Source organism: Chanodichthys erythropterus, chromosome 3, assembly GCF_024489055.1.
Source record: "Chanodichthys erythropterus isolate Z2021 chromosome 3, ASM2448905v1, whole genome shotgun sequence".
Classification (NCBI taxonomy): Eukaryota; Metazoa; Chordata; class Actinopteri; order Cypriniformes; family Xenocyprididae; genus Chanodichthys; species Chanodichthys erythropterus.
The window spans coordinates 8,293,272-8,426,329 of NC_090223.1; the positions used below are offsets into that span (position 1 = coordinate 8,293,272).

The window sequence follows — 133,058 nt, forward strand, 5'->3', positions numbered from 1 at the left end:
GCACATTCAGTATCAGTTTCTGAATAAAAGTCCACTGCAATCTTTCTCATTTGTCTTACATCAGAAGTCATGTGTCCATCAGGTGTTGTCAAACAATACATTTCATTTTGTTGTTTTGACACTTTTTCTAAATTAAAAAAATAAGCAGTGGGAGTAGGGCTGGGCGATATATCGCATGCGATTGTCACGCGCATTTCGTCAGTAAAGCAGGTTCCCTGATTACCGCTAAATTGCCATCACCTGCTTTCAAATGGAGCGGCATTTAATAGACAGAGCCGTAGTTCACTGACAAGCCACGCAATATCGCGTTCATTATCGAAGGTGATTCATCTTCGATAATGAACGTGATATTGCGTAGCTTGTCAGTGATCTATGGTTGCCGCTCCATTTGAAAGCAGGTGATGGCAATTTAGTGGTAATCAGGGAACCGGCTTTACTGACGAAACATGTATACTGCTGACAAAAAAATTTGTATTTGTGTCTTTCCTATTTCCCACCACTGTATCAAATTATCAAATTCATTTTTCTTAGAACCCCATTAATTCCAAAACAATTCAAATTTCTCATAAAAATCTTTTTCTTTCAACAATGCAATATTAAATTTCCAATAAGGACTTTTAAATTTAGATTGTGTCAAAACAATATTTACTGTAATAAAATGGTGATCTGATAAACAACATGGAAAAATATTACACCCCATTATTCTATTATTTTCAGTACGTTTGACATAAAACCTGTCAAGTCTTTATCATTCCTTGTGAAACTTTTGTCCATGTATATTGGTTAATCTCTTTATTCATATCTCTCCATACATCTACCAAATCATTCTGAATTGTAAAGCTTTTTAAGAAAGAAGCTGATACAGGATGTGGTTCCTCATTATTCCTATCTAAAAGAAAATTAAAAGTACAATTCCAATCCCCTCCAATGATTAATATACCTTCCAAAGTATAACTTTTTAAAAATTCTCATAATTTTCTAAATATTATGATTCTAACTGACCCTTTGTTTGGAGCATATATTTATAAAAACAAATAACAGATTTTTAATCATAGCATTCACCATCATAATACGTCCTTTCTCTATTTCCATTTCTGATAAAATATTAACATCAAGGTGAGCTGAAAACAAAATCGCTACACCTGCACTGATATTTGTGCCATGGCTAAAACAAATTTTTCCTCTCCACCACAGGTTTAACTCAGATTCATTTTTTATATCGCTTTTAAAAATATTACTTCATTAAAATTCATTAAGTAAAGCTCTCTGCAGGGGCCGGTATTATGTATAACTTCAAACTTATTGGGAAATCTTGCAAATGATCAAGATCTGATCAACATCTCGAGACTCCTGCGTATATCACATGATCCTCCTCTGTAGCTCTCTGAAAGAAAACACAAAAGTTCATCAATGTGTTCATCACATTATTGGCACATCTATCCATCCTCTTTCCACAAGCACAGGAAATACAGCAGAAATACTTTTGTCAGCAATTTCCTCACAACGGGTCCCAAGTTTTTTTGGAGAATGCAGGATATCCTTATGAAAAAGAAGTTTATTCATGTGTGCTATTAGTATACTTATTTTAAAGTATGTACTTCTCAGAAATATTCTTAAAATAACATTAAAGTACACTTGACTTATACTGACCTATATTTGGCCTATACTCTAAATGTTAGGCTAGATGTCACGTCCGCACCTGGCGGCCATCTTGTCACAGTCAGCTCGCTCACTCGTAACATTGTGTTTTAATGGTGCATGTACTTTTTAAATAACCATAACTAGCTCAATTTTCTACCAATTTTCACACTGTTTGATTTGTTATAAACGTCAGAGATGTACTTATGATACTGCATACTTATGAATATTTATAACCATGGACTTCCATATGAAAATAACAAACATTGAGCAGAACAGATAGGTGCAATGAATATACACAGGCACAAGTTATTTATGTTAAATCAATATATAGGCTACTAAAACTCAGTGTACAGAATGGCAACATGATGGATAAGTGGAAAGTGGATATTATATATATATATATATATATATATATATATATATATATATATATATATCCACTTTTATAATATGAATATTACTTTTATAATAAAATAATTTGAATTATTACATGTTTATTTTAACTTCTTCAGGGTTCAACTAAACCAATTGAAAATCATGTGCAACTTAAGTTATATTGAAAAGAAAGAGCAATTCTGCCTTTCCCACTGATGTAAAATTGCTGGTAGCAGCTAAACTGTAACTATAGGTCTCACTCAAAGCTTCTTGTTATTAGCCAGCTAATAACTACAACCACATCCACAAAGACTGTAATTTAGACAAAAGAGTAGTTGTCATAAAATTGTTATTGGTGTCAGTAAAACCTATATAATTGAACAGCTCAATTGTGGTCTCAGCCTTGATAGTAGCCGTGATACACAACTATGCTGCGTGATTAAGTAATTTTTCTGCAAAGCTGCAATTTCAACATGTTCAAGCATCCAGAATTATAGCCACGTTAATAACGTTTGTAAGAAACCTGATGGTTGATGTACGCAATGGCTACAGTGCTGTCGGAGCTGGCAACTCGATGCAATTAATATGCCAATTCAGTTGAGACCCCACCCACAGACCTGATACTGCATGACCATTGTACATGGCTCCCCACCTGAGATAAGAGATCCTCTGCCCGGGGGTGAGTTTGCTCTTGTCCTAGTTGACCCGAAGACCCAACCGGCTGAGGTGAGCTAACACTATGTCCCTGTGTTCGCATAACTGCTCCTGCGAGCTGGCCAGAATGAACCATTCATCGACGTAGTTGAGAATGCGAACGCCTTGTTCCTTGAGCGGAACAATGGCTGCCTCCGCAACCTTCGTAAAGACACAAGGCGACAGGGCCAGCCCGAAGTGCAGGATTTTGTACTGATATGCCCGACCCTCGAACACAAACCGTAGAAAGGGTCTGTGTCGAGGCAGAACCGAGACATGAAAGTACACATCCTTCAGGTTGATCGCTGCAAACCAATCCTGGGGATGGATGCATTCGAAAATGTGCTTCTGTGTAAGCATCTTGAACGGCAGCCTGTGAAGGGACTGATTCAGGACATGCAGATCCAGGATTGGCCGTAGACCACCGCCCTTCTTGAGTACAATGAAGTAGGGGCTGTAAAACCTCGACTTCATATCGGCTGGAGGGACCGGCTCGATTGCATCCTTCACCAGGAGGACAGCAATCTCCACCTGTAGAAATGGTGTATTGTCCAGGGACACGTGAGTGTAATGGACACCACTGAACAACGGGGGAGGCCAGGCGAACTGAATCACATAGCCGAGTCTGATGGTACGAATGAGCCAGCGGGGCGGGCTGGGAAGCGCTAGCCAGGTTTCCAGACACCGAGCCAGCGGGCCCAAAGGCACCATAGACGTACCATGCATGGGGCAGTGAAGCAGAGTGCTGGGACCCGACTCGGATGGTATAGCGGCCCAAAGTGGGGTCAGACTCTGTGAGGTAGCAGTGTGTATGGGAGATGGCACATGGGAGGTGGCTTCAACCAACACACTGGGACCTGCTGGCATGAGAGGGGGCTGAGAGTGGAGAGGCAGGGCCTTGCACACTGACAGCCGTGCCCTCTTGGGACCTGGAGGACTGCTCTTTTTGTGAAAAAGTGGGTACCGCTGGACTCCGGAGAGCCAGCGGCGGGACAAGACACAAATTTATGATCCATTTACCATAAGCCAGACTATATGTTTTGAATGCTTATATCCCCTAAATGTGAATTTTGTCATTGTTTTGGAACACACCAGATTATTAACCTTTAACTAGTAAAATATCAGAATACCCATAAGTTCACTTCTATTTTCTTTGATGACCAGCTGACCTTCAAAGACCACATTGCAAAGACAACGTCTCGTCTTTAATGAGCCCAAAAGAGTCCACGTCACACCTCTCTTCAACTCTCTGCACTGGCTATTACTTGCTGCTTGCATCAAATTCAAGGCATTGATGCTTGCTTACAGATCTAAATAAATTAGATTAAAATGAGTAAATAAAGTTTACTCAAAAACTGTAAAAGAATTAAAACAACAAAAAAGAATAAAATCTACAGAAAACTAAAAAAGTCAATAAATTATATTAAAATAAATAAATAAATAAAAATGGTATTACAATAAAATTATAAGTTATTAGTCTATTAAATATATTATAAAAAATATAATTATATTATAATGTTTATAATAAATAACATTTATATTTAAATAAATAAATAAATACATTTATCAGTATTATAGTGACTAGAAAATAATGTAACTTCAGACTACATTTTCCAGTATATTAAATGGGCAGATGCATTTTAAATTTCAGGATGTTGGTCCTTATTCCCTCATATTTCAGGATCCACTTCTAAAAGTTTGGAAAGCCTGATTTCGAGGATTCACTGCTGTATTTTAAAGTTGTGTGTCAGCGGACTAATGTTTGTGTGTCTAAATGAAGGTAAATCCACAAACACATCTACTGCTTTATCAATATATGTTGTGCTGCTGTGTGTAGATCATTAAACACACACACACACACACACACACACACACACACACACACACTAAAATCAGACTGAAACAACACAGACACACACCATACACTGAAATCAAAGATCTTACTGATTTATTTCTGTTTCTTTTGTAGAATGTGGGATCAGCGTAAGTGATTTCTTCTGCTCGAGTCTCTGTTTCAACAATAATGACAGAAACAAACAGTGAAATGATGTTTGAGAATTATATACATACACACATACAGTGGTGTGAAAAAGTGCTTTCCCCCTTCCTGAATTTTTTATTTTTTTTGCATGTTTGTCACACTTTAATGTTTCAGATCATTAAACAAATTTAAATATGAATCAAAGATAACACTAGTAAACACAACATGCAATTTTTTTAAATTAAGGTTTTTATTATGAAGGGAAAACAAAATCCAAACCCACATGGCCCTGTGTGAAAAAGTGCTTGCCCCCCGATGACATAACTTAACTGTGGTTTTATCACTCCTTGATTGCCACATCTGTTCCCAATCAAGAAATCACTTAAATCGGCCCTGCCTGACAAAATTATGTAGACCAAAAGATCCTCAAAAGCTACACATCATGTTGAGATCTAAAGAAATTCAGGAACAAAAGAGAAAGAAAGTAATTGAGATCTATCAGTCTGGAAAAGGTTGTAAGGGCCATTTCTAAAGCTTTGGGACTCCAGCGAACCACAGTGAGAGCCATTATCCCCTTATGGCAAAAACATGGAACAGTGGTGAACCTTCCCAGGAGTGGCAGGCTGACAAATTACCCCAAGAGCGCAGCGACGACTCATCCAAGAGGTCACAAAAGACCCCACAACAACATCCAAAGAACTGCAGGCCTCACTTGCCTCAGTTAAAGGTGATAGAGAGGATTTTTTCGTCGACTGAGAAACCAAAGACTGTTACTGAGTTTTTTTCCCCTTTTGGGAAAATACTCTGTGGACTGACAAGACAAAAGTTGAACTTTTTGAAGGGTGTGTGTCCCATTGTGTCTGGCGTAAAAGTAACACAGCATTTAAGAAAAAGAACATCATACCAACAGTAAAATATGGTGGTGGTAGTGTGATGGTCTGGGGCTGTTTTGCTGCTTCAGGACCTGGAAGACTTGCTGTGATAAATGGAGCCATGAATTCTGCTGTCTACCAAAAAATACTTTGGAGTGGCCTAGTCAAAGCCCTGACCTCAATCCTATTGAGATGCTGTGGCATGACCTTAAAAAGGCAGTTCATGCTCAAAATCCAAATGTGGCTGAATTACCACAATTCTGCAAAGATGAGTGGGCCAAAATTCATTCACAGCACTGGAACTGTCACAGGCACGTCAGGTTCCACCTCCCTCCAATACTCACACACTCAATCACCGGACTACTAATCACCGCCACCTGCACATCGTCAACTCCGCAAATCACCACCACCTTAAAAACCCCACACTCACACACAGTCACTATCCGGTCTTGTTTGTACTATTATCTAATGTGTACTTACCTCAAGGACTCCTACTTACTACTTACCTGCTTCCAACGTCTCCAGTGTCTCCAGTGTCTACTGTATTCCTCGTGTGCTTCTCCAACTGTGTGTGAGTGTTCCTCATCTCCAGTCTCCAGCGTGTTCATCTCTCCATATTCTACAATCAACAAAAGGACAGTATCATTATTCCATCATCCATTCTTCTACTTCAAATTGCCATATACTCACCATTGCTCTGCTGAAATCAATAAATATACCATACTTGCTTTTACATCTGTCTCCGAGCTGTCTCTGTTGTAACAGGAACAGACTCATGGCAAGTTATCGCAAACGCTTGATTGCAGTTGTTGCTGCTAAGGGTGGCCCAACCAGTTATTAGGTTTAGCACCTAACACTTTTTCACACAGGGCCATGTGGGTTGGGATTTTGTTTTCCCTTCATAATAAAAACCTTCATTTAAAAACTGCATGTTGTGTTTACTTGTGTTATATTTGATTCATATTTAAATTTGTTTGATGATCTGAAACATTAAAGTGTGACAAACATGCAAAAAACCACGATGGGGGCAAGCACATTTTCACACCACTATATACATACAGTAAACACTTGCCTTCTCTGTGTGTGTTTCTGTGTTTCCTGCAGATGCAGAAGATCCCGACAGCAGCAACAATCAACAGAGATCCAGCAGCAGCAGCAGCAGCAGAGATCAGCACTGTCCGAGAGACTGAAAGAGACGGTCATCAGTCCAGATCAATGTGTGCAGAAACACCAGATATCATCAGTGAAGTACCTGCAGCACATGTGTGACAGAGCTGAGTGTTGTTGAGGTGTTGAGTCTGGTTTCTGATGGGATTGTTCAGCACACAGCTGTAGGAATCATCCACACACTCCAGATGGAGAAGAAGATCAGACCGGCTGCTGAGATCAGACACTCTGATGCTGGAGAATACACTGTTTCCTTTGAACCAGGAGAGAGTCACATGACTCACATTCACAGCTGAACACACCAATGAACATGATGATGATGAAGATGAAGAGTTACTGCTGATGACAGGAACAGGCAGACGAGCTGAAAACATGACAGAATGAATCAGATTCAGTAGAAATCACTGTGATCTTCTGGATAAAATGATCAGCATCATCACAGAATTCTCCATCATTTTATCATATTCTCAGTAACATTATCTGGTGAATTTAGTCCACAGATGTAACAGGATAGTAATTCTCTCCTCACCATAGACAGTGAGATTGATCGTGTTGATCGTTGTGTCTCTGGAGACTGTATAAAGTCCAGAGTCTGTGGTTCTGCTGTTGATGATGGTCAGAGATCCAGTCTGATGATCCAGTTTCAGTCTGTCTCTGAATCTCCCTTCAGCAGTTTCAGCATAAAACCTGCTCTTGTTGTTCATTACACTAGCTATGAGAATGTTTCTAAACTTCCACTCGATCTCTTCATCTCTGTGTATTTGAGTGAAACTAGAGTTCAGAGAGACTGATTCTCCCTCAGTCACTGACTCTGACTTCACTGCATCAGCAACAAACACACCTGAACACAAACACACATAATCACTCAAATTAATTCTTCACTCATTTCAATATACAGTAAATGAAAGGAGCAGCATCAACAACAATATCTGACGATATTAATGTTATACAACTGGAAAATATTAATGAATGATGGAATAATGTGTTTAAATGATCAAATAAACTGAAGTGAGACTATAAAAATACTCACCAGCCTGACACAAGCACAAACAGATGAAAACAAACATTTTCTGAAATAGTTTGAAACAGAGCTGTGATAATAGTCGTATCCTGACACTCGTGAAAATGTTTCTTAAAGCGAATGAATCTGCGGGTCTGTTGTAAAGAGGTTCAGTGAAACGAAACTCCTCCTTCAGATACTGCCATGCCTTCTCAAAATGAGCTACAGAAAGGAGAGAATGGGAACTATTTCTAATAATATGATTGGAATGTGTGGGAGGAGCTACTGGACGAGTTTAACTGCTGGATTTCTCTGAAAATCTTCATTACACACTGACAGAACAATCGACATTCGCAAGAGTGCAGGACTTGATTATTATAACATTTCTGAAACAGTTAAAAATGTTTGATACGTTTATTTTCTTCTGGTTGTTCTCCTGGAGTCTGACTGGTGAGTATTTTTATAGCTACAGTTTAATTTATATTATCATTTCTCCACATCCATCTTTATTCATTTTACTCTAATATTTTCATGTTTTATCAGACTTAACCTTCAGAAATACTTCTGTGAAAAATGAAGAGGATAGTTTTAAATGGACAAAAACTGTAAATCTGTTGACTCTCGAGTATGTGTGTTTGTGTTCAGGTGTGTTTGTTGCTGATGCAGTGAAGTCAGAGTCAGTGACTGAGGGAGAATCAGTCTCTCTGAACTCTAGTTTCACTCAAATACACAGAGATGAAGAGATCGAGTGGAAGTTTGGAGACATTCTCATAGCTAGTGTAAAGAACAACAAGAGCAAGTTTTATGTTGAAAGTGCTGAAGGGAGATTCAGAGACAGACTGAAACTGGATCATCAGACTGGATCTCTGACCATCATCAACAGCAGAACCACAGACTCTGGACTTTATACAGTCTCCAGCAACAAAAGAAACGCGTTCAACAAGTTCAAACTTACTGTCTATGGTGAGGAGAGAATTAGTTATTTTATATACAGTCTAAGTCAAGTTTACATGAACCCTGCAGAAACAAAATGCATGTTATTTTTATTATCAAACAAACAAACAAACAAACAAATAAACAAACAAACAAACAAAAAACACCCGTGGATCAATGATTCCTTAGCTCAACATCCATTATTTATAAAGATAAATACATTAAACTAAAAAAAAAAAAAAAAGTACATTCATAACATAGTGTGTGCAAAAGAAAAATGTAAACTAAAAGGTGAACATAATTGTATACATAAAGTAAATGAAAAAGCATAAGTAACATCAAATCTAACTTAAAATGACTTATTTGTGAGCTGCATGATATGCAAATTTTATATCCAGCCAATGAGTGAAGCTGGAGCCATTTTGAAGTGATGTGGTGAACTGTGTCAAGCTGTCTATAAAGAAAATAAGTAAAATATTAGAGCTTGACTTTTTAAACATTCATAAACACTTGTTTGTGTTAGTGCGCTTCTTAACTGCAAGCACAATACAACGTTTTCTGAGGCGTGATGTGGTGAAGATGGTGAAAGGAGGTAAGCTAAATCTTATTTTTATATTAACAAAGTAAAACATTAGATTTTGACTTTTTAAACATTAATTAAAACACATTTATTTGTTAGATGGGTTTATTCCTTAACTGGAAGCACAATACTGCGTTTTCTGAGGCGTGATGTGGTGAAGATTGTGAAAGGAGGTAAGCTAAAGTTTATTTTTATATTAACTAAATAAAAATAAGTGTGTTGTCTAATGTCCAGTTGTTTATTTATTTTTGTAGTCATGGGGATTTATTAATTATTTTGAACTGTTATGATTTCTTCAACAATCAAAAACGTGTTATTTATGAATACTTTGCAACTAGCTTTATATTTAGATTGATTTTGTACATGTAAGTATATTGCACATGAATCAAGAAACCGGTTTGCACACAAGTGTATTTTATAGATGTGCACGCTTCCACTGAACAGATTGTTGAGTGCTTAAATGCAAAGTGTTTGCATGTATTCATGAAGATTGCATTAGATAAAAAACTAACCAGGGTTGGGAAGGTTCCTTTTAAAATGTATTTCACTATACAGATCACAAAATGCTTTAAAAAATAATTTGTAAAGTATTTCGTTAGATTACCCAAGTTTTGTAACTTAATTTTTTTAGAATACTTTGGAATACTAATAAGAATGCAACACAAGGTACAAGGTAAATGCAAGTTTTTATCTTATAATTCTGACATTTTTCACAGAATTGCGTGATATAAAGTTGAAATTGCGAGTTGTAAATTCAAAAATGTGATATAAACTTGCAATATTGAGAAAAGAAGTTAGAAAACTTTTTGAGGAAAAAAGGCAGAATTATGAGATAAACTCGCAATTTTCCAGAAAAGAGAAAAAAGTACATAACTGTCACAGATCCCTTGTCTCCCGGACTCCATTTCCCAAGATCCTCCTGTCTCCACACCTACACTCACTTCCCTCGTCTTCTCCCCATCATCACTGATCACCTGGACTTCCTCATCAGCACTGCCTTTATAATGGACTCACTCCCTTCACTCCCTGTCTGTTCTTATGTTAAGCTTATGTGTGTTAACGTGTATGTGGTTTATCTCCTGCGTTGTTATTAAAAACCCATTATTGTGGATCTCCGTTTACGCCTCATCTCTCCAGCATACAGCACATGTTACAGAAGAACAGACCAATACTGCTGGACATCCACAAGAGGTATTATGGGTTTATTCCTGGTCCCTGTACCCCCAACGGCTGAGGACTGCTGAGGACCGGCTTTGCCAACTGCGGCAGAAGGGCGGACCGTTGGAGAGGTATGTGGAGGAATTTCTGGAGGTCTCCTTTTCGGTGGGTTGGACTGATGCCTGCCTCAATGCTGTTTTTCTGGTGGGACTGGACAAGGACATGATTCGCTATTGCAAACCTGCCTGTAATTTCTCCCTAGTCGACTCCATAAATTTGATTCTCTTTTTAAATGGTTCCAATTTCGAAGTTGATATAGTAAAAGAGAGTCATCGTGTTCCTTGTCCAGCCCCATCAGAGACTCACCAGGCATCACCAACTCACCACACCCCGGAACCCTGCAAATACCGCTTCAATGGTACCGTCCCTGCCAGAGCTCTAGTAGATGCCAACGAGCCAGTATCTCCAGTCCCAGCCGCCGCCGCCGCCGAGCCCTCTGCTCCAGCAGCCGCCGCCGAGCCCTCTGCGAGCCCTAGTCCCGACCCGCCATGGCCTGCCGAGGCCCCTGACCCGCCATGGCCTGCCCCGCCATGGCACATGGATCCGCCCTGGAGACCTCCACTCCAGTCCACTCCTCTCCCTGCACCTGCATGAGGTCCAGGGCACCCACCCTCCCTCCCGGTTGTTCTATCTACGGCGCAAGGACGCGCCTACCGGGAGGGGGGGGGGGGGGTAATGTCACAGATCCCTTGTCTCCCGGACTCCATTTCCCAAGATCCTCCTGTCTCCACACCTGCACTCACTTCCCCTCGTCTTCTCCCCATCATCACTGATCACCTGCACTTCCTCATCAGCACTGCCTTTATAATGGACTCACTCCCTTCACTCCCTGTCTGTTCTTATGTTAAGCTTATGTGTGTTAACGTGTATGTGGTTTATCTCCTGCGTTGTTATGAAAAACCCATTATTGTGGATCTCCGAGAAAACCATTTTAGCTATAGTGCATCTTTTTTTTTTTTGTTTTTTTTTTGAGATTTAAAGCAAAGAGATTTAAATATTTAAATAATAAACAGAATATTATTACACTGCATATGATACTATTCTCATTATTCCAAGCATATAACACTTCATTTACAGCAAACAATCATGCGACTGACCGGGTGAGCAGCGCGCATGTTCCTACAAAACTCACTCCTCCGCCATGAATAAATCGCCACCCGAATGCATGCTTTTTAATACTGAAGATGGCAGGAAGATTGACAATTTTAAAAATACACTTTTTTTTGTATTCTCCAAATTTTCTGTAATATGCACATTTGTGATGAAAAGAACACTTTTAATAGCAAAACAACCTATTTGCAAATTAGTGTAAATCACATTGATTAATTTTACAATCTTACTAGCCTGTTATTTAGAGTAAAAAAAAAAAAAAATCTTCTTTTTTTCTACTTCCTGCAAAAGTAGACACTTCCTGCAGTTTCAAGGTTAATGATTAATTGATCATTCAGTTAAATGATGATCAATCATGTGAATTTGTGTAAATTAACATCCCTACTTTAAACCTCAATAATCAACTTAATAATGGCAGTAAATCAATTTCACCCCAAATAAAACAGAAATGAAACAAACTAACATTTATTTATTAAATATAAAGATGTTTTCTTATTTCAAAATATTATATCTCATTTAATAATGCAAGTAAATACACATTTGCTATGCTTTTCTTTAGGATGGTCATGGTGACCTTGAGGAACTGGAACAACACACACACTGAGGATTGTCATGAAGGTGGATTCATGGATGATGGGAACTCAACTCTGCGTTCATGACGCATTGGGGAATGTCACACGTGACCCGGTGTCTGAAAGCCAACTATCCAACTACTCCAATCTCTATTGGCTGGCGACAGCCTATGACATAATATTGCGCAACTCGGAAGTATATAAGGAGCGCCTGGAGAAACAGTCAGTATCTTTTTCGTCTTTCGGGTCTGTTCTGTCTGATTGCGACTATGTCCACTCCGGTAAGGGATTCTTTAATATGCCTTACAAACGTTCAAGAGAGTGTGTTCATCCGTGTCCCAGGTTTTGACACTTGATATACACATTTCTGGCCGTGTTCTGTCTGGAGAGGAGCACGCATAGACAGTGCTTGAGGACGCTGTCTGTGTGTTTGTCTGTTGTTTACTGTGAGCGTCTCTCTATCGGGACTCTCCGTTCTCATTCGGCACTCTTCTCAAGGGAAGATGTGTCTGCATCTGTGCCTGGTGATTCTGGCCCCGTTTGTGCTTAGGCAAACAGCGGCTGCAATCATAGGGCTTGCAGGTGAGCTCGTTGGGAAGTTTGAGAGAGTTGTATTCTCTCTCGGCTTCCCCAGGGCTGACAAGGATGAGTTGTTGGATGACGATGACGTTAGTGTTTGACGTCATCACGTCCGGCAGTGAACGCTCCTCTAGCTGCTGTGTATGCAGAGCTGCTGGTGTTTTTAGGACGCGCCCTCTGGGCCTCCTTTGGAACATGCTGGCATGTGTTATGATATATTTCTTTACTAGAGTAAAGGGAATAATATGCCGCTGGTTGGCCAGGGCCTTTGGTGACTTATTAACCTCCTTTGCAGTTCGATTATTTGTCCCACCTGGAGCTTGATAACACTGCCATGAGCTGATGCCACATGTCTGGCTGAGGTTATAGGCCCCACAGGGCCTTCTTTAGCGCTAATGACATACACTGCACTCCTCTTGCTTTGAAGAGTAAAAAGGTTCTTTTACCGAGTCACTGCTCATTGGGTTGTTTTGGATGGACTGTTATGTGGGCACTCACAGTTACTAAGTCATGTGGTCATTCTTGCTCCCAGCAAGCTTAATTTCAGGTGTGGAATACCACTATGTGATTGAGTATTCTGGTGTGTTATGTAGTTCTTTATGCAGAACTTTAGTCATGTTGTAGGCCCCTTCCCAGCCTCCATGATTATGTGCCTACAGTAAGGTTTATCTGTTGGGTGAGCTTCGTACTTCCCCTTTTGGTTGTTTTTGCGTAATTGCGCTTGGCTTCCTAAGCTGATCATTGGTTGAAGACTTCTAGGAAGTCTCCCATTGAGATCAGCCTCATGCTGGTTTGTGCTCCCCTGTATCAGGGCTCCCTAGCGCACAGCCTCCTCAGTGCATATAGTCAGGCGTTGAGTAGATCCTAGGTAGAGCGGATTGTACTCCCCTCAATACGAGCGTTCATAGCACTCAGCTAAATTCTGCTCTCCAGGATGCCCATCTCTACGCGTGAGTTTGAGTTGCTTACTGCTCTTTCGCAGTCACTCTTACTTGCTCTCTTCTCTGAAGGATGCGTTGTTGAGATTCTGTATTCAGACAGGGTTGGCCAGACATAAGCTGTGTCCCGATTCAGGGGCTACGCACTTCGAAGTGCATGAAAGGGGTGGGGTTTTGGAGTGGAGGGTTGCCAGGTCTGCACAACAAAGCCATCCGAAAAGTAGTGTAATCACAGCACAAGTGTAAAAGTATCCCAATCCCAGACTTGGCAACAATGAGCCGAGCGTCATGGTTAGCAGCTGTGTGACAGACAGCTGACAGTTGATGTTTGTGTGTGCATTTTAAAGTTTTATGACTTTCTGGGTTTTGACATGTTCACTGTCGACGACGATGGGACACTGGACCAAAATATGGTTCAACTATGTAATGTTAGTTTTATATAGTTAACAAGTTAACCTTGTTTGTTTTTTTATGTTGAATGAAATGATAACTGTGTCAGTTTTTTTAACTAAAATAAACTTGCACTAACATCTTAAAATATACCTGCTGAGCATTTGTAACATGCAAGCATTTTAAAGCTATGATGACCAAGACAAAATTTGAATGGACCATAGATCTGTTTTGTATGTTCAAATATTTCAGATTTTTATATATTTATATAATACGCTCCACCAGCGTCTCCCTGCTCAGCCGAATGAAAGTGTACACAAATATGTTTTGTTGTTTTATATACTGATGATTTAAAATGTTATGCTATTTTTCTGATGTTAAATCTAAGATCTGTTGTATAGTTGTAAAAGGTACTTTAATGTAGCTTTAGAATGATGTATTTAATGTAAAAACATTTAATTTACGTGATGAAAAAAATATAGGCTATAGGCCTACATATAATTTTTCATATAAATAAAAAGAAGTAAACAATGAACAGAACAATTCTCTTTTATTTACACATGTGAACATATGTAAAAAAAAAAATTAGAATTAACAGAATTACTCCGGCTCATTTCCAAATAAATTACATTACAAATATATGTACACAACTTATGCATTTGCTAACTTAAATTTACAAAAAAAAAAAAAAAAAAAAAATTGTAGAGAAATTAGGCTGTTTCATTGACAAAATGACATTTAAATGATATTTATATCGACACATTTTAATCCACTGTATTCTGTTCTTGAGAAAACGGGGGAAAATGTGGCCTTTGAAGTGCGATTCACCGCGGCGCGAGGAGGGCTGACGTAATTAGAGAGCGACTTCAAGTGCACCCTCTCCATTTCTCAGTGGAATGAAGCGTCGATCTCAAGACACTTCGCGGTCTACAATATCCCACAGTTCATTGCGCGCCAGTGACGACAGGAGTTCAGGTGTGAATTCACATAAATGTAAGCAATGCCCCGATTTCACCAATCAAACTGTAATATCCCTGATGTCCAAACGTCAGTTTTTCATAAATGCAATATCTGTCTCTGAGATGGAGTGCAGTTGAATAAAATTCTAAAGTACTGTACTTTAAATTCAGACTTAAATACAGAGTAAATGTATAAATATGAATGTATATATTTTCCAAGTTAACATTTCATTTAACATAAAAACAAACAAGGTTAACTTGCTAACGATATAAAACTAACATTACATAGTTCAACCATACATATTTTGGTTCAGTGTCCTGTTGTCATCGGCAGTGAATGTGTCAGAACCCAATAGAAAGTCATAAAACTTTAAAATGCACACATAAACATCAACTGTCAGCTGTCTGTCACACAGCCGATAGCCATGTAACGACGCTCAGCTCATTGTTGCCAAGTCTGGGATTGGGATACTTTTACACTTGTGCTGTGATTACACTACTTTTGGGATAGTTTTGTTGTGCAGACTTGGCAACCCTCCACTCCAAAACCCCACCCCTTTCATGCACTTCGAAGTGCGCGGCCCCTGAATTGGGACACAGCTTATGTCTGTCCTTCTTCAGACTAGGTCAGCCTCCCTGGTGGCAATGAGGGTTGACTTCGTTCTCCTCTAGTGACTGGCCGGGGCTCCCTTTGGTTTTCTGGCCACATTCCCTTTAAGAAACCACATTTTCTTGGAAATGTTGGTTCCAGAAGCTTTGAGCAGCCTTGGTAGGCTTTCTGCGGGAAGCCTCTTTAAGGCTTAGCTTGGGCTGTTGGGCATAGAGAATGCTGTCACTGACAGCCTTGCGTGACCCGAGGGTGAGTTGCTTCTGGCATTTCTCTTGAAACTGCTGGACGTTTGTCTAGACATATTAACATGCACTCTCCTTTGGCATGGCGGCATGGGTATTTCGTTCCCCAATGCGTCATGAATGCAGAGTTGAGTTCCCTTCGAAAGGGAATGTCTCAGGTTACAAATGTAACCATAGTTCCCTGAGAACAGGGAACGATACTCTGCGTTGCCATGCCATGCTTTGGGCTGCCTGCAGAACAGTACCTCAAAACGATAAGATACTGACTGCTTCTCCAGGCACCCCTTTTATACTTCCAGGTCACGCCATATTACGTCATAGGCTGTCGCCAGCCAATAGAGATTGTTGGATAGTTTTTTAGACACCGGGTCACGTGTGATGTTCTGCATAACCTGATATTGCTGAGTTCAACATGTTCCTGGGTCAACATTTTTGTTGATCCTGGAACAACATTCAAATCAACCAATCAGATTTGAGGGACAAGTTTACAGATTATGTCAAGTTTAGGCTTAAAATCATGAATTGGTGCTTCTACATCAGTGTTATTCACCTATCATCTCCCTCTGATTTTTGGGATAACTTATGGGTAGGGTTAGGTTTAGGGGTAGGAATAGGGTTAAGACTAAATTTTCAGACTAGAATGTTGTTCCAGGATCAACAAAATATGTTGACCCAGGAACGCATCTAACTCAGCAATATCAGGACGTGCGTGATGTTCAGACATCCCAAGTCTCCCGGAAGTTCCGGGAGTCTCCCGCATATTGATAGCGGCTCCCTGATGCCCGCAAATTAGTTAAAATCTCCCGGAATCTAGAGCGAGCGAGCGAGAGCGCGCATAGAGACTGTGTTTCAAACCAGCGCGCGCACGGCAGAGAGGGAGAGGGAGCGAGAGAGAGACCTTGCGTGTGTGTGCGAAGCGCATGTAAGACAGAGAGCATCCCGAATGGCCCTTTTCGGCAAATCAACCAATCAATTATCAGTGAGGTGAGTTGACAAGTTTCATTTCATGTGCATATTATTCAGGCTAGTTGCCAAGGCTACATGAAAACAACAAACTCCTTAGACCTGTTTAAAGTTGCAATGGAAAATAAATAAAAGCAGTTTACATAAATAGTATAAGCAGCTTATATAAATAGTAAAAGTAATCTACATATTTAAACATAATTAATGAATAATTGCATATGCCTATAGCTTATAGCTCCTTCCTCTTTTTTTTTTTTTTTTTTTTTTTTTTTTTTTTTTTGGGGGGGTGGATACCTCCCTGAAATGACTTTTTGCAGGTTGGGATGTCTGGATGTTCCCCAGTGCGTCATGAACGCAGAGTCTCATTCCCTGTTCTCAGGGAACTATTGTTACATACGTAACCAAGACGTTTTGTCAAATTGTCACAGTTTTTATTCAGAAGTGCTAGAGTCATGATTTTTGGTTTCAGACTATATAAGTTGCTGTTGTTTCCAGAGTAGTATTTCAATCTCTATTCTCTCAAAAACCCTAAAATGCTTTATTTCTGTACTAATTGTGTGGAAACCTTTTGTTGAATGCTGTCCAAAAGTAAATTTCTTTGTTTTGTACAAATTGTATGTTTTGTGCTTATTCTAAGACATTTAATGTTCTGGAGCAGTACAGTAAGTTTTAAATTACATTTTTTAACTTGTTTCAATTCAATTAACTGTCTTTTTTTATGTAAATAAGCTTAAATGTTAACACAACTTGCTATTAATTGGTAGTTTGAACTGGTGTTTTTAAGTAAAAAATGTTGAGTAAGCAAATATATTTAAGTATAACAGAATAAAAAAATTGCTTCAAGTTTGATTTACTTAAAAATGTGATGCTAAAATGGTGCATATACATTTTAAGAAAATCCAACACATTTTTTTGCAGTAATGACACAGTATTAATAACCACTTATATGTACATTTTTGAACAATGTCAATTTTTTTAATTCAGTTTTTTATTTATATTATGTCTACGTCAACATTTTTATGTAAACAATCTTATTCAAGACAGTACTAAATAATAAAAAAAAATAACATGGAATTTTTTTATCATCCCTTTTATTTTGGTTATAAAAAAATAATTATTTTGAGCATGATAATAAACAACATTTCAAGACTTGGCTTGTGCCATCGGAAATTTTCTCATAAAATGATCGTTTTTATCAGGCTCCTGTGTTTAGGTTCAGTTATTTCACTTCAATCAAAATGCAATCGAAAGGATGGCACTTATAAATATGGTTTCTTTAAATCAAGAAATATCAATGCACTGACAAATCACAGCTATTTTACATACTCAATTAAATTTATTCTTTTATTCACCAATATTTTCCAGCTCGTCTGCCTGTTCCTGTCATCAGCAGAGACTGTTCATCATCATCATCATGTTCATTGGTGTGTTCAGCTGTGAATGTGAGTCATGTGACTCTCTCCTGGTTCAAAGGAAACAGTTCATTCTCCAGCATCAGTGCATCTGATCTCAGCATCAGTCTCTATCTTCCTCTGGATGTGGAATATCAGGATAAAAACACCTACAGCTGTGTGATCAACAATCCCATCAGAAACCAGACCAGACATCTCAACATCACTCAACTCTGTCACACATGTGCAGGTATATCAGCAGCAATAAAGATATATATATATATATATATATATATATATATATATATATATATTCACTGCCCTCCAAAAGTTTGGAAACACCCTGAAAAATTGGGGTTTTGGATAATATTGGCATGAATCTGTTTTAATTTGTGATAATTTTGCATTGATAAGGGACAACACAAGCTACGAAAACATATTTTATTATATAAACAGTTTATACATCGAAAAAAACTTTGATTCATCAAAATATCCACCATTAGCATTTGTCTGACCTAAACTGGGCTCTAATTGGTTCATTGTATTCTAAACTTAAATGGCGATCAAGCTATAATAGATATAAGCTATTAAGGTGTGCTGACCCAAAAATCTTTTACAAACCTGGGCCAAGTTTAAACCAGTAACCAGGCGTTACAGCTGGCAAAGAGGCATGTCTGACTTTGACATGTTAAAATTACCATTATTATGTAATCAAAATAAAAATTATTACTGCTGGTCTTCACTGATAATGTGAAGTTACTGTAATGCATTTGCCTCAAAAATGATATTATGCTGATATCGTCCAAAACCACACTTTGCCAGGGATGTTTCCAAACTTTTGGAGGGCAGTGTGTATATATATATATATATGAGCAATATCACACTCGTAGCCGTGCGATATGGCTGTATATCAGCACGCTGTGATTCGTCAGTAGGTAATCACAGCGTGCTGATATACAGCCATATCGCACGGCTACGAGTGTGATATTGCGTTTATACAACAGTTCGACGGCACGAGTGTGTAAATAAATAAGAACAACAACGGAGTGTCTTTAAAACCCTCTTTTGTGCAGCACTACTTCCTTCCGCCACGGATTCAAATCTCAATTTGACAGTTGGACCAAGCCTCCGTTACTAACTCTAAAACGTCACTTCAGAACTAGTAACGAAGGAACGTTTCAAAACTCAAGTTGTCAGTTGAACCAAGCCTCCGTTACTAACTCTAAAATGTCACTTCAGAACTAGTAACGAAGGAACGTTTCAAAACTCAAGTTGTCAGTTGAACCAAGCCTCCGTTACTAACTCTAAAATGTCACTTCAGAACTAGTAACGAAGGAACGTTTCAAAACTCAAGTTGTCAGTTGAACCAAGCCTCCGTTACTAACTCTAAAATGTCACTTTAGAACTAGTAACGAAGGAACGTCGAGTCGCTTCATTGAAACACATTGAATTTTGTACAGTATTAGAGAGAGAGAGAGAGAGAGAGAGAGAGAGTAGGCTATTACCTGTGTCTGGTTTATTGCATTACATTCATTCTTCAAGTCGATGTCCATAATATTATATCCTTTATACAAGTCCGTTTGAATGTCCGCTGAGGAAAGCGACCTTTTTTCAGTTTGGGAATTTTCCATAGCATCCATTAGATGTTACGTGTACTGGTAGAGAGATGAGGCAGATGCGGATTTCCACAATAATATAATGCTTTTAATGTAACAAAGGTAAGGAACGCCAACATACACGGTAAACAACATTCAGAACGGACAAGGAGTGAAGGGAGTGAGTGTCATATAAAGGGAGTGCTAACAATAGAGTCCAGGTGCAGGTGATCCGTGATGATGGGGAGATGACGAGGGAAGTGAGTGCAGGTGAGGAGAACAGGAGGATCTTGGGAAATGGAGTCTAGGAGAACAAGGGATCTGTAACAGTACCTCCCCCTCCCGGTAGGCGCGTCCTCGCGCCGTAGATGTAACAACCGGGAGGGGGGTGGGCGCCCTGGAGACCTCAAGCCGGAGCAGGGGGAAGAGCAGACTGGAGTGGAGGTCTCCAGGGCGGGCTCAAACGCCATGGCGGGTCAGGGGCCGAAGGCAGCCATGGAGGGTCAGGGGCCGAAGGCAGCCATGGAGGGTCAGGGGCCGAAGGCAGCCATGGAGGGTCAGGGGCCGAAGGCAGCCATGGAGGGTCAGGGGCCGAAACCTTGAAGCCGTCGAGCCCAGGCGGCGCTGAAGGACCAGCGGGAGATGGCGGAATCCACGGCTCCGCCGACCGAAGCGCAGCCGGGGCTCCAGAAGGCCGCAGTAGAAGGCAGACGACATACAACAAAGTGAACACCGGGGAGAGTGCGGAGGCCAACTGGAACTGAGGGACGGAGGGACGGAGCAGAGACGGAGGAGTGCAGTCCAGAAGTGAGGGCAGGCCGACGAAGGAACAAGGTGTGAACGGGGGCAGGATGGAGACTGGTGAGACTAGTGGACTGATGGGCCATGGTGGAGACGAGGGAGGTTGGAGCCAGGGTGTAGGTAATCGCCCAGAGGTCCGAGGTGGAGATCTGGGCGAAGGGGCTTGAGGTGGAGGTACAGTGCTGAGACATATGGACGGAGGCGGGAGAGGGAGGCAGGGAGGGGAAACAGTCTTTGGGCTGGAGGGTTCAAAAACACAGTTCATAGGAGCAGTTGGTTCGGCGGCGGCGGCTGGAGCGGCTGGCTCGGCGGCGGCGGCTGGAGCTGAGGGCTCGTAGGCGGCGGCTGGAGCTGAGGGCTCGTAGGCGGCGGCTGGAGCTGAGGGCTCGTAGGCGGCGGCTGGAGCTGAGGGCTCGTAGGCGGCGGCTGGAGCTGAGGGCTCGTAGGCGGCGGCTGGAGCTGAGGGCTCGTAGGCGGCGGCTGGAGCTGAGGGCTCGTAGGCGGCGGCTGGAGCTGAGGGCTCGTAGGCGGCGGCTGGAGCTGAGGGCTCGTAGGCGGCGGCTGGAGCTGAGGGCTCGTAGGCGGCGGCTGGAGCTGAGGGCTCGTAGGCGGCGGCTGGAGCTGAGGGCTCGTAGGCGGCGGCTGGAGATGAGGGCTCGTAGGCGGCGGAGACTGGAGAACTTTGCTCGGCGGCGGAGACTGGAGAACTTGGCTCGGCGGCGGAGACTGGAGAACTTTGCTCGGCGGCGGAGACTGGAGAACTTTGCTCGGCGGCGGAGACTGGAGAACTTTGCTCGGCGGCGGAGACTGGAGAACTTTGCTCGGCGGCGGAGACTGGAGAACTTTGCTCGGCGGCGGAGACTGGAGAACTTTGCTCGGCGGCGGAGACTGGAGAACTTTGCTCGGCGGCGGAGACTGGAGAACTTTGCTCGGCGGCGGAGACTGGAGAACTTTGCTCGGCGGCGGAGACTGGAGAACTTTGCTCGGCGGCGGAGACTGGAGAACTTTGCTCGGCGGCGGAGACTGGAGAACTTTGCTCGGCGGCGGAGACTGGAGAACTTTGCTCGGCGGCGGAGACTGGAGAACTTTGCTCGGCGGCGGAGACTGGAGAACTTTGCTCGGCGGCGGAGACTGGAGAACTTGGCTCGGCGGCGGAGACTGGAGAACTTGGCTCGGCGGCGGAGACTGGAGAACTTGGCTCGGCGGCGGAGACTGGAGAACTTGGCTCGGCGGCGGAGACTGGAGAACTTGGCTCGGCGGCGGAGACTGGAGAACTTGGCTCGGCGGCGGAGACTGGAGAACTTGGCTCGGCGGCGGAGACTGGAGAACTTGGCTCGGCGGCGGAGACTGGAGCAGAGGGCCAATCCATGCCCTCAAACACAATTAGAATCCCCGTAGGGACGGGAGCGAACTCTGGAGATACTGGAGCGGGCTCTGGAGATACTGGAGCGGGCTCTGGAGATACTGGAGCGGGCTCTGGAGATACTGGAGCGGGCTCTGGAGATACTGGAGCGGGCTCTGGAGATACTGGAGCGGGCTCTGGAGATACTGGAGCGGGCTCTGGAGACACTGGAGCGGGCTCTGGAGACACTGGAGCGGGCTCTGGAGACACTGGAGCGGCTTGCTTCCTCCTCCTCCGCTTACGGGACCCAGTTGAGGATTGTAGGTTCCGTGTGGGGCAGGCAGGGAGTTCACTGGAAAGGTGTGCGGAGGAAGCCGGAGGTTGACTGACTGGCCCGGCCAACCGTGTTTCTGGATGGACCGGACGACAACACTGATCCTGAACCTCTTCTACTAAGAATTTGGAGCCATTCAACCACAAAATTAAATTGATAGTATCGCTTAAGGAGAAACAAAAAACAGGTTCATCAAAACGGATAGTGTCGTCATCCAATCCATCCAAAAACAAGGAGATCAACTGAGCATCAGGCCAGTCAGACAAGAAAGCAAGCTCCACGAACTCCTCCACATACCTCTCCAGCGAACGACCCACCTGTAGGAGCCCGATGAGGCGATCGCCGGTTGTCAGAAGAGTGAGAGGCGTTGGAGGAGCAGGAGCCAGGGAGCTGGTGGAAGTCTCCATTTTTTTTTGTGGAAAATCCGGTCGTTTAGGGTCCGTTCTTCTGTTACGGTATGCTGGTGTAGAGATGAGGCAGATGCGGATTTCCACAATAACATAATACTTTAATGTAACAAAGGGTAAGGAACGCCAACATACACATTAAACAACATTCAGAACGGACAAGGAGTGAAGGGAGTGAGTGTCATATAAAGGGAGTGCTAACAATAGAGTCCAGGTGCAGGTGATCCGTGATGATGGGGAGATGACGAGGGAAGTGAGTGCAGGTGAGGAGAACAGGAGGATCTTGGGAAATGGAGTCTAGGAGAACAAGGGATCTGTAACATTAGATTACACCACAGCGCTAAAACAACTTCCTTTTGCAAAAGTTCCTTTCAATTTAAAAGTCTCTTGTGCATCACTGACTCATTCTCCTGTAAAGTGTTGCCGCCATCTAATGGCTTATTAATGTAATGTTCACTCAATCCATATTACTTAATGGACATATTTATATAAAATAATATTTATTGACAATAATATTTAGAACAACAAATAAGCACAATTGTACAGTTCAGTCAAACATAAAGCACCAGTAAAAAATTAGGTCACCATTTACGCTTGTATGCGGGTTTTACAAATATTTAACGAATGAAAAGGATTTTAAAGAGCTTGTGACAAAACTTCCTAACTCCATTGGATCCTCAAACTGTCAATCAAGCCTCATTAATCTGCCTCACCTCCTGAATACAGTGCGCACGCAGTTTGGACATCTCCTCTGTGCAATGCAAAGGTAAATAAAGATCTGATGTTTGGAAAAAAAAATTGTAAAGCGTTTTCTTTACTCAAAAAACCATATGTTTATAAAGTTTAATGTTTTACGTATTTGAAAAGCGGAGAAGAGTCTGATATGTCCCGTCTAACTGTAGCCAATATGCTATATAAGGATGTAACGTAACGTTTATTATTATCAAATTTAATATAGCACAATTCGACTTGCTCTGTAACAAATAATAGATTAATAAGACCAAAGATTGCCCGTTCTATGTACTCAAATTGAATTATGTCTCATGTTTAACCACTATAAGAGCCAGCGGCAAATCCTCGAAGCACTGGCCGAGACTAAGCTGTTCTCGGCAGTTACAGAAGCACTGAACGGCCGCTGACGCACTCGAGATCGCATCTCCGAAAACGTCAAAACAAATTGTAAAATAGGCGCTGTTATTAAATATGAGTCACATATTTCAGGTCTAAACAACTACATTCTCGCCTTAAAAACTATTAAAACTACAGTTTGTGGTACAAATAGTAGTATTTGTAAAAATTACGGTTGATTTGATCGGCCGCAATGACGGTCACTTCAAGCGGAGTGATACAAATGGTGATAAGGCCATATGGATAAGGCAGTAGGAGTGCTGTTAGTTGTATATATATATATATATATATATATATAATTTTTTTATTTTATTTTTTTTCTCACAAACTAAACAATATATCTATTTTAAAATTTCTTGTCTTACAAGACCGTATCCACTGTTGTGGCTTTACTGAAGCTGTGATCCGATTGGCTCTCTCTGCTCTGGTGGGCGTGGCTACTGTGGCTGTTCTGGTTTATGACATCAGATCCAGAAGTCTTCAACAGAAGAAGAGCGTCCAGAAATATCCATCAAACTCTGATTAATCTCTTAGGAAGATGGAGATGATTCTGAATGACAAGAGATATTATAAGAAATCTTTTGAGTAAATAGCACTCATGGATAGATAGATAGATAGATAGATAGATAGATAGATAGATAGATAGATAGATAGATAGATAGATAGATAGATAGATAGATAGATAGATAGATAGATAGATAGATAGATAGATAGATACTAGTAGGTGCTACAGCAGGGTCTGTATTGGGTCATATTGATTCATTAGAATTCAATTACCTTCTCAGTCTTCTCTAATTTTTGGCAGAACAACACAAGCAAGCACAGATGATGATTTAGACCCTGTAGCACTCATTATATTTCATAGTAAAAGAATAAAAGAATAGTATACAATAGTATAAAAGAAGCTAATTCAAATGTAATTGTTCAGTATTAAAAACTATACTTCCCATGCAGTGGCCAGTTTCTGCTCTGGTTTTCACTCTTCATCTCTCTCACACACATTCACATGCATAAAAGCAGAAGTAACTGCAGCTTTTGACACTTTTAGTTCCTGAGAGTCTCAGTGTCATGAAATAATGCTTATCAATGTTTATTTTATCAGAAGAGCATTAAACTATAGCGTTAATCACTAAAGTGTAAACGAGAGGTGTCCAAACTTGTTGCTGGAGGTCCACTGCTCACATCAAGTTCAAATTAAAATAAAACTAATCAAGTATTTCAGGCACACTGGAAACTTCTAGGCAAGTGTTTAAGAGGAACTAAACTGCAGTTTCATTGTTTGAGGGATTCAGAGTAACACTGACTGAACTAAACAATGATCAGCTGAAGGACTATGAGTGGAAAATAAGCTGAAGAACAGAGTCAACAGACTAATGTTTACTTGAGCTATCTTTGCAACTATAGGGCCCAGTTTCACAAACAGTGCTTAAGTTAAGCCAGGATTAAGCCTTATTTCAATTAGGGTATTTAAGTTGCTTTTATAAACATACCCTAGAAAAAACATTACTGCTTTGCATCTTGAGAAAAAAAACAATGGCTTGGTATATTTCAAAATATGTCCGTGCAAGTTGTTTTCAGTAAAAAAGCTCAAACATGCATTTAATCTAGGACAAGCTTAAGCTCTCTGTGAAACCAGGGGTAAGACTGTGGTCAGTTAATTTTTAGAACATTAGCACACGTCTGTACTATTGTAAATTTCTGAGGATCAGTATTCTCCCCTAAAAGTGATTGGGCAGTGATCAAAATTGCCCAGAACTCCTAAAGTCGCAGGCTCAAGTGTCTTATGTTGTTGAAATCCTTGGCTCAAGATGGATTCATACTTGATCATCTTGGCTAAATTTCATGTTTCATGCCTTCTTCATGTTTTTTAGGTGCTTAAGGGATTGTTTATCACACAATTTTTCACACACGCTCACAACATTCATACCACATGGTAGAACTCCTCTTTCTGAACAACTTTGCCTCTGTCGCCGCTGTCAATCAGATCATTCATTAAATATTGGAGATTATATAAAAAGCGTCTTTCGCAAATATGTCCTAGGTTTTTGGCTCAGCCTCCATAAATGTTAAATAGCCTATATATTTCCTAGTAAATTGTCTGTAAATTGTCTTGTGTTGTCTGTAAACAATCTTTCCTTTTATGATCTAAGTGGCTGCATGCTTGTTAAAGAAAACATTTAATCCAATTGCTGCTTGCATCTTTATTTCTTCTTAGTTTTTAATTTCAACAGACATGATGAGATTAATGTTTGTCACCTTTACAAAGACTTTCTTCAGATGTTCATCGATTAAAGTCTTAACTTTTTGTTTTCTCAATGAATGGCATATAGAAGATTTTATTTTCTGAATAAAAGTGTCTGTTTAAAACAGTTGTAAGTAAATACAGAATGTAATGTGACCAGAGAAAATGTGTTTTTTTTAAGTATAGTACATAATGAAATAGAAAGGATATCTGTGGAAATTATTTATATTACCGTTTAGGTCCTTCTTTATATTATACATCAAAAAATAAGTACAATGTACTTATTGGATTCATATTGAATTGCAAAACACTTTTGCTGCTATTGATGTGGGATACAGGTAAGGTTAGGGAAAGCTTTGGTGGTATGGGTAGGTTTAAGGGTAGGGGTAAGGGTTAAGGGATGGGTCAACAGTAATTACAGAAATTAATTACAGATGTAATTACATGCAGGTGTTTTTAAAATATAAGTACAATGTAAAAACATGTATGTACCCAATAAGTGCATTGTATCAAATGATTAATTTAAATGTAAGTACATAGTAGTTAAGGCCACTTAATATAAAGTGGGTCCAATGTTTATGTATTTATTTATTTTGTATTTACAACAAAATACAGAGCAAAAGGAGCAATACACTACAAAAAGGGAATAAAGGGGTATAAGTGTCAACGCAATAAAATATGAAGATTTTGAAATAAATGACTGCATATAAACATTTTACACTTTAAAATATCACAGTGAGAGAGATATGAAAGAACATGTTCACTGAGCAGATGAAGCTCAATCAGGTTCAATCAGGCTCCAGCAGAGAAATACAAAACTGTCTGTACACATTACTATAACAGATACTATAACATTACTATAACAGAACAATCTACAAACATACACAAAACAAAAGCACTGCTCAGAGGACCTGGAAAAAAACCATTCATTTCCCTTTTTTGAATGATGTCACCAAAATTGTATAAAACCATTGTATTAAATTGTATAATTGTATAAAACCATTAATTTCCTTTTAACAGTCCTTCAACAGAAGCACATTTTTATCAGTGTCGCATAACGACTCCTGCGTACACCACATCTTCCTCCTCTTGAGCTCTCTGTAAGAAAACACACCACAGATGTAGTTATTAAGAACATTACTGAACATTTATCATTATTTTAACTTGTACACACAAATACACATCTAGATCAGATCAGACTTTTAGCTCAAATAATACACACACATACAGAAATAAAGTTCCTACCGATTTCTGTGCTTTCCGTTTGTAGAAGGTGGGATCAGCGTATGTGATTTCTTCACCGCTCTGAACTGCTTCAACAAAAATGACAATTTGAAATTATTGTTGCTTTTTCTGCAGCACTGATTCATTATTTTAATAATATAATACAGGGCTGTGGGATGCTTGATTCTGATTGGTTTTAAGGTATGAACCATGTTTTTATTAATGAATAAAAGCAACAACAACAACAAAAACATGAATCATGTTTAAATGATGGTAACCACAAATTAATTATGGTTTAACTGTTTTTTTTTTTTTTCGATTCAAATGTGCCAAGACAGAATAACAACAGCAAAAACAATAAAAAACAATTTACTATGATAAGGGTGTATAATAAACAAATTGGTCTGCACATCAATGGCTCCATTACTAGCTTTAAAATTACATGTTTGAATTAGTAACAGAGGCTTATAATGAGATGCATAAGAAATTAGGCCTACAGACAAGAGTGCATTAAAAGCATAGTTTAGCCAATAAATAAATAAATAAATAAATAAATTCTGTCATCATTTGTTCACCCTCAAGTTGTTCCAAACTTGTATGAATTTCCTTCTTCTGATGAACACGGTAGAAGATATTTTAAAGATTGTGGGTAACCAAACATTCATTAATTTCTACAGTATTTTCCCCCATACTATGGAAGTCAGAAGCTACCGTCAACTGTTTGGTTTCCCACATTTTTCAAAATATCGTCTACTGTGTTCATCAGATAACAGAAATTAATATGATCTCATACAGTCATGACTTCTAGCAGTGAAACTTACGTACTGTGCCTTTAAAAACTTGTATTTGTACAGATATCTCAGCAGTAGGGAATACTTGCCCTCTTGGTGTGTTTTCCTGCAGATGCAGAAGATCCCGACTACAGCTACAATCAACAGAGATCCAGCAGCAGCAGCAGAGATCAGTCCAATGTTCAACGAGGATACGCCTTGATACAGAGTAGATACAATGAAGGGTTAAAGCAAATAAACCTGTCAATCTAACCTTCAGCAAACATTATATCTGAACTATATAACTTCAGAGATCAGTTCAGCAAATATATCAGCGCTGTTGTACCTGAGGCACATGGCTGACAGAGTTGAGTGATGTTGAGATGTCTGGTCTGGTGGCTGATGGGATTGTTGATCACACAGCTGTAGGTGTTGTTATCCTGATATTCCACCTCCAGAGGAAGAGAGAGACTGATGCTGAGATCAGACGCTCTGATGCTGGAGAATGAACTGTTTCCTTTGAACCAGGAGAGAGTCACATGACTCACATTCACCACTGATGAACACACCAATGAACATGACGATGATGAACATTGTGAAGAGTCTCTGCTGATGACAGGAACAGGCAGACGAGCTGGAAAATGTTATAAAACATAGATAAATGTGTATTAATGAAGTAGAGGAGAAATCAAAACTGAAAAGTAGAGCATTTAAAAACAATCTGATATTGAAAGAACAGTGTACTTGTTCAAGCAGACAAAAGTGACACTGAAAGGCTTGAGATGAATTAAGAGTGTTGGAGTCAAGACCACCTCAACCAAGAACAAGTCGAGTCAAGACCAGACTATCACTCCTCAAATTCATCTGAAAGATCCACATTTACTGCCTGAGAAATATCTTTTTTAATCAATAATTACAATTAAAAGACACAATATAGAGCTGTTATCAATCAACTGAAATCACTAACAACAAAATTCATCTTAACACTGCAGAGATGGAACAGAAGTTGCATGTGAATTGGTACAATTACAAATGCATACATAATGTTGAGATTAATGCTTTAAAAATAAAAAAAACAGTATTCTTTCTTCTGATATTACTGAATTATAGGTTATTATTTGTTATAATATATATACTTTTTTCAATCATATCTTGAATTTTGTGGACATTTGTATTAATTTTGGTGACATTTGTAACACAATCCCTTGTTGATTTCTGACTCAGCACAACAATAACAAAATAAATTAAATTAGAAATAAGTTATTGATTACATTTAAAGCAGGAAGATTTACATCCACTCAAATGAATGATGTTAAGAAAGAAATCAGACAATGCAACGGCAATTTGAAATAAAATCCAGAGTCCTTTTAGTCTGACACCAAGATGTGATTGAGACCTTTAAAAAATGGTATTAAGACCAGACCAGTCTTGAGTACTTCAACACTAATTAAGAGATGTCATTTTTTTGAATAAAGCATGAAAATTTTCAGTTAATTATTTGAGAATATTTTTTTTATTATGCCTCATTTACAATCAAGCTGTAATTAAATTTAGAGGACTATTGAATAAAAATTATTCAGCAGCATATAATGAATAAATGCTATGAAATTAGCCTTAACAAAGGAGTCAGCAATGTTATTTCAGGTTAAACATTATTAATATGCTTACTTTCCTAACGTCTATAGTCAAAACTGAACAGAAAAGAAACACAAATCATCAAACAGGATAGTAATTCTCTCCTCACCATAGACAGTGAGATTGATCGTGTTGATCGTTGTGTCTCTTTCACTGCTGATGACTGTATAAAGTCTAAACTAAGACTGAAAAGTAGAACATTTAAAAACATACTGCTTGAGATGAATTAGATGTAATTTGTGAATAAAGCATGAAAATTTTCAGTTAAATATTTGAGAATATTTTTTTATTATGCCTCATTTACAATCAAGCTGTAATTAAATTTTCAGTACTATTGAATAACAGTTATTCAGCTGCATATAATGAATAAATGTTATAGCCTTAGACAAAGGAGTCAACAACATTATTTCAGGTTAAAAATTATTAATATGCTTATTTTCTTAAAGCCAAAACTGAACATAAAGAAACACACATCATTGAACAGGATAGTAATTCTCTCCTCACCATAGACAGTGAGATTGATGGTGTTGATCGTTGTGTCTCTGGAGACTGTATAAAGTCCAGAGTCTGTGGTTCTGCTGTTGATGATGGTCAGAGATCCAGTCTGATGATCCAGTTTCAGTCTGTCTCTGAATCTCCCTTCAGCACTTCTACTATAAAACACACTTTCTTTGTTCTTTACTCTAGCTATGAGAAACTCAGCAAACTTCCACTCGATCTCTTCATCTCTGTGTATTTGAGTGAAACTAGAGTTCAGAGAGACTGATTCTCCCTCAGTCACTGACTCTGACTTCACTGCATCAGCAACAAACACACCTGAACACAAACACACATACACAAGAGTCAACAGATTTACAGTTTTTTCATAAAACAAAATAATAAATAGTAATAATAAATATAATAAATATAATAATAGTTTTTTTCTCAATTCAAAACAATCATTGAATAAGAAAAATAACATCATGAACAAATGTCTGATAAAACATGAAAACGAAACATTGATAATAACAGAATGGTTTGTTTGTGAGCAAATAATAATAAGCCATAAAAATACTCACCAGTCAGACTCAATAAACACAAACAGATGAATATAAACATGTCAGATATGTTGTTGTGTCTAGATCAGAAAAGGAAATCCCAGCAGAAATGGGATGATAAAGGTATAAAGTGTGAGAAGATCAGGAGAGGACAGTGCTGTGGGTCTGTAGTGAAGCTCAGAGTGAATAATAAGCTCCTCTAGAGCACTTCCCTTCAGAGCCTCTGTCGCCTGTGGCTTCTCACTTATATGGGTTCATCTATAGACCTATTTGAGTCAAAACTTTTACCACCTTCATGTCTGTTAGTAGGGCGAGTGTTTAGAGCACACTGAAGAAGAACAGTGTCCAGTGTGTTCAGTAACACGGGTTATAATGGCTTCTGAAGTCTTAAACAGTGAAGTTTAAGAAGAATTACTGCTGACTGATGTTCCCATTCCTCCCAGTTCAGTCTTCAGTGTCACATGATCCTTCAGAAATCATTCTAATATGCTGATTTGCTGCTCAAGAAACATTTCTAATTATTATCAGTGTTGAAAACAGTTGTGTACTTTTTTTCAGGATTCCTTGATGAATAGAAAGTTCAAAAGAACAGCATTTATCTGAAATACAAAGCTTCTGTAGCATTATACACTACCGTTCAAAAGTTTGGGGTCAGTGAGATTTTTTTTTTTTTTTTTTTGGGAAAGAAATGAAAGAAATTAAAACTTTTATTCAGCAAGGATGCATTAAATTGATCAAAAGTGACTAAAGACATTTATAATGTTGCAAAAGCTTTTTATTTCAGTTAAATGCTGCTCTTTTGAATTTTCTATTCATCGTCTGAAGGATCATGTGACACTGAAGACTGTAATGATGCTGAAAATTCAGCTTTGATCACAGAAATAAATTACATTTTAAAATATAATTTTAAATTGTAAAAATATTTCACAGTATTACTGTTTTAGCTGTATCTTGGATCAAATAAATAAAACCTTGGTGAGCAGAAGAGATTTCTTTCAAAAACATTAAAAATATTACCATCCAAAAACGTTTGATCGGTAATGTACCCTAAACTCCAGGAAAATGGGTAGCAGGTACCAACAGAAAGAAGAAATACTTTTTTTTATTCGCATTTTATATATAAAGCCTAATCTTCATGTATGCTGATTCTGCAACTGATTCTTCATGAGCATCTAATGTTAGCCTAATTTATTATAACAACAGTCAAATAATAAGCACAATAAATGATTTATGTTTTAACCATGCCCCACTTTTCAAAAGCAAGTTTTGTGTTTGCTTTATGCATAACTTGTACATTAAAACCCCTAATGTATTAGAGAAAAATGCAATAGTTTGAACTTGTTTGTGGAAATAATATATAGTTCAGATTTATACAGTTCTGCTCATCTCTGTCCTGGTGTCAAATCATCCATCATCCTTCTTCCTTCTTGTCAAGTTATTGCTACATTTAAGACATATGCAGATCCTGACAAACTTTTAAATGATTTATTGTTTTATTTCACAAGAACAAATCTTTAAAATGTGCTCTTGACCCAAAATAACAATTAAAAAATCTCTCCTGACTAAAAACTAAATAATCTAACAAATATAATCACTTGTTTATTCAAAGGAAATGATTTCCACTTATTAAAGTCCGTCTGTTCACACTAAAAACATCATCATGAGAGATTAAAAACAGCAGAAAAAATTAAAATAAAAAAACATTTACCTATATAAAAAAATAAAAGTTAAATTAAATGAGCTGGCCATTAATCGTGGCTTACAACAAATGTTTGATCAATATCATGGTATTTTCTGTTGTCATAAATATAACAGTGAAATGGGGACAGACACATATCACTATATTCATTCATACTCCAATAAACTAATAAAACATCAAGGAAATTAAAAACATATCATAACCCTGACAATCTGTCAGACAACAATAATCTTATTAATGCTTTAATTTAGATAACGGTTTTCGAGATCATTATCTCATTGAGCGGGAAATCACTTTATATTTTTATTACTTTTTTATTATTCAGATGTCCAATTACAGTCAATAACAACAGAGACTGTGTATAAAAACAATGCCAGCAAGAACACAAGCTGTTATCGAGGCCAGAGGAAGACATTTTACATAAGAAATATTACATTTGTTGGTTATTATGTGTGAATAAAAACTATTGGTAACACTTATTGGTAACACAATAAGGTTCATTAGACAACATTAGTTAACTACATTATTTAACTTCTACAGCCTTTATTAATCTGTGTTAATGTTAATTTCAACATTTACTAATACATTATTAAAATCTTGTTAGCATTAGTTAATGCACTGTGAACTAACATGAACAAACAATGAACAGCTGTATTTTCATTAACTAACGATAACGAAGATTAGTAAATACAGTAACAAATGTATTGCTCATGGTTAATTCATGATAGTTAATACATTAATAATCTTCTTGTAAAGTGTTACCAGACTATTTATTGCCTAATAAATGACAATAATTTTTTTTTAGTTTTAAAGTTTTTGAAAGATAAATATTAGAATGATATGTCTTGAGTTATTTTGAGTTATTTCGTGTAATATCACATCTTCAGTTGTTCAAGATCATCTCTACCTTCCTGATATCTGATTAATCAGAGTTTGATGGATATTTCTGGACGCTCTTCTTCTGTTCAAGACTTCTGGATCTGATGTCATAAACCAGAACAGCCACAGTAGCCACGCCCACCAGAGCAGAGAGAGCCAATCGGATCACAGCTTCAGTGAAACCACAACAGTGGACTTGTGAGAGAAGAAATGAGAAATGTTAAAATAGAAATATTTAGTTTGTGAAAATATAAATAAACACCAGATAACATCAGTGAAGTACCTGCAGCACATGTGTGACAGAGCTGAGTGTTGTTGAGGTGTTGAGTCTGGTTTCTGATGGGATTGTTCAGCACACAGCTGTAGGAATCATCCACACACTCCAGATGGAGAAGAAGATCAGACCGGCTGCTGAGATCAGACACTCTGATGCTGGAGAATACACTGTTTCCTTTGAACCAGGAGAGAGTCACATGACTCACATTCACAGCTGAACACACCAATGAACATGATGATGATGATGAAGAGTTTAGTGAAGAGTTACTGCTGATGACAGGAACAGGCAGATGAGCTGAAAACATGACAGAATGAATCAGATTCAGTAGAAATCACTGTGATCTTCTGGATAAAATGATCAGCATCATCACAGAATTCTCCATCATTTTATCATATTCTCAGTAACATTATCTGGTGAATTTAGTCCACAGATGTAACAGGATAGTAATTCTCTCCTCACCATAGACAGTGAGATTGATCGTGTTGATCGTTGTGTCTCTGGAGACTGTATAAAGTCCAGAGTCTGTGGTTCTGCTGTTGATGATGGTCAGAGATCCAGTCTGATGATCCAGTTTCAGTCTGTCTCTGAATCTCCCTTCAGCACTTTCATCATAAAACTTGCTCTTGTTGTTCATTACACTAGCTATGAGAATGTTTCTAAACTTCCACTCGATCTCTTCATCTCTGTGTATTTGAGTGAAACTAGAGTTCAGAGAGACTGATTCTCCCTCAGTCACTGACTCTGACTTCACTGCATCAGCAACAAACACACCTGAACACAAACACACATACTCGAGAGTCAACAGATTTACAGTTTTTTCATAAAACAAAATAATAATAATAATAATAATAATAATAATAAACAAATAAATAAATAAATAAAAATCTGCAGATCCGCTCTTCACTAATTTCAATGTATAATTCAATAATGTCTAATAAATTAAACCTTTGATTTCAATGGATGAGAAAAATGACTAAATAACATCATGAACAAAGATAATTGAGTTCAGTGACAAAAAGTGAAAATGACTGAAATAATATGATGGATTGTATGTGGACAAATGATAATAAGCTTTATACAGAAATAAAGCCATAAAATACTTACCATTCAGACTCCATAAGCACAAACAGATGAATATAAACATGTCCATGTCATTTATATTTTTTGGCATTTCGGTGAACAGTTTCAAATTACAACAGTTCCTATTTTCCCAACTTCCTAAATTTTAAACAACAAAAAGCCATAAATGTGATCATAAAGGTTGAAGATCTGGAGATACAGCGACAGAAGAGCTGAAGGGACAGATAGTGCTGCAGGTCTGTTGTGAAGTAGAGGAGTGAATCATCTGCTTCTGTGTGAAACCACTTGATGACATCACAGCCTAATCCTCATTGGTCTAAACTGTTGCATTCTGTTAGTGACCCCCATTTTTGTCACTTTCAAGAAGATGTTAAGATCTATATTAAATCCTTATCTACCTCCTGTAACAAAAAGGCTACTAAAACTTTGAATGTATGCTCACTTTTTGATGTCTTTCTTTAATCTTTATTTTGTTTTGTGGGAAGGATGTTTATGTGATCTGTTTAATTAATATTTCCTCATTAATTAATTAATTAATTTTTGTTATTTATTTATTTATTTTCTCATTTTCAATGTGATGTAATGTTTGGCCATCCCTGAACCCCTGGCTCTTTTCTCTTGGCTTATTTCTCACTTTTGTACTTTGTAAGCAAATGTTTGATATATATAAGTTGCATTCTGTTCTCTACTAAAACGTCAGAATAAGTTGTGATATCATGTTTTTACGTTTATGTGTGAATTTCCAAACAGTCTGACAGCGGGATCTTTCAAAATTATAATATACGCATGTTCATTTAGCCTAACTAAAATGGATGAAAAAGATCTTCATATCCATTTTCACTTAAAAGCAAAAGAAAATATGCTTGTTTGAGATGCATCGGCGCTGCGCAGACCGATTGGCGAATGACATCAAAGTACCGCAAGAGTGACTGGTGAGCAAACAACTCCTTATGCTTTTGAATCGTTCTCGCGGTACTTTGATGTCATTCGCCAATCGGTCTGCAAAGCACTGATACATCTCGAACAAGCATATTTAATGAGTATGAGGTCTCTGCGGAACAAAAGTGGGTGTTTCTGCATTTGTGGGGGTTTTCAAACTGGTGTGTGTTTGTAAATCATGCAATGAAAATGATCCCCTTCACCCGACCCACACTCTGACGTGGGCAAATCAGCTAATGCTCTCAGAAACGCCCCTCTGATTATGGCCTCACCCATCAATCATTAATGTCCTGCAGAGACCTACAGTGGGTATGGAAAGTATTCAGACCCCCTTAAATTTTTCACTCTTTGTTATATTGCAGCCATTTGCTAAAATCATTTAAGATGATTTTTTCCTCATTAAAGGGATAGTAACCCAAAAATGAAAATTTGATGTTTATCTGCTTACCCCCAGCGCATCCAAGATGTAGGTGACTTTGTTTCTTCAGTCGAACACAAATAAGGATTTTTAACTGTAACCACTGCTGTCTGTCATTCAAATAATAGGAGTAGATGGGGACTTCTTGTCTGACACTTATTGAAGTATATGGGCGATCAGATCTTACTAAATGAGTGCTGAACGGAGTTGGACATAGTCGTGTATTAGAGGTAAAAAATGATATAAATACTCCGGCAGTGATGTCTCGCCCATATACTTCAATAAGTGTCAGACATCACTGCCGTTGTCAAAGCGCGATCAGACATCACTAAATGAGTGCTGAATGCAGTTGGACATAGTCGTGTATTAGAGGTAAAAAATGATATAAATACTGTTCGGTTTCTCACACAAACCAATCGTTTCGTGTCTTAGGACATTAATGTGTCGTCACGAGCCGCAAGGTTTAATTTGGATTTGTCTAAGCAAGCTTTATTTACTCTTATAGCCGAAGTCCCCATCTACTCCTTTGAATGACAGACGGCAGCGGTTGCAGTTAGAAATCCTTATTTGTGTTTGACTGAAGAAAAAATGTCACCTACATCTTGGATGCACTGGGGGTAAGCAGGTAAACATCACATTTTCATTTTTGGGTGAACTATCCCTTTAATGTACACACAGCACCCATATTGACAGAAAAACACAGAATTGTTGACATTTTTACAGATTTATTAAAAAAGAAAAACTGAAATATCACATGGTCCTAAGTATTCAGACCCTTTGCTGTGACACTCATATATTTAACCCAGGTGCTGTCCATTTCTTCTGATCATTCTTGAGATGGTTCTACACCTTCATTTGAGTCCAGCTGTGTTTGATTATACTGATTGGACTTGATTAGGAAAGCCACACACCTGTCTATATAAGACCTTACAGCTCACAGTGCATGTCAGAGCAAATGAGAATCATGAGGTCAAAGGAACTGCCTGAAGAGCTCAGAGACAGAATTGTGGCAAGGCACAGATCTGGCCAAGGTTACAAAAAAATTTCTGCTGCACTTAAGGTTCCTAAGAGCACAGTGGCCTCCATAATCCTTAAATGGAAGACGTTTGGGATGACCAGAACCCTTCCTAGAGCTGGCCGTCCGGCCAAACTGAGCTATCGGGGGAGAAGAGCCTTGGTGAGAGAGGTAAAGAAGAACCCAAAGATCACTGTGGCTGAGCTCCAGAGATGCAGTCGGGAGATGGAAGAAAGTTGTAGAAAGTCAACCATCACTGCAGCCCTCCACCAGTTGGGGCTTTATGGCAGAATGGCCCGACGGAAGCCTCTCCTCAGTGCAAGACACATGAAAGCCCGCATGGAGTTTGCCAAGATGGTGAGAAATAAGATTCTCTGGTCTGATGAGACCAAGATAGAACTTTTTGGCCTTAATTCTAAGCGGTATGTGTGGAGAAAACCAGGCACTGCTCATCACCTGTCCAATACAGTCCCAACAGTGAAGCATGGTGGTGGCAGCATCATGCTGTGGGGGTGTTTTTCAGCTGCAGGGACAGGACGATTGGTTGCAATCGAGGGAAAGATGAATGAGGCCAAGTACAGGGATATCCTGGACGAAAACCTTCTCCAGAGTGCTCAGGACCTCAGACTGGGCTGAAGGTTTACCTTCCAACAAGACAATGACCCTAAGCACACAGCTAAAATAATGAAGGAGTGGCTTCACAACAACTCCGTGACTGTTCTTGAATGGCCCAGCCAGAGCCCTGACTTAAACCCAATTGAGCATCTCTGGAGAGGCCTAAAAATGGCTGTCCACCAACGTTTACCATCCAACCTGACAGAACTGGAGAGGATCTGCAAGGAGGAATGGCAGAGGATCCCCAAATCCAGGTGTGAAAAACCTGTTGCATCTTTCCCAAAAAGACTCATGGCTGTATTAGATCAAAAGGGTGCTTCTACTAAATACTGAGCAAAGGGTCTGAATACTTAGGACCATGTGATATTTCAGTTTTTCTTTTTTAATAAATCTGCAAAAATGTCAACAATTCTGTGTTTTTCTGTCAATATGGGTGCTGTGTGTGAAGGCAATCCTGCAACCTTTAGCCAAAAAAGCATAACGGCTCATGCTAAAGCAATCCTTCACGCTCCTTAAGATCACAAAACTCTGGACTTCTGGTTGTACCTAGGACAGTTAAGTCCACTAAAGAAGGGAGAGCATTTTCACATTTGGCTCCTAAACTCTGGAATAATGTTTGGGGCTCAGACTCGCTCACCCAGTTTAAATCTAGATTAAAGACACAAATGCATTTCATGACAGATCAATTGCACATATCTTTGCTTAATGCTATACAGCAGCTACGGTAATTATTCTCCATTTGCTTCACTGTTTTACCTCGGGACGCCCGTCTAGAGAGGACATCAGCTTCAGTTTGGATCCAGCCTCTTAAGAAGACCTCAGATGACCAACACCTGTGAAGAGACGGCGTCAACTCCTCCGAGGACTTCAGAAGATGCAACATGTACATTCCCAAATTTCTATATATCCTAATTATTGTTGATATCATTTTTCCAGGAGCTCATTGCTTCTACCTTAAAGTTAAATGCTAACAGTGTTATAAATGAATTGCCCAAATTATTACATTATTTGCTAACTGCATTCTTCTTAAATTGTAATTTTGACATGCATTCTCTGTAAAGCTGCTTTGAAACGATATGTATTGTGAAAAGCACTATACAAATAAATGTGAATTGAATTTAATTGAATTGAATTGAACTGAATTGAATTGAATTCTTAACGGAACCTAGTATTAATGATATGAATGTATCAATAGATGTTACTTTAAATAGGGACTGATTATTGTCTTTTATGTAATTTTTTACAAATCTTACTATTACACACATCAGTCTGTCTGTCTGGCACACATCAATGTGTACAATGTGTGTGTATATATATATATATATATATATATATATATATATATATATATATATATATATATGAAAGTGTGTGTGTGTGTACTAAATATTTAATAAGATTAAATAAGATTTGAAAATTACAAGTAATAATAATACATGCCTATCATGAATGAGATTAACTGTCTGATGCGTCAAACCACTCCAGACATTGGCTAAAATGAGTTATTGAGTAATTCATTAGAAAATCGAGTTTGATGTGGGTTCTTAACATTGAAAGTCAAGGCCCACAAAAGTAAATATAAAATCATTAATTTATATTATTCTAAATGTAAGACAACTCTTCTGTGATTATTAATACTTAAAGATTGTTGCATCAAGTTGGCAGAGTACTGTGATTGATTGATTTCTTTATTTAGTTTTACCATGTATTTTCTTATTGTCATATTCTTTATTTCTGAAAACTAGCCACCTTCACTTCATATTGCATATTTTTATTGTAAGCTGTGTTCCAAGAACTCAAAACTGAGCTTGAGCAAGAGAAAGAAAGAGAGAGAGAGAAAGAGAAAGAGTCAGAGATCCAGTAGAGTAGGTGGCGATAATGCTCCTAAGGAGTTGGTTGCCATTAAAAAGAAGAAGAAGAAGAAGAAAAAGAAGAAGAAAAGATAATTGTCTGGTCATCTCTATTTACTGATGATGGAGCAATCTGAAAAAGGGGAAGGATTTTATTGTTAAAAAATTACAGGAGGCTATTGCAATAGTTGAAGAATGGTCATATATGGGGTTTTAAATTCTCAGTTGACAAGCCAAAGATAATGCCAAAGATGGCATTAAAGGCCATATACAGTGGGTTGATTAGATCTGAATTAGATTATGGCTGTGTGGTGTATGGATCAATGTACAGGAGCTATAAAAACTACACCAATTACAGCACTACAGGTAGAGATGGAAATGTCATTAGAAATGAGAAGGATACAGTTATCAGTGAATTATTGGATTAATTTAAAAGGACAAAGCCAAGAACATCCAACAATAAATACTTTAAAGCCCTGTTGGGAAAAAGAGAGGAGTAAAACAAAAAATGGATGGATGGACAGTGATACATAAAGCAACAGAAATTAAAGTCAATCAGTTAAATGTTACTGTACTGCTAACAGTAATAAAACCTTGGTTACTTCCAGACGCTACAGTAGATTTTAGATGGTTAGAAAAGGTAAATGATGATAAGGCATGTAATGTTCAGACATATATTAATGAGTACCACAGCTATGTTCAGATACATTTACATACATTTACATTTATGCATTTGGCAGATGCTTTTATCCAAAGCGACTTACATTGCATTATACTATACATTTTGTATCTGAGTATGTGATCTACAACGATCTACAAAGATGCATCAGAGTTTAGATAATAAGATAGGATTAGCGTTTACCGTTCCAGAATTTCATTTATCAATAAAGTTTAGGATCAATGATGAGTTATCTGATTATACAGGGGAAATTATTAATATTATTAGCAACACAGTGGAGACAAGACCTTTGAAATCAGACAGTTCAAATCCAAGTTTATCATTGGCCAGCTTAAAATACAGTCACTCAAAAAGTAGACCAGATATTTTAATTAAAATAAAGCAAACATTATACAGAATTCAAATGATGGGCATTACAGTGGTATATTTATGGGTACCTGCACATATCCAAGGAAATGAAATAGCAGACAAGGCAGCAAAAGAAGCCATAAAAAACAATGACATTCATTTAATTGTTAATCTAAGTAAGAATCAAATCAAGAGTATTATTAAGAAAAGGTTGAAGGAAAGGTGGCAAAAACAATGGGATAATGAGAAGAAAGGTTGATGGTTTTACAGAATTCAAAGGAAAGTGGGATAGATGAGATGTGAAGGGAAAAAACAGGAGAGAGGAGATAATTATATCAAGGATGAGATCTCGACATACAAGATTAAACAGTATACTTTATAAAGTGGGTAAACATGATAAAGGAAGGTGTGAATTTTGTGGGCAAGAAGAAATGGTAGAACATGTTACTGTCAGAAATACAAGACTGAAAGAATGATTTTAATGCAAAATTTAGCAAAAATAAAAATGCAATTTATACTAGGAGATATTTTACAAAATAATTCTTGAAATGAATGTTAAAGTTGTATTTTTCAGTATATTAAAATGACTAATTTGTGGGAGAGATTATAATAAAGGGAGTAAGTCATTTTAATCCTCACTCCACACCAGTGGTGACGGTATTAATACACCATTTTGTTGTTTGTCAACCGCCCAAAAAAAAAAAAAAAAAAAAAAAAGAAGAAGAAGGCTGATCTATTTCAAACAGCAGATGGCAGTAATGCTCTATTTCAGTTTGGGATCCGCTGCACAGAAAGAAGAAGAAAGAGAAACGTTATAGTCTCCGCCATTACAGTTTCTGCGCTTCTCTAGTCTTTCAGATCTGGAAACGTTAAAGTTCTTCTTTAGTAGCATATAAACTATAATGAAAATGTATTAATCAGTATCAGTCGGTATTAAGATCTCTGTAGGTGTTTATCAGGTTTTATTCACACTCATCGCTGTCGGTCGGTCGGGAGGGTGTGGTTCAGAAACAACAGCGAACATTAATAATATTCATCGAAATCAGATTTTGCTGGAATCTTCGATAGTATGAAGAACAATTTCAAATTCTTTCAGATTGCTCTACTAATGTGCGGTAAGTTCATGATTTCTGTTTATTTTGAACACTTTCGGTTTCACTCTGACACCGGAAACAGTAGAGGGCGGGGTGGACAACATGGACCTGGAAAACCTGAAGAGTTTTGCTTCAATTAAATCTGAACAAGCTAATCTAAGTTTTAAGTGTTACTTGCGGGAGGTTCGGGCCAGAGGAGTTTTATATTATGTTTAGAGATAACTCTGCAGGACTTCGGCTCTCCAGAACCGACATTCGCCCCCCCAATGATCACATTTATTTAGGTGAATTTGTACATGCTGTCCTCCACTTTTTGTAAAAACGTTTTTTTAAAAGTAAAGTTTTTACAAATAGTGGAGGACTGCATGTACAAATTCACCTGAATTCCTATAGGGTTCCGTTAGGAACTGTCTTATAGGATATTCATGTCTTGTCCTAAATGATTCCTAATGGATTCCTATAGGATTCTGTGAGAATTGATTTATAAGGCAATAAATAAATATTCTGTAGGATAATTTCTACAGGATTTTAATGGGATCCAATTGGGTCCCTATCAGTGGTGGAGCCAGGATTTTTTCATAGGGGTGGCCAGGCAGGGGCCAGCAATCAGTCTGGGGTGGCACAGAAATCTTCATTCATCTTCATCAACATAAAAATGAGTCTGACTATAATGTACTGTGCCAACAACACAACTGAATACAGTTCATTTGTACTTAATTGTAATTGAGATAGTGAATTAGATCATGAAATGCTGAGTGAATTTGACCTTTCTTTTTAAATCATTCCTTACTTGCAGGCATATTAATAAAGGGGCTCACACAATAGCTAAATTTCAACTTTTTCAGTCAGTTCTTGTTCTCCATTGTTGCATCTCCATGGATGAGACATGCAGATAACGTACTGTAGTTCAAAGATTATTTAACCTTCATTGAATTTTATGTATAATCAATTAACTTCAGTTTGTCTAAAAAACTAAACAAAAAAGTAAACACTAAATGTTTAACTTTCTATATTGTAAATATAAATAATTGCAACAGTTCCATCATACCTAAATTAAACTCAGTACAAAGAAAAAAAAGTGTTCTCTTTTGAATTCCCATTTGCAAGAATGTGAATAAGGGCGGAAGTCAACAGCACATAAATGCCAGAATGTAAAATTATTTATGTTTAAATGTGATACATTTTTGTTTGTACTTTATAAATTAACGCAAAATTAGCAACTTCTAGTACAAATGCACAGTTCTCACATTTATTTATGCATTAAAAAATTACATATCAGCTTGTGCCTTATATTGTGATCTCACATAGCAAAATATACTTGGGTAAAGTTGGTTTTATATTCGCACATTCGGACATCCGTATTCAATAGCCTTGTTAATCACACTACATTGGACATTCAGTGGACATTCACAAGTAAATATGCCATTAAAACAATACTTGCCTGTTTTGATCGACTGAAAAATGTTGTAAGTTGACAATCGTTGGTTGTCAATATCATGTCGCTGCTTAAAATTCGCAAACATTAATTTATTGCACATTTATTGGAAAGTCTGAATTTATCAGAAGTCCGAATGTGCGAATATAAAACCAACTTTACCGAAGTGCAAAATATTTTAGTCCAGAGACATGTGACGCATATAGCCTATGTCAAATAGGCCTACACACATGCATGCACAGGTTTAACGCAGCTTTAATTGCCTTTTTGGTATTTCATGAATCATGACTTAATAGACGACAGAACTACGATGTTGCATGTTGGTATTTTATTTTGCGCTTTATTTAGTGAGTAATATACAGCGCACTGTATTTGCGCGTGATTGAAAAGTGTGCGGTCTTGCAACCCACCAGTTGAGAAACATTTACTTAAGTTATATATAATGTTCGCCCTTCACTGTTGTTCTGCTGAAGCTCATTTGGCACCTTCCGCACGCGTTTGACTCGCGCCTGGCTGAGGCGAAGTTGGAGTGCGCGACTGAAAATCCTCCCGTTTTGTGTGGTCCTAAAGAGACGGTTTAAATAAACGCAATTCTTGTCAACAAAATAGTAGACAGAAACAGCAGTTGTGAGCGGGGTGGCCATGGCCACCACCTGGCTTCGCCCCTGGTCCCTATTCAGGACTAAATCTGAATTTGTATTTTTTTATTTATTTAATTAATTATTTATTTATTATCTTAAATCATTTTTAGAGAATTCTAAAGTTACACTTTTCCACTGTATCCTTAACTAACCAATGGTAGTTTTTGATTGTGTTTTACAGTTTAATTAAACTCACCTTGATGTAAACACTTATCATTGTTCAATACACGTTGCATAACCTGCACATTATAAATGTCAGACGTGATTTGAAATAAGAGACAAATCAACAAATGCATGTTTTATTTTCATTAGTATTTTATTTAATTTAGTCTTCTTTCATAACATGAATTATATTGAATGTATTACATTTTTTACTCTTTCTAGATTATATTCATGACAGGGTTCATTACAGACACAAAACAAACAAAAATAATTAACTATAAAGCAGTAACTGTGAAATACAATGTTCCAGAAATCAGTCTGGTTTACACACACTGACACAATCACTTTGGTGCCTTTTTACCAACTTGCATCCGTCTGCACATTTCTAGAAGACAGATAATTATATTTGCTTCAACACTGAATTTATTTTTGATGTAGCCTGTAAGAGAGAGAAATAAACAGAACGCAGGTTTACAAAACATTGCAATTATTGAGGAATGGTATTTGCCATTTATGTACACAAAACTCCTCAAGGCTGAGCCTAAAACTAGTTCTTGTTTTCTATTACATAGATTTAATCTATATTCAGTATTTTTTTAAAATAAGTTTTATACATTAGAATTCCTGTACATGCTGTAGTTAGTCATGCGTTTAAACTGTACAGAGGTAAATAGTTTGCAATGCATCCCTGGTTGCTAGTGCCAGAAAAAAATAGAGATGCACCGATCGACCGGCCAAGGACTGGAATCAGCTGATTTTCCACATGATTGGCTCAGACTAGTAACCGGCCAGTCAGTCTCACAACGTAGTACACAATGCCATGATATACTACGCTATGCGAGTGGTAATGAGCTAGTTTTAGTCAATCGTCTCACAAGTGCACAATGCTGAATACAGGTGTAAATGAGATCTAAAAGGTTTTGAGCTTGTCTACTGTCAACCACTTCCAGAGGTAGTTGAAAATGCATTCGGATTGTTTTCATAGTGTAGATGTTCAGTTCATGTGGTCGAAACGACCAAAGTAATATCAAAGATGTTGACGCCAATAAAACTGAAAAGTCTTCACATTTGACACAAGAAGTCCAACTAAGCCACGAGTTCATCCATCAAATCTTGATTAACTTGATTAATCCTGATTAAGCTTCAGTGTACATATGCGGTAGCCAGAGCCTTTAACCATTGCACTAGCGTGTCACATCCTTAGCAGTGTCTTGTGCATGACATGCAATTGAGTCGTGCATACATAAGTGGCTTTCACAACGAACAGTTCTAGGAACTCCGTTATAGGAACTAGCCACTAGGATAGTTCCCCAAGAACTAATTTCTCTCTCCACCGGGTAGGGCTGGACGATTATGGCCTAAAATCAAAACCTCGATTAATTGAACATTTTACCTCGATTACGATTAATGAACGATTATTTTATTTCTGATTTTTTTTTTTTTTTTTTTTTTTTTTTTTTTGCCCTCATAGTTCACTGACAAGGTTTGTACTGTAAATAGCCTATGATTGACTATTAAGGTGGGATATTTTTTTTCCTGTTGAAAGAGCGATCTGAAATCATAGCTCACTATCAGCAGTTATTTAATCTATGGTTTGTAACATTTCTTACAGGTTTCTGCTCGTTGTAAATCAGATAAAGATAAATTAGCACAATACCAGTAGTGATTGCGTGTGTGAATTAGTCATACCGACTCTCTCTTAATTGTGAAGCTGTGGGTTGTAAATAGTTCCTTCAAAAGTAGAAAAAATAGATGCTATAAGTTTTGAGTTTCTAAGCTATTTTAGTGATAAATCACAGTACAGCGCTGACAACAAGTTTCTGCGCTCCTCTGTGTGCGCGCGATCTTCACGTTTTGCGCAGCTGTTTGTATGAGTGTTCGTGCCACATGCAGCTGCGCGAGCGCGGCATAGATATATGTATATATCTATGCAAGCGCGGTAGATCGATATAATAATACACATCCGATTGTCTAATCGCTTGAATGTCCAAACCATAAAACAAATACAACTGACAAAGTTTAGTGAAGACGCAAGGCTCACTGCTCACGCGCCATCACTATGTGTTGAACCGGCGTTCACCTCCATGTTTTGCTTTTATGCCACTGACTGGACTGGCGGAGTCACGTGGCTACACACGCAGTTATGTTTTTAAGGGGGAAGTATTAACAGGATTAAAAAAACGAAATAACCGACATGGGAAAATTACGTCGGATAGAGGTTCTGAATTTCGGTTTCGATTACTTTTACTTTTTAGGATTTTTTTGACAAGGGTTCCCTGTCATTCTCCTATGCTGTTGACATGGTATACACAGTGCAGCAACTCCAGGTTCTACGTCAGAACACCAGCTCATTATTGGCCAGGTCGTGTGTCAGCATCACACGCATGCGGCATGCTGATCACGTGATCAGCTTTGGCCAATACTGAGCCGGCATTCGGACGTGAACACGGAAGCCTTCACTGTGCTTACTGCGGCAACCACGTAAGAATAATGACAGGTAAGAGAAGATATTGTTGAATTAAGTTGTTATTTTGTTTTTGCACACAAAGTATTCTTGTCTCTTCATAACATTAAGGTTGAAACACTGCAGTCACGTCTACTGTTTTAACAATGACTCTACAACCTTTCTGGACCTTGAATGTGGTCATTTCGTTTCTTTCTATGGGAGATAAAAAAAAAAGCTCAGATTTTATAAAAAAATATCTTTGGTAGGGCTGCACGATTAATCGTAATTGAATCTAAATCGAGATTTGGCTTAGTGCGATTATGATATCGCAAAGACTGTGATTTTTTTATTATATAAATATGTACACAGCGTGTTAGTGAAGAGCTGCTCTGTGATCAGTAGTAAATGATGCTCCGTCTGGGAGCACTGCATTAGAAAACGCAACACACGTCAAATATACAAACATGAGAAGCATTTATGAACTTCTTTTCTAACAAAAGACAACATTTAATGTGTTTTTACTCCAAACTCACTTCATAACGTCAGTTGAGTGTTTGAAATAGCATTTTGATTAGCATTGGATTATATACTTTACTTTATTATTGAAATATACTTTATTATTACGGAAATACCCGAGAAAGCTTGAAGAAAACATATAAACTATGTATTGTTGTAGTCGTCTGTATATTTTATTCATGTTTAATCAAAGCGTTTCTACCTTCTTTTTATTCAGTCACAGCGATATCATGATGCCCACTGGGGATTTCCTGGAACAGCGTTTGTTATATTGCATGTATTTTGAGAATTTGCAGTATCTGCTCAAGGGTGCCCTCCGGCGTCCAATATGAAACAGACATGTTTAGCGCCAAGTAAAGCTCACTCAGGGTAAAAATAGGAAAAATAATTCCTCTCTAAAGAACTTTGAGGGAAACATAATCAAAATGTTTTTCTCCAGCGTACATTAAGTGTACAGGGGTTTTTTTTCCCCCACGGTGGATGCATAAGAGGCATGTTTTTTATCATAATATAATATTTGATAATAAATCCTAGACCTTTCTAATGGTTTATAGACATACAGCTTGCATGTTAACAGGTAACCCCACAGTCTGTCATACAAGTTTTAAATATTATTTTCAAATTATTATAGTTATTTATAATTAAATACTAATGCTAAATACATTAATAATAAAGTTATTACAACAGTAATATTTCTTTTTTTGGTTTAATATTTTTATTTAGCAATAATGATGATAATAATAATAAAAATAATAATAAAAAAAATATTAGTCAAAATAATATATTAGCACACAATTTTGGGCCAAATTGTGCAGCCCTACAAACAAGCAAAACAAGCCTGGTATTGTTTATAATTTTTTTTTCATGTTTTATGAAATCGCATTTTAAATCACAAATCGCAATTTTAAGCAGAAAAATCGCAATTAGATTTTTTTTCTCCAAATCGTGCAGCCCTAGGTAGGAGTTTAGACTCGTTGGAGGGTGCTGAGCCTGTGGTAGATCTGTAAGCAAGCATCAACGCCTTGAATTTGATGCGAGCAGCAAGTGGTAGCCAGTGCAGAGAGATGGAGAGAAGCACGATGTGGGCTCTTTTGGCCTCGTTAAAGACGAGACGTGCTGCAGCGTTCTGAATCATTTGTAGAGGCTTGATTGTGCATGATGGCAGTCCAGCCAGAAGAGCATTGCAGTAATCAAGCCTAGAAATGACCAGAGCCTGGACCAGAAGTTGTGTTGCATGTTCTGTTAGAAAGGATGTTGTGTAGTGCAAATCTGCATTGGACATTTGGAGACTGAGGAGTTTTGAATGAGCATGATCTCCCGAGACGCTACAATAGGCTACTAATAATTAATTAATAAGGGCTGTTTTCTTGTACAAAATTAAATATTTCAAGTTAAATGTACAGTGTTAGACATGTAAAAAAGACAAGATTCTAACAATGTCAAGATCAAATGCCTGACACAGTATTTTCACAGACTAACACACATCACGTCTCTGGCAAAGACTACAGTATTTAAAATAGCATATATGCATTAGTTATATTCTCAATTTAATTTACAGAGAAATTCCTGCAAAGGTTTTAGGTTAACTATAGTCTATAAAAAAGACTAGGATTAGTGTATATTTTTTACAGTCTATGGTGTCGACTCACAGCGGGGCGGGGGCGTGGCATCATGATGGTATGATATCGTCCATCGGCACAACCCTAAAGCTACTGTTTCCTTGGGGGGCTCTGTTATGTCGTATTAATTATAAAATATTAGAAATTTAATGAATTGTATTTTACAGATGTAAATTGTAGTCTTTGGTTAAAAGCACAATATGTAAGACTTTTGGATTAAAATATCCAAAAAATGCTAGAACAGTGTTATATACTTTGTTGACTCATGTACTTATATTATCCCAGATGTTTCCAAGAATGTTTAAATCTAGAGAAAAAAGAAATTATAACCAGGACACGAGCCGTGTGGGTACGTTGCCTATCAATGACATCATACCAGCATTACCATCTGTCACAGATCCCTTGTTCCCCGGACTCCATTTCCCATCATCCTCTTGTCTCCACACTTGCACTCACTTCCCTCGTCATCTCCCCATCAGCACTCATCATCTACACCTGGACTTGATCATCTTCACTGCCTTTATAATGGACTCACTCCCTTCACTCCCTGTCCATTCTCTGTTGTGTTATGTTTGTGTTTGGTGTTCCCTGCCTTTTGTTTATTAAAGTACTTCATGTTATTGTGGAAATCTGTATCTGCCTCATCTCTACACCAGCAACCGTAACACCATCGGTTTCTGGTTTTATTTTGTAGAAACCATGGAAACACCAAAGACGCTTTAATATATTCTGTGTTTTATTAGACAGTTGAGCAGCTGTTTGGATACATTCATCAACAGAAATCTAATCATATTGTATAGCTAAACATCTTTAGTCTTATTGTTTAAATCTCGTTTTCTTGATTTACGCGAGTACCATGTTTTAATAAGCCTAATATGGATCTAGGTGACTGCAGTGTGCAAACGAACGCACAGTGTAGCATTATAATAACTTCCATCACACAAATGTGTCTAATATGATAAAACAGCGCTGTGAAGAAGCTGAAGTGGCAAGTGCGGCATATTTAAAGCTCCGCTGTTCTCGAGACGTGTGTCAGGCTTGTCTTTCAATAGCAATCGCTCGATTTTTAATTTTAAGTGAATGTAATAGAAATATACTTTAAAGCTAAACATGTGCAACATAATTATTTTATAATTATAAAGACTTATAGACTTGCAGAGCTTTAATAATACATTTGTGGATAAAGCACCACTTTCTCAAAAAAATAAAACATTGAACATTTAAAAAAAATAGTTCCAAATAGTAGGTTAATTTATATTACATCTTTAATCAGCATCATAAACGTGACATGATTTTTGACTAAATTTGCCCCTAACAGAAAGGCTTGTAATAGGAGTATTACAACTGGTTACACCATTTGACATTTCAAATTTGACAGGTATTATCATGGACACCTATGTAAGCACATGGCCTTGGTGGAAATATTTCAAATGTAATTTTTAAAGTCAATACACATTTTTATAATAATGATGAATTATCAATGTATTCATGGGGTCATACCTTTTGACATGTATACCTAAGAATACCTAACCATACCCTAAAAATGTCAAATTATCTCATATTTTAAAGACAGTTACTAACCTTTGCATGCAGCAGTTAGTGTCACCACGGGTCATTCTCTGTGATATAATTTCCTGTCACATGGTCTTCTTGCAAAATATTAACAAAATGGCTCCTTGAATGGTGGTTACATCATCTTGACACTTCAGGAATTTGACTTGACTCCAATGATTCCCCAAATGATTTATAATATTCAGAACAATGGTTTTCCATTTATTTTTATTTACTATTAAATTGCTGTAATGTAATTATGTCAAACTAACTGAAATGGTGTTTTGTTCAGAATTAACCTTTTTAAACAAGATCAGTTATTTGGTACTGAGTTTTTATGGTACTAAGTTTTTTACACCACATTGACACTGTTTATAAGTCAAGACTGATTTCTGTTGAACTCTGTTCAGTAACATGAGCAGCAGTGTTACATGAGTTTAATATCTGAGTAACTGTGTTTGTTCTGCAGGAGTGTTTGGTGCTGGAACAGATGAAGAGAAAACCGTGTTGGTGATGGAGGGAGAATCAGTCACTCTAAACCCTGATCTTACTAAAATACAGGGAATTAATAAGATGAAGTGGAGGTTTAAGGATTCACAATCAATCATTGCTCAAATCGACGAAAATGAGATTTCATATCCCACTGTCACTGAGATGTTCAAAGACAGACTGAAGCTGGATCAGACTCGATCTCTGACAATCACAAACATGAGAACTAAACACTCTGGACTTTATAAACTAGAGATCAACCACAACACTGGGACCTTATCTTTGGTTTTCAGAGTTACTGTGTATGGTGAGGACACTTTATTTGTGAATAATTTAATGTTTTGAAGTTTATTGTTGTTTTAATTAATTAAAATTAATTAAGCTGATATTTAAACTGCAGCCTGAAAATGTTACAAAAACAATCTTACAGAATAGCTTTTGCCTATAGAGAGAGCAGATTCAATCAACACAATAAAATATACTCTTAAATAAAGAAATATGTTTAAGGAAAATTATATACAGCACTTAAATTAGATTAAATATCATAAACTAATTATTAAAAGGTTACTGCATTCCTTATGTAGTAACCACGAGATGCTACATTGATAGTTAAAGTTAATATTCTAGTGACAGTAACTGTGTTTAATGTTTAATATCTGTGAATCTGTCTCATGCAGAGTCTCCAGCTGTTATTGAAGCTTTTAAAGGTGAAATGAAGAGTGTGTCAGAGATGGAGGGAGAATCTGTCACTCTTCAGACTGATACTGAAACACATGGAAAAGAGCTGATAGTGTGGAGGTTTGGAGATGAAGGAAAACTCATAGCTAAACAAGATCTAGAGGCCAATAATTCACAATTATATGATCCTGATGAGAGATTCAGAGACAGACTGAAGCTGGATCATCAGACCGGATCTCTGACCATCACAAACACCAGAATCACAGACTCTGGAGTTTATAAAGTGAAGATCAGCAGCAGCAAACAGATTTTACAGAAGAGATTCACTGTTACTGTCAGCGGTGAGTAACTCAAGACTATTAATGTAATGATTGTTTATCAGCTGTCTGTAAATGATTCATAACTTCTCAACCAGAACCTTTATTATCTAAAACCGCTTTTCTGACACCTGTAAATACAGTAGATCTGATAAATAATAACTTTATCAATCAGGTTATATAGTGCTGATGTTTATAGTGTTTGTTATAGATCAGACTCATTCACACTAATGACTCTTTATCATTACAGTATCAGATCTTCACTCAGGTTATATAGTGCTGATGTTTATAGTGTTTGTTATAGATCAGACTCATTCACACTAATGTCTGTCTCTCTTTATCTGTTCCAGTACCACCTCTGTCTCCAGCTGCTGTAGCAGGGATTGTTGTCGGTCTGCTGCTGGTATTTTCAGCTGTTGTAGCTGCTGGTGTTCTTTACTATCGTCACAAAGTCTCTGAACTACTAAAGCAAACGAGTAAGTATTACAGCTGATACAGCAAGAGGAAAAACATTGAGCTTTATTGTAGTACTGTACAGTTTAAATGTATAATACGATTTTTCACAATCAATATTTCTATCTTTTTACCAGTTCTAATTGTGGTTGATTTAGTGCAGTAATCAGTGATTTGTGTGATTGTTCGGATATTGAGCTGAATTTCATTAATACTAATTATTGAATCTCTGTTTTGAAATGCTGAAGATCTTTTGATTATGTAGTTCATGTAGTTTTGTTCTTTTGTTATTAAAGGTTGAGCAATTTAGCAGAAACAGCCCAAAAATCATCCTGCTGTCCTTTTTCTGTCATTTTGAGTTTTATTGGGGCTGCCTGAGCTCTTCATTCATTTAAACATCATAGACTATTAAAGGATTAGTTCACTTTCAAATTAAATTTTCCTGATAATTTACTCACCCCATGTCATCCAAGATGTCCATGTCTTTCTTTCTTCAGTTGAAAAGAAATGAAGGTTTTTGATGAAAACATTCCAGGATTTTTCTCCTTATAGTGGACTTCACTGGCCTCCAGACGGTTGAAGGTCAAAATTACAGTTTCAGTGCAGCTTCAAAGAGCTTTAAATGATACAAGACGAGGAATAAGGGTCTTATCTAGAGAAACCATCACTCATTTTCTAAAAATAAATACAACTGTATATCGTCGCTGTCCGATGAAAACCACGTATGTCCATTTTGCCGATTTTGAGATTTTTCGACGGATTGAATGTCCAGGTTCATTTCCGTATACAGTATGCTTAACATATCTAAATGGCCAATGAAAAGTTGTGAAATCATGTCATCTGATTTTCACCTATATCCATTTGGTGTCAAAGCTGTCAATCACGCCGCGTATCTCCCGCCCTGTGGAAGCATCTCGCCGGTCTCGTGAAGTTTCATCGAAGCTCAGCACTGGATAACCGAATAACACTGTGAGGTAAAGTATCAGCAAACGACAACTGTTCTCAAGTTTATTATATATTCACAACTATTATTTATCGGTAAATGGTCTAGACGAAGTAATTGTCACCGAATATTTTTATATTTGTGACCCTGGCTGACGAAAGTACGACATGAAGCTCTCCACAGTTTAGTTCTAATCTAGTTCTTCACAGATTAGTTTGCTTGCTAGTATGTAAATAAACTCGGATCTCGAATCTCAAATTATAGCCTGTAATGCTACTGTCATGATTGTCAGTGTATTGATTCATTGTCCCTTCATAGTTTGCAAGAGACATTTAATAAATTTATAATTAATATTAAATAAACTAAGCGTATTTAATAAACTAAGATGTAGGCTATTTAATAAACTGAGCGTATTCATCTGTCAATATGAAACGCGACTTGGCCATTCTAATTAATGATCGGAAGAACGTGTATCGACCACCGTTACTGTAAAATATGCACGTATGTCCATTTAAACTCAATTTTGGTCAAATGTGGATTATATCATTACACTGGCAAGAATATGGTTACATGTAAAGATGCCGTACCAAGTATGACAACGCTACATTCAACTGCTTTTGAAATACGGTGTTTTTTTCACTTCCTGAAAAGTAACCGTTTTGGACATACGTGAGTTTCATCGGGCAGCGACGATATGCTTTAGACACACATGATCCCCTTGCAAGTGGTTCTGCCATTCCGCATTCTTCAAAAAGCTTACGCTGTATGTCCTACGCCTTCCATATTCTACTTACAGAATGAATTTTTTTTTTTTAAACTTAATTCTTTTTTGACTGAAGAGAAAAGGACATGGACATCTTGGATGACATGAGGGTGCAGTGCTTCCCACAGGTTTGAAATATACTTGCGGTGGTGGCTGGGTGAAAGATCCTCCTATTACTCACGACACAAAATGTGTGATTTTTTAACAGTATTTTTATTTATGTAAATTAATTTTAATTACATAGCATACTATTACAATTTAATTACATTGTAAATTATGCAAAATTACAGCTCTCAAAATTATTCTCTCAGTGAATGGAAAACATATTTTACTAGTAAAATTTAAATAATGAATTATATGTATACTATTTTATATGGTATCTTATGAGTTATGTGTCAAATAATGTTCTTAGTCTTTTTTTCCTGTGGGGGAGACTACAATAATTTACTATGAATTAAATGGAAATCAAATTAAATACAATTTATTGTATAACCAAAATACCAATAATGCCCAAAAGAAAAAGAAAAAACTTAGCATGTGACTTTTAATTATAAACAAGCCCGAAATACACCGGGACTCTTATTTTAAAACATCTTTACTATTGCAGGCTGATCCTTTAGATTCTTACAATCGTATAAAACATTTTATATAAAGGCCATGAAGTAGACATTGTAATAATTCATCAACCTGAGTTCATTAGCAATCGCTTGGCATAAATCTGTGCTTTTCATTGATTGAGAATTTTTTTTTTTTTTTAAGTAATTTCAAATAACAAACGGGCATTAACATATTATCAATGATAGACATTAACAATATGACCAAGCAGCATACTGTAAACAAGATAATAGTAACACAAAGAAACAAACAAAAAACTAAACAACCAAAAAAAAAAACAAAAAAAACAAAAAACAAACATGAAAGGCAAATTCAGGGGGGTTAATCCATATATATTGACAGTAATTTAGAAAGCTTTAAGGCACTCCTCATTTTTAGCTGTTTTAAGGATTTAAATAAAATTTTAAAGTCATTTTTAAATGCCTCAAAACACAGAGAAACTTTAACAAATCTACATTTGTGTAGATAAAATTTGGCTACAATCAACACATTATTACACAAATATTCAATGTCTTTGTTGTCCAAAAAGACACCAAATTTAACAATATGATAGTCAAAGGCAGGTATTACATTTTTTGTCTCCAACCACTCGTACAATCTGTTCCAAAAAGAGTTAACAATCGTACAATTATAAAAAAGATGTTCCTGAGATTCAACATCTTTTTGACAAAATGTACACACATTGCAATCCAAATTAAACTTTATTCTTAGAAATTCGTTACATGGATAAATATCGTTAATTGTTTTGAAATGTACTTCTTTCATTTTAGGAAGCAACGGAAATGACAAATATCTGGTTCTAACTTTGATAGTGTCAATTTTAGAAAATCTTGGAGATATATTTTTCCTTTTAACAGAAAGAGGAAAATATTCTTTTGTGATAAGTGATCTCAAAACCTTGTTATTACATTTTTCATCCAAGAAATTATACTTGTCAATAAACAAATCCAGAGGTGTGGGTATTACAGAAGAATATTGTAATATACCTAGGGCTGGGTACCGAACTCGATACTTTTTAGGTACTGATCGAACTGCCTCGATACTATCGAGTATCGAAAAGTGTCTTGTCATTCGGTACCAAATTTCGGTACCTCAGAATGGAGCCGAGGAGAGGGGCGGAGAAATGCTTTCGCTGTCTCGTTGAGGAGCAAGTAACGTTGCGCTACATTGTTATTTATATCTAAATATATAAAACTATATGCGCGAGAGAGACCCTATGTGCGAGAGGGCGATTGAATCAACGGTTTCGTTTTCAGTTTATCTCCGAATGGACGGGTGAGAAACGGCTGTTATGTGAGCAGCCGGTTCACTACAGATACTGTTAACAGAAAACAAAAGTGTAGCACTGCCTGCAGAAACAGCGGAACGCGCAATGTTTTTTATAGTCTAGTTATGGACAGGTACAACACACAGCAGCTTTACATCAGCGTTCGTTCCTCAAGTCTATGGAAACACGCGACCGGTTTTGGCTCTGCCTCTGGCTCCAGAACGCGAACAATTCTGCTGAAAAAGAGGTATCAGCGTCCTCCTGATACTGCGGATAATTTGCGGGTCGGGCCAAGTAATAAAAAAATAACATTCAAATTAATTGCGGGTGGATGAGAGATGAATCATTAATGTGTTGATTTTAATAAAGACACAGAACTCTTATTTCACGGTAAGACGCAACGAACTTGCGTCACTCTTACTTCCGCTTTGATCTTGTTAATAATAATTAATTTTTTGAAGAAGAACAATTGCTGAGTGATTTAAAAAGAGCCTCACATACTTAATTTTTGCATTGAAAACTAAACTTTATTAAAACTATTTGCACTGATTTATTGTGTTGGGTAAATTTAGTTAATTTGTGCTTTTTTTATTCCCCGCAGTGGCTCAGGAGATGAGTCTTTGAGTCTGAAAAAAAGTCAACAAAGTTAAAATATAAAACCAAAGATTTTTTTGAGGTTATGTAATCTTGTTTAAACAGATTTTATGAAACTGGTACCGAAAAAGGTATCGTTTAGGTATCGGTATCGAAGTCAAGGTATCGGTATCGTCTCGGTATCGAAAATTTTTGAACGATACCCAGCCCTGAATATACCTTTAATTAGATTTCTCAAAGCTACAGGAATAGCTTTGACAACTATAGAATATTGTCTATGAACAATCCAAATTAAACTTTATCTTAAGATTATCATAACTTTACATATTACCATCTTCATCCATTAAATGTATTACAGCCCAAACTCCTTTTTCCATCCAGTCTTTATAAAATAAAGATTTCCTCTTATGTAAAATACATCTGTTATTCCAAATTATAGCCTTATGTGGAGTAAAATTATGCTTGTACAGCATTTTCCAATATAGTAACACCTGCATATGAAAATCAGATAACTTAAAAGGCAGTTTTAATGGTTCAAAATCACATCTTAAAAGAAAAGAAATTCCCCCTACCCATTGGAAAAGATGAAAAGGAAGACTAAACCATAAAGATTTTTCATCTTTTACAAATGTTTGTAGCCATCTTAATAACTCCGTTCATTGCCCCAAAATCAATTACATTCATCCCTCCTTCTTCAGCCAATTTTACCATATCACCTTTTCAAATCATATGTTGCTTATTGTTCCAAATAAAATTATAATGAATTCGGTTTATTTCCTTGATGCACCTTTCTGGTACTGCTAATGTATATGCCAGGTAAATTAACCTTGATATCCCTTCCATCTTTGTTTATAAAATTCTTCCAAAAATGGAAATATTTCGTTGTAACCAGCTATTCAAAATTTTTTTATTTTTTTGCACAACAACTTGAATATTATTTTCTTCTCTGTCCCTTAAATCTTTTGTAATAGTGATTCCCAAGTATGTGATCTCATTTTTGACTGGAATATTATAAATTAAATTTTGTGTATTGTCATGTATAGTCAAGATCTCACATTTTTTCAAGTTTAAATATAACCCTGAAGCATCAGAAAAAAAAGATACAGCTTTTAAGGCATTTGGTATTTGATCATAGTTTTTTAAAAATAAAGTTGTATCATCGGCTAGTTGTGTAATTACCAAGGATCTACCCAAAACATTTAAAGGTTTTATACTTTCATTATTTTTAATATACAATGCTAGTAACTCAACAGCCAGTAAGAAAAGAAGTGGGCTAACTGGGTCACCCTGACGAATTCCCCTATTAATATCAAATCTCCTTGTATTGCCTGACTGAAGTAAGACAGCACCTGCAATTTGTTTGTATAACATTGAAATTATATTAATGAATTTTCTCCCAAAGCCAAAATGTTGCAGAGACTGTAAAATAAAACGGTGTTCAAGTTTGTCAAAAGCTTTAAAGAAGTCTAGAAATAGTATTATTCCATCATCCTCTAGCAAATGTGAATAATCTATTAAATCCAAAACCAACCGAATGTTATTGTGTATTAATCGATTTGGAAGAAATCCAGATTGTGTATCACTAATAATTTTACCTATACCACTTTTAAGTCTACTAGCTAAAGAATTAGTAAATATTTTGTAGTCAACATTAAGCAACGTAATTGGCCTTAAATTATCAATAACAGTTTTATCTTTTTTTTGGTTTTGGTATTAACACAATTATAGCTTGTTTCATTGTTATTAATAATGTATTACTTTCTAAGCATTCTTTCAGCGCTCCATAGAGCATTTCTCTTATATCAGACCAGAAAAACCGATAAAAGTTAGTTGTAAGACCATCCTGCCCTGGTGACTTCCCTAAAGCCATTTTCTTTATAGCTGTATCAATTTCTTCAATTTTTAAATCAGAGTCACAAGTCATTTTAAAATCTGGGTCAATTTTAGGAATAAAAGGATCTACTTTTTTGAAGAAATTTTGAGAGTTTGCCTCAGAAAAGGATGACGAATACAGGTTTTGATAAAATGTATATACTTCATTATCTATTTCTTTTGGATCAGTTACAATTTTATTATTTATATTTAAAGTAGTAAGTGCATTTCTTTCTTGCCTTGTTTTTTTCTAATCTACTGAAATAGGAACTGTTTTTCTCACCATGTTCAATCCATTTTGCTCTGGATCATATGTATGCCCCTTGTGCCTTTTTCAGGTACAAATCATCTAATTTAGATTGTAATCTAATCATTTCTTCCTTATTAATATCTAATGACCGATCCTTCTTACAACAATCATTAATGTCCTTAATAAGCTGTCTCTCAAATTCTTTCTGCTTTTTACACAGTCTTTTACCATAATCAATTGAGTACTTTCTCACTTTATATTTGAAAAATTCCCACTTCTTTCCACATGAGTCAATCCCTTCATTTGTCTTGACTGAATATAAGATTTTTCTTATCATATTACAAAACTGCTCATCATTTAGAAAATTTGCATTAAACTTCCAATATTTTTGTCTACATATTGTTCCTGTATCAGGCATCAATATGACAGTAACTATACAATGCTCAGTAATAGGAGCTGCAGAAATTTTAGCTTGCAAAACATATTTGAAGAGTTCCTGTGTTATCAACCAAAAATCTATTCTTGATTTACAACTTCCATTGGGTCTGATCCATGAATATTGTCTTAATTCAGGATTAACATGTCTCCAGACATCTATTAGTGTATTATTAAGGCAAAAATTAGTAATATTTTGATTGTGCTCATAATCAACATACTTTGTCGGGAATCTATCCATCCATTCGTCAGGGACGCAATTAAAGTCTCCTCCCAGTAAAATATTATCAGTTGGGAAAAGTGCTTTCAAATCACTAATAGTCTCTGAAATTTGTTCCAGCAATATTTTTTTCCTTGACTGTCCATTATAACCATAAACATTCAGAAAAATCAGTGGAGTTCGTTCAACAATCAAAACCGCAGCAATCCAGTGTCCATCTTTATCTCTTTTAACTTCAGTAACTTTCCCAGGGAAGTTGTTCAAACATATGGCAACGCCAGCAGATCTATTAGTTCCATGGCTAAACAAAATGGTATCCCCCCCCATTGGTTTCTCCAAAAAATTGAGTCTTCTGTACTGGAATGAGTTTCTTGCAAGAAAATACACTGTGCCTGTTGCCTTTTACAAAATAAAAATATAGCCTTTCTCTTAATACTGTCTTTAAGCCCCCTGGTATTTAACGAAATAAAGGAAAACTTAGAACAAAATGTAAACATAGTATTTAGTAGTACTACAATTAACTAGAACAAGCTAACAATAACACACCCCAATAAATGTGTGAAAAAGGTAACGTCACATAATGGTCCCTCGAAGCATAACCTCACGTGTCTCATTTGTTCACATTAATAAATCTCAGAGAATACGTACTTTGAATTCTTATGGGAAAATCTGCACATTTTCTATGAACCCAAAAGGCCCACGAAAATATGCCCTTCTGATCTCTTGCCTCTTTAATCTTTGGCCATAACAGCTCCCGAGCCTTCTTGTCTTCTTTGGTTAGATCCTCTCCAAATCGAACGCCAGCTTGTTTGCATACATCACACTCTTTGGAAAGCTTCCAGATCTCATTTCTGCATTCCCGTTTAACAAACTGGACGATGACTTGTCTCGTACGACTCTGCTCCTTCCTACCGATACGATGAACAGTGTCCACCATGTCATCTACATTCCACGGCACTCCCGGCGCGATTTTTTTTTTTTTTTTTTTTTTTTGTGAACAACTGTTTTTTTATTGAAATAATCATTTAAATAAAAAAGATACAACATATCAGAATGCAAAGTCCCACCAACCCACCCACCCACCAGGTAGACTATTATACTAGTTATACTGTGCTAAGAAATTATAAAACATTGCAGTGGCAAAAGTATAGAGCGAACTATCTAATAAAAAAATAAAAAAATAAATAAAAAATATATAATAATAATAATAATAATAATAATAATAATAATAATAATAATAATAATAATAATAATAATTAATACAAATAAATAAATAAATAAATAAAATACATGGATATAAAATACAGAAAGAATTTACATCAAAAAGAAGGGAGAAAGGATTTAACAACATCAAAGGTAGCACTCCAAGACTTTAAAGTCTTTGACTTTGCTCCATGTATGCGAGCTGTTGATAGCTCCAAAGAAATGATATCCAGCAAAGATAGGGCCCATACACGCCTGCTCATCGTATGTGGAGGAATCCAACGACTGACTAACATTTTCTTAGCCGCAGTGAAAGCAGCTAAAAGTAAGTTTCTCTGTTGAGAAGACAAAGGTAGTTCTGAGAAGTTACATAGGAAGAAAAGTTCTGGAGACAAAACCATATCTTAATCTAACAGGTATGATATGTCATGAGCAAGCTGAGACCAGAAAGAAACGAGTGCAGAACATTCCCATAAAAAATGTAAATATGTACCTAGTGCTCTCTGTGGACACAGATTACAGTTCGGAGAAGGTGAAAGATGCATATGGAAACGTTTTAAAGGAGACAGGTAGAGTCTGTGCAGTTTCCAATGGATCATCTGATGATTTGGGTTTTTTGAGGATAATGCAATCGATTCCCAGATTTGATCAGTAAATAAAGTATGTGTGTCACCACTGATATCCTTAGACCAAACAGTTGATATGGAAAGTGGCTTGTATGAATTTTTGAGAAGAAAAGAGTAAATAACTGAGGCAGAAATAACAGAGTTATCAGTTGGAAGAATCACCTTTCGTAAGGGATGTACAGGCAATTGTGCATCTCAGGGAACTCCATATGCGCGAAGCGCAGATCTAATGCGAAGATACATGAAAAAGGAGGTTCCTGGTATATCAAAAAGAGCCTTGATATCTTGAAATGATTTCAGGCCTTTGTCATCAAAGATGTCACCAAAGCAGTTTACATTGCATTTAACCCACTGTGGACAATGAAATGGAATCTTTCCTGATAAAAAAATATTATTATGGAACAGAGGTGAGTGGCGATGCCATGTCAAATTTGGTTCTATCTTTCTGGTCACCGTTCTCCAAGTAGAGAGAAAATGTGTTAGGATAGGGCCAAAACGAAGTTTACATTGTCTAACTGAGATGCCAGCAAAAACCAAATGCATTATATTGTAAGGAGAAACGATAGATTCTTCCATAGCCCACCATGAAGTTGACATATTTGGTTTAAACCAGGCTGACAGTGCACGAAGAGTAAAGGAGTCAGCATATAACTTAAAATTTGGGAAGGACCAACCCCCATCTGCTCTGCTGCGCTGTAAAGTAGATAACTTGATTCGGGGACGTTTACCATTCCAAATATAATGAGAAATTACTGAATTAAGTTTTTTCCAATAGCCAGCAGGTGGGGGTAAGGGAATCATAGAGGAATAAAAATTAACACGAGGGAGGATGTTCATTTTAATAACAGATATTCTTGCATGGAAAGAAGTAGGAAGGTGCGTCCAATTGGCAAGATCTGAGGTGACTCTGGCCAAGTTATTATTTAAATTTTTTGAGACGATATCCTGCAAAGGATGATAGATATCTACCCCTAAATATTTGAATGAGTGCACCACTGGAATACAACTAGAAAACATCACAGATCCAATAGAGAAATTAAGAGGGAGTAGATATGACTTTGTCCAATTAATTTTATACCCAGACAGAATATTAAACTGATTAAATAAATTTAAAATATGGGGGATTGATTGAACTGGATTGTCTAAAAAAAGCAAAATGTCATCTGCAAATAAAGATATGTGGTGCGAGGTGTTCTTAACCGATATAGGGAGAATAAGTTCAGACTGACATACAGCTTGAGCAAGGGGTTCTAAAGATAAAGCAAACAGTAAGGGTGAAAGAGGACAACCCTGACGAGTGCCTCTTCCAATCGGAAAAGATTGTGAACATACCTGGCCAGTAAGAATAGAAGCCGAGGGGTTAGCATACAAGATTTTAATCATATTTATAAAGTTAGAACTAAAACCTAGGTGCTCTAGGACTGCCCACAGATAGTTCCACTCCAAATGGTCGAATGCTTTCATTGCGTCTAAAGATAGTATTGCGGAGGGAGATGTCAATTGTTCTGCTGTATGAATTATGTGAAGCAGTCTTCGCAGGTTATCTGAGGCAGAGCGAGATTTAATAAACCCTGTTTGATCATGATGCACAAGTTTGGTCATAAAGCCTTCTAGACGGCGGGCTAAAACTTTTGCATAAATTTTAACATCTGTACCAATTAGAGAAAGTGGGCGATAACTAGAACAAGATGTAGAGTCTTTATTTTTTTTTAAGAGAAGAGATATAATAGCCATGTTCATATTTTGTGGAAAGGATCCTTGATCAATTGAATATTGCATCATATCTAACATAAGTGGACCCAACTCGGCCCAGAAGGTCAAATAAAACTCAGCTGGTATGCCATCTAGGCCTGGGGATTTCCCTTTTTTCATACCTCTGACAGATGATTCTAATTCAACAAGTGATAAAGATCTATCTAAAAACTCAGTGTCTGATTCAGATAGATGTGGAAGATTAAGAGCAGTTAGAAAGGAAGTATAAGAGGTAGATTCACATTTAGAGTTGGAGCTGTATAGTTCAGAATAGAAGGAGCGGAAAGTGTCGTTTATACACTTCTGATCAGTCAGAACCTCACCGGTTTGAGATTTCACTGCTGTAATATTCGCAAATTTTTCGCTATTACGTAGCTTTAAAGCCAATAAATGGCTTGGTCTGCTACCATGAAAATAATAGTTTTGTCTAGATCTTTGTATAAGAAATTCAGCTCTGTATCTATATAATAAATTAAGTTCTTTCCTAACCGTTTCAATTTTAGCTGCAATACTATCCGAAAAAGAATGTTGGTTTGTCTGTTCAAGTGACCGAAGTTTGGATTCCAGATCTGAGATTTTCTTACGACGAACTTTCTGGTGAAAAGAAGCATATGAAATCGAAAAATTCCTTATAAAGCCCTTTGTCGCCTCCCATAGTGTTCGAGGGTCATCTACCGAGCCTTTATTGATGTCAATAAATTCACACAAATTAGCTCTGAATTGGTCAAAAAAAACCTCATCTTTTAATAAATTAGTATTAAAGCACCACCTAGGGGCTCGCGGAGGTCGCTGGGTAATTGAAATTTTCAAAAAATTACTACTGTGATCCGAAAGAGATAAGGGAGAAATGTCTACATCACGTATCAATGAGGTCAATGTAGAGGAGGCAAAAATGTAGTCGATCCGCGAGTATGATTTGTGCCTGGCTGAGAAAAATGTATATAATTTTTGGGATGGGTTGAATAAACGCCATGTATCCACTAATGAAAAAGAGATTATACACTCTTTGAGCTGGTCAGTAGAAACAGTCTGGGAATAAGAAAATTTGCCACCAGATCTATCGAGGTCATGGGACATTCCAGCATTCATATCTGTTCCCATTACTATCTCAAAGTCTGTTAGATCAGTGAGATCGGTAGATAATTCAGAGAAAAACGCTGGGTCTGGACTACATGGTGCATAAACGCAGAGAAAAGCTACCTTCCTATTATCAATTAAAGTTTTTATACAAGTTATACTGCCATCCTCATCACCCTTTTTATCTAGAATAGAGATATTTAACTTTCTTTTAACAATTATTAATACTCCTTTAGTTTTATTGTCAGTAGCGGCAAAAGAGACCACCTCATAAAATTTATTGTTGCATCTATGAACATCATTTTTCCTCAAATGAGATTCCTGGATTAAAGCAATGTCAACCTTTCTTTGTTGCAATAACTCTAAAAAACCAGTACGTTTATGGGGGCCATTTAAACCATTTATATTACAACTTAGTATATTCAGTTCAGTCATAAGTATCAAACAAAAAGATGATTTGGACAAATGAGTCAAAAAAATACCACTGCAAATGAATTATCCTAAGTCTACCTTTAACCAATCCCTCACCCACCAAACAGCCCTGTAACATAAAACAAGCCCACCCAATAGAACTACCGCAGACCGGGGTAAAAACAAACCCCAGGCTGCCACCCTCCCCTGTCAATATCAGTGACAGCAACATGACAACCTGTACAACATTAATACACCGCAATTAGCCTTGCTATAAAGTAACTTGAGTAAATTAACTTCAGTTCACGTCAGTAATGAAGTGGGGTTTAAAAAAAAAAAAAATCTCTATAGAGGAAGCAGGTAGGAACAAAACTGTAATTCAGTGATACCTTGTCTCCTAGCTTACACACACACGCACAAAAAAAGGAAGTAGGTGACCATCACGTGTAGCTTAAGGTTGTCAGGAGTCATTCATTAACAACAATTTCTTCTTCTGTATCCATCCTTGAAGAATGAGGTCGGGGAATTGAGCTTAGGAATTGACGTGCTTCCTCCGGGGAGTACAGTAGTTTCGTCTCGCCGTTTTTCAAAACAATCTTCAGCGTGGCTGGATACAGAAGAAAGTTCTGCAGACCTGCCTCTTTCAATTCCTTCTTTATTATGGTGAAGGAGCTCCGCTTCTTTGCCGTCGCGGGAGAGAAGTCGGGGAAAAAGCTCAGCATTGCGCCGTCGTTTGTTTTTATGGGCCCGTGGCGTCTGGCTTCGTTTAGAATCAGATTTCTGTCGTTGTAGCGCAGCAGTTTGAAAAGAAATACTCGCGGCTTGGGGTGATCAGTTGATGTTCTGGAGTAAACTCGATGCGCACGTTCGATTTCGATTTCTTTGCCCGCTAGTGATGGAATCCAGGTCGGTAGGAACCGTTTCAGAAAGCCAACTGGATCATCTTTTTCGGCCCCTTCAGGTAACCCTAGCAGCCGGAGATTACTGCGTCTGCTGCGATCCTGCAGATCTGTCACTTGTTGCTCGAGGACATCCAGACGCCTGGTGTGTTCGTTGACCACTCTTTTCTGCTCTCTCTGTTCCCCGGTTAAAAAGTCCACTTTGGAGCACAAATTTTGTAATGTGGTCATGTGAGTAGTGAATTTGGTGCGCATTGCCGCTAATTCAGTTTTCAATATGTCCTCAAAACGTTTTATAGTGATCGCCATGTTGTCTTCCATATTCGCTCGGCCTACCGCGGCTGCTGATTTAGTTTTCTTCTTTATAGGAGAGGATGAGGGTGAAGAATACGCCAGTTTTCGACTGTGTGACATTTACAAAACAACAGAAAACAAAAAGACTACCCCAGGTGTCAAAAAAGAAAGTTAAAAGGCAGAAAACAAAGGGCTATGCGCGGAGCTTGATTAATGTGCGTCTAGGCCCATGAAAGCGTCACGTGATCCCCCCCCCCGGCGCGATTTTTGAAAGGAGAGAAACCACCGTTGCCCTGACATCCTCGCTTTCCTTTTCTTTTAGGCCTTTAATACGTAAGTTCCATCTCCTTTTGTATCTTTCCTGCTCATTACACTTTTCTGTCAGCATCTTCATTTCGTCATGCAGTTTACCGACTTGCCGGTTTTTTAATCGGTTACCTCTTCTCTCATCACGGCAATCAGGCTGGAATTCTCCTCCATTTTATGGGAGAGATCTTCCATCCTTCTCTCTTGGATGTCAAATCTGTCCGCCAACTTGTTAACAACTTCCAATATTTTTGTATTAGTAGCGATATCATCCGGAGGTTCTTTCTCTTCCACTGCTCTGTTTTTTTCATGTTTTGTAATTTGTCCGGCGTAGGTGGTGGGGCACTGTGTTTATTCATGTTGCTCGGTTTCTCGCTTATATAACTATGATCGTTGTTCATCAAACAAAAATAAATGTCTATATGTATTTTTTAAACTCCTATAATTATTTTAACGTAAACAAATGAGATTTAACTTGCTTTTTTAAATGATTTTTGAGGGATGGGTTGAAGAGCTCTGGAAAATGTTGCTGCTCAGAGCGCCATCTTGCCAGAAGTGTTCATTGATTGAGAATGACTTTGAAGCGCTTGTTGCACGAGCTTGTAGAACGAGCTTGTAGAACGCGCAACAGCGCCCCCTTGTGACTTTGCAAAATACAGCGCCTGTGGGAATAACAGCGGGAGTAAACAGTTCTGACGCACACATAACGAGCAGGTACGAAACAACTAGTTAATCGATCGCAGATGGTTTCATTATCTTAGGTGGATATAAAAGTATAAGAGGATAAAAATAATAAAAGCAAAAATGTGTCTCCAAATATACTTGGGCGGCCGTTATTATACGTGGGCGGCCTGCCCAAGTAAAGTCTTTGTGTGGGAAGCACTGGGGTGAGTAAATTATCAGGAAAATTTTATTTGAAAGTGAACTAATCCTTTAATGCAGAAACTCTAAACTGAAAAACAAGAAAATGTCAAGAGATTTTGCATGTCTATTATCATATCATCTCTGGACAGTTAGTTTTATTTAATTCATAAAGACTGAGATTCATTCTAAAATATAAATTCATCATTAGTCCAGCTTTGTCATTGAAAACAGGAGCACTTTACTCAATAGTTTTTAGAGCAAGTGTCATCTGTCTAAAAGTGTCATGTGACTTGTTTACTTGCTTATTGGAAGTCTTAAGTTATGTGATGGTTTGTATGTAAACAGACAGAAATATGAGTAATTATTAATTGATTGTTTTCCCCTTCACTAAAGCTCTCAAAAAGCAACACAAAAGGTATTTGGGCACAAACAGACCACCAGATTACCTGTCGTCAATGATAGAGGGAATTAGTTGTTGAATGTTTCATAGGTGAACTTGATGCATTTTGACTATTCATCATTCAGAATGATTCAGAAATCATTCTAACATGCTAATTTGATACTGGATTATCAAATTTAAAGAACAGCATTTATTTAAAATAGAAATCTTTTGTAAAAATATACTAGCCTGAATGCCAGCCGAATTTAGCCCCGCCCACAACATTTTTAGGTCGGGAAGTTCGGTCTGGACTCGGTCCGTAGAGTAATTATGCCCGAACAGAAACTGTTCGGACCAATCACATTGTCAGGGCGATGATTGACAGATTTTCACCAGAAACGTAATCAGCCACGTCAAGAAAGAGCGCTTGGGTTGAATTAGTGAAAGAACCAAGAACCAAGTGAAAGAAGCAACCGAAATGGGCATCACGGCGATCCAACTCGGCGTGTACGACGAGGTAGACATAACCAGCAGTCGTTGTCAGCTCCTTCTATATATAGTACGTTATTAGAAGCATAGATATTAATGGTTAGGGCGTGTCTCAGAGAACGCGCCTGATGCACGTGAGGTGAGCGTGCTCACGCAGCTCTGAGTTCACACCGAACGCGTCTAAATGCGCGTCTAGATGTCCTTCGGCGCGAATTGGCCGTTGACGCGGCTGACGTGCGACGCGTCGAGTGAGCGGTGCTTTACAACAGGTTCATTTACTTATGAAAATAATCTTAAACAAAATGTCCCAGATTATTGCTCTCTCTATATCAGTATATATCTTTTAGTAGTTCCAGCATGTGTGCAGTTGAGTTCTGTTGACAACTATGCGTCGCTCAACATACGTCACTTACTCTGTAGCTCTGATTGGTTGTAGGTCTATCCAATTGAGGTCTTTCCTGGATCGGTTGAAATACGCCCCCATAATCAAAGCCCAATGGAGCAGTATCAGACTCATATACTGACTAGAATTGAGTATGACCACGTCAGGCTAAAAATATACACTACTGTTCAAAATCTTGACGTCAGTATTTTATTTTTATTTTTTTTTTCAAAGAAATGAATACTTTTATTCAGCAAGGATGTGTGAAATTGATGAAAAAGTGATATTAAAGTGATGTTGTTAGAAAAGATTTCCATTTTGAATAAATTCTGTTCTTTTTAACTTTTTATTAATTAGTGAATCCTGAAAATAGTATTACAGGTTCCAAAAATATTCAGTAGCACAACTGTTTCCAACATAACTGAGTATCAAATCAGCATATTAGAATGATCCTTCAGAAATCATGTGACACTGAAATAAATAACACATAACAATTGCTGGAATAAAATATATTTATTTTCATATTTACTAAATTAGAATTAATTGAATGCGAAAAATAAATGTTATTTAATGTTATGACCAAACAAAATGTTTATATTTGTTTTTATATGATACATTTTATAAAAATATTATAAATTTATATAAATTTCCCAAAATTTCTAATTCTCATAAATTCCCGTAAATTCCTGTTAAGATTCCAAATTGGAATATTCCAAAATTCCCTAGGTTAAGTTCATGTATAAAGTTTCCGGAAATTTCTTGGAAACTTTCCCCCCTTTGTAACCCTAGAACTAACCCTCCTGTCCTGACCAATCAATGTATGACATTTTATTTGATGTGAAGAGGCTTTAAACAATCTGTATTGAATAAACCGCTATAGAAATGAATGTGAATTGTCTTAGTGTACATTCATGTCAACTTCGTTCATTACACAATGAACCAGAATTATTTTTGGATGGAACTCCCATTAAAGGGTCATGAAACCCTAAACCAAAATTTCTGAGATTTTAACAGAGGTATGTGTGTTGAACACCATTGAAGACAATGTTAGCATCTGTTAGATTTAATAGTGGGGGGGAAATGGTTAAATTTTAGTTTTTATACGCTATTTTCGCCTTCCGGGTTTAAAATCTTCATCCTGTCCACGTCACAGGCTGTGACGTGGCAGAGCACGATAGTACTTTGATGACTCATCGGTGTTTCATAATTATTAACAAGACTGAGTTTTTTATCCAAGGAGAAGACACTCTCTTAATTATTCATGACACCACGTGGATCTTTCCAATGACGAGGACGGTTAACGGCACTAAACAGTGAGAGAGACTGACTGACTGACGGTGCGTGTCCGTTGGCGCGGAGCGAGCGGGTAAGCGCGAGTGTTTTCGGTTCATTCCTATGGAAGTTGAGCCGCGCGTAAGTTAAATGTGACTGGTCGCTTGCTCTGCTCCAGTCGACACGCAGCCTGACTGACTGAGCGTGTTGCAGGTTCGGCACGTAGATCTAGGCTATGTACGCAAGGTTTTTTTTTAAGCGTTATTTTTTTTTTTCAAATATATGCATGTATAGTGTGTATATAAACAACTATATATTTTATAATGACTGTAATTACACATGTACATTAATATGTTTTAAATAGAATTACGATTACTGTAGGATATATGTAGCAGGGCATTCAGTAACTCTTGAAAAGACAAAAATAAAGTGTCAGTGTATTTCATTAGATTTTAACTTTTCTTTTTTTTTTTTTTTTTAAATGTAGTATTTCCTCATGTTTTACCACTGATTTTTAGTGACAGTCGATATGCATGGGCTACTGGCGATGAGAGTTTCCCCCCTGTCCTCTCCCCTCCCCTCTTCTCACAGCCACCACGCCCATTTAAGTTGCATTTTTCAAAAAGATTGTGAGCTAGACTTGAGCGGAAAGAGGGGGGTTTCATGACCCTTTAAAGTCGAAAAGGAGACTAAATTCCTTGGCTTAATTTTTGACAATAAGCTGTCCTTTATTCCACATATTAAAATGCTTAAAAAGAAGTGTTCTAAAGACATGAACATTTTAAAGGTTTTGTCCACAACTAAATGGGGAGCAGATATGACATCACTTATGAACTTGTATAGAACACTGATCCGATCAAAGTTGGACTATGGAAGTGTTGTTTATGGATCTGCCAGGAAATCATACATACAATCCTTGGATACTATACATCATCAAGGCATACGACTAGCTTTGGGAGCTTATAGAACATCACCAATTCAAAGTCTAGATGTAGAAGCTAATGAACCTTCCTTGGAAAACAGACGATTAAAGTTGGCCTTACAATATGCAATTAAATTAAAAACAAATAAAGGAAACCCAGCACATCCAGCAGTTTTTTCAACCCAGTATTCAATAATGTATGAAAGAAAACCAAATCATATTCGTCCATTTGGTCTACGAATAAAACCTCATCTGGAAAATCTCAAATTAGATTTAAACATCCTGGAACAAACCCACTTTTGCAAAATTCCTCCTTGGGATATCAAAAAACCCTTTATTTTGTGGGATTTATCAAAGAATCAAAAATCTGAAACACACCCAAATGATTATCAGCTACAATTTTTAGAAATAAGAGCTATTTATCCCCAGTATACTCCAATATACACAGATGGATCCAAATCCGGAAACCAGGTAGCGGCAGCTTTTGCTACGAATGAAGTACATCAAGGAATACGTATTCCAGATCAAAGTTCAATCTTCACAGCAGAAGCAAACGCTTTATTGTTGGCATTAAAATTTATTGAAACATCTTCACAGAAGAAATTCTTAATAGTGACTGACTCAAAGTCATGCCTGGATTCACTGGAGAATATGAAAACTGATCATCCAACAATAGTCAAGATCTTCATTACATTATCAATGCTGAAATCAAAGGCTTTTAACATCTACTTTTGCTGGGTACCTGGACACTCAGGAATTGCTGGAAATGAGAAAGCGGACAATGCAGCAAAAGAAGCACTATCCACAGAATCAATAAAGTGTTCTATACTTTTTACAGACTTAAAACAAACGATAAAAGAATACATCAAAAATAAATGGCAATCAGAATGGGATCAATGTCTAAATAATAAGTTGCGTGAAATAAATCCTGATGTGAGGAAAAATCATAATTCCTGTTTTGATGAACGATGGAATCAAGTTATATATACAAGATGTAGAATAGGACATTCAAAAATGACACACCAATTTTTACTCAGGAGAAAACCATCCAAAATGTTCGTCTTGTCAAAATCCATTGTCCATTAAACATATCCTTTTAGACTGTATTACATTTACCCCTGTGAGAAACCGTTTTTACTCTGTTGATAGTTTTGAAAAGGTTTTTAATCAAGTGAGCCCAAGCATGGTTTTAAGATTTTTAGAGGAAATAAATTTGAAATATCTTTTTTAGTCTTCTTTTGATTTAATTATACTTTATTCTCGCCATGAATATAGCCTTTGAAGCTGGTATGGCGTTAAAAAAGAAAGAAAAAGAAAGCAAGAAAGTGTACATTCAAACATAAAGTAAATCAATCAGTGTGTTCACAATCTAACTATATATGATATTCTTATATACACAATCCTGATGCAGACTCATTTCTGCCCCAACGGCTCTCAGTTATGACACATTGCATTTCCATATTTCCCCAGACTTACATTGGGAAAAACATGGAGTGCTGTTGAGGGCAGAAGCATCAATCAGTGCAGTCATTACATAATCTACCTGCCTACTGAAGCCATACGCTTTCCAGCTCACTTTACAACTTAAAATAGTTGATAAACTCTGAAAATAAATATTTGTTGCAGAACATATTTTGGCCTGATTTAGTTCATATAGGAGTCCATGCAGGCCTGGAGTGGCCATTTGGGAGCACCGGGAGAATTCCAGTGACTGATGGTCCGCTCAAATTTCAGTGTAAAAACACAATGCAGCTCAAAAGCCTGCAGTAGATAATGCCTGTTCAGATGTATGCTGTGACAATGGACAGACCTGTGTCACCTCTGAGCAGCATTAGGGTAGGGACACTGACACCAAAGATCTAGCGCTGATGAAAACTGACTGTCGTGGCCTTGGGTCACCTGCATTGGGTTGTTTTAAAACAAGAAGGGGAGTTAATGGATATCACACAAGAAGCAACAAGCAAACATTGTGCAAGAGTTATGCTGGTGAAAAAGTCAGTATTTACTACAGAAAGTGAAAGTAAAAGTGACAGATCTGTCTGATGCTGCATTTAATTAAAGAGATTAATTTCAACATATGCTGACAAGAGAAATGATGAAATAAATTAAGTTACTGTTATTACAGTATATAACTGTCTTAATTTATTCCATTATTTCTCCTGTGGCTGTATAGGCTAGTGAAACAAATGAGAAGAATAGTATTTTGTGTTAAACAGGCTATTTTTTTTAAAGTCGGTGCTTGAAGTAAAGATGCTCTTAATTTTCATTGACTGCAGTGTTAGTAGTGATGGGGAGTCGACTCCAAAAGAGTCGATTCCTCGACTCTGAATAGCCCTAGAGTCGGGGTAGACTCCAGCACAGGAATCGACTCTCGGTGTCGACTCTGTTGCTGTGTCCGGAATCGCTCACTTGTTTACTGATTCTCGAATCCATAGCCTTCATAATGCATGGCAGTTAAGTGCATAATGTCTATGGTTAAGTGCACTAAGCAGTGAACGAAATGAAGCGAGGAATTCGGACACTGACGAATCGCGTCAGAGAGCTGTCGCAGAAACTTTGTCTCGTGTATGTAGCTTACTTTAGAAACAGATAACAGTCATAGTGACTTTAGTTTGTAATTGTACATATACCTCCGTGTCAGCTTTAGTATTGTAGCTTATATTATTGCAATAAATATATATTTGATTTTCCATAGTTAACCGTGTTCATTAAACTAACCATAAATAAATATAATAAACTCACATAAACAATAAACACATTAATAAGTGTACATTGTATGTATTTTTATATATTGTATTAATTTTATATCTTTAACTTTTGTGTCCAAGCACTTTTAAGACAATGATCATGTGCGTTTAGCGCCATCCCCCGACCATTATAATGAGATGAATTCATTAAAGAATCACTGCTTTCTCGTTTATTTAATTCTGACATAATACTCGACCACAGATGTTTTTCGTGACTTTTCTCTCGGTAAAATTAGGTATTGGCAATTATCAATATTGATAGGCTACTCATCAAGTCTCTAAATTGGACTAATTTGGACAGTTTCACTAAACGCGTGTTGTTTTAATGAGGGGATTTTAAGGCTTCGTGTCGGGGAAAAATAAATTAAGTGTGTAAGGACTGCCATCTTGGCTTATTTACGACCCTGTTTTAATGTACAGTAAATGGAGTCGAGGAGTCGATTCCATCGACTCTCACAGTGGGAGTCGGGAATCGGAGTCGACTCCAAAAAACCTGGAATCGAACACCCCTAAGTGTTAGTAAATATTATAGCCTACACTCTTAATAATTTTAATTATAGGCCTATAATTCATTGTATAATAGACCTAATTAAAAAAAAAAAAAAAAACTTTTTAAAGATGGTAATATCCTAATCTTTTATTGTCCTCACAGCAGGTCAGTCATGCAGTGATGCACTATGATATTATTGCAGAGCAAATTTATTATAATATTAATTGAATAGTAAAATAAGCCTAAACTAATAGTAATAATAAGACTAGAAGGCCTACGTTAATTGGAAATACCAAATCCTCTTAATATTGCCAAGATTTTATGCTTTTGACAATAACTCTGGCTATCTTTGATACACGATCATCGTCTGTTGACACAACCAGGTTATCATGCATAATTTTAGTTATTCCTGCAAGTTTTGCATTCACACCAAAAACGCACACACTGATGTACGGTTCGTGAACAAATCATTCTTTTAAACCGGTTCTTTTAAGTGAACCAGTCGAACCAGTTCACCAAATCGGACTGGATCGTTCGAAACAGTTCGCGTCTCAAGTCAGCACTGATCCACAATTGTCTAAAGTTACTCACTTTCGGACATTCCTGACAGTCTGTCCAATTTGAAATAAACCAATATATCGGAGTATATGTTACTCTAGTAACTCAAACACACAGCATGAACGTAGACAGGCTTATGGGATCAGAATCCAACCAATAGTATTGTGGTCACGGATCAAAAAATAAGCGTAAATCAAAAATTTAAAAACACATGTAAAAATATATAGCACAAACTTAAAAAAAAAATAATGCAAAATTATCAGAATGGCAAAGAACGTGGTTACGGATCAAAATATAATAAGCGTATATCGAAAAAATTAAAGCACATTTTAAAAAAAATAACAAGTATTAATCAAAACTTTAAACACATTAAAAATTATATTGCACAAGTCTTAAACTTGTGATTATGCATTATTAAAAGTTGTTTTCCTTGCTTTTATTACTCTTTTCTTTCCGCTCTTTTACATTTTCTGCTCATATTTTACTCTTTTGTGCGCTTGTGCTGTTTTTCTCTTTGCTCTTCTTTCTACGTTTCGCTCTTGCGTTTCCAAATGTTGCAGTTTGAGTTTCATGTAAATTAGGCCGGGCTTAAAGGGATCCCTTGGTGTTCAGACTTGTCTGGCTTAATACAACATAAATGATGTCTCTTACTGAAATATGTAGTAGAAAACCCATGAAAGATTTACGTTATTTAAAAAAATCCATAACATATTCGGACAGTGGGTGGCGCCATATTGTTTGCATTCTATGTTGATGACGTCAAATGGTTGCTCTCGGTGAGCTACTTGCATTACTCTATGGCTATTTTTGCCACAACACACCTCAGAATATAATATATGATGCCACATTCTGCAGCTTTTGGTTGTTATTCTCAGCCGATGAGCCACAAGAGAAGCGATGTAAGTCTTTACTGCTTTACTAGTGATAAAGTGTATAATATATAGGCTATATATATTTATAAGTGTATGCTTTAACCAAATGCCATGCTTGTCGTGGAGACTGACGAACCTATAACACATCTCGATTGAGACAGACTGACTCGAAGCTTGCGTGCGCTGATGCACGAGATATCTGTGATCGCATAAACAGCAGCATGTTATCAGCATGTTTAACTGTTTGTATACATTCAGGTGTTAATCTGGCGATTTTTACACACCATACATTTCATCCTCACCAATTTTGCGCTCCGGTTTTTAACAACCAGATGCATTCATACCTGTTCAGGTTTTTACTGGAATGTGTCCCAGACTGCCTCCTGAAATGTGGTTTGAGTGATCAGATTTATATCCGTCTCGTCTTCTTCATAACTTCCCATTCTTTTCTCCTCTTATTATCGCTAGTAAAGCAGTAAAGACTTACATCGCTTCTCTTGTGGCTCATCGGCTGAGAATAACAAGCAAAAGCTGCAGAATGTGGCATCATATATTATATTCTGAGGTGTGTTGTGGTAAAAATAGCCATAGAGTAATGCAAGTAGCTCACCGAGAGCAACCATTTGACGTCATCGCCATAGAACGCAAACAAAATGGTGCCACCCACTGTCCGAATACGTTATGGATTTTTTTAAATAACGTAAATCTTTCATGGGTTTTCTACTACATATTTCAGTAAGAGACATCATTTATGTTGTATTAAGCCATACAAGTCTGAACACCAAGGGATCCCTTTAAGCTCCACTATTGGTCCACTAGTTCTAGATTGACAGCTCCTCCTCTAGCCAATCAATGGAAGAGAGGGAGATGACATCACTTCAGTGTGACTCATGGCTACTGATGCTCACACTCATACAGGAGAAGATAACCATCACAGCTGGCAATTTCTGAGCTGGGGTAAACTCTTTCTGTGGCAGGACACCGTTATAATCTATATGTGTAACTCCACCTGTCACCGGTATATACGTCTACCTGGACAATCTTTTATTGTTAAATTCACCATCCTAACAACAACCTGTCACAGTTTGTGCCTGTCTGAATATCCATCATTGTTATATTCATCTTTAATGCACCACTAAACCTGGCACCATGAAACACAGCGGCCAACATGCAGCGGCCTCACAACATCACTCTTATGTGTGCCTGGCTCGTCTATACCTGTTATGTTACTGTTAGATATTTTTAGTATTCATACAATAATATTAGTAATAATAATATGCTTGCTTGTTGTCTCTTTTATTCCTGTCTTTTGCACAAGAGAATATAACATGAAAACTACCTTACTAGGCTAATATATTTGTTCATGAATTACATTTAAGTAAAGGATAATCCCCGGCTAGCCATGCATTAAAGGATTTTAATGCACGACGTAGAGGCGAAGAACCACTCGACGCGAAACGGCCGTGGATTATCCCGCTTATACCTTGGTTATTTGCCAAGTTAAAAACTAGTTAAAGCTGTAACTGTTGTTTACAGTGTCATTTTTTTACTGACGGGTAAAAATGAAGGTTATTTTCTTAAGTTACGGCTCGTTAGTTCTAGCACTCTGTCCGCTTTAAATAAAGTAGAGCCATCGGATTGCTTTTATTTTAACGAATTATCACATTTATTTAAATTCATTATTAAAAGAGAGAGACAGAGAACTGAAAGAGAAAGATCAGAGAGAGAGAGAGAGAGAGATGCGTGCGCAATCCCTGCACTGTGTGCGTCTCTTCTTTGAAGTTTTCTTTGAAGTATATGATTTAGATAACATAGGCTAACTTAATGATTCTTTAATGAATTTATTACAATTATTTATGAATGACAGGCAACACTGATAGAGACGAGGCAATCTTTATTTGAACTAATCATATCATTTATTTACATTAATTATGTAGAGTGTGAAATAAAACTGGCGTCTCTGACCACCGTTTACTATAAATATAAAGACACATTACATTGAAATGCATTAAATTAAATGGAAAAAAAGGAGAGAAAAAAATCAGTGTTTATACCTGCTCTGAGACACATCAAACTTGCTACACTGTATTCACGTCCAGCGGTAGACTGAACAGATCATAAAACTCCTGCAATGTCTCATTTAAAAGAGAACCAGAGTAGGTCTCCACATCACAATTGTTCTGTCTTTGGCGCAGAAAGTCACTAAAACTGTTAACTGCCCATTGAGTCTTTTTCGTACTGACCTCATCTTTGTCGTCTTCTATCCTATCTAGCTCTGCCAGTGTTAATTCTTTGCGTCGCTTTTTGTCCTTCAACGTCTTCTCCAAGTCTTCTATTTCGTCTTGTGCCTGGACCCATTTCTCAAAATTGCCATATTCACCGTACAAATGAAACGATGTGCAAAAATCATCCGTTTAGCCTACCTAAATAAATGCTTTCATATATGTCTCTCACTCTGTTTGCAAGTGCAACTGTGTTACTATGGTTACCAATGTTTATAGTGGCGGATTAATTTCAAACTGTAATCAAAGGCCACGTTCACAGTTATTTTTGGGAATGACAACTGCATTTACTTACAGGTATGAGTCTCGAAATGTCTCGTTCACACAGCAACTTTCAGTAGCATCTCGAACACTGTCTGTATGAACGTGCAGCGAGTGTCAAGCCCGTTTTCTCTTACTAGTAACCATGACAACAGTAATCAACGTAATATTAAAGATGGTGACATCCATAAAACTGAAAAGTATTATCACTTTTCACATGACAAGAGACTAACTGAACCGCAAGTTCATCCATCAAAACTTTATTAAACAAGAGCAGCATGTAAACACGCGCTAGCCGGAGTCTTTAACCGCTGCGCACGCGTGTCACGTCCTTTGCGACATCTCACGCATTCACGGCATTTGAAAAGAAACACAAAACTGACATGAGCCGCTCCGATGGAGAACAGTAACTGGATCTAACACCGCAAGATGACGCACAACTCACATCACTGTCGATGTAAGTTACTGAAAGCGAAACCACACACAAAACACCGGCTCTCTCGCTCTGTATGACGTGACAGACAACTAGTTGTTCAGTCCTGTTCCGTTCATACAGCGAGAATTTTCAGAGAATGCGGTTGTGAGTCCTGAAAATAACCGTACTGTGTGTGAACGTAACCGTATTAAGGACTCCAATACAGGACTGACAATCGTATTCTGCTGCAGTGTGAATGTGGCTTTAACTGACTTGAAATACCTGTGCATTAAACGGTTTTACTGCACACCTTCCAGCCAATCAGAATCGAGTATTTAAACAGACCAAGGTATAAAGATATACCATCGCAATTGTTTACGTGGGGTGATGGAGGGGCTACGCGAACAAAATGCAGAATTTTGCCGTTCATTTAATTCTTCCCTACATTAAAATAACATTAAAACCGATCATGTATTTTCTGACAGACACAATATGCCACATGACATCCAATCAAAATACCACATCTTTTGCGGTCCATTACCACATGCAGCGCTTATATGGGTTCATATACTGCCGTTCTGTACCTGCAGATTTAAATAATTTAGCACTTACTAGCATGAAGAACAGCCTGGCATAAATATCAATTTAAGATTCAAAGTCTTGATACAAAACATAGCCTACCTATTGTGAGTTCTTGTTTTTAATGTTGATATCATTATAATATGAGCAAGAATGCAAATCCAAATATCCACACAACAGTTCAACAAACAAAGGGGTGATATTAAGTGTTTTTTCACAGTGTTGTCAGCATAGGCGCCGATCCCGTGTGTGCTCGGGGGCTGGAGCACCCACGGAAATGGTCGAGCACCCACGGAAAATTACGAGATATTATCCATGGATTTTAACAAGAAAAAAAAAATTGTTTGCAGCTATCAAGTCAAGTCACCTTTATTTATATAGCGCTTTTTACAATGCAGATTGTGATCAGAAACGATCCTTATATATAGTTTATTTAAGTCCGTTTCAATGACGTTATTTTAATGGCAAAAGTCGAGAGCGCGTCCAGTGTTGAGCGAGCACAAATCTCAACTCGGATTTCCATCACTCTCGCGCTCGCTCAGATTCAGAATCAGAACTCAAAACTGTCCTGTCCCTAAAATGGTCTTCTTTCCTGGATTTAAAGTTCACAGAAGCTTTTAAACACCTGAGTTTCATGACTGACTGACGAAATAACACAGTGTAGGCTACCTTTAGGTAACGTTACTGTCTGATCATCAGATTTCAGCGAGAGCACGACAACACTCATGAAAAGAATGTGCTTGTTTTGGGTCAATTCAAATGAAACATCCAGTTGACGTTCCCTGGTATTGATATACAATCATAAACTTTGTGAAACTATGTGAGGGCGGATTCGAACCGCTGATAATTAAAGCACGGGTGAATTTCTGCCTCAATTAATGAAAACTCTACCACGAGACCAATGGGCAGCATGAACACATTGTATCTGTATGTTGGATTTGTCTATAATAGTAGTACGATACTTATATTGTAATGTAGCTGTAAGAATGAAACTATAACATTTTAAAAAAAAAAGAGTGGGGGGAGGGGGTGTTACTGGGCACCCACCGGCAGAAACATAAATCGGCTCCTATGGTTGTCAGTATTTGCTCTATTTTGCAATGAAAACAGCAGGATTACAACACAGCAGTGTTTCAAGAACGAATTTGCAACTTTGAACGAATCGTTCGTGAAAGTCATGATTCAATAATTAATGCATTAACACAGCCACTAGCTTCTTTGAATGAATGACTCGATGATCACGCACTAAGACAGTGACTTACCGCCATCTACTGCCGGTTTAAGTTTTTAAAATAATCACGTTTCACGTTTTTAGCATTGCATGTTTCTCTGCTGAACATTTTTTAATTTAAAACATTATTAATGTTGTAAAGGTATTCATAAAGATTAAAAACTGCACTAGAAAGTAGGGCTGGGCGATTAATCGCATGAGATTGTCACGCGTGTCTCGTCAGTAAAGCCGGTTCCCTGATTACCGCTAAATCGCCATCACCTGCTTTCAAATGGAGCGCCTTTTAATAGACGGAGCCGTAGTTCACGGACAAGCCACGCAATATCACGTTCATTATCGCAGGCGATTCATCTGCGATATGAACGTGATATTGCGTGGCTTGTCCGTGAACTACGGCTCTGTCTATTAAATGCCGCTCCATTTGAAAGCAGGTGATGGCGATTTAGCGGTAATCAGGGAACCGGCTTTACTGACGAAATGCGCGTGAGAATAGCATGCGATTAATCGTGCAGCCCTACTAGAAAGTCAATTTAGGGGGCAAATATTGTCTCTTAATGGAAAATGTATAATCTAAGTGGAAGAGAGGGGGTACGCAGAAGATGGTAAATGTCTCAGAGGTAATCCACTCTGAGAAGTTTGGGAACCACTGGTTTAGATCATTTTATGTTGCTCATAATTGTAAACTGTGCATATTTTGTCATGTATTGTTTTCCTGTAAACAGATTTATAGATGTCTTCCATGTATAGTCATTGACAAGGGTGTTGGTTTATGAATTTGATCACATTTTAACACAGATTACAAAATAAGTTAAGCAATAGCCTTCACATCAGCAAGAGTGTTTTCCCCAATATTAGTGATTGCAAATGTTTATGTTTATATTTTGATGAAAGGAGAATCAATCAAAGTCACATCAGAACAGCTTCGCTCATCTCTGAGCAACACAGCAGTGTTTCATTAATAAATTCCTGATTTGAACGAGAAGTTTGAATGAACTCCCTGCCTCCTACTGGCCATTTATGTTAATATTTCTATAACATGGATGGGCAATGTCGGTCCTGGAGTGCAGTTTAGCTTGAACCCTAATCAAACACAAGTAACAAGCTAATAGTGTGTCTTCAGGATTACTAATACTATAGACAGGTGAGTTTTTTTATTTTATCAGGGTTGGAGCTAAACTCTGCAGGACAGCGGCACTCCAGAACTGATGTTGACTATCCCTGATCTATAATTTTGTTATTATTTATTTTTATTTAAAACATTAATCTTATGTAGTTGTGTTAATAAACACAATAAATGTGTGAATAAATCACTGCATATCAAATCCACCTGGTTTCTGTATCTTCACTGTAACACTATTGTAGTCAATGATACATTCAGTCTTAGAATTCATTTACCAATGATCGTTAAACAACAATTAAGAAGTATATTAGCTACAGTAGCTTTAGCATATTAGCACCATGAGCCAAGTAATATTTTAACACCAAATACCATATATTATGAACATAAAGATTAACAATCATAAGTTAAACATATATAGGCTACATGCTTCAACTTTTTTAGTTTTGTCGACTATATTCAGATTGCAGCAGTTCTCAGATCAGCACACTTACACATACTCATACTGTTACCGCGGTTAGAACTGATCCTGAATCACCAGTACACACCTGAAAACCGTTTCTTTCAGACACTGTATTGCTTTTGCAAAACATAAATGTAAGAAACCTATTTAAGATTATGACAATTATTATTTAACTGAGGTTATGATTACAAATCACTTTATTTGAATGTGTATGAGTGTATTGACGTGACATGTAATGACGTCATTATGTGATGATGTAAGATAGCTGGTGGGTTTTTTTTTTCTTTTTTTGGACCGGTTCATTTATTTGTTTGTTTCAGTTAATCGTTTTTTGGAACCGGTTAATTGAAACAAACTGTCCGAAAGAACCGGTGTGGGGTTACAAATTTAAGAATCTGTTTAAGATCTGATGATCCTACGTCCTGACATAACATCACCTGAAATACTAAGGTGAAGTACATTGTATTTAGCATTTTAAGGTAAAGATGACAGCATTAGATGAATGATTCTGTTCAGCAAAGTTTCCAGCAAGAGGTTTCTGCCAGTTCCTGTTCTCTTTATTGTATGTCTAACGAGTCAGATTACTGAGATTCTCACCTTTTGTCATTAATGGCTCTTGGAGCCCCTGTCCCATTCTTTGAATAGGTATGCTGATTGGATTAGGACTTGTGGCACTCTAGCGTCTGGGGCAGGTTCCTATACCTGAATACTTCATTTGCATGCTTTGTTTACGGTTGTCTCCCTGGTGCTTTGTCTCTATCCCTAAACACTGCCCACTAAATGTATATAAACTTCAATGTACACTGCCTTAGTTAGATTTTGGATGACTACAGCGACGCACAGCATGTTTCTCAATAAAGAGTAACTTCTGCTTCAAGAGATCACAAAGTCTCCTGGTCTATGCTTCTGAGATTTCCAACACTGGTTAGCGGAAAAGAATTGGACTTCCTATGTAGTGCACAAGCCGCCTCTCAAACATCTCAAACAGCTTGTGAGTCTCAACAAACTCCCTTTCAAGGAAATTCTGTTCACTTGGTGGCCATATTTGCAGCACCTCCGGACAGTTATTTCAGCCATCCAAGACTAATATATATATATATATATATATATATATATATATATATATATATATATAATATATATATAATATATATATATATATATATAAAATATAATTTTTTTTATTTATTTTTTTTGTCTTGTGGACTTTACATAAACATCCATCATGTGAAATAGTTTATTAAGTACTAAATAAAAAACATGCAATTTCCATGATGTTAAAACGATTAACATTTTTGCATATTCTGAAAGCGGTATGTAAACGTTTGAGCTCAACTGTATGTCAGTTACTGTCGTCACAGTGTGCAGTCGACACACATCTAACAGTTTCTATGAACTGCTTATCTTGCCTCAACATGCCATGAACAATATAGATAATGTCCAAAGTAACAGATAGCCTAAAACAAATCATGTCCATTGACACACTGTGACGCTGCAAATTGGGTGATTTTTGGTCAATATTTGAATGAATATTCCTGAACTCAGATAATCCACATTATTGTAAAATTTATTTGGCTACTTACATGTTCTTATGGTTTGAGTGTCTGGAGTTTTGTGTGAGTGTTTTACTGATCAATGACAGCAGGTGACAGACGTGGAGCAAATGATCAGTGTTGATTTTACACATTTCTGATGATGTTAGTTTTCTGTTTCTGATTTCTGATCTCTATTTCTCTGTTTCTGTGCTGCTGCAGGACCATGGAGTAAATCAGTGGTGAAGGGACGTCCTGTCACTCTGAACTATGATACTGAAATACAGAAGGATGATAAAATACAGTGGAAGTTTGGAGAGAAACTCATCGCTGAAATGACTGGAGAGAACCGTGAGAATCCTCAATGGACTGATGAATTCAGAGACCAAATGAAGCTGAACCCTCTGACTGGATCTCTCACCATTCAACAAACCAGATCTGAACACTCTGGATTATATAAACTAGAGATCAAGACCAGAGATTATTCAGCATCCATACTCTTCAGGCTTATCGTCTGTGGTGAGTAACACAAAGTCTTTCAGTGAAACAGCAGCAGTGTATATGACAGACCTTGTGTCAAAATATGATGATAAAAGTGTTCAGTTGTGTTATATTAATGATGGAGAAACTCTGAGCTGTTCATCATATCACTGCACTGCTTCCATAGCAGATCTATACTGATGTAGAAATCAACACACTGTAATGTCAGGATCAAGACCTTCTAGTGGAATTAATGGACAGAGTTCAATCATTCTGGACTGAAAATGTGTTCAAATGTGTCTCTATTTTATCAAAGCTGTAAGACTCAGAAAGATCATGTGGTATTTCTTCATGAAGTCAACTGTAAATACAGGCAGTTTCAGATTAATTAATTTTAATTGAATAATAATGAATGAATTTATTAATGTATTTAGTCAGAGCTGGTTTGTGGTGTTTCAGACAGATGTGGTTCCTCAATGAAGCAGCTTCAGACAGTCTTCTTTCAGATGCTGTTGTCTGTTCTGAAACTGTTCTTCACACAGACTGTGTTGCTTCTGTCTGCAGGATTGTTTGATCAACTTTATCAGTCACAATCCTCCTCATTATTCCTGATCATTATTGAACTGCAGTACAGTCATTATCTGATCACAAATCAAACATTCAGAAGCGCTTCTTCACACAAACACAATTCAACACACTCATATTTCATGTCATTTGAGTGGATTTTTACTCTTAGAAACACAGACTGGAGTTCAACACAGTTTCATCAGTCAAACACACATGAGCTGTAGAGATTTATACTTACATTCAGATTTCTACAATGACAAGTTGAGCTCTTTTCATCTTAAAATAGAGTAAATGATATGTTTGTGATCCAGTATGTCAGGTGTGATATGACAATGTTTCTTCTGTTTATTTCTGCTGCTGTTGGTTTTCTGCTTCTGATTTCTCTTCTGTATTTTTCTGTTTCTTTGACAGATGAAGTGAATTCAGTGTCAGTGACGGAGGGGGAGGATGTGACTCTATGTGTCAATACTGAAATACAGACAGGAGATAAGATATTCTGGATGTTTGGAGATTACGACCGTCTCGTAGCTAAAAACACAGAAGAGAAGTGTGAAGAAGAGTCTGAGTGCAGTGATGAGTACAGGGTTTTGAGATTTACAGACAATGTGGATCTGAATCGTCAGACTGGAGATCTCACCATCAGGACAATCAGAACTTTCCACACTGGAGAATACAAACTAAAGATCATCAGAAATGGCAAATCCTCATTCAAGTTATTCAGTGTTTTTGTTTCTCGTAAGTGAAATATTTACTTTCATTGTAATTATGATTTTATTTTAGATCAGTATTGTGTTGTTCTTAAAGTATAATTCAGACAAAAATGTTCATTCATCATTCAGTCACTCTCCATCATGTCGTTCTAAATTCGCTCTCCTCAACTCACCTTCAGGAAATAAGACTGGCTTGTCCACCTTGCTCACTATTGGTGGGTACAGAGTTCCCTCTATGGCTTTGGGCGGGTATAACACAATGACGTCTCTTGCACGACCGTCAATCCAATTCCTTTAAACCTCTCAACGATGCTAAATGACTTCTTTAGTTCGCTCGACTGGGTGTAAATATCACTCACTTTCATGTTTTTTTTTTTGTTGTTTTTTTTTTTTGCACAACCTGCAAAAATCGCTCTATCCCATTGCTGCTTCTGCAAACCGCGGATCAATGCTACAAACCAATACAAACTAAACCTGTCTGGAGTTTTCGCATCGCTCTGCAAAAGTACGTCAACCGGATCGTTGATCTGATTGGTTGAAGGACTATCCAATTGCGTGACTAATGCTCGTTGATCACGCCTCTTGTGCAGTAGAAAATACATAGCAAACTCCCCAGACCAATGTTCAATTTTAAATTGAGCTTGGTCTGGTGATAGCCAGGCAAATGCAGCAGTGCAGCAGTGATGACTTGAGCCCATCAGGACACAGTAAACAGGCTCTTAAATAGTACCATTGTTAAACTTACCACACCAAACATATAGTGGTGGCCAAAATTGATGTGCAAAGTGTTTTTTTTTTTTTTTTTTTTTCTAAATGACCCAATAATTTTATCATTTTAATATATTTTTATTTGTATGTTTATATTATTTAAATCTTTTAAAATATGAGGGAAGAATAAAACACTAAGCAATGGTATTTATCTGACAAAATTTAAAAAAGGAAAACTACAGTTACAGGTTTCAGAAAAACAAAAAAGCTCAGAAAAAAGCACACATTGACTACAACATTATCAGTTTTTAATATTTAATTGGTCCTCTTGTTTTTGCATGTGTACATAATTTCTTTGTATGACATCCTGGCCAAAAATAATTTGAAATTTAATTTCATTATCACATTATCACGAGCAATTGACTCCGATATGCTTACATCTTTTAACACATTTTTTAAAATATTTGAATTAAGGTTGAAGATGTCAGTTTTCATATGGCTGGACATCACATTTGGCCACTATACTCTATGGCAGTTCATTGACTTTCCAACTGACCATCGAACCATGCGGCAAAATCAAGCCACTTTTATGTTGACTGAGGGCTTCCCTAGAGTTGTTGGAGCCGTTGAACTCATGACACATCATTGCTCTAACTGTAAATGAGGAGACATACATCAATAGAAAAAGATTCCAAACCATTAGTGTTGTTTTTGGCGGCCGGTTTTAATTTTAGTTTTAGTCTAGTCTTTGTGTCAAGCGGTCACTTTAGTTTTTATTAGTTTTAGTCATGTTCATACTCTTTTTAGTGTAGTCAAGTTTCAGTTGACTAAAAGTCTGAGCATTTTAGTCTTATTTTAGTCAGAATTATCCATGACTATTTCAGTTTAGTTTTAGTCGACGAAAACTGATGACATTTAGTCTAATTTTAGTCAATGAAAATTGTTGTTTAGTCTCTTTCTAGTAATGCAATTCTATTTAACCCAGTCAATATAGTATAATTACCTAGTAGTATAGACGAAACCAAAATTTTCTTTTAGCCAAACCCATTTCAAAAAAGGTTATATTATTAGATTATTGTTACCTTTTAGATAATACCTTATAATGCCTTAATGTCTCTTAACCCTTTAAGACCTGAAGGCCTTTTTAGAGTTTTTTTTTTCTGAGCGACACACAAAAAAGTAAAGACTCATAACTCCAAAACTGTAGCAAGGAGAGTCAAAAGGTCATTTGATAGAACACTTTTTAATGTTTTAGAAAATATAAATTACATTACATTTGGACATTTTCATGCTGAAAAACTGCTGATAAAAGACAAAAAAAAATATTTTTTTAAAATTTATTTATTTATTCTTTTGACATGGAAAACTCAGGAAACTCAGGAAAGCAATAAGATCAGAGAAAAAATATTTTTGGTGGTGCTCTCCTACATGTGAGCTGCATCTGGTTCAAATTTTGTGGCATAAAGTAACCGTAAATAACCGTACTGTGTGTGAACGTAACCGTATTAAGGACTCAAATACAGGACTGACAACCGTATTCTGCTGCAGTGTGAACGTGGTGGGTATAAAGATATACCATCGCAATTGTTTACGTGGGGTGATGGAGGGGCTACGCGAACAAAATGCAGAATTTTGCCGTTCATTTAATTCTTCCCTACATTAAAATAACATTAAAACCGATCATGTATTTTCTGACAGACACAATATGCCACATGACATCCAATCAAAATACCACATCTTTTGCGGTCCATTACCACATGCAGCGCTTATATGGGTTCATATACTGCCGTTCTGTACCTGCAGATTTAAATAATTTAGCACTTACTAGCATGAAGAACAGCCTGGCATAAATATCAATTTAAGATTCAAAGTCTTGATACAAAACATAGCCTACCTATTGTGAGTTCTTGTTTTTAATGTTGATAACATTATAATATGAGCAAGAATGCAAATCCAAATATCCACACAACAGTTCAACAAACAAAGGAGTAATATTAAGTGTTATTCTTTACAGTATTGTCAGTATTTGCTCTATTTTGCAATGAAAACAGCAGGATTACAACACAGCGGTGTTTCAAGAAAGAATTTGCAACTTTGAACGAATCATTCGTGAAAGTCATGATTCAATAATTAATGCATTAACACAGCCACTAGCTTCTTTGAATGAATGACTCGATGATCACGCACTAAGACAGTGACTTACCGCCATCTACTGCCGGTTTAAGTTTTTAAAATAATCACTTTTCACGTTTTTAGCATTGCATGTTTCTCTGCTGAACATTTTTTAATTTAAAACATTATTAATGTTGTAAAGGTATTCATAAATATTAAAAACTGCGCTAGAAAGTAGGGCTGGGCGATATATCGCATGCAATTGTCACGCGCATTTCGTCAGTAAAGCCGGTTCCCTGATTACCGCTAAATCGCCATCACCTGCTTTTAAATGGAGCGCCTTTTAATAGACAGAGCCGTAGATCACTGACAAGCTACGCAATATCGCGTTTGTTTTTGAAGATGAATCGACTTCGATAATGAACCTGATATTGCGTGGCTTGTCTGTGATCTACGGCTCTGTCTATTAAATGCCGCTCCATTTAAAAGCAGGTGATGGCGATTTAGCGGTAATCAGGGAACCGGCTTTACTGATGAAATGCGCGTGACAATCGCATGCGATATATCGCCCAGCCCTACTAGAAAGTCAATTTAGGGGGCAAATATTGTCCCTTAATGGAAAATGTACAATCTAAGTGGAAGATCTAAACCAGTGGTTCCCAAACTTTTCAGAGTGGAGTACTCCCTGTACGCAGAAGGATGGTAAATGTCTCAGAGGTAATCCACTCTGAAAAGTTTGGGAACCACTGGTTTAGATCATTTTATGTTGCTCATAATTGTAAACTGTGCATATTTTGTCATGTATTGTTTTCCTGTAAGCAGATTTATAGATCTTGTCTTCCATGTACAGTATGCCATTGATAAGGGTGTTGGTTTATGAATTTGATCACATTTTAACACTGAGATTATAAAATAAGTTAAGCAATAGCCTTCACATCAGCAAGAGTGTTTTCCCCAATATTAGTGATTGCAAATGTTTATTGAGCTGTTGTATAAATCTATATAGCTATAAGTTAATTTTGAGTGTTTTTGCACTATTTTGATGAAAGGAGAATCAAACAAACTCACAGCAGAACAGCTTCACTCGTCTCTGAGCAACACAGCAGTGTTTCATTAATAAATTCCTGATTTGAACGAGAAGTTTGAATTAACTTTCTGCCACCTACTGGCCATTTAAATTCATATTTCTATAACATGGATGGGCAATGTCGGTCCTGGAGTGCAGAGTTTAGCTTCAGCCCTAATCAAACACACCCTAACCAGCTAATCAGTGTGTCTTCAGTATTAATACTATAGAAAGGTGAGTTTTTTATTTTATTTTATCAGAGTTGGAGCTAAACTCTGCAGGACAGCCGCTCTCTAGAACTGATGTTGCCTATCCCTGATCTATAATTTTGTTTTTATTTAAAACATTAATCTTATAGTATTGTGCAATTATGTAGTTGTGTTAATAAACACAATAAATGTGTGCATAAATCACTGCATATCAAATCCACCTGGTTTCTGTATGTTCTCTGTAACACTATTGTAGTCAATGATACATTCAGTCTTAGAATTAATTTACCTATGATCGTTTAACAACAATTAAGAAGTATATTAGCTACAGTAGCTTTAGCATATTAGCACCATGAGACAAGTAATATTTTAACACCAAATACCGTATATTATGAACATAAAGATTAACAATCATAAGTTAAACATATATAGGCTACATGCTTCAACTTTTTTAGTTTTGTCGACTATATTCAGATTGCAGCAGTTCTCAGATCAGCACACTTACACATACTCATACTGTTACCGCGGTTAGAACTGATCCTGAATCACCAGTACACACCTGAAAACCGTTTCTTTCAGACACTGTATTGCTTTTGCAAAACATAAATGTAAGAAACCTATTTAAGATTATGACAATTATTATTTAACTGAGGTTATGATTACAAATCACTTTATTTGAATGTGTATGAGTGTATTGACGTGACATGTAATGACGTCATTATGTGATGATGTAAGATAGCTGGTGGGTTTTTTTTTTCTTTTTTTGGACCGGTTCATTTATTTGTTTGTTTCAGTTAATCGTTTTTTGGAACCGGTTAATTGAAACAAACTGTCCGAAAGAACCGGTGTGGGGTTACAAATTTAAGAATCTGTTTAAGATCTGATGATCCTACGTCCTGACATAACATCACCTGAAATACTAAGGTGAAGTACATTGTATTTAGCATTTTAAGGTAAAGATGACAGCATTAGATGAATGATTCTGTTCAGCAAAGTTTCCAGCAAGAGGTTTCTGCCAGTTCCTGTTCTCTTTATTGTATGTCTAACGAGTCAGATTACTGAGATTCTCACCTTTTGTCATTAATGGCTCTTGGAGCCCCTGTCCCATTCTTTGAATAGGTATGCTGATTGGATTAGGACTTGTGGCACTCTAGCGTCTGGGGCAGGTTCCTATACCTGAATACTTCATTTGCATGCTTTGTTTACGGTTGTCTCCCTGGTGCTTTGTCTCTATCCCTAAACACTGCCCACTAAATGTATATAAACTTCAATGTACACTGCCTTAGTTAGATTTTGGATGACTACAGCGACGCACAGCATGTTTCTCAATAAAGAGTAACTTCTGCTTCAAGAGATCACAAAGTCTCCTGGTCTATGCTTCTGAGATTTCCAACACTGGTTAGCGGAAAAGAATTGGACTTCCTATGTAGTGCACAAGCCGCCTCTCAAACATCTCAAACAGCTTGTGAGTCTCAACAAACTCCCTTTCAAGGAAATTCTGTTCACTTGGTGGCCATATTTGCAGCACCTCCGGACAGTTATTTCAGCCATCCAAGACTAATATATATATATATATATATATATATATATATATACAGGTCCTTCTCAAAAAATTAGCATATTGTGATAAAGTTCATTATTTTCCATAATGTAATGATAAAAATTAAAGTTTCATATGTTTTAGATTCATTGCACACCAACTGAAATATTTCAGGTCTTTTATTGTTTTAATACTGATGATTTTGACATACAGCTCATAAAAACCAAAATTCCTATCTCAAAAAATTAGCATATCATGAAAAGGTTCTCTAAACGAGCTATTAACCTAATCATCTGAATCAACTAATTAACTCTAAACACCTGCAAAAGATTCCTGAGGCTTTTAAAAACTCCCAGCCTGGTTCATTACTCAAAACCGCAATCATGGGTAAGACTGCCGACCTGACTGCTGTCCAGAAGGCCATCATTGACACCCTCAAGCGAGAGGGTAAGACACAGAAAGAAATTTCTGAACGAATAGGCTGTTCCCAGAGTGCTGTATCAAGGCACCTCAGTGGGAAGTCTGTGGGAAGGAAAAAGTGTGGCAAAAAACGCTGCACAACGAGAAGAGGTGACCGGACCCTGAGGAAGATTGTGGAGAAGGACCGATTCCAGACCTTGGGGGACCTGCGTAAGCAGTGGACTGAGTCTGGAGTAGAAACATCCAGAGCCACCGTGCACAGGCGTGTGCAGGAAATGGGCTACAGGTGCCGCATTCCCCAGGTCAAGCCACTTTTGAACCAGAAACAGCGGCAGAAGCGCCTGACCTGGGCTACAGAGAAGCAGCACTGGACTGTTGCTCAGTTTTGCATGTCATTCGGAAATCAAGGTGCCAGAGTCTGGAGGAAGACTGGGGAGAAGGAAATGCCAAAATGCCTGAAGTCCAGTGTCAAGTACCCACAGTCAGTGATGGTCTGGGTGCCATGTCAGCTGCTGGTGTTGGTCCACTGTGTTTTATCAAGGGCAGGGTCAATGCAGCTAGCTATCAGGAGATTTTGGAGCACTTCATGCTTCCATCTGCTGAAAAGCTTTATGGAGATGAAGATTTCGTTTTTCAGCACGACCTGGCACCTGCTCACAGTGCCAAAACCACTGGTAAATGGTTTACTGACCATGGTATTACTGTGCTCAATTGGCCTGCCAACTCTCCTGACCTGAACCCCATAGAGAATCTGTGGGATATTGTGAAGAGAAAGTTGAGAGACGCAAGACCCAACACTCTGGATGAGCTTAAGGCCGCTATCGAAGCATCCTGGGCCTCCATAACACCTCAGCAGTGCCACAGGCTGATTGCCTCCATGCTACGCCGCATTGAAGCAGTCATTTCTGCAAAAGGATTCCCGACCAAGTATTGAGTGCATAACTGAACATAATTATTTGAAGGTTGACTTTTTTTTTGTATTAAAAACACTTTTCTTTTATTGGTCGGATGAAATATGCTAATTTATTGAGACAGGAATTTTGGGTTTTCATGAGCTGTATGCCAAAATCATCAGTATTAAAACAATAAAAGACCTGAAATATTTCAGTTGGTGTGCAATGAATCTAAAATATATGAAAGTTTAATTTTTATCATTACATTAGGGAAAATAATGAACTTTATCACAATATGCTAATTTATTGAGAAGGACCTGTATATATATATAATTTTTTTTTTTTTGTCTTGTGGACTTTATGTAAACATCTGTTATGTGAAATAGTTTATTAAGTACTAAATAAAAAACATGCAATTTCCATGATGTTAAAACGATTAACATTTTTGCATATTCTGAAAGCGGTATGTAAACGTTTGAGCTCAACTGTATGTCAGTTACTGTCGTCACAGTGTGCAGTCGACACACATCTAACAGTTTCTATGAACTGCTTATCTTGCCTCAACATGCCATGAACAATATAGATAATGTCCAAAGTAACAGATAGCCTAAAACAAATCATGTCCATTGACACACTGTGACGCTGCAAATTGGGTGATTTTTGGTCAATATTTGAATGAATATTCCTGAACTCAGATAATCCACATTATTGTAAAATTTATTTGGCTACTTACATGTTCTTATGGTTTGAGTGTCTGGAGTTTTGTGTGAGTGTTTTACTGATCAATGACAGCAGGTGACAGACCTGGAGCAAATGATCAGTGTTGATTTTACACATTTCTGATGATGTTAGTTTTCTGTTTCTGATTTCTGATCTCTATTTCTCTGTTTCTGTGCTGCTGCAGGACCATGGAGTAAATCAGTGCTGAAGGGACGTCCTGTCACTCTGAACTATGATACTGAAATGCAGGAGGATGATAAAATACAGTGGAAGTTTGGAGAGAAACTCATAGCTGAAATGACTGGAGAGAACCGTGAGAATCCTCAATGGACTGATGAATTCAGAGCCCAAATGAAGCTGAACCCTCTGACTGGATCTCTCATCATTCAACAAACCAAACCTGAACACTCTGGATTATATAAACTAGAGATCAAGACCAGAGATTATTCAGCATCCATACTCTTCAGGCTTATCGTCTTTGGTGAGTAACACAAAGTCTTTCAGTGAAACAGCAGCAGTGTATATGACAGACCTTGTGTCAAAATATGATTATAAAAGTGTTCAGTTGTGTTATATTAATGATGGAGAAACTCTGAGCTGTTCATCATATCACTGCACTGCTTCCATAGCAGATCTATACTGATGTAGAAATCAACACACTGTAATGTCAGGATCAAGACCTTCTAGAGGAATTAATGGACAGAGTTCAATCATTCTGGACTGAAAATGTGTTCAAATGTGTCTCTATTTTATCAAAGCTGTAAGACTCAGAAAGATCATGTGGTATTTCTTCATGAAGTCAACTGTAAATACAGGCAGTTTCAGATTAATTAATTTGAATTGAATAGTAATGAATTTATTTATGAATGTATTTAGTCAGAGCTGGTTTGTGGTGTTTTAGACAGATGTGGTTCCTCAATGAAGCAGCTTCAGACAGTCTTCTTTCAGATGCTGTTGTCTGTTCTGAAACTGTTCTTCACACAGACTGTGTTGCTTCTGTCTGCAGGATTGTTTGATCAACTTTATCAGTCACAATCCTCCTCATTATTCCTGATCATTAATGAACTGCAGTACAGTCATTATCTGATCACAAATCAAACATTCATAACCGCTTCTTCACACAAACACAATTCAACACACTCATATTTCATGTCATTTGAGTGGATTTTTACTCTTAGAAACACAGACTGGAGTTCAACACAGTTTCATCAGTCAAACACACATGAGCTGTAGAGATTTATACTTACATTCAGATTTCTACAATGACAAGTTGAGCTCTTTTCATCTTAAAATAGAGTAAATGATGTGTTTGTGATCCAGTATGTCAGGTGTGATATGACAATGTTTCTTCTGTTTATTTCTGCTGCTGTAGGTTTTCTGCTTCTGATTTCTCTTCTGTATTTTTCTGTTTCTTTGACAGATGAAGTGAAGTCAGTGTCAGTGACGGAGGGGGAGGATGTGACTCTACGTGTCAATACTGAAATACAGACAGGAGATAAGATATTCTGGATGTTTGGAGATTACGACCGTCTCGTAGCTAAAAACACAGGAGAGAAGTGTGAAGAAGAGTCTGAGTGCAGTGATTCTAGATTTACAGACAATGTGGATCTGAATCGTCAGACTGGAGATCTCACCATCAGGACAATCACAACTTTCCACACTGGAGAATACAAACTAAAGATCATCAGAAATGGCAAATCCTCATTCAAGTTATTCAGTGTTTTTGTTTCTCGTAAGTGAAATATTTACTTTCATTGTAATTATGATTTTATTTTAGATCAGTATTGTGTTGTTCTTAAAGTATAATTCAGACAAAAATGTTCATTCATCATTCAGTCACTCTCCATCATGTCGTTCTAAATTCGCTCTCCTCAACTCACCTTCAGGAAATAAGACTGGCTTGTCCACCTTGCTCACTATTGGTGGGTACAGAGTTCCCTCTATGGCTTTGGGCGGGTATAACACAATGACGTCTCTTGCACGACCGTCAATCCAATTCCTTTAAACCTCTCAACGATGCTAAATGACTTCTTTAGTTCGCTCGACTGGGTGTAAATATCACTCACTTTCATTTTATTTATTTATTTTTTTTTTTTTGCACAACCTGCAAAAATCGCTCGATGCCATTGCTGCTTCTGCAAACCGCGGATCAATGCTACAAACCAATACAAACTAACCCTGCGTCTCAATCAGCTCCCTAGTTCCCTAGGTCGTGAATCAGTACATCATGCAAGTGAATGTGGCTGATTCCCTGATCAGTGCCCTGAGTACTGAACTAGGGAGCTGATTGAGACACACGGTAAACCTGTCTGGAGTTTTCGCATCGCTCTGCAAAAGTACGTCAACCGGATCGTTGATCTGATTGGTTGAAGGACTATCCAATTGCGTGACTAATGCTCGTTGATCACGCCTCTTGTGCAGTAGGAAATACATAGCAAACTCCCCAGACCAATGTTCAATTTTAAATTGAGCTTGGTCTGGTGATAGCCAGGCAAATGCAGCAGTGCAGCAGTGATGACTTGAGCCCATCAGGACACAGTAAACAGGCTCTTAAATAGTACCATTGTTAAACTTACCACACCAAACATATAGTGGTGGCCAAAATTGATGTGCAAAGTGTTTTTTTTTTCTTTTTCTAAATGACCCAATAATTTTATAATTTTAATATATTTTTATTTGTATGTTTATATTATTTAAATCTTTTAAAATATGAGGGAAGAATAAAACACTAAGCAATGGTATTTATCTGACAAAATTTAAAAAGGAAAACTACAGTTACAGGTTTCAGAAAAACAAAAAAGCTCAGAAAAAAGCACACATTGACTACAACATTATCAGTTTTTAATATTTAATTGGTCCTCTTGTTTTTGCATGTGTACATAATTTCTTTGTATGACATCCTGGCCAAAAATAATTTGAAATTTAATTTCATTATCACATTATCACGAGCAATTGACTCCGATATGCTTACATCTTTTAACACATTTTTTAAAATATTTGAATTAAGGTTGAAGATGTCAGTTTTCATATGGCTGGACATCACATTTGGCCACTATACTCTATGGCAGTTCATTGACTTTCCAACTGACCATCGAACCATGCGGCAAAATCAAGCCACTTTTATGTTGACTGAGGGCTTCCCTAGAGTTGTTGGAGCCGTTGAACTCATGACACATCATTGCTCTAACTGTAAATGAGGAGACATACATCAATAGAAAAAGATTCCACACCATTAGTGTTGTTTTTGGCGGCCGGTTTTAATTTTAGTTTTAGTCTAGTCTTTGTGTCAAGCGGTCACTTTAGTTTTTATTAGTTTTAGTCATGTTCATACTCTTTTTAGTCTAGTCAAGTTTCAGTTGACTAAAAGTCTGAGCATTTTAGTCTTATTTTAGTCAGAATTATCCATGACTATTTCAGTTTAGTTTTAGTCGACGAAAACTGATGACATTTAGTCTAATTTTAGTCAATGAAAATTGTTGTTTAGTCTCTTTCTAGTAATGCAATTCTATTTAACCCAGTCAATATAGTATAATTACCTAGTAGTATAGACGAAACCAAAATTTTCTTTTAGCCAAACCCATTTCAAAAAAGGTTATATTATTAGATTATTGTTACCTTTTAGATAATACCTTATAATGCCTTAATGTCTCTTAACCCTTTAAGACCTGAAGGCCTTTTTAGAGTTTTTTTTTTCTGAGCGACACACAAAAAAGTAAAGACTCATAACTCCAAAACTGTAGCAAGGAGAGTCAAAAGGTCATTTGATAGAACACTTTTTAATGTTTTAGAAAATATAAATTACATTACATTTGGACATTTTCATGCTGAAAAACTGCTGATAAAAGACAAAAAAAAATATTTTTTTAAAATTTATTTATTTATTCTTTTGACATGGAAAACTCAGGAAACTCAGGAAAGCAATAAGATCAGAGAAAAAATATTTTTGGTGGTGCTCTCCTACATGTGAGCTGCATCTGGTTCAAATTTTGTGGCATAAAGTATAGTTAAATAAAGTGTTATTCCTTTTTTTGCAGCTAGATGGCGCCCACGGGCGGTAAACTCTGGTTTAGAGGCACTCGTTAGCACTCGTTAAACGGTTAGATGCATTAAAAAGATGAGATTCTAAGCTTTAAGATGATACCTATTTTGTGTTATTCCACGTTGGAAAACGAACATGGATGGGTCCGGGAACATTGGATACACACTGCATCCCGGAAAGATGAGCCAAGTATGTTAAATCATTTCCTGTGTAATATCTTGTGAACAACGCAATAAATTATGTTGATTTTGGATTCATTTTGTAAGAATCGTAAGAATCTGCTTTAAATAATGATGTGCATTTTCTATGATCTGTGCATTTTTCATAAAGTTATGAGCACGTGAAATCTACATATTTCGTCTCGTCTCGTTTTGGTCAACGAAAATTAAGGGACATTTCAGCATAGTTTTTATTTTGTAAACCACATTTAGTCTCGTTTTTATTCGTCAGCAATATTGCATTATACGTTTAATTATAGTCATCGTCACATGACCAGCATTTACGTTGCGTCTAGTCTCGTTTTCGTCACGTGATAAAGGTTCATTGACGACGATATTTAGTCATAATTTGCGTTGACGAAGCAACACTACACACCATCAATACTAATTTGTGATAATTTTGCACAATGCACAATTTTTGTATACTATACTATACTATACTATACTATTTTTTTATATAAATAAAATAAATTAAAATATTAAAACGTTTCATTGTCTTTTAAATGATTTTTTTAAGAATAACATTAAATTATTGGTGTTGTGCTGCTGTGACTCCACTCTTCCAGACTCGCTATTGGCTGATTCAGAGGTTGAGGGCGGCCATTTTGAGTTGACATCATTGTAGTCCTTAGTTCACAACACTTGGCTGTAAGGCCCGCCCAATGGTCCAACAGCAGTTTCCTACAGGGCGGGGAAGGTTTCTTGTGCGTTCGGTCTTTTCAGCGTGGCAAAGTAGTTTAATTCCAAATAATCTTTTATCTGACTCCATGTTATTATGACCTCGAATTTAGTTTAGAATGTCAATTGATTATTGGTCATTTGTACAGGGAGTGCAGAATTATTAGGCAAGTTGATTTTCTGATCATATTTTTTTTTCCAAGCACATTTTACCAATTCCAATCCACATCAATCTTAATAACTACTATTAATATTGTTTTTAATCATTTATAAGTGATATATAATTGTTCATGAAGGCTGGAAATGAAAAATGCCCTATATTCAGGTGTGCAGAATTATTAGGCAGGTTTTCTTTTACAGATAAAATGAGCCAAAAAAGAGATTTAACTCTTATTAAAAATTATTAAATACTCATGAGAAGGACGCAATACTAATGTAATACTAGAAATTGCAAAGTTAAAGCATGACCATTGGACAGTGAAATGCTCATTGGGTCAGCGGGGTCATACAAAAACAGCTGGAGAAGAAAAGACACGTTAACTGCAAAATAATTAAGAATTAAGGTGAAGAATTAAGTGTGAAACCATCAGGAACCCTTTAGTCTCCAGCGCCACCATTTCCCAGTACTGAAACCTACCTGGAGTCTTCAGAAGTGTGAGGTGTCAGGATCTCAGAGACTTAGGTTAGCTAAAGAATCCTAAAAAATGACCCGCTCTAAAATAAGAATCACAAGCTGAAGTGTTATAAAGTACATGAAGACTGGGTTTTTATAGGCCTCATAGACAGACAGCTTGAGAGTGACTCCTGAAGGACCAGCACCACATCCTCTTGTACCACTGTTTGAAGAATTTATCTTCCAGAATCTGGCAGTAAGTTTTGGAAGATCTTTTAGTCCATCTCTTATCCTGAAATGTCCATCTTGCAGAGATGGACTAAATGATCTTCCAAAACTTACTGCCGTTAAAGTGACAGGCAGCCTCATACTTCCCTAGGTTTGACTACCTAGGGTCAATGTTCCCTCTATTTTTTTTTTTTTTCTTGCTGATCAAAACTTTTCTCTGTTGAGTGGACATTTTTGACCACCTGAGCAAAAATTTTCTTTATACCCAACTTGTAATGTGTACGTAAACACACAAAAAAATGGTTTCATCATGTAATTGTAACTTCTAACTTTAACTTAGTGATATATTAAATCATTTTCGAAAACAAGCAGTTCAGTCACTAAATTAAGCATGTTAGGTGACTTTTATTTCTTTTTTCTTTTTCTTTTTACAGTGCTGTGTTAACTAGTCTTTACTAAGAAATTATATTTTAAAAAATCTCCCGCAGGACAGTTTAATTCTTTATAATAATAATAATATGAGCAGTTACACTGAGATGGTTTGGGACAACCTTAATGTGTTTTTGTATAGTCAATTATTAGCAATAGACAGCATTAAACCATCAAAATTAAATGTTTGTTGAATCCAAGATTTTTCTATATCAGGGGGTTTCAAACTTTTTAATGGCAAGGCTTTATTAGGCTTACAATATAATATAATAAAATATAAAGATAATTGAAGTAGGCCTATTAAAACTGATATATCGGTTATAACTCTATTTAAACCGATATATTATATCAGTTTGCTTCAACTTGTTTTACTATTATATTATTATAAAATGAAAACAAACTGAAGCATTTAACAGATAATAGCTATAAAAAAATCAAGACAAGTGAACATGTGAACTCTTTAATAGTTATCCTAACATCCATGAAACCAACACCATACACACGTTTGCACGCAGCACCTGTGATGACGTTTTATTTCACATGTCTTTGCATTTCGCGTTGCCTCTCGTATTGAGCTATTTAGTCCGCAAACATGAGGGTATTCTTACCGCGACTGATTTGGCTCAGGCTCGCTCACACCATTCTCTATGAAACCTGTAAACCGGTTACCGGTTCTAACTCTTTAGCGACAATATCTCTATAGCGGTTGACCAGAGCAATGCACTTATTTCTCATTTAAACTACAATTAAATGGATTTCCCCACACATTTCGCGTCTGCGTCTGTTCCCTGCGCGGCATTTATTCTTTCTGCGCGGCATCAGAAGTGCGCGCAGCTTAGAGGGAACATTGCCTAGGGTGTATATATATATATATATATATATATATATATATATATATATATATATATATATATATATACAGGGGCGGACTGGCCATCGGGAGCACCGGGAGATTTCCCGGTGGCCTGATGGTCATTCTGGCCTGCCGGCTGCCGCTGTGCTGTCGATCAGACTGACGTGTATGCAACTGCGAATTAATTGACACACTTATGAATCTACGAATCAGGCGATCGCGGAGTGAAAATGACACCACCACATGACCCAACATCAGCGAAGCACTGCCTAATTGGCTATATCCAGAGGCAGGCTTTATCTTGAAAAATAGTGCAAAAAATGGAGCGTAAACGCAAAGGAGGAGCAGAGAGAGAACGCATAAAAAGGAGAAAAGCCCTGGCCACAGACCAGGGGCGTCACTAGGCCCTTTTTAGGGGGCTTCAGCCCCCCTAAACTTCTGCCCAGCCCCCTAAAAAAAATATTTGATTAATAAATTTTTGATCGCTTCAGTCCCCTTTAAAAAACTCATTTGAAACGGCGGCAAGCTGCGTCAAGTTTCGGCTCCTCCCCTTATCTGAGTCTGCTTGGATTTAGCGCATTTTTCAATCTGCAGTGGCGCCGAGCAGAGCGAACATAAGAGAGCACAAGGTGTGTGTCGTGTGTGCGTGCATTTATTGATAGATTGCTAATGCTATGATATTACATCTGCATCGGTGCAGTTCTTTGTCATAAATGCATTGCAGTTTACATAATGTAATGTTACTGGAGCATTGGGAGCACACGGGACGGCTCGGTTTCTCATCCAATACCAATACGTTTCGCTGCGTTCACCTTCAGCCCTTGTGTGATAGTTGTTTTTTATTCCTACAAAAATGAAGTGATTAACACCCATGAAAACATACTTTAGATTCAGAAAACGATCATGATTTATTTTAATTTACTTTTTACAATTACAGACATATTATAATGTATTTTGACATTACATTATGCAGCCATGCACAGAAATGACACACATCATTGTCTGAAAGCACTAGATGGCCCAGAGAGAGAATGTGGAGTTATTTTGTTTTGTATTATTAAATATAGTTTTGTATTAAGTAATAATGAATCAGGAGGAGTGTCATGATACATAAATTAGAGTAAGCGTAGAGTAAAGGGATTTTTGATTTTCTTGATTTATACTATTTATACTAGATTTGTACTTGATTTATAGAAGTGGCAAATTGATAATTCATGTTGTTATTTTTAATAAATAGAAATAAATATAGAACAGATTAATCATATTGCCAATAGACAACTACATTAATACATGGTTTGTCTATATTCTTAATGAATATTAGCTGGTTAGTTAAAATACTTAAAATGACATCAATTTTCATGGGGTGACTTTATGAATATCCAACCGTATTGTTGATTATAAAGGCTAAAAAGCTAAAAAACTAAAATAATTTATATTTCATTGTAGATGGATATACGACATTTTTTATTGTCGTGCGGGAGTAGGTCTGCAAATGAGCAACAGTCAGGTGAGAATAGAACGTAGACAGCCTCTCACACACACAATACCACTGTGTTCCCAAGATTCATTTCAGTCATTGAACCCTGACATTGTTTTAATTGTCTGCCAATTTCCCTGTACATTTTATAAGAAAAAGCAGTGGTATCGTCAAAGCATAAACACAAATGTCCTGACTCCTGACATTATTGACACTCTATCATTTCATTCTGACTGACAGGGGAGAGGTACAGGGGAGATAGTAGCATACCACCCTACCCTAATAGTCAAATAATATTTTTTTCATCATACCCTTATTGGGGGCTGAGCCCCCCTAAAATCAAAATCCTAGAATCGCCCCTGCCACAGACGCAGCAAGTTGCTGCAAAATCCCAGCCATGTTCGCCGGTAAGGGAACAGGTCGGTCAGAATTACATTTACATAATATTTACCAGGGGTGGGGGAAAAAAATCGATCCGTTCGGTTCTCCACACTCGGTTCGGCACGCGCTCGGACCGCTGTTCAACTTAAATCTGACGAAGCATCTGTAATATGGTTTAATATAAATAACACGTAAAACAATCAGGGTTCAGTTAATATATGTTTCTGTTGATGGATGAACATTCTGGGTTCCCAGACATTACAACAACAGCGATGAAAAAAATAAAATAAAACCGTGGACAAACCATTCACTCTTGTTAAATACGAACACTGTAGTGTATCAGTGCATTCTCTTAAAGTGACAGTCTTTATATTAATTGAACAGCAACAACGAAGAAATCACTCACTGCTCTTGATTAAAAAGCTTTTGTAACTTTAATAAAGAATAATCTTTAATGTATAGTCCAAAATGCAATGCTGTTTTACATTATTACTTTATTCAATTTCTGTACCTAAAAACTAATGCTAGACCTCGCTAAAAAAAAATTGAAGTCAGTTTATTTTATTTGTATCTTTAATCTATTATATTTAATTGTGCTGTTTTTTGTAGTTAGAATATTCTAAATAATATGAGAAAATATATATATTTTTGAAAGTATAGTTTTTCGATAAATATAGCACATACAACGCCGTTGTAACAATGGTACCGAAACCGTGACTCTAAAACTATGAAACAAACCGAACCGTTTGTTTTGTGTTTGTGTTGTTTTTGTTTGTGTTTCTGATACTTTTGATATACTTGAGTTGAGCATTGGAAATATATAAAATATAAATATTTTAACATGTGAATATGTATCTTTTATTATCCCTTCTTAAAATGTGTAAGCCAATTTTATATTTGTCTTTGGTGTGGTAGTATAGATGGCCTATTCCTAGTGAGTTTTTGAGGGTTTATTTATTTATCCATTCATATTATGAATGGTAGTCTACCTGTTACATCAACAGGGTTACCCTATAAGTTTAGCAGGCTGGTGGACACATGAATTTGGTGGTGGTGACTGCAGCAGCAGAGGTGGCCTGGGGTGGAGTCAAATTCCCGGCCTGATTTACTGTCCCAGTCCGCCACTGTATATATATATATATATATATATATATATATATATATATATAATATATACACACACACACACACACACACACACACACACATAATGCTGAATTAATGATTAAAGTTTCAGAATGATTTAAGTTGCTGCATCACCTCAGTGAATTTGCTTCAGCATTTATTTATATCAGTGCTCTGTAGATGAAGCACAAATGTTTGTTTTCTTCTCTCCAGAAACAGCAAACTGTCTGTTTCACACTGATAAATCAGCATCTGAATGATGATTATATAGAAATGTCAAACACATATTCATGGGTTTTTTACATGCAAAAACACACTTGGTCTAATGGAAACATTTTTCTTGTATTTCTTTGTTTCTATGTGCAGCTGTCACAGATGAAGAGAGGAAACCATTGATGAATGGTGAGATTCTGTCGTTTGAATATATTTAAAGCGTGATCATGATTGATGTGTGAGATGTGACTTCATTCACTTTAGTTTTTATTCACTTTAGTTTTTTCATTCAGTTTTCAGATTTCAAACAGTTTAAATTAACTTTATATTTTAGTTGCTTATTTTAGTAGATGCTTGAGTTCACAAGAACAATATGATGTTCATTTGTGAGAAAAGAGCTTAAACCAGACTGAACTAGTCAAATAAGTGAGATGAACTTCTGACAGTCTGTGTAAACATGATTTTATACATGTAAAAGCTTGACTTTAGTTTTGATGTCTCGTATAATATGACTGAATCCAGATCATCTCTTTTAATTTGTCATTGTCTGTGTATTTTCTGACAGACTCCACAGAAAAACGAGAGAATGAATCAGTGACTGTAGAGATGAAAGCAGAGAATCGGGATGGAGTGAATGAGCAGGATAGTCCACTTTAATGAGATTAGACACGCCCACCAGTGTCAATCACTCTGACATCATCAACACTTCATCTCCAACAACAAAAACACATTTCTGCTTTCATAATCCTCTAGAATCCGTCCAGTTACAGAGAGAAATGAACTCGTGTCTGTTGAGATGATGAACCTGCATGTAAAAAGCGTATGTGGTTTATATGAACCAAGAAACATAGTAATCAAACACTTTCTTCTATCATTTAATAATGTTACTCTTCATACCTGTACCTCTGTTACACAATACTAGTGTGAGTCTCACAGCTTTGACTGTGTGATTATCAACAGTGAGTTTGAGGAGTATGATTTTCATAAGATGTTTTACCACAGTATTTGAATTTGATGTTTTATGTAATTAACACCAGTGCCAGAATAACGTTCATGTTCAGAACTAATCACATGTCTTTGAGATCACATGACCTTCTCTTCATGTGTAGAAATTCATTAGTGTGTTTGAGACAAACAGCTTCAACCATTCAGTGTTATTCAGCGACAATATTATTGTAAACATAAAAAGAAATATAAAAAAAGAACGTCGACTTAAGTAGTTGGTTATTATTAAGTTTTAAATGTATGGCTTATTTTTCTCTATGGCGTTCTTATGCTTGAATATATCAAAGATGTGAAGTGAATCTTCATGTCTGATTGTAAATGTGAGTTGAATTTATAGTGCCTTTATATTCATGCTGAAGCACTTGAAGTAGCCTTATTGAACTTCTCGAAAAAAATGGAAAAGTACATTTTGCATAATACCATAGTGGTGTTGTTTCTTGAGTTTTATTATTTTTTCAGAAGCTTATTAATGCATATTTGAATTTATAGTGTCTTTATATTCATGCTGAAGCACTTAAAGTACTTACGCCTTACTGTACTTCTCACAAAAAATGAAAAAAAAAAATGTTTTTGTTCAGAATACTGATACTAATACTCAGTGACATGATACCACATTGTTGTTTCTTGTGTTTTATTATTTTTTCATAAGCATGTGATTGATGAATATTGCTGTACTGCTGATCTTAATGTCTGATCTCTTCTGTCCTCTAGTGGACAAACACTGATACAGCTTTTGCTTCCTAATAAATCTTTTAACATGAATTATTGTCTAGTTGTGTTGATTGTAATGACAAATCAGAGCCGGCCCGTTATATAGGCAGTATAGGCAAATGCTAAGGGCGCAATCTCGCTAGGGGGCGCCAAAGAGGCCGGATGCGTGGACAGGGGGTTCTACCGGGATGGCATCTGCCACCATAAGAAAAAGCTTTGCCACCCCAAAATTATAACAGAATAAAATAAGCAGTGTTTCAAGTACTGCTTTTCAGGAGCGGCACTTCAATATGATGACTAAAAAAATTGCGTAACGCAAAGTAGCTAATGGCAAGAAAGCACGTCTTTCAGTAAACTGTGCATGATGGTTGCACGCAGCGCGCCCAGTGTGATTCATTAACAAATGACTCTTATGAACCGGTTCTTTGAGAGTCAAAAACACAGCGCAACCAAGTTCACTTACGATTTTTTTCCATATTTGTACGTGAATCGGAAATTACTGCTTCCCGGCTAACTCAGAAGTCCTGTGAGAAATGTAGTCCCATCCGAATATGTCTGAGATTAATTTTCGTAATTTTTTGGCGAGCTGATTCAGCGACCGCCCGCTCCACTTTCATCATGGATAAAGGTAGCCTATTTTTGCCATCCGACGAACCAATAACATGAAATCAATACGGAGATCCCGATGATCCGATCACAGAAACTAATAGCAGAGTTGGGGTAAGAATCTAAACATATTTTAGTTTTTCTCGATTGCTAATACATTATAAGTGATTCAGTTGGTCCAGTTTCCCAAACCATTTGTTCAGTTCTCAAAACAAAGACACATTTCTCAAAACATTTAACAATGACAATATTAGGTAGCAAAACTGATGACACACCAGTCAAAATCTGAGAGAGCTGAAAGAATAATTTACAGGGGTTTTAAACTTAAAACAGTACCATGTAGGCTACTTTAGATGAGGGAAATTTCACGTTGTGATTGTCAACTTTCTTTGTAACCATTTGTTATATACTGTATTTTTTGCAGCGCTGAGAAATGATTGCCTAGGGATATAATCTTGTGTCAGAAGACCAATACACTGCTATAGTACTGTATACTGTAATGAAATTTAGCCAAATGTGCAGAAGATGCTGAATTTACTTTTACTGCAATTGACAGTATACTGTATTTTGGTGCATACTAATTTTTCTCATGCTTTTCATCTACTGCAAGATCAATTTATAATAGTAAAATGAAAAGGTATTTTAGTGTTCACTGGGCCGTGCAGTAGTCTGTGTATTTATTATGTTTTGTGTGTCATCTGATGCCAAAGTTTGATTTTGTCAGACAAGAATAAGTTTTTGACTAGAACATTTTATTTTGACCTGGACGTTTGAGGTTTGTGCAAGTTGGTGTATAGTTTTGATATTGTATTTTGCTGTGAGAAAATGTTGAATTGTTTCATGAATTGTGCATTAGCAATCAAGAAAAACAATAGAGACTGAAAAGTTTTAAGGACAAATTTATGTTGGCTTGTCATAAACCCAACTTCAAGTCTTGTTTAAAAAATGTAAGAACTTTGGTCAGTTAGTCCAGAATATATGTTGTGGATGATTGCTAAAGTGTTGCTAGGTGGTTGCTAGGAGATTCTGGGTGGTTGCTAGGCTCTTGCTATGCAGTTGTTGGTGTGTTACTAGAGGTTGATAGGGTGTTCTGGGTGAACACACACAGACATTCCCACCTCTGTTAATAACAGAAACTCAAAAATTGTTCTGTTGCTCTTGCACTAAAATGTGATTTATACCATTGAAGTAGCCTGTGTAATACTGATAAAACTGCTCATCTCCTTTAGTGATACAAGCTCAGACTCATTTAGAAGTTTTTCATATAGTTTATTTACTTGGTGCCAAGATGGATATTGAAATTTTGTTATTTATTAATTTTAAACAGTATATAGATACTTTCTGGTAATGCAATGTTTGTGAACACAATTGTGTATGTAAGGCTATAAATCTCCAAAAACTATGCATGAGCGCTTGCTTTGGTGTTGCCACCCCTCATAGACCTCATGCCACCCCTTTGCCACCCTATAAATAATATTCTAGATTCACCCCTTTGGATAAATCGCAATATAAGGGGGCGCCAAAAAAATCTTGCCTAGGGCGCCAAAGAGGCTAGGGCCGGCACTGTGACAAATGCCCAGAAATAAAATGAGACTTTAATCAGCTGTTGTTCAACTTTCAAGAGCACTAAATAATAACTTTGTGCTGATTTATAGTTGAAGAAAAGTACAATCTAGAATGTTTTATTCTTTTTATTGCTAATTCAAGTACTGCATTTTCACCCAGTGCCATGAAAAGGCTTTCCACATGCACTTCATCTTTTTTCTATTGTCTGAGGAATTTATAATTCTGTCCTGTAATTTTGTTAAAGGATATTGAGGTAAAAACAATCTTAAATATAGAGCACCACTGATCTTCATCAAAGTTACACTCAAGGTCTGTTTGCCACATCTTTAAGTGAGTCAAGGGAGAATCATGATGGTCTAACAGTGCTCACTTTTCCTTCTTAGTGTCGCTGAATTCATCAGAATCATCTCTATTCTAGATCACTCCAGTGAGAGTCACAAAAGTGCTTATCCAAGGATGAATCTGCAAAAAAACTCTAGAGATTTAATCTGAAAATGACTTTTTTTGGGTTAGTTCACACAAAAATGAAAATTACATCATTAATTACTCATCTTCATGTCGTTCCACACCCGTAAGACCTTCATTCATCTTCAGAACACAAATTAAGATATTTTTGATGAAATCCGAGAGGAATGTTGTTTATGTCCAGCGCTTCCAGGTTCTACGTCAGATCATCGACTCATCATTGGTCGGCTCTTGCGTCAGCATCACACACATCGTGCTGATCATGTGACCATAGACCATAGAAGCGACGGCAGCCACAGTACAACGGTGCCAGTGCGCTCACCACACACCAGCTGTAGGTGGAGAGGAGAGAGAGTGATAGGAGCCAATTCAACTGATGGGGATTATTAGGAGGCTGTGATTGGAGGAAATTTGGCCAGGACACCGGGGTTACACCCCTACTCTTTACGAGAAGTGCCATGGGATTTTTAATGACCACAGAGAGTCAGGACCTCGGATTAATGTCACATCCGAAGGACGGTGCTTGTTACAGTACAGTGTCCCCGTCACTATACTGGGGCGTTAGGACCCACACAGACCACAGGGTGAGCGCCCCCTGCTGGCCTTACTAACACCTCTTTCACATGACTGTTTAAATGATGTCTTTAGTACCTTTCTGGACCTTGAAAGTGTTGATTATATTGCTGTCTATAATGGCTTCTGAAGTCTTAAACGGTGAAGTTTAAGAAGAATCACTACTGACTGATGTTCCCATTCCTCCCAGTTCAGTGTTATAAAAGATTGCTTTAAAAATACTGACGTTTGATACAATTTCATGATATGATATGATATGATATGATATGATATATGATATGAAATCCAGTTCTGAGCTGATGAGTTCATCAACATTATCTCAGTGGTAAATCATCTCACACCAAGAATGTACCTTGCATTTATTCTGGTAAAATGGGTAGAGGATGTTTTACCAACAGAAAAAAAAAAAATAATAATAAAATAAAAAGTAGTTTTTTTTCTCACATTTTATATATATGCCTCACTTTTCAAAAGCAAGTTTTGTGTTGGCTTTATGCATAACTTGTATATTAAACCCATAATGTATTAAAGAAATATTGCAATAGTTTGAACTTGTTTGTGGAAATAATATATAGTTCAGATTTATACAGTTCTGCTCATCTCTGTCCTGGTGTCAAATCATCCATCTTCCTTCTTCCTTCTTGTCAAGTTATTGCTACATTTAAGACACATGCAGATCCTGACAAACTTTTAAATGATTTATTGTTTTATTTCACAAGAACAAATCTTTAAAATGTGCTCTTGACCCAAAATAACAATTAAAAATCTCTCCTGACTAAAAACTAAATAATCTAACAAATATAATCACTTGTTTATTCAAAGGAAAGGATTTCCACTTATTAAAGTCTGTTCACACTAAAAACATCATCATGAGAGATTAAAGAAACAAAGCATTAAAACAAGAAAAACATCTCTTTGTTAATACTTTACATGTGATTTTTTTTTTTTTTTTTTTTTTATAAATTTGCAAAGATGAAATTATTTCACATTGTAATTATGGGGAATTGTTTTTAGAATTTTGAGGAAAATAATGAATTTAATCCATTTTGGAATAATGCTTTAAAATAAAAAAATGTGTAAAAGTGAAGCGCTGTGAATAATTTCCAGATTAACTGTAGCAAAACCCCGACAATCTGTCAGCAAACAACTAATAATCTTATTAATGCTTTTATTTAGATAATGGACTTCAAGATCATTTTCTCATCGATTCTTTGAGCTTGAAACTTTTCAAATTTACTGTTTTACAAGAAAGGCAGAAAAAAAATAGTAAATTATTCAGATGTCCAATTACAGTCACTAACAACAGAGACTGTGTAAAAGTACATGCACTGTAAAAAGAAAAAGTTAGTTCAACTCAAATTTTCAAGTCAACCGACTGCACAGAATTTTTGAGTTGAAGATATCAACTTATTTTTTTAAGTTTTGAAGAACTACAATTATTAAGTTGCGTCAGCTAAGTTTTTCAAGTTCTGACAACTACGTTTTTTAAATTCAAGTTACTGGAACTTTCAAGTCCGTAAAATCTTACTATATTGAGTTCAGATTACCATCCCTGTAATAACTTACTATTTTGAGTTTAAATTTTGATTGGTGGCTCCCATCATGCACTGCAACATGAAGCACTTTTTTTGATTGTCACCATTGTTGAGGGTCATATGCTGATTCTTGATGTCTGTGTGTTTAAAAAAAAAAAAAAACCTTCCAGCTCTGCTGGATCTCAAGTGGTAACCGATCTATAAGAAATAATATTTCATCTATATCACCAGTTAGCTAATACTGGATGTCACCAATGAATCTGGCCATTTTACAATGAGAAAACACAACAATTATGACTGTGCTTCCCAAAGCATTGTAAACCTAAATTGATCAACTTTGGCTCACAGCACTTTTGGGAAACACAACCCAGATCATAATTTCTCTGACCATAACAAATGTGCTCTACAAACACAACATTGGAGCAGCTAGAGAGATAAATTAATATTAATAAATAGAGTCAAGAGCCCAACTAAAGGAAATGCTTTTCACCATCATGGTGACTTCAAACTAAACTTTCATTCAAACATTAACATCTAAACATCTGTTAATTTTCAATAAGAACGTTTGTTGATGTATGACAGAAATCAAATCAATCTGGTTAATAATAAGTGTAATAATGTTTAATGGCTGGAAGTCAGTTGTAGTTGTTGTGTCTCTCTCTGGGTGCTTCTCAATTCTTATTTGTGCATCCTCGTTTCCTTTCCTTGCTTCCTTTCCTCGCGTCTTAGCTCCACCCCTCCAGGATGCGAGGGAAGGACGCAAGGAAAAGACGAGAGGACGGAGGAATTGAATCAAGTGAAATGATAAATCCTTTAAGCGTCACTTCAAAGCGTCATCAGCTGCGCTCGAGGGATCCACCCACATGTTGTTAAAGTTTGGTTATTTAAAAAAATATAATAAATATTAATAAAGCAAGATGCCTAGTCGAAATATATGATATAAAGTTTATTTAATCTGTAAAAGTAAAGCATACATTTAAATTATTGTGACAGATAAGAAGGGGGAGGAGAATTTATGCATGCGTCAGGTTACTCGATGAGAAAGACTTCCGCAAAGGATGTACCTGTGTATCCTCGCTCATAACTCCTCAGGAAGCCTCCTCACTCCTCGTTCCTCACCTCCTCACGATGCAATTAGAGAATTGAGATGTCCTTCAAGATGGCTGAGCTCGATCGTTTTCCGGGTCATAGGATGGAGGACGGAGGAGCGAGGAGACGAGGAGGGATATTGAGAAGCACCCTCTTTTTCTCTTGTTGTTTCTTCAGTGATTCTGCTTATCATCAGGTGTCTCCACTAATTGTCAATCATCACTCAATCATCAATCAATTATCTCATTAACTTTGACACTGCTTCAGTGTTACTTTTTAACACCCGGCAATTTATAAAATAAGATGAACTTTTCCTCAGAACCGTCTGAAAGTGAGTTCAAGTGGCTTACAACAGATAGTTCAAGTTCCAACTAGCAATTTTATTGTCAGTGAATGCAAAAATCTTAGTAAGGTGAACAATTTTGAGTTGTCGTTTTTAAAGTGTGAAAACAAGCCAATAATAATGTAGTACACCCCTCACATTTTTGTAAATATTTTATCATATCTTTTCATGTGACAACACCAAAGTAATGAATAAAGTAGTGTCATAACGATCTGAATCTTCATGAAGCAGTGTTTTGAAATCAGCCGTCACTAAATAAGTGTTTTTTTTTTTTTTTTTGCCGCGCCAAAAATATTCTCGTGGCTTTATAATATTAATATTGAACCACTGTACTCATGTGAACTGATTTAAATATGTTTTTAGTACATTAATGGATCTTGAGAGAGGAAGTGTCATTGCTCCCTATGGAGGCCTCACGGAGCCATCAGATTTCAACAAAAATATCTTAATTTGTGTTCTGAAGATGAAAGAAGGTCTTATGGGTGTGAAATGGCATGAGGGTGAGTAATACATGACAGAATTTTCATTTTTGGGTGAACTAACCCTTTAATGTGTGTTATTTTGAGTTATTTCTTGTAATATCACATCTACAGTTGTTCAAGATCATTTCCACCTTCCTGGTATCTGATTAATCAGAGTTTGATGGATATTTCTGGATGCTCTTCTTCTGTTGAAGACTTCATGATCTGATATCATAAACCAGAACAACCACAGTAGCCACGCCCACCAGAGCAGAGAGAGCCAATCGGATCACAGCTTCAGTAAAGCCACAAAAGTGGACTTGTGAGACAAGAAATGAGCAACATAAATATATCATTATTGTTCATTTAGTTTGTGAAAATATAAATAAACACCAGATATCATCAGTGAAGTACCTGCAGCACATGTGTGACAGAGCTGAGTGTTGTTGAGGTGTTGAGTCTGGTTTCTGATGGGATTGTTCAGCACACAGCTGTAGGAATCATCCACACACTCCAGATGGAGAAGAAGATCAGACCGGCTGCTGAGATCAGACACTCTGATGCTGGAGAATACACTGTTTCCTTTGAACCAGGAGAGAGTCACATGACTCACATTCACAGCTGAACACACCAATGAACATGATGATGATGAAGAGTTTAGTGAAGAGTTACTGCTGATGACAGGAACAGGCAGACGAGCTGAAAACATGACAGAATGAATCAGATTCAGTAGAAATCACTGTGATCTTCTGGATAAAATGATCAGCATCATCACAGAATTCTCCATCATTTTATCATATTCTCAGTAACATTATCTGCTGAATTTAGTCCACAGATGTAACAGGATAGTAATTCTCTCCTCACCATAGACAGTGAGATTGATGGTGTTGATCGTTGTGTCTCTGGAGACTGTATAAAGTCCAGAGTCTGTGGTTCTGCTGTTGATGATGGTCAGAGATCCAGTCTGATGATCCAGTTTCAGTCTGTCTCTGAATCTCCCTCCAGCACTTTCAACATAAAACTTGCTCTTATTGTTAATTACTCTAGCTATGAGAATGTTTCTAAACTCCCACTCGATCTCTTCATCTCTGTGTATTTGAGTGAAACTAGAGTTCAGAGAGACTGATTCTCCCTCAGTCACTGACTCTGACTTCACTGCATCAGCAACAAACACACCTGAACACAAACACACATAATCACTCAAATTAATTCTTCACTCATTTCAATATACAGTCAATGAAATGAGCAGCAGCATCAACAACAATATCTGAGTATATTCATCTTATACAACTGGAAAATATTAATGAATGATGGAATAATGTGTTTAAATGATCAAATTGTCACGGTATTTGAATGCATTGTTTCCTGCTTGTCTCGTGTCACTGTTGTGGGGTGTGTGTGTGTGTGTGTTTGTGGGCGTGCCCGAGCCACTTGGATGATCAGCGCTTCCAGCTGACACCTATCACAGCACCAGCTGCAGCTCATTTGCTCACCCTATATATACTCACTCATATCTCATCTCATTTGTCAGATCGTTGTTTGATGTCTCCGTGCTGTGTCTACCATCCTGTTCCTGTTCGGCGTGCCAGTCTCGTGATTCCTGTTCACTGTTCGGTGTCTATGTGGATTACGTTCTTTGTCTGGATTCTTCTGTCATCCTTCACCAGCACACTTCATCTCATCAACGCACCTTGTCTTCACGCTGACCATCTCAGTCCCTGTGCCACCAGATGAACTCTACGTTCAGTGACTGTCCATTTTTATACGTCTCAATAAACGTGTTAACTCGCTATTGTTTCCAGTATTCCTATCATGACAGAACGATCCTGACCAAAGCATGCCGGAAGCAGCGAGTAATCCATCTTCAGCGCTGGAAGATTTTATCAACAGCAGTCTTCATAGAATGGATTCACAGGAGAAGAATCTGAACGACACGGGTCGTGCGGTTCAAGCATTGGTGGCGCAGGTGTCCCGAGCTCACCCAACAACTCCAACTTCTACGTGCTCCCACTGCGCCACCCACACCCGGCCGTTCTCCCCACACCACACCAAGCGTCGCCCAGCTGGAGCCCCCGACTACCAGTTCCTGAATCATATGCAGGTGAACCCAGTTACTGCAGATCTTTTCTCACACAATGTTCTATGCATTTTTCTCTTCAACCCAGAACTTTCAACACAGAACGTGCCCAAGGTCGCTTTTGTGCTGACTCTCTGCCTGACTGGGAGGGCGGCGCTATGGGGAGCCGGAGCGGTGTGGGAGAAACCAAGATCCGTGCTGCGCCTCGATTTCCCAGACACTCGCCGCTGAGATGAAACGCGTTTTCGACCGTGCGGTTGCCGGAAGAGAGAAGCGGCCAGAATGCTGGCGGAGCTACGTCAGGGAGAGAGGGTCGGTTTCTGACTTTTCCATTGAGGTTTCGGACTTTAGCGGCAGAGTGTCAATGGAACGAGGAAGCGCAGTGGGACATGTTCCTGTCATGGGTTGGCTGACCGCATCCACAAGGAGATTTATGCTTTGGATCTTCCCACATCACTTAACGGACTGATTGAACTGGCTTTGAGAGTGGATGCTCGACTGACCAGGGTCGAGCGACGAGTCCTACCCAGCCGTGTTTCTGGAGGGAATTGAGAGTTCACGATCCAGCGGTGGGGATGCGGTCAGCCCGTTCAAGATCACGAACTCCATGCAGGTAGAGAGCGGGAAATAGGCTGAAGCTTTCCTGGGAGGAGAGGGAGAGGCGGAGATCCCAGGGCCTTTGCCTCTACTGCGGGGAGCCTGGCCACTACGCTTACAACTGTCCGGTAAAAGGTCCAAGCCCGGTAGTAAATATGAAGGCTACTATCGGGTGGGATCTCCGCCGAGAAGACTTCATCCACATCTACGCTCCTCCCGGTAAGATTGAGATGGTCTAATCACATTCACGACTGTCTGAGCACTTCTGGACTCCGGGGCCGAAGGTAATTTTATGGATTATGCATTCGCACTCAAACTTCAGATTCCCCCTCAAATCCCTCACTAACAAGATTGCAGTACACGCTCTTAACGGTCAAGAACTCCCTACCATCTCACGCACCCACTGAAGACCTCACCCTCATCACATCAGGCAACCACTCCGAGATCATATCTTTTCTTATTTTGGACTCTCCTCTTGCTACCCATCGTCCTTGGATCATGTCCCTGGCTAGTTCAACACAACCCCAAGGGTGGACTGGTTCCAGAAGTCCATCGGGGCTTGGAGCAATAAGTGTCATGAGTCGTGTCTTGTGTGTCTGCATGTCCGTCTGTCTCTGTTTCTGTTTTTCAGGAGGAAACAGTGGATTTATCTAACGTGCCAGCGGAGTACCACACGACCTGAAAGGAGGTGTTCAAGTAAGTCTCGGGCTGCTTCTCTCCCTCTGCATCGTCCCTATGACTGTGCCATAGATTTAGTGCCAGGTGAGTCTCCGCCTAAAGGCTTAAAGTTACATATTCACTTTCTGTTCCGGAAAGGGAGGCTATGGAGAAATATATTTCTGATTCACTGGCATCTAGGTTCATCCGCCCTTCCTCTTCTCCAGCGGGGGCGGGGTTCTTTTTTTTTTGTGGGGAAGAAGAGGACGGATCTCTGCGACCTTGTATTGATTACCGGGGACTGAACAACATCACGGTAAAGAATATACCCTTTGCCGTTGATGTCTTCAGCATTTGAGAGGTTGCAGGGAGCGTCAATTTTCACAAAATTGGATTTACGTAATGCTTATCATTTGAGTCCGCATCAGGGAGGGGGATGAATGAGAAGACCACTTTTAACACCCTAGGGGGCACTTTGAATACTTGGTTATGCCCGTTCGGAGCTTTCCAACTCCCCCGCAGTTTTCCAGGCATAAATTTCGTCAACGAGCGTGCTGCGAGATATGGTCGACCAGTTCATATATGTCTACCTGGATGACATATTGATTTTTTCTTCTTCTCTCCAGGAACATGTGCAGCACGTCTGACAGGTGCTTCCAGAGGTTGCTAGTGAATGGGCTTTTTGTCCAAGGCGGAGAAATGCGTGTTTCATGCACAGTCTGTTCCTTTTCTAGGGTACATTGTGTAGACTGAGGGAGTACGCATGGATCCCGAGAAGGTTAAGGCTGTGGTGGATTGGCCAAGTCTCCGGATTCCCGTAAGGCCCTACAGAGGTTTCTGGGATTCGCCAATTTCTACCGGCGTTTTATTCGCAATTTCAGCCAACTAGCCGCGCCTCTGATTGCCTTGACCTCCCCCAGAACTACGTTCAGGTGGATTCAGGAACACAGCCGAGGCTGTGTTTACCAAACTGAAAGGTTGCTTTGTTTCAGCCCCTATTCTCGTTGCCCCTGATCCATCACGGCAGTTCGTGGTGGAGAATTCGATGCGTCCAGAGGTGGGGGTAGGGGCGGTGTTATCCCAGCGTTCTCCCACAGACGACAAGATGCACCCTTGCGCGTTTTTTCTCATCGGTTATTTCCTGCTGAACGTAATTACGACATTGTTGGTAACCGAGAGTTGCTGGCGGTCAAGCTTGCATTGGATGAGTGGCGTCACTGGTTTAGAAGGTTCAGGGGTACCTTTTATCGTATGGACCGACCACAAGAATTTGGAATATATCAGAACCGCTAAAGATTGAACTCCAGGCAGGCTCGGTGGGCACTTTTTTTCGGTCGTTTTTTGATTTTACTCTCTCGTACCGCCCCGGGTTCCAAAAACATCAAACCCGATTCATTGTCGCGCATTTTTGATGCGTTCCGAGCGCCCGTCTACTCCCGAGTACATTTTTCCGGAGACTCTAGTTGTTTCCACACTCACATGGGAGGAGTCGAATCGAAGGTCAAGACGGCCCTTAGAAGGGGTAACGCCTCCCCCGCCCGGGTGCCCACCGAACCGGTTATTCGTGCCGGAGGGATTACGGTCCATGGTCATCCAGTGGGGACATTGTTCTAATGTGGCTTGTCATCCAGGAGTTAAAAGCACTAAATTTCTAGTCAAGCAACGTTTCTGGTGGCCACTTATGGCTCGTGATGTTCACAGTTTTTTGTGTTGGCTTGCTCAGTTTGTGCCACTGGTAAGACTTCCAATGCGTCCTCCTGATGGGCTACTCCAACCGCACTGCCTGTCCCTTCGAGACCCTGGTCCCATATCGCACTAGATTTTATCACCGCCCTTCGGCTCTCTCAGGGTTACACGGTAGTTTTAACCGTGGTGGACCGATTCTCGAAGGCGGCCCATTTCATTCCCTTGCCCAAATTGCCATCAGCCAAGGAGACAGCGTTGATAGTCGTGAATCACGTCTTTAGCTTACATGGCCTCCCGACAGACGTGGTTTCCGACAGAGGACCCCAGTTTGTAGCCATCTAAATTTTGGCAAGAATTTTGTAAGTTGTTAGGAGCGACTGTCAGTCTGTCCTCAGGTTTTCATCCCCAGAGCAATGGCCAAACTGAGAGAACCAGCCAAGATTTGGAAAGAACGTTGCGATGTTTGGTCTCTAAGAATCCTTCCTCGTGGAGCCAGCAACTCTCTATGGTGGAGTACGCCCACAATACGGTACCAGATGTCGTCCACGGGCCTATCTCCGTTTGAGTGTAGTGTAGGTTGCCAGCCATCCATTTTTCCTAGTCTGGAATCCGAGGTCGCGGTCCCCTCCGCTCACGCCTTGCGTCCAGAGGTGTCCACCGCACCTGGACTAGAGCCCGAGAGACTCTTCTCCAGGTGAGGGCTGGAGCCAAGGCCAGAGCCGATCTGTAACGTTCAGAAAGCCTCCCGTATACGTCGTTGGTCAAAAGGTGTGGCTTTCTACCAGGCTATTCCTCTCCGCTCCGTGTCTAATAGGCACTTGCGTTGTTGGTCCGTTGCTGTCACCAAGATCATTAGTCAGGTGGCAGTCCGCCTCAAACTCCCTCCAACGTACAGGAGGATTCATCCCGTCTTTCATGTATCCAAAATGGAAACCCGTGTTTCATTCTAGAATTAATCCGCCAGCCCCGGTTCCCCCACGCCCGCGACTGTTAGATGAGGAGCCCACCTGTTAGGTTAATGGCATTCTGGATGCCGACCGGAGGGCCTTGGATTTCAGTACTTGGTGGACTGGGAAGGTTACGGTCCGGAGGAGAGAAGTTGGGTACCTGCCAGAGACATTCTGGATCACTCCCTTATCGATGATTACAATCGACAGGTAAGGGAGTCGGGGAAAACCAGGAGGCGTTCCTAGGAGGAGGGGTACTGCCTGCGGTATTTGAATGCATTGTTTCCTGCTTGTCTCGTGTCACTGTTGTGTGTGTGTGTGTGTGTGTTTGTGGGCGTGCCCGAGCCACTTGGATGATCAGCGCTTCCAGCTGACACCTATCACAACACCAGCTGCAGCTCATTTGCTCACCCTATATATACTCACTCATATCTCATCTCATTTGTCAGATCGTTGTTTGATGTCTCCGTGCTGTGTCTACCATCCTGTTCCTGTTCGGCGTGCCAGTCTCGTGATTCCTGTTCCTGTTCGGTGTCTATGTGGATTACGTTCTTTGTCTGGATTCTTCTGTCATCTTCACCAGCACACTTCATCTCATCAACGCACCTTGTCTTCACCGCTGACCATCTCAATTCTTTACCTGCCCTGCCCTGTGCCACCAGTGAACTCTACGTTCAGTGACTGTCCATTTTTATACGTCTCAATAAACGTGTTAACTTCCCGCTATTATTTCCAGTATTCTATCATGACACAAATAAAGTGAAGTGAGACGCAAAATACTCACCAGTCTGACACAAGCACAAACAGATGAAAACAAACATTTTATAAAACAGTTTGAAACAGAGCTGTGATAATAGTCGTATCCTGACACTCGTGAAAACGTTGAATGTTTCACCAAAAGCGGGTAGATCTGCGGGTCTGTTGTAAAGAGGTTCAGTGAAACTAAACTCCTCCTTCAGATACTGCCATGCCTTCTCAAAATGAGTTACAGAAAGGAGAGAATTGGGACTATTTCTAATAATATGACTGAAATATTATGCTTTATTAAAACGAGTGGTCAGAGATTCTTAAAAAGATTGATGAACTGAACTGAGTGTGTCAGACTCGAAACGTTCAGACATGCAGAAGCTCTCCAGGAACAACATCACATCACATTTACAGACATTTTTATTTCAGATGCTGGGATGTGTCCGTCAAGATCCAAAAGAAATGAAATGAAAGACTAATTCTGTTTTGAGAAAGAAAAAGTTGTGAAACTTAAAATATTATGAAGAATTGGGTAAAGTTGTATTTGTGCTGGAGGAGGTGCAAGAACACATAAGACACGAACTGAACCAGAGTTTGAGGTTTGCAAGTAGTTCATTTCCAAGCAGTAACAGGAAGTGGTAACAGTGAGTGGTCTGAAAATATCAAAGAATATACAGCTAAATCAATAACATTCACAATCCAGGTTACATTATTAAAGTTGTTGCAGTACTTAATATGTCCACAAGATGGCATCGCGAGCTCACACATGGAAATATGAAAGACGCCATTTTAACGTGTCATTACAGGCAGTAACGGCAGATAAAGAAACTAAAAATAACGTAATATATACAAATATGAGCAAACAACAATATAAATCACAATCCAGAGATATTACTCACACTATAATGGCACTCAGACATTAGTTATATGAGTCATTCTACGGAAACAGGTGCCATTTGGGTCCGCAACATTTGATCAGATGCATAAGGCACAAAAAATGTCCCAAAGTCTGTTTCAAAAGCTTAAAGTTATTAATTCAAGTGTTCTTTTTAACATGATATATGATGACTTTTTTTTTTTTTTTTGAAGATTAGCATACTATTTTTAATCATTTTTCATTATTACATAGCTAACCAATTTCACGTATCCGTGTTAAGCAACATGACACTTGCATCTAAAATATCACCAAATAGTTATATATTTTCCAAACATATACTATTTTCAGGATTATGCGTGTGTCCCTGTTTACACAAAATATATTTATTCACAATAAACCTTTATTTTTTTGGTAAATATTTTATGATTTGTGCACGTCCCTCAGTTTGACTTACCACCCTGTCACACTAACTTGTTTTATCTATAAATAATGCACTGTTCCTTTAAATGACATCACAAAGCCTAAGTGACATCATTTGAGTCTTATAGCCACCAACAACAAAAGCAAAATAGATAGGGAAAACTGTTTTTTTATTTTTATTTTTTTTTACATTATTAATACAAAGATAATTATATTTCAGAATGAATGCATGTATGCTAGTTGAGAAACTTGACCACATGGGAGATTTATGAGGACATTATGGGATGAAATTTACCACAAAAGCGTGACGGGGTGGTAAAAATTTGTCCCAAAATATCTCCCAAATGTAAATCACATTCTGGGGAGTAAAACTTTTTTTTTTTTTGGCAGGGGTTCCTGTGGTAATATGTACATTCCAGGGAGCTCGTATCATGTTATTTCGGTTCGCTTCAACCCGTGGACATGAAAAACAGGACTTCTGCTGCAACAGTGTAAAAGTAGCCTAGCCCAATTTCACAGGAAAACCGCAAACTTGGCAACACTGTTTGATTCCATTAATTCACTCCTTCATATCACTCACACACTTTTTACTCAATTTGAATGTCTCCCCCTCCCCAGTTTTTAAAGTTTAACACCAGCAGATAATATAGAGAAACACTTCATTCATACCACCCCCGTCACAGGGTCATTTTGTTAAGGGTTTTATGGAAAGAAAATGAAATATTACATAAATGAATGTTGAATGATGTTCTTGTTGTGTGGACTGATCAGATAAATGCCTTTTATTTGTATTTTTTAAGTAAATTGCATTTTTCAGTACAAACAATGAGGCCATGAAAGGTCAAATTCATGTTTCATGATTAAAAATCTAAAAATAAAAAAAAAAACAGACTTTCTATTGATTGTTTCCAAATAAGGGACATTTTTCTATTAGGAAAACATTGGATTTTTAAAAATCTATTTCTTGTTTTACTACTCCAGTGGCATACATACATATTGTCCGTGGCCAGGTGAGCACAAGAATAGCTTCCTTGCCTTAGATAAAAGGATAATATTTATAAATATGTTGTGCCTGAGGTGGGAAAATATGTTTTTTGGAGGATTAACATATCTTTGAATTTGTAGGTTTGTTTAAAAAAAAGTTTGTTCATAATGAAAATTTTAGAAAAAATGCAAAGTGGAAATGGCACCCGTTTCGTAGAATGACTCAGATATAACATAACAAGCTTAGGCCCTAACGTGGACTGCCATGATGGCGGACAAATGAGCCCGTGGTTAATCAATAAAGTACACAAATCTTAGGGTGACCAGACGTCCCCGGTTTTTGGTGCTCCGTCCCCGACTGGAGCTGTCCCCGGAAATGTCCCTGTTTTATATCTCGTTCAAAATAATCCACAAACTTATTGCAATAAAAGTCTGGCCAGCATACAGCATAGAGGTTTCTTAATAGTGCTGTCAAAATACTATGTTACTACTAAACATATCTCTCTGTCAAAATATGTTCAATCCCCGCTTTTCTACAGTATCCATATACACTGGCAGCGAGTTTACACAGTTGAACAGAATGTGCTCTCCTGTCACTCACTCAGTAGAGACACGCCTCCTGTCACTCACTCAGTAGAGCCACACCTCCTGTCACTCACTCAGTAGAGACACGCCTCCTGTCACTCACTCTGGTAGAGCCACACCTCCTGTCACTCACTCAGTAGAGACCACGCCTCCTGTCACTCACTCAGTAGAGACGCGCATCCTGTCACTCACTCAGTAGAGCCACAACTCCTGTCACTCTGTCAGTAGAGACACGCCTCCTGTCACTCACTCAGTAGAGACACGCCTCCTGCTCACTCACTCAGTGAGGGCCACGCCTCCTGTCACTCACTCCAGTAGAGCCACGCCTCCTGTCACTCACTCAGTAGAGCCACGCCTCCTGTCACTCACTCAGTAGAGACACGCCTCCTGTCACTCTCTCAGTAGAGCCACGCCTCCTGTCACTCCATCAGGCAGGAACACGCCTCCTGTCACTCTCTCAGTAGAGACTCCGCCTCCTGTCACTCACTCGGGCGGGAACCGCCTCACTGTCACTCACTCAGTAGAGACACGCCTCCTGTCACTCACTGCCACGCCTCCTGCTCACTCACTCCCAGTAAAGACACGCCTCCTGTCACTCACTCCCGAGTAGAGACACAACTCCTGTCACTCACTCAGTAGAGACACGCCTCCTGTCACTTTCCACTCAGTAGAGACACAACTCCTGTCACTCACTCGGTAGAGACACGCCTCCTGTCCTCACCCAGAGTAGAGACACAGCTCCTGTCACTCACTCAGTAGAGACACGCCTCCTGTCACTCACTCGGTAGAGCCACGCCTCCTGTCACTCACTCAGAGCAGCGGCAGGCCTCGAGACTCTCTCTCGGTCGGGTTGAAGGGTTTTCAATATCAACTGATATGACAACTTTAGCACATGTGTCAGCTAAACATTCATTCAATGCTTTCCATGACAAACCCTGTGCCACCATTTCATAATGAACCGAAAATATAAAACATAAATGGTCTCTATGTTGTATTTTGCCAACGAACTAAAATTGAAATTGTGATATGGCTTTGTGCCTTTATAAAACAGCAAAATACAGTGATTAAGTATACAGTCTGTCTGTGCTGCGTGTTTTAAAGAGAAGTGTGCACTTTACTCACAAGATCAGCTGGTGACATGGTGATCAAAATTAAGAAAACTCAAGGATTTATCTTAGAAATTGGCTAAAAATAGTATTTTAATTTCCCTATACGTTATGTAAAGTAGCCTTGCACTGAAGTGCATTTGTTACAATAGCCGATATGGATATTATTGTCATATGAAGGTAATTATAAAGCTAGGCCTAAAACATTATTATAGTATTATTTTATTGTAATAATTGTTTGGCATCCTAAAACACCTAAAACGATGTAGACTTATATCACAGCTAAAAAGATGTTTAGAACCCTCTTCAATGTCCAGGTACAAGTCCCAATGCTGTTTCTTTGTTCAATTTGCACACTGTACATGAAGCTCTGCAATTTTGAGGCTTCCAAAGTGCACCAGATTGGTGCATTTAACCTTAAAATGTACAAAATTTTTCTTACGGGGGGTGCATGCCCCCGGACCCCCCTAGAGGAGGTATACCGAACATTTTACAAATTCCAGTGGGAAATAATGTAGTCTACATTTTAGGAACTTTTCTCAAGAATACTACAAACAACAAAGCTCCTTTCATGTCAGTAAAGCTGTTAACAGAAAATTAAAATGTCATTAGACAAAAGTTGTAGTATTTTGTACAGTATAAGCAACCTGTGAAAAATTAAAATATTCAATTCAATAATAAATATTTGCAAATATTATTTGTGTTATTTATCTCACATTATATTTTGTAATGTGATTTATAAAAATGAATGTAATAGTTTAATAGTTTTTTTGTAGTTAGGCCTACTGGCTAGTTATTTTGAGTGAATTGTATTAAAACCAGACCAAAAATACTAACCAAATGTTACATAATATTTATTAATGTAAAATGTGAAACCCACAACAATAAAAAAAAAAAAAATAAAAATCAAAAATGTCCCCGTTTTTAAAATTTAATAGATAATAACAAAACTAGAGATTTTGGTGGTATTTTGACCACTTACATAGGAAATATCCCCGGTTTCCATTTCAGAAGTATGGTCACCTTAAGAAATCTGCCTACATACACATCAATAAGTTTTACAGGATAATAGAGAAACAAACAACTTACTTTCTGGTCATTAACTCGCTCACATAAGTTAACTGCTCAAGGAAAGGATGCAGCAGAGCATTCACAGCTCATCTCTTACTGACTGCGAGGCACTGACTGACGTCATTCAGTAAACTGCGCTCTGATTGGATGAATACTTCTTAACAAAAGAATTAGGCTATAAGAAAGGTCTGTCTGTGTGGGAGGAGCTACTGGACAGGTTTAACTGCTGGATTTCTCTAAAAATCTTCATTACACACTGACAGAACAATCAACATTTATATGTTTGTGAGCAGCTTTCTTGGCATTGAAAAAGGGAGTGCTATTACTGGCGATGGAGGCCTCATTGAACTATTGTATTTCATCAAAAATATCTTAATTTGTGTTCTGAAGATGAACGAAGGTCTTACGGGTGTAGGACGACATGAGGGTGAGAAATAATTAATGACAATTTACATTGTTTTGGGTGAACTAACCCTTTCACATACAGTGTCTTCTGCTAAAAATGTAAACTAAAAATTGAACATAAAAATTTATGTGTAAAGTACGTGAACAAATAACATCAACTAGCTTTACAGATTCAGTTAAAATGAAGCTAAACCTAACTTAAAATAACTTATTTGTAAGCTGCATAGTATGTAAATATTATATCCAGCCAATGAGAGAAGCTGGAGCCATTTTGGTAGTCATGTGGTGAACATAGCCAAAACTGTGTCAGTAAACTGTCTTTGAAAAAACTAAATAAAATATTAGATCTTGACTTTCAAACACTCATAAACACTCGTTTATTTGTTATTGGGTATTTATTGTTTATTCTTGGTATTTCCAAAGACAGAGAACTAATAGAAAATAAGTGCCAAAAAACTATGTAGTATACAGGGAAGTAAGAAACTGTGCTATCTGACTAGAGAAACCTCCAGAAAAGAGACTATTGTCTTTGCCCCTTTGCTCAGACTGAGAGACGCCCATAATGCACTGGGCACTCTGCTGTCCAATGACACTCCCAGTGTGTGTTTCTACTGGATATAGACTTGACCTGAATCAGATTAAAACTTTCAGACTACATTTACACTAGAGCGGTACAATGCTAACCCGGGATTTTAAAATGAAAATGATCTGCGTCCATACTGGAGTTTCAGAAAAGCTCTTCCTCCAAGGAGCAGCTCCATTAAAAGAGGATGTCACACGTACTCTGGGCAGTATTATAAAACACAGAGTTTAACTGGAAGAACAGCAGAGTGATCAAGCCTTGCATGCGTTACAATACCCCAGGACATGCGATTTCCACAAAATCATGTTTTTGTTGTTTACGTGGAGGCGTCATCCTTATCCAAAACCTGTTTTCAGAAGCTTGGGATTTCAGACTCTCAAACGCTGTTGTGAACAGACAAAACACATAAAACGTTTTCAGTTTTTAGTTGAAAATGGTTTTGTGTTTAAATACACCCTACAACAAAACTATTAAACCATTTTTGCTCATTGAAAATAAAGCTGAAATAAAATCAGATAAATATTGTAATTTGTACCTCAATTTACCCAATATTTATCCAATATTAATACTGCACAGAATCATGAATAATGTACAAGCATAGATATTATAATACTGTATTTATGTTCAAACATATTGTTTTGTTCCATTATGTGACACTAACAGTTTCTAGCTTGGACAATCTTTTGCAATGTGGTTTTGCTGATAAACACATGAATCTTGTGACCCACTGGAGGATCCACCCCATTTCCTCCTTCCCTCAGTCTCTCACCATGGAATTATTCATCCTGAGCTTGACCTGCTTTCTAACGCTCGTCTCTGTCTCATTCCCCTCTCCACACACACTAAACATGCATTTTCTAGTGTCATGTGACCATCATGTCTGATGAATTTAAAGAGCTTTATATAAGAAGTCTGGGATTATTGTTAAAACAGGATCAGATGGAAATGTCTCTAGAATCATCCGTTGAAAGTGAGAAATAATCTGTTATTTTTCTACTGATAGAATCTATTGATTATTTTCTGATTATGCAATAATACTTATGTTACCTTACCTATAATAACCATAACTCATGCCATTAATCATTAAATGTTTTAATCAGACATTTACTTGACAAATAAAACATTCCCAACATAAAAATAAAGTACACCATATTAAAATGTATTTATCAGTAATACAAAAGTCTGAGTCTAGCAACTTAAATTCAGACAGTCAAACACTAGAGCTGATTATAAGCAGAAATGCACTTTATATTTTACACTTCTCAGGTTTTCTAAAGGAAAAATGATTTGTTTCTTTCCACTCGCTGCCGTATACCGTATGTCCTACTGTACAGATTGACTTCTGTTTGCATTATTCTCATCTGTAAGTTATTCGTATTAAAACTTTTACTGACTTAATAAATGTTGAGTATCAGATATATTGATAAACTGCTGGTCCGTATGATCTTTGTCGTCCGTCATGAATCATGTCTGTCCTTTAGTGTGAAATACTGACTCAGTTACTGATACAGCTGTTTCCTTTCACACAATATAAATAAATATACATTTGTAGATCAACAGTTTTTATCTATTTATTTTTAGCTCTATTGTCCTAGAAATCTGTTAGTTCATACTGTATATTCAGTAATTAATGTACAAAATCAAATCTTAAGATACCAGACTGAATCTGGCCAGAGAGAGAGAGAGAGAGAGAGAGAGAGAGAGAGACTTTAAAAAGCTCTTTAATGCCAACAATTAAAAAGTTGTTTTTTTTTCCATAGAAACAACATAAAGATAACCAGAGTATCACATTTCAGACCTTCACATTATCACATATGAGGGGAAAAAAAATAGATTAAAATAAATATTTCAAATTTCCATTACAATCATCATCTAAAATACATTGATTTACACCCCATTTATATTTAAAAGTTTCAACATCATTAACTAGTTTGTAATAAGTGTGTTCAATTTTTAAAACGTGATCTTACTAAACCCCTGGGGATTGAATCAGCTTCACAAGACTCATTACCAGACAGTTTTTCTTTAACCAAATGGCCATTTTTACTTGACTCAAATAAGAAATTCAATAAGACTTGAGACTCTTTTTTACTTATTTTATATTCAGGCCCATATATAAACCGCATAGGTGAAAAACTGGCACCTTTCCTCATCCATTATCGGAAACAACAGTTGTAATCTAGCACAATGTAAAAATAAATGAAAAACAGTTTCCTGTACACCACAGAAAGGGCATCCCTCCCTCACTACCGGATCAAGAGCGTCACTCCGTGTCTGTTAGCTGTTATACCACTGAAGATCTCCAGCTCTTTTTTTCAATAGGAGGTTTGTACAAGGTCCTCCAGCTGCCGTTAGGAGACGCACCTAATCCAAACACACTCTTGCCATTTAGATTCTTGTACATTTGTGAGAGCATGAGGATGCAGTATCTTGACACACAACATGTACAGTGATTTTTCCCTGTATTGCTGAAGACTTCTAACTGAGGTGTCTTAAAAGATAATAGTCACCTTCAGTTTCTTCCCAGTTTTCAGTCTGGAAAGCTGTATGGTCCAATTCTGGAAAATCAAAAGTGTCCATCTCTCCATTATAGGATTTCTAAGGAAAGTCTATAACTCTGTGGCAAAAACTGAGTCAAAATCTTCTTTTCCACACAGATTGATCTTATGCCCAGTTTTTCAGCAAAATTTCGGCTGATAACCATTCACCTTCAGGTACCAAATGTAATCTCTGTACATGATTTTGCCACTCCACAGACTTTAAAAATGTCCAGATTCAGTGCAGAGTTAAAAAACGACGGCTCTTCCCTCTGCCACAAATTTTGTACGTTATTTGGCTCTCTGGAAAAGTAGAAAAGTGTCCATGTTTTAAATGGAGAATCTATAAAATGATGTTAGTCCTGCAAGATCCACCTTGTTTATCTCCATCAGGAACAGGTGGCTGATCTAGTCCCATGTTTACCTTTCTTTCCTCAATAAGGTACACGCTATCCCAGCCCATGACTCATCCTTCCACCTTAGAGGAGTCTGCAGAGCCACTTTAAGTCTGAAGGTCTTTACTCTAGAGATGATATCCACTAGGCCTTGTCCTCCTTCCTGTCTGTGCAGATCCAGCACTGGGTGCCTTTAACCAATGCTGGCCCGACCAGAAAAAATCCACCAGACATCTCTGAATGTGTCTCACAAGGTGTTCTGGAGGTTCAAGGATCATCATTCTGTGCCAAAGGGAAGAAGCCTCAAGGTTATCACATATCAGCACCCTTCCCCTGTAGGACAGCTGGGGCAGCAACCATTTCCAATGAGACAACCGCGCATGTACTTTCTCCAACAGGCCCTCCCAATTTTGCCTTCTGTATTCATTTGTCCCCAAAAAAACTCCCAGGTATTTAAAACCTGCCCTTTATTTATTGTAATCCACTAGGAAATTGACGGTCTTTTAACAACTTGACCACACGGCATCACTTTTGGACCAGTTAACTTTGGCTGACGAAGCCTTTCCAGAACACTCTAGAGCAAGCATTACTTCATCAACATCATCGTCTCCTCTGACTAGAACTGTAACGTCATCTGCATATGCAGATCATTTGATGAGAGTTTAAAAAATTAAACCTGTAAGTTCTTTTCTTAATTTACATAGCAAAGGTTCAATAATTATACTACCAAAAAAGTCGAAAGAGGACAACCCTGTCTAATTCCCCTCTGAACATTCACGGGAATACTTAAGCCCCCTTCTTCGGAGGCAGCGTTAAAACTGCACGCTGAAAACTCTTAGGAAGGATTTTTCCAGTAATACTTTTTTGAAGAACTTCAAAGTAATCATGTCCGAGAAGAGGCCAGAAAGCTTTATAGAAATCAGTCCATCTATTCCAGCTGCCACGACCTACAGAGAGTCCCATAACAGCAGCCGTGACTTCTTCATAGGTAAGTTCAGTCTCTAAGAAATGTTTTGTCCTTTGAGGTTAAAACCGGAAGGTCATTAAGAAGTTCATTCCTACATTGCTCATCTGATTTTTCCAGGAGCATATAGACTAGCGTAAAAGTCCACAGCAATTCTACGCATCTCAGTTTGATAAAAAATACAAATAAAAAATTAGCAGTCATCAAGATTGTTGCACTTTTCCTTTGCCTTTCCCCTCGTCATCCATTTCTTTCCCTGTTTTGTTTTCCTTTTCTAACAGCAGTCATGTGCTTTTTTAACTTGAAACCTCTTCTGCTGCTGAAGAAGTTTCTTCAAAACCGCTTGTTTTCCTTGCCCAAACTTTTCAAGATCTGGGAAAAAATCTGTGACTTCTACAGCTGCTTGTCCTTTTGTTTCTTCTAAAAAGGAGTTAGGTCTGTTCAATAGTACACATTATCCTTCTCAGCCACTCTTGCCATATCAGATGTATCTGACCACTGCTCTTCATTTCCCAAAACAACATCAGTACATTGGGACATTTCATCTAATTCATCAGTTATATTTCCTTCAGAAACTCCTGCTTTAGTTTCTTTATATTCCCACATTCCTTCGTCACCTCCCTGAGCTTCACTTATATCAGTCACATCAGTTACAGTCTCAGAAACACAAACCGGCTGCTCAACACTCCCAGCATTCACATTAATATCACTGCCTCCTCTGAAACACTTCGGTAAAGTTGGTTTTATATTCGCACATTCGGACTTCTGACAAGTCGTTGGACTTTCAGCAATAAATGTGCAATAAATTAATGTTTGCGAATTTTTAAGCAGAAAAGCAAAAAAAATTAAACATATGAGAAGAAATAAACAGCTTTTTCTAAATCACTCTCAGAAACACAGTCCTCACCCAAACTCCCAACATGCAACATGCCGACAGAGGGAGAGAGAGAGAGAGATCCATTTTTAAGAAAATATATAGAGTAAAATAGAGCTTGCTCTTGTAAAATGAACTAAAATATTTTTGACTCAATCTGCATACATTAAAAGCACCAGTCAAGTGTAATATGATGTTACAGTGAGGGGTCAAAGGGTCCACATGTTTAGCAGTGAGGGGTCAAGAATCACATGTTTAGCAGTGAGGGGTCAAAGGGTCACAGGTTTAACGGTGAGGGGTCCAAGGTCTGGAGTTTAGCAGTGAGGGGTCAAGGGGTCACATGATTTTCATCATGAGATTAGGGTTTAGCTGGTCAGAATAGGAAATAATATTAGCCTAATCGTGTTCCAGACACAAGGGGGAGATAAAGCGCTGGGATCTCTAGGTCTCCTGGAGAGAAAAACAGGCTGATGACACACAATCATTTCATCATTTGTGTTTTGATCCACAAATACTTCTCTAAGATGTTTACTAAAGATCTATAAATCTGGAAAAACAACTGATAAACGTGTTAGAAAATCAGTTAGTCTCAGAGCAGTCTTCAGCTTAGAGAGACGCAGATGAACAAACACAGATGGACGTCCTCTGAGATGAACGTGTGTATCAGGGGGCGTCACTTTACTCAGATCTTAATTTTTTGAGGCCATGAATGTTAATGCATGATGTGTTAAATATGAAAGTGAGATATATCAAAAATAAAGAACATCATAAACAATAATATTGGTCTATCAGAACAGTTAATCATCTGCAGACCCCTTTATATCTAGTACTTTCCATATTCATTTCTTGAGATTCACTGACTGGAACACAGACCATCTCCAAACACACACACTAACTTCTGTTCATAACAGTTCTCAGTGCTTTAGAAATGATACACATAATTTCAGAGGTCTGACACTGCCAGGGCGCCATCTAGTGGCTGCTAAACCTCTCTGAACACACGCACTGACCCCAATGTAACTCTGCTGGAGCTGAACAGGATTGTGGAGGACTGAATGAAGCTGCTGTCTTCAGGCTGCTCATAGCTGAAAAAGTAAGTTGAATACGGAAGGCGATCAGGCAGAAGCTACATATTTTTTACTTCATAACTTGTTCAATATGGATATATTTTTACTACACAAATGCATCGCTTCACTTCAGAAAATACTGGCCTTTATTAACCCCTGGAGCCGTGTGGAGTATGTTTATGATGGATGGATGTGGATGGAGACACTTTCTTCAGCTCAAACTTGATCCCATTCACTCCCGTTATAAAGCTCGGATGCATCAGGATATTTATTAATATTTCTCCGACTGTGTTCATCAAGAAAGAAGAAAGTCATAAACACCTAGGATGGCTTGAGGGTGAGTAAAGCTTGGGCTAATTTTCATTTTTGAAAGTGAACTAATCCTTTAAGTGTAAAGAAAATATGTTCAGTGTTTATAGTTCAAGCACACGGTTTTTTGACGTAAGTGAAAGACACCTGAACTGGATCAGATCGGTAAAGTTAGCAACATATTCACAGACTATTGATTTCCTGGATCAATAACTCATGAGATAAACATTGTTGTTAATGTTCCTATCAGAGTCTGTTTGACCCCATTCAATGTTAAAGGACTGACATCAGTTTTTAGTATTCATATTTAATGGCTTTTCCTAGGGGGGTTGGATGAGATTGTGGATGTTTTAAATAATATATAGTAGTAGTAATAATAATAATATAACTTGCTAATCATGCAAGCAAAACCCTAGTAACTGCGCTGAGTACCTTAGTGACTGCATAGCAACACCTTAACAACCACTCATAAATTACCTTAGATACCCTAGCAGCCACATAGCATCACCCAAACAAACAACTTGAGTACTCTAGCAACAACATAGCAACACCTTAAAAACCACCCTGAGCTCCACCATAGCATCTACATAACACCCTAGCAACCAACCCAGGTACCCTATGTAAGTGCATAGCAACACCCTAGCAATCACCCCCAAGTACCTTAGAATCTGTATAACACCCTAGCAATCATATAGCAACACCCTAGCAACCACCGTGAGTACCTTAACAACCACACAGCAACACCTTAGCAACCACCCCAAATATCTCAGCAACTGTAAAGGCAACACCCTAGCATCCACTCAGAACACCCTGGCAACTGCATAGGAAGACTTTAAGCAACCAATCTGAGTACCCTGGCAACTGCATATAAACAGCCTAGCAACCACCCTTAGTACCTTAGCAACTGCATAGCGACACCCTAGAAACCACCCAGAATACCCTAGCACCAGCATACCATATACATAGCATACACTAGAAATTGCAGGGCAACACCATAGCAACCACCCCAGTACCCTAGAAACCATGAAGTTAGATTAAACCACTCTGAGTACCTTAGCAACCACATAACAACAGTCTAACATGCTACCAACATATTTAATCATCCTAACCTGTTAATCATGCCTAACGCCATTTTAAATTAACGTGTTATTCATGTTACCTACATGTTCAATTATGTTAATGGCTGCCTTTAATCAAGATAGCAATGTGTTAAGAATTATGTTAGCAACATGGGGGGCTATTCTGCATCCCTGCAAACATGTCCTACCCAGGGCCCATACTGACTCGTTGCAGGCACAGTGCTCTAGCTCCAGCCCACATCAAACCTAAACAGGCCCAGTGCGGCTTTCTCAGGCGAGGCCTGCAGCTTTGGGCTCACTGCGCCTCTCTGTAGTCAGCCCACACCCAGTGAACTGCCCACATTAACCCATGATGGCCCAGTGTGGATCAGCCCAATCGGGCCCAGAGCAACTTTAAAAATTACAAAAATAATCTGTAATTAATACAATAACAAAACAGTTTAGATGATAAAACGGTCAAATGACTGGAATAAAGTAAAATCTCCTTATTTAAATAAGCTGAAAACACTGTCACATGATCAGCAGCAGAACATTAAACACTAACAGATCTGTCTAGATCTCAACATCTTCACTTACTACAATCCAGTTTGACTATTTCTTTCATACTAAACTTTTAGATGTTGATGTTTTATTGAAAATCACAGTTGAAGTCACCGTTATGGAGTCCAGTGTTTGCTTTAGTTGGGCTCTTGACCCTTGACCTCCTAACTTTAATGTTTCTCTGGCTGCTGTAACTGTGTGTTTCTGAAACACTTTTGATTAAACAAAAACTGCAAGAGAAACTCTGGTTAGATGAAGTTGATCACTTTATTGATGATTCAATGATCAGAATCAGAGAGATTTATAATCTTTACAGAGTGTGATTTAGGGAATGTTTGAGTGACAGGCGTTCCTGCAGTCATTGACCATTTCTTTTTTTTAATGATCATTAATCCATTATTTTTCATTAATGGTAAATGTTTGGCACCCTGTGCTGCAGATTTATTATTTGTAGATTAATATTGAGGGTCCAGTGAGGGATTCCTGGGGTTCAGTGAGGGCTGCCCGTGCAGGGCCAACGCTAAGAGGCCAGCGTTTTACCAATGAGTAAATTCTCAGGTTCCCTGCGCTGGCAGCCTGCTGGAGACCCTTACGCTTAATGTTATGAGCATTTTCCTAATATTTTGCTGCCAAAACAGCCCTGACACATCAGAGGCATGGACTCCTCTAGACCTGGGCCTGAAGTTGGCTGTGGGATCTGCACCAAGATGTTAGCAGCAGATCCTTCCAAGTCCTGTAAGTTGCGAGGTGGAGCCTCCATGGACAAACCAGTTTGGTTCTTTTCCATGAACTGGTTCTTTAGGACAGTTCGATTCAATAAACCAGTTGAAAAAAACTGGTTCACCGGTTCTTTTACGCTCTGACGTAATGACATCATCATGTTAGGCCAGGATGAAAAAACACTTAACACATTCGAATATATAAAGTCAGTAATCCTTGGCATCAGTCAGCTAAAACATCATTTTAATCTGGAAACATTTCTTACAACTTAGTTGTGCATCTAAAGCATCCAAACACATATACAGGCAGTGATGTGCAAACTAAGTTTTACAGTTATAAAGTGAATAAATTAGTCTTCATCAAACCCAGAAACCCTGATCCGCTTACATTACGATTTATTTGTAATTAAATAAACTTGCATTCGAGTCCTCTCATAGCATCAGTTGTCCTAGTTAACTGGTGTTGTGACAGTCATTACTGTTCGATGGCTTCAGATCTGCAGCCAGAATCATGTACATGCCCAGTATCATCCAGTTCATCGGTTCTCAAATCGGACCCATTCGGAAAGAAGTGGTTTTACAGCACTGGCTGATCCAAAAACCGTTTTTGAGATTGAGATTTAAGAACTGCGAGAGCGATTCCAAAGGAGTGGTTTGTTTGCTCTCGCTGTAGAACGATTACATCATTTTTTCTGGCCCATATCACCTTGTTTTGAAATTAAATAAGCTGTCCCATGGATTATTTATGAAACAAATAAATTAGTTTGATTTGATAGTTTTACAAACAATTAATTGTTTCCAACCTTTTTAAAAAATTAACTTGAAAGCACAACTGCCTGTCTTTTTACTATATTGCCTTTTAATATAAAAAAAATTGTAGAACTATTTCATGCTGGCATGTAGTTTATTATGTACAGTATTTTGTATGCTATTAATCTGCTCTGGTGTATTTGGAAAAGCACAATAAACTTTTTAACATTTTTGAATTAAATTATAAACATATTTCCAGTATGTTTTATGTTATCACACTGTCCGATGTTCAACAAAACTTGACTAACGTGCTTTTCGTTCTCTTGAAAAAGTACACGCATGCTCAGCCTCATCAGCTCATCGGTTCTCATCAGCTCATCGGACATGTCCAAGAGAAGCAGTTCTCGGTTGTGTACTGGTGATCCAAAAACCGTTGCACCGATTCTTTGACTCGAGATTGAGAACGGTGACAGACCGTGTAAGTTCGTTCTTGTGCGCCGCACATGCTCACTCATATCAGCTGCTCTGCTGCTCATCATCATCATTTCTCTCTTCACAGCAGGTTCAGTCAGTGTACTGTTGGAGCTAACTGAATAACTCCGGGACGTTGGTTTATTTCGGCATGTCAAAAGTGAGTAACTTCAGCAATTTGTGGATTAGTGTTTGTTTACTGGTGATGCGAACTGTTTGGAAAGATTCAGTCCGATTTGGTGAACTGGTTCAACTGGTTCACTGAAA

The 133,058-nt window shown here is 37.7% G+C and overlaps 4 protein-coding genes across 7 annotated transcripts; 2 read left to right on the forward strand and 2 right to left on the reverse strand.

Annotated features, from left to right (window-relative positions):
- Window positions 1–409: 409 nt before the first annotated feature.
- Window positions 410–7,907, reverse strand: LOC137008327 (hepatic and glial cell adhesion molecule-like). 3 transcript variants are annotated; one of them, XM_067370311.1, is made up of 6 exons: window positions 7,760–7,907; window positions 7,259–7,570; window positions 6,815–7,093; window positions 6,635–6,748; window positions 4,654–4,718; window positions 410–1,384 (listed from the first exon to the last, which is right to left on the reverse strand). In XM_067370311.1, the coding sequence occupies exons 1-6, from the start codon at window positions 7,794–7,796 to the stop codon at window positions 1,334–1,336; spliced, it is 858 nt and encodes a 285-aa protein (XP_067226412.1). In that variant the 5' UTR covers window positions 7,797–7,907; the 3' UTR covers window positions 410–1,333. The 3 variants fall into 3 exon arrangements, 2 of the variants coding, with proteins under 2 accessions (XP_067226412.1, XP_067226400.1); XR_010892791.1 differs by having other exon boundaries at window positions 4,654–6,748; XM_067370299.1 differs by lacking the exon at window positions 410–1,384 and having other exon boundaries at window positions 4,304–4,718.
- A 118-nt stretch (window positions 7,908–8,025) lies between these two features.
- LOC137017019 (SLAM family member 5-like) lies at window positions 8,026–26,219 on the forward strand. Its single transcript, XM_067380908.1, has 4 exons — window positions 8,026–8,179; window positions 8,375–8,692; window positions 18,189–18,464; window positions 24,190–26,219. The coding sequence occupies exons 1-4, from the start codon at window positions 8,131–8,133 to the stop codon at window positions 24,345–24,347; spliced, it is 801 nt and encodes a 266-aa protein (XP_067237009.1). The 5' UTR covers window positions 8,026–8,130; the 3' UTR covers window positions 24,348–26,219.
- Window positions 26,220–26,405: 186 nt separating this feature from the next.
- On the reverse strand, window positions 26,406–38,540 carry LOC137002958 (uncharacterized). Its single transcript, XM_067362936.1, has 8 exons — window positions 38,408–38,540; window positions 38,198–38,299; window positions 34,044–34,355; window positions 33,591–33,878; window positions 33,401–33,502; window positions 30,197–30,508; window positions 28,404–28,691; window positions 26,406–28,275 (listed from the first exon to the last, which is right to left on the reverse strand). Exons 1-8 carry the CDS (start codon window positions 38,538–38,540, stop codon window positions 28,064–28,066), a joined length of 1,749 nt encoding a protein of 582 aa, XP_067219037.1. The 3' UTR covers window positions 26,406–28,063.
- A 2,776-nt stretch (window positions 38,541–41,316) lies between these two features.
- On the forward strand, window positions 41,317–103,742 carry LOC137017020 (uncharacterized). Of its 2 annotated transcripts, XR_010894540.1 has the most exons (11): window positions 41,317–41,643; window positions 50,462–50,788; window positions 51,159–51,500; window positions 51,827–51,952; window positions 82,534–82,830; window positions 83,770–84,093; window positions 91,921–92,217; window positions 93,157–93,468; window positions 100,241–100,301; window positions 102,144–102,179; window positions 102,556–102,655. XR_010894540.1 is itself a non-coding variant. In XM_067380909.1 (10 exons), exons 1-10 carry the CDS (start codon window positions 41,598–41,600, stop codon window positions 102,645–102,647), a joined length of 2,199 nt encoding a protein of 732 aa, XP_067237010.1. In that variant the 5' UTR covers window positions 41,317–41,597; the 3' UTR covers window positions 102,648–103,742. The 2 variants fall into 2 exon arrangements, 1 of the variants encoding a protein (XP_067237010.1); XM_067380909.1 differs by lacking the exon at window positions 100,241–100,301 and having other exon boundaries at window positions 102,556–103,742.
- The last annotated feature ends 29,316 nt before the right edge of the window (window positions 103,743–133,058 follow it).

Excerpts from the sequence above, each read along its gene's own strand:
- LOC137017020 (XM_067380909.1), top strand. The coding sequence starts at position 41,598 with ATGAAGAACAATTTCAAATTCTTTCAGATTGCTCTACTAATGTGCG. Across the intron at positions 50,789-51,158 it reads TTTCAGAGTTACTGTGTATG|AGTCTCCAGCTGTTATTGAA; the intron begins GTGAGGACACTT and ends TGTCTCATGCAG. Across the intron at positions 82,831-83,769 it reads CTTCAGGCTTATCGTCTGTG|ATGAAGTGAATTCAGTGTCA; the intron begins GTGAGTAACACA and ends TTTCTTTGACAG.
- LOC137002958 (XM_067362936.1), bottom strand. The coding sequence starts at position 38,540 with ATGTACATGTTGCATCTTCTGAAGTCCTCGGAGGAGTTGACGCCGTCT. Across the intron at positions 34,356-38,197 it reads AGTGGACTTAACTGTCCTAG|GTGTGTTTGTTGCTGATGCA; the intron begins GTACAACCAGAA and ends GTTTGTGTTCAG. Across the intron at positions 28,692-30,196 it reads CATCAATCTCACTGTCTATG|CTCGTCTGCCTGTTCCTGTC; the intron begins GTGAGGAGAGAA and ends AACATTTTCCAG.
- LOC137008327 (XM_067370299.1), bottom strand. The coding sequence starts at position 7,796 with ATGTTTGTTTTCATCTGTTTGTGCTTGTGTCAGGCTG. Across the intron at positions 7,094-7,258 it reads GATCAATCTCACTGTCTATG|CTCGTCTGCCTGTTCCTGTC; the intron begins GTGAGGAGAGAA and ends TCATGTTTTCAG. Across the intron at positions 4,719-6,634 it reads CAGAAACACACACAGAGAAG|AGACTCGAGCAGAAGAAATC; the intron begins GCAAGTGTTTAC and ends TTGTTGAAACAG.
- LOC137017019 (XM_067380908.1), top strand. The coding sequence starts at position 8,131 with ATGTTTGATACGTTTATTTTCTTCTGGTTGTTCTCCTGGAGTCTGACT. Across the intron at positions 8,180-8,374 it reads GTTCTCCTGGAGTCTGACTG|GTGTGTTTGTTGCTGATGCA; the intron begins GTGAGTATTTTT and ends GTTTGTGTTCAG. Across the intron at positions 8,693-18,188 it reads GTTCAAACTTACTGTCTATG|CTCGTCTGCCTGTTCCTGTC; the intron begins GTGAGGAGAGAA and ends AATATTTTCCAG.